Source organism: Aristolochia californica, unplaced genomic scaffold (assembly GCF_029961685.1).
Source record: "Aristolochia californica isolate CCGP_79_NKW_82.1479 unplaced genomic scaffold, dmAriCali1.0.hap1 SCAF_16, whole genome shotgun sequence".
Classification (NCBI taxonomy): Eukaryota; Viridiplantae; Streptophyta; class Magnoliopsida; order Piperales; family Aristolochiaceae; genus Aristolochia; species Aristolochia californica.
In genome coordinates, this window is record NW_027181837.1 from 6,010,240 (window position 1) to 6,135,211 (window position 124,972).

At 38.0% G+C, this 124,972-nt stretch overlaps 8 protein-coding genes and 2 pseudogenes across 14 annotated transcripts; 6 read left to right on the plus strand and 4 right to left on the minus strand.

Annotated features, from left to right (window-relative positions):
- The first annotated feature begins 15,529 nt into the window (after nucleotides 1-15,529).
- Nucleotides 15,530-17,206, plus strand: LOC137952557 (xanthotoxin 5-hydroxylase CYP82C4-like). Its single transcript, XM_068799640.1, has 2 exons — nucleotides 15,530-16,462; nucleotides 16,583-17,206. The coding sequence occupies exons 1-2, from the start codon at nucleotides 15,530-15,532 to the stop codon at nucleotides 17,204-17,206; spliced, it is 1,557 nt and encodes a 518-aa protein (XP_068655741.1).
- Nucleotides 17,207-23,231: 6,025 nt separating this feature from the next.
- LOC137952558 (xanthotoxin 5-hydroxylase CYP82C4-like) lies at nucleotides 23,232-31,239 on the plus strand (annotated as a pseudogene).
- Nucleotides 31,240-42,334: 11,095 nt separating this feature from the next.
- Nucleotides 42,335-44,702, plus strand: LOC137952808 (L-ascorbate oxidase homolog). The gene is made up of 8 exons (XM_068799881.1): nucleotides 42,335-42,478; nucleotides 42,614-42,723; nucleotides 42,884-43,154; nucleotides 43,248-43,347; nucleotides 43,433-43,778; nucleotides 43,867-44,232; nucleotides 44,341-44,419; nucleotides 44,499-44,702. The coding sequence occupies exons 1-8, from the start codon at nucleotides 42,335-42,337 to the stop codon at nucleotides 44,700-44,702; spliced, it is 1,620 nt and encodes a 539-aa protein (XP_068655982.1).
- A 2,106-nt stretch (nucleotides 44,703-46,808) lies between these two features.
- On the plus strand, nucleotides 46,809-50,669 carry LOC137952935 (L-ascorbate oxidase homolog; annotated as a pseudogene).
- A 1,088-nt stretch (nucleotides 50,670-51,757) lies between these two features.
- On the plus strand, nucleotides 51,758-59,217 carry LOC137952874 (serine/threonine protein phosphatase 2A 55 kDa regulatory subunit B beta isoform-like). 4 transcript variants are annotated; one of them, XM_068799972.1, is made up of 14 exons: nucleotides 51,758-52,113; nucleotides 52,885-52,988; nucleotides 53,114-53,209; nucleotides 53,291-53,410; nucleotides 53,537-53,683; nucleotides 53,872-53,963; nucleotides 55,932-56,050; nucleotides 56,904-57,027; nucleotides 57,448-57,571; nucleotides 57,708-57,776; nucleotides 57,858-57,949; nucleotides 58,034-58,111; nucleotides 58,208-58,275; nucleotides 58,389-59,217. In XM_068799972.1, the coding sequence occupies exons 1-14, from the start codon at nucleotides 52,011-52,013 to the stop codon at nucleotides 58,550-58,552; spliced, it is 1,500 nt and encodes a 499-aa protein (XP_068656073.1). In that variant the 5' UTR covers nucleotides 51,758-52,010; the 3' UTR covers nucleotides 58,553-59,217. The 4 variants fall into 4 exon arrangements, with proteins under 4 accessions (XP_068656073.1, XP_068656074.1, XP_068656071.1 ...); XM_068799973.1 differs by having other exon boundaries at nucleotides 51,759-52,113; nucleotides 53,537-53,680; XM_068799970.1 differs by lacking the exon at nucleotides 51,758-52,113 and adding an exon at nucleotides 52,215-52,328.
- Nucleotides 59,218-62,902: 3,685 nt separating this feature from the next.
- Nucleotides 62,903-64,334, minus strand: LOC137953716 (dof zinc finger protein DOF2.4-like). The gene has a single exon (XM_068801196.1). It carries the CDS (start codon nucleotides 64,113-64,115, stop codon nucleotides 63,159-63,161), a length of 957 nt encoding a protein of 318 aa, XP_068657297.1. The 5' UTR covers nucleotides 64,116-64,334; the 3' UTR covers nucleotides 62,903-63,158.
- Nucleotides 64,335-68,512: 4,178 nt separating this feature from the next.
- Nucleotides 68,513-77,580, minus strand: LOC137953278 (probable N-acetyl-gamma-glutamyl-phosphate reductase, chloroplastic). Of its 2 annotated transcripts, none has more exons than XM_068800601.1 (13): nucleotides 77,397-77,580; nucleotides 75,106-75,276; nucleotides 74,837-74,944; nucleotides 74,552-74,638; nucleotides 74,318-74,368; nucleotides 74,127-74,198; nucleotides 73,803-73,922; nucleotides 73,572-73,632; nucleotides 73,391-73,471; nucleotides 73,221-73,300; nucleotides 73,009-73,098; nucleotides 72,347-72,475; nucleotides 68,513-68,823 (listed from the first exon to the last, which is right to left on the minus strand). In XM_068800601.1, the coding sequence occupies exons 1-13, from the start codon at nucleotides 77,481-77,483 to the stop codon at nucleotides 68,797-68,799; spliced, it is 1,164 nt and encodes a 387-aa protein (XP_068656702.1). In that variant the 5' UTR covers nucleotides 77,484-77,580; the 3' UTR covers nucleotides 68,513-68,796. The 2 variants fall into 2 exon arrangements, with proteins under 2 accessions (XP_068656702.1, XP_068656701.1); XM_068800600.1 differs by lacking the exon at nucleotides 68,513-68,823 and adding an exon at nucleotides 71,882-72,249 and having other exon boundaries at nucleotides 77,397-77,578.
- On the minus strand, nucleotides 69,956-71,790 carry LOC137953460 (uncharacterized). The gene is made up of 3 exons (XM_068800875.1): nucleotides 71,074-71,790; nucleotides 70,633-70,953; nucleotides 69,956-70,462 (listed from the first exon to the last, which is right to left on the minus strand). Exons 2-3 carry the CDS (start codon nucleotides 70,846-70,848, stop codon nucleotides 70,112-70,114), a joined length of 567 nt encoding a protein of 188 aa, XP_068656976.1. The 5' UTR covers nucleotides 70,849-70,953; nucleotides 71,074-71,790; the 3' UTR covers nucleotides 69,956-70,111.
- A 347-nt stretch (nucleotides 77,581-77,927) lies between the features above and the next one.
- LOC137952764 (kinesin-like protein KIN-12D) lies at nucleotides 77,928-91,712 on the minus strand. Of its 3 annotated transcripts, none has more exons than XM_068799825.1 (38): nucleotides 91,588-91,712; nucleotides 90,493-91,225; nucleotides 90,177-90,332; nucleotides 90,012-90,095; nucleotides 89,759-89,878; nucleotides 89,556-89,669; nucleotides 89,358-89,450; nucleotides 89,116-89,276; nucleotides 88,825-88,899; nucleotides 88,622-88,709; nucleotides 88,445-88,503; nucleotides 88,081-88,144; nucleotides 87,879-87,944; nucleotides 87,612-87,803; nucleotides 87,374-87,478; nucleotides 87,042-87,277; nucleotides 86,888-86,957; nucleotides 86,749-86,814; nucleotides 86,578-86,637; nucleotides 86,399-86,478; nucleotides 86,226-86,301; nucleotides 84,620-86,089; nucleotides 84,169-84,510; nucleotides 81,279-84,065; nucleotides 81,083-81,190; nucleotides 80,883-80,998; nucleotides 80,711-80,798; nucleotides 80,544-80,618; nucleotides 80,222-80,467; nucleotides 80,036-80,134; nucleotides 79,517-79,564; nucleotides 79,382-79,437; nucleotides 79,182-79,293; nucleotides 78,982-79,092; nucleotides 78,695-78,865; nucleotides 78,537-78,602; nucleotides 78,324-78,443; nucleotides 77,928-78,238 (listed from the first exon to the last, which is right to left on the minus strand). In XM_068799825.1, exons 2-38 carry the CDS (start codon nucleotides 91,222-91,224, stop codon nucleotides 78,101-78,103), a joined length of 8,850 nt encoding a protein of 2,949 aa, XP_068655926.1. In that variant the 5' UTR covers nucleotide 91,225; nucleotides 91,588-91,712; the 3' UTR covers nucleotides 77,928-78,100. The 3 variants fall into 3 exon arrangements, with proteins under 3 accessions (XP_068655926.1, XP_068655925.1, XP_068655924.1); XM_068799824.1 differs by having other exon boundaries at nucleotides 79,517-79,582; XM_068799823.1 differs by having other exon boundaries at nucleotides 79,517-79,582; nucleotides 80,711-80,998.
- A 22,330-nt stretch (nucleotides 91,713-114,042) lies between these two features.
- LOC137953835 (methyl jasmonate esterase 1-like) lies at nucleotides 114,043-115,425 on the plus strand. The gene is made up of 3 exons (XM_068801349.1): nucleotides 114,043-114,491; nucleotides 114,597-114,734; nucleotides 114,950-115,425. Exons 1-3 carry the CDS (start codon nucleotides 114,123-114,125, stop codon nucleotides 115,229-115,231), a joined length of 789 nt encoding a protein of 262 aa, XP_068657450.1. The 5' UTR covers nucleotides 114,043-114,122; the 3' UTR covers nucleotides 115,232-115,425.
- The last annotated feature ends 9,547 nt before the right edge of the window (nucleotides 115,426-124,972 follow it).

Here is a 124,972-nt window from a genome sequence, read left to right on the forward strand (position 1 = left end):
CCCAAGGAGAAGGTGATTATTGAAAGTAGACATGTAAAATTTATTGAGGATAGATTTGATTGTGATGAAGATTTAGGTACGAAGTCTCACTTGGAAGAATATGTTGAAATGTCTTCTTTTGAATCTCCTTCTAATATAGAGAATTCCACCCAAACGGATATTCGAAGAGGGACTAGAGACAGAAAACCTAGTCAACTCCTATCATCTTCAAATTTTTATACCTATGCTGGAGAAACTTATGCAAGAACCAGGTTGAATGAAGACGTTACTGATTCTGACACTTACGATCAAACACTCCTTGATGTCGATTCTGACAAGTGGAAGTCAGCAATGGAAGAAGAGATGGACACTATGTATAAAAATGAAGTTTGGAAACTTATAGATCCTCCTAAATTTGGTTAAGCCCATTAAGTGCAAGTGGATTTTTACAAGGAAGAGAAATGTTGAAGGTAAAGTTGAAAGATTCAAAGCTCATCTTGTTGCCAAGGGTTTTACTTAACAATACGGGATTGATTATGATGAAACATTCTCTCCTGTTGCACGGATACAGTCTATTCGAGCTCTCCTGGCATTGGTTGCATATTATGACTATGAGTTGTTCCAAATGGATGTTAAAACCGCTTTTCTAAATGGAAATTTGGATGAGGAGATTTATATGGAACAACCACGTGGATTTGTTAGACCCGGAATTGAAACAAAGGTGTGTAAGTTGGAAGAGTCTATTTACGGTTTGAAATAAGCCTCAAGACAATGGAATATCAAATTCAATGAAGCAATTAAAATGTATGGTTTTACTCAGAATCCAGAAGATCACTGTGTTTATATTAAAACAGTCGGAGATCGCATTGCCTTTCTTATTTTATACGTAGATGATATTTTATTAGCCGGGAATGATATTCAGTTACTCCAAGGTATAAAGACATGGTTGTTTCAGACATTTGATATGAAAGACCTTGGGGAAGCTTCTTATATTCTTGGCATTAAAATTCTACGGGATAGAGCTTTGCGAAAATTGAGTTTGTCTCAAAAGAAGTATATCAACACTCTTCTGGATTGGTTTCACATGTCCAACTGTATACAAGGTAAAGCACCTTATGATAGCACTAAAAAGATGAGTTAGGTGGATTGTCCTTCTCGACTCAAAGATAAGTTGGACGAATCTAAGTATCCATACGTTTCTGCTGTGAGGAGTTTTATGTACACTCTTATATGTACAAGACCTGATCTTGCTTATGTTGTTGGTGTTCTTAGCACGTTTCACGCTAATCCAGGTTTCACTCACTGGGAAGGGATTAAATGGGTAATGCGCTATTTAAAACAAACAAAGTCATATGCTTTGACTTATCAGGTGGACAAGTTGGAATTGATTGGTTATTCCAATTGAGATTATCAAGGATGTATTGATACCCGCAAGTCTACTTCTGGTTTTATCTTTATGTTTGGAGGAGGTGCCATTTCTTGGAAAAGCAAGAAGCAAGATTGTGTCGCACAATCAACCATGGAGGCAAAATATGTGGCTATGAACTTAGCTACAAGGGAGGTTGTCTATCTTCGCAAATTCGTGCAAAGTCTTCTAGTGGTAGACTGTGTGGAGCGACCTATTCCTCTCTTTTGTGATAACGCATCTGCTATTGCTATCATGAAAAATCCGAAGTGTCACTCCAAGGCTAAACATATCGAAGGAAAATACCAATATATACGAGACATGCTGAGGAAGGAGGAAGTTGTTATTTATAAGATATCTTCTCTGATCAATCGTCATGCGTTGAAAAAAGCTCAAGAGGAGCTCATCACCTTTGTTGGCAAACACAGAAACGTGATCGAAGAAGATATCCAGAACCTCCCTTACCTCCAAGCCATCATAAAAGAAATAATGCGCCTATACCCTCCAGTTCCACTTGCAGTGCCGCATGAAGCCATCGAAGACTGTTCTATTGGTGGATTCAGAATTCCTGTCGGAACCCGTGTTCTAATGAATCTGTAGAAAATACAGAGAGACCCACGTCTCTGGACTAAACCCAACAAGTTCCTGCCAGAGAGATTCTCGCGTCAATTTCAGATATTGATCTAAGAGGACAACATTTTGAACTCATTCCTTTCCTAAATTGGGAGGAAAAACCTCCCCCCCCCCCCCCCCCCCCCCCCTTTAGTCGATTTAGCACGGGTGAGATCACAAAACCAATTTTGAACGCGTGAGAAAGTCACACGTGTGACATCATAAACAAGGGAAAAAAACTTTTTGACCCAAGAAATTGAAAATATATTTTAGCAGAAATACGTTTCTAGAGATTATTAGTGGTTTTTTTCAATAAATGTTGAAAAGAAATTTTTAGAAATATAGGGACCATTAGTGCCTCATTTTTTTGAAAATATTTTTCTAATTATAAATTCTTGTTAAAAAATCATATAACTTTCTAAGTAAGATTTTCTTGCCAAGATTGGCTAGAAAATGTATAGAAAAATTTTGAATAAGTATTTGATAGTTGATGATATAATACTTTTAGCATGAGGCAATTTTCATAACGATTTTGTGTTTGACATTTTATTTGATTAAAAGTTTATCGATAAGTATAGTAACATATTAGATTAATTATTAATTTTTATGCATTTACTTAGAAGAGGATAAGAGGTCCATTTAACTTTCCTAAGAAAAATTTAAAATATTTCTTGTAATTTTATAGTAGGTCTCTAATAGTAATAGGATTTTATTTAAAGGATTTATAGTTTTTATTTGGGTGATTGTAAATTGATAGTGATATTTCATTTAATTTTGATGTGTTTGATTATTGTATGGAGTTTATTCATAATGTTATGCAGTGTATGGAGTGTTTAGACTATTTTATGGAGTGTGTAGAGTGTATAAACAATTTCATGGAGTGTTTATGGAATGTGTAGACAATTTTATGGAGTGTTTATGCAGGTATTATGTATATAGATTATGCCCAAATTTAAGTAGAGGTCATGCCGAATTTTATATAGGTATTAAATACATAGATTATGCTCAATTTTAAGTAGAAGTCATGCCCAATCTTATACATGTATTATATATATAGGTTATGCCCGATTTTATGTAGAGGTCATGCCCAATTTTATGTAAAATATATGCATAATTTTATATACAATTTATTATATATATTTTTTAAAAAAAATTAATTGTATGTTGAAGCTCGAGCTCAGCTCGAACTCGGATAAAATTTTTGGGCTCGAGGTCGATAAAAATTTTAAGCTCGAGACGAGGTTCGGCTTGAAGCTCGGCTCGAACATAGATAGGTTCGGGCTCGGCTCGGCTCAATGCCACCCCTAGTGCCCAGGGATGTCTTTCACACTCAAGGTTGTCCAGTTGACTCTCGCTCGTCTCCTTCATTCATTTGATGTGGAGACACCATTTGGTGAATTGGTGGATATGACCGAGACCCCAGGACTCTCTATACCTAAAGCCACTCCTCTTGAAATTCTTCTAAGCCCACATCTCCCTAGCAATCTTTATCTCTAGTTATTGAGTATTATGAAACTGTATAAGGTTCATTAGAAGCTCCACTCAATCATCTATGTTTCAAGACCGGCAGGAAGTTTCGAAAGCTATATATGTTTTATCACGCAATATTGTTCTTAATAAATGATTTATAGGACTTATTTTGTTAAGTTTGAGTTAATTAAATAGTCAATATATCTATAACGTATTTATAGGACTTATTTGTTAAGTTTGAGTTAATTAAATAGTCAATCTTAGATACAAGAATCAAAGACCAAAGAAAGGGAGAAAAATCTCATATTACAAGTCATTCAATATCTCTCTGAAACCCAAAAGGAAAGACACCTAGATATATGTCAATTCTTTCTTTTTTTAGGATTCCAAAATGTATATAGAGACCGTATATGTTTCAAGCCAATCCTTCTCTTGTTCATAGATTGTTTTATTTTTCTTTCAACCCTCTCTAGCATGAAGTGCCCTCTCTGACGGAAGTTTTTCAAATAATGCTTGAGGGAAAGAAGTGAGTCTATGATTAACAATTGCATCTATCATATCCAATAAGGACGAAAGCATACGATGTTCCCACCAATTAGAGGAACCAGAGAGGTAGATATCATTACTATCGTTCCTAGCATCACTATATAATGTTGGAAAGCAAGTATCATTGTTTCAGCTGTAACATTCAATTTACTGGAGCTGATTAATTTTCAAGCAAATAAAAGCTGAAATTGAGATAATGGTGGTTTTACAGTGATGTGACTACCAAAAAAAAGAAATTGAAACAAATACAGAATTACAATTGAAAAGAAACTCTAAGAAGGTTAATGCCCCGTGCAGGAACCAAGGAAGATAAAATTACATTGTTAGAAAATACATCCAGGAATATTTTGGTCATTTTATCCTCCAGGGGTATTTTGGTTATTTATTACTTCAATGGTTAATTTTATTTATGTAATCTTGTTCTGCATGTTAAATTATATCAGTGGTTCAATTTTCTTGTACATAGGATGTGTAGTTAGGGAGATATAAGGAGATTAAGATTTATTAGCCATTTTGGTCATAGGTATTTTATTTCCTTTGTCAATGATTTTAATAGGTGTACTTGGATTGACCTTCTTAAGGAGAAATCTGAAGCTTTTGATGTATTCAAACTTTTCTTTAATGAAATACAAATCAGTTTGCCACTTCATTTCATATCTTACGTACTGAAAATGGATTGGGGTTCATGAGTCATAAATTCCAAGTCTTTTGTCAAGAACAGGAAACTATTCATCCAACATCGTATATACCCCTCAGCAAAATGGCATAGTTGAACGTAAGAATCGCAATTTACTGGAGGTAGCTAGGACAATGATGATACATAAGTATGTGTCCAAGCCATATTAGGGTGATGTTATTCTTACAGCCTGTTTCTTGGTTAATAGAATGTCTTCGTCTGTGTTAGAAGAAAAAATTCATGTAAAGATTCTTTGGCCGTATGGGGCATTATTTGCCATTTCTCCTCACATGTTTGGATGTGTTTGGTTTGGTCATGTATTTGGGTCTTCCAAGGATAATTGTCCCTTCGAGCAGTTAAGTGTGTATTTTTGGGGTGCTCTCATACACAAAAGGGGTACAAATATTTTTGCCCATCCACTAGAAAAATATTTGTATCTGTTGATGTTACTCTCTTTGAGGATACACTATTTTTTTCATTTGTGTCTTTTCCTTCTGATCTTATTGTCTCATCTGAACTAGCACCAGTTGTCCTAGTACTAGTGGATAGAGCCCGTTGGACCATCACAAGTTGTCACTATTGAGAAACTATTGCAGATATATAAAGGTTGGAAGAAGTATCACCACTGATTCTTTCATCAGACCATGACTCTAATTCGTTTCAAGATCCTGGAGGTAATGATCCACATCTTTCTAATGCATTCAGAAAGGGTGTCATGAAAGGTAAAAGTACATGGCATTCGTTATCTCAGTATGTGACTTTTTATTCCTTATCTGACTCCTATAAAAATTTTGTTTTATCCATTTCTACCTGCACTATCCCTTCTTGTTTGCATCTTGGTGACAACTAGACTCTAATATGGTGGGTTGTTATTAATAAATCTTATTTTGAGTGTTTATTATTTAAATATTATAGAACAATAAGTAAGCATCATATTAAAGCAAGACAAAGTAAAACAAGAGATTGGACATGACGAATTTCGGAGATTCGAATCAATTCTCCATTTTGAGTCATAACACCTTGTAAAAATACTTCAATTCTGAATTTGAAAATTTATTTTTAAGTTTTGTAAAAATATTCCAAGAAAACTGTTTATTACATTTTTATTTAAACTTAATGTAAACTGATTAACTTTATGTGTGACACTTTTGTTATCTCTCCCTTAAAAGAAAGTTACTTCGTTTTCTTAAACTTCCAATGCAAGGCTTTAGTTGAAGCTCACCAAGATGCAAATATCCCCCTTCCTGTTTCTGAATATAGTTGTCAGCAACATAAACAAACTGCGGAGGCCTTCATGATAATCAACTCGCCTCCTCAATAGTATTGGCCTTTGAGCTAGAGCCTCCTCAATAAAGACTCCGGGAATGGGATACCAATGTCTACCTATTGAAAGCAACTTCAAAAGCACAATTAGAATGTAAAATAGATTCCAGTGCACATTAAATATCTGCACACATAAAATTGAGTCAAATAGATGAACATGGGACCATAATTAAGAGATCACTAGTAACCTTGTGTGGAGTTTGCAATATTGTACAGTAACTCTTCACTTTTAACCATGGCGATTACAGTAAGGGGAGAACAAGTTGAAGACTCAATATAGTCTCAAGCTCATCTCATCTACACTGCATTAGTAGCTAGAAGGGAAGTGACAACATGTCCGATGAAGAGAACCACCCTGGTCTTGTCTTCTCTAATTAAAAACACAAACGGGTGATCGACTACAAAGTCTATGGGTTCATCGATAAGCAAAGACATCAATGCTATTACAACAGCAGATGCAACTGCAGCTTTAGTTCCTTCCTCATTTACCTCAATAACGGATTTATAGTGAATGCTAGAAACATAAAAGTTTCTACCTGGAAAGTAAATAATAATAGGCTTAAATTGAAAAATAGTAAAACAGAAAATTATTTACTTTTAGGTTTGTCTATTTTCTGATTTAGAATTTCATTATTTATTTTCTCTTTTAATCTTTATTGGTTTAAGTAATTTTACTTATTTTTACTTTTTATTTAAGTAATTATTTACTTTTATGTTCTACTATTTTCTTATTTAAATAATTTAATTGGCTCCAACCCACACGACCAAGGAAGACCCACATTTCTAAAAGTATTATATTATGGGCCACACGACCAAGGAAGACCCACAAGATGGGCCCAAGAACATAAGAAGTAGGACCCACCATGATTACCTTGAGCTGGCATCCTTATCACATAAGTTGGAAGATCAAGAAGGACTCACAAAGACATCTTTATCCTATGGTCACGTCCTAGAAGAGTTCTAGTTTAAGTTATATTTGTCTTTTATCTATATTGAGTTATTTGATTATGCTAGGACTTAATCTTTAAGTATTAGAGTTTGGGTGTAATTGGGACAAATATAGTTTTATTGTAATTGGACTCTACTACCTTCGTCTATTATAAATAGAGGTTCATGTACTTTGATTATAATAAGTTAATGAGGTCAATGAAGTATTTCTCTTTTCCATAAATTCAACAAGGTATCAAATCAGGTTATGTGAGTTGACTCGGTCAACCCACAGAGATAATGAGATCCTTTTCTCTCAACCCTAAACCCTAAGTCTAGGTTCGTAGTTATTTTTTTAGTCCCTATACCTGTATTTTTATTTTATTTTTAAACCTCAATACTAAGATTTTAATATTTCAAATTATATATTGACAAAAAGATATTTGAGTCTACTTTCAAAGGAAAAACTATTTTTTCCAATCAGAGTTATATAAAAGAGAAATCAATATTTGAATGAGAAAAGGTCAGATTTCAAAAGAGGTTCAAGCAGAAGCAAAAAGCTTCAACTTTCGAGGTATTTTATGCTATCAAGAAGGAGCCTTTATATGGAGATATATATATCAAACGAAATATATGTAAGTCTATTATCTTACATATTCAACCAATTTTTAATCGGATTTATCTACAAAGAGGAATCGATATTTAAACCAGAGAAGGTCAGATTGAAAAAATGGTTCGAGCAGCAACAGAAAGCTTCAAATTTTGAGAAACAGTCAATGGTTATAGTGGAAAAAAGAGAGAAACAGTACTTAGTTTGGCCAGATGACAGAGACCAAAATCTATCAGATTATTTTTCTTCTGATAATTATATTTTATGAAGAGAAGTTATACTTGGATGAAAGGTATTTAATTCTAGTTTCATAAGGAGATAATTTTATGTCAATCTAATTTAAATTTAAAGATATATTCATATTGGAAGAATCAAAGGTAATGCTGGCATTCTGTTGTATTTAAAAATCCGAATTTATGCCATTTTATTTGCGTCACTATTTGAGTTGCTATATCAGGAAAATATCTCACTTCTCACTGGTTTAAGGGCTTATTACGATCTCTATGTTATTTGGGTTTATTACTTCATCTATGATATTTGGTTCAAGCTGGGATCATTACCATTACCTCCCAGCATGAGGGGGAGAAGTAAAAGAAGTACAAGAAAGAGGTATTTTACTCCATATGTCATGGATAAGTTTATGTGACCAAACTATTCAAGAAAGGGGGAGCACAAAGAATGAAGGTTATGCATCAAAGAAAAAATATTTAGATCGGATTATGATTATTTCATGGGTCCTTCTACAAGGTTTATTAATTTGGTTCGTGTTATATGTGTTGGAAGATGGTTGTGTTACATTACAGCTCCTGCTATTATGTCTCTTTGGATGAGACATTATTATTGAAGAAGAGGTGGCCTCAGTACCTTTTCTCATACCATAATTTATTTGACTCTCAAAAATATCACGGTTGGGACACCATGAGAGTTGGTGTCCAAATTGGGAAACTACTATAAATAAATCGACTACCCCCCCACCCCTCGTAAGGCTTTTATTACTCCTACCACTTGAAAGTCGTTGTCCTGTGAAGTGACCCGATGGTGGACAGTTCAGAGCAATGTTGATAGACACACTACCTACAGAAGACGGAGTGTGCCCTACATCCAACATTAGGACTGGAGTATGGAGCAATGTCTTACAGGCTAGGAGTGATTTTTACTCTCACTTATATTATGCTAGCAGGGCCTCATGGAAGGACGCAACAGCGTGAAGGGGAGTTGTCGAAGATGAAGGCATATGGGAATATGTGTCATTTTATACAAAAGGAATCTTTACATCATTTACAACAAGCTGGGAGTTCATGATGTTCTCTCACACCCAGTTGGAAGGGGAGTGTTGGAAGATGGGCTCCAGCCCACACGACCAAGGAAGACCCACATATCTAAGAGTATTATAATATGGCCACATGACCAATGAAAACCCATAAGATGGGCCCAAGCACATAAGAAGTAGGACCCACTATGATTACCACGAGCTGGCATCCTTATCACATAAGTTGGCAGATCAAGAAGGACTCACGACGACATTTTTATCTTATGGTCACACTCCTAGAAGAGTTCTAGGAGCCACTTTTGCTCTCCAGGTTCTGCACTTGGCACTAGCCCGTCTCCTTCATGGCTTTCATGTTTGATGAACCTATAGATATGACTGAGACTACGGGATTCACAAATCCCAAAGCAACTCCTCTCCAGGTTCTTTTGAGTCCAGGTCTTCTGGCTCACCTTTATCACTAGTGAAAGTCAGGAGATCACCAATTGTTGGATGTTCCCAAGGCTATATCTCATGTCATATCTCGTGCTCTATTTTTAAGAATAAACCTTTGTCACCGTCTTCTCTCTAGAGAATGTTATTATCTATGTTGGATGTTCCATTGCACTTCAAAAATTTTTAAAAACATTCTAAAACTTTTCAAAATTAACCAAACTATTTTCACTACTACAGATGCACTAAACAAAGCAAAAACACACACATCAAGTCCAAATTCACCAAACACCCCTGGTAAAGTCCTATATGACTTGTAGTCACTACGAACTGTACCTCATCAATGATGGCGGTCAGGTTTCGTTGGCTAATGGATGCCCATGTAGGCGTCTCAGCCTTGTTTGAACTGGATCATATACCCCAAACTCTAAACCCTAATCAAGAGTCTTAAAAAACCCTAATAAACCCAAAACCCTAAACACTATCACCTCCTAAACCGTAAACACTAAACACTAATTCCCAAACTTAAAACCCTAAACCATAGACCCCCTAAACTTTAAAGCCCTAAACCCTAAACCTTAAACCCTATTTCTAGAACTTAAACAAAAAACTCTAGACCATAAAACCCTAAAAGCCCCAAACCTTAAACCCTATCACCCAATAAACTTAAACTGAAAAAAAAATTGAAAAAAAAAACAAAACCCTAACAATATCATAAATCCTTTACCCTAAACACTTAACCCTAAAATACCGAGAACCAAACCCTTATAACACTAAACCCTAACCCTAATCAAGAATTTAGACCCTACACCGTAACCCTAAATCCCACAATTATGCATAAATAACCCCAAATTAAGCACTAAAACTAAAATTAAATCAAATACAACACTAATTTAATAAAAAAAATTAGGGTTTAACCTTATGAAATTTGGGAAAATCGAAGTCAAAGGGTGAAATCGAAGCCGAATGGAGAAATCGATGCCAAATCAATGTATAAATTAAGAAATTGATGCCCAAATGTCAAAATCGAAACAGGGAAAATCAAACGAAATTAGAAGGTATCTTGGGGGAAAAGAGAATAGTGAGAGGGAGAAGGGAGTGGGAGGCCGAAAGGGAGAAGAGAGAGAGAAAAGAGAGGAGGCCAAGAGGGATAAGAGAGAGGGAGAAGCTAGCGGGAGATTTAGAGGGAGAGCGAGTCCAAGATAGAGAGAAGGACGCCGAGAGGACATTTGCACCAAGAGGGATAAGGAGACGGAGGCCACAGAGAGACGGTGGAGAAGAGAGAGAGAGCAGAGAGATCGGGGGCCGCAGGGAGAAGAGAGAGGGGGTGTGGGAGAGAGGGCGAAAAAAATCAAAATGAAGAGACCGAGAAAGGGGGTGCGGGAGAGAGAGAGGGGAAAAATCGCCTAGGGTTCGAACCCCGCATTTGCTTCATCTGGATGAATAGCAAAAATGGGCGAAAACCAGATTCCATAACTTAAACCGTGGAGATGATTTCTCTTAAAAATCTCCTAGTTCTCCTATTCTTCTTTTTCCTTCTCTTCCTTCTACCACCAATGACAAACTTTGAGAACTCTCCTTCTCTCTTTGTTTCTCCTTCCACTCAGTGACTTCCTTAAAATCACTTCTTCCCTTAAACTAAATCTTACAATCCAATTTGTCACAATAGCGATTTGTTATTTTTCTTTCTCATAACCCAAAATGTCATGTTGATGGATCCTTTCCTCTACACTTTATCATCCGTATGGACCAAAAAAGTCTACATTTCCTTGGGAGAGGAGTAACAAAAATGGGTGATGCTTTTACACCAAGGAGACTGCTTTTACCACTCCTCGTCCCTAGCTAGGTTTGGGAAGATATATCTCTCGATTTTCTTGATGGTCTTCCAAAAGCCCAAGGATTCGACACAATTCCAATGGTTGTTGACAAACTGACTAAATACTCCCATTTCCTTCTCCTCAAGTATCCATACACCGCCAAAGCAAGCAAGTAGCTGACTTGTTCGTCCACAAAATCATCCGCTTACATGGATTCCCACCATCCATGGTGTTCGATAGAGACTGGATCTTCGTTAGCAATTTTTGGCTCTTTATGCAATTACTTCAGGCAGCAACACCACTTATCACGGAGGCACCAACATGACACCATTCTGAGCTCTTTATAGAAGGGTACGGTCGTCCCTTTTTACAGTACTCTACTGGCACGTCTCTGGTGGACAAGGTCAATCAACAGCTCCAAGAGCGAGATGCCATTCAGTTCGAACTCGAGGACAACCTTGACAAAGCTCAACCCGAATGAAGGTCTATGGTGATGGCAAATGCAAAGAAATGCACGTTCAAGAAGGTGACTTGGTTGACTTCAAATTACAGCCCAATCAACTCTGATCTTTGGCTCACAAACCAAATGAAAAACTCAGCCCCGTTTCTATGGACCCTTTAAAATTTTGACAAGGATCGGAGAGGTGGCATATCGGTGGCTCGACCTACACCCATATTCCCGTATCCTATATGATACTTTTGTCCAACCAGCCAGCACCCTCCACACTTGGCAGCTGTAGGATGACACCTATGAAGTGTTAGTCACATGGTAAGACTTTCCTGAATTTGAAGCTATATGGGAATCTCTATGGCACTATCTTGTTCCAGTTTCCCTCGTTCCACCTTGAGGACAAGGTGCCTCTGAACGGGGAGGAGGCTGAGGAATCTTATGGCACATGTCTAGTTTGCGCCACTGATGCTACGTCACTGGACTTCCTTTTTTCTTTTCAATCGAGCACCGGTAACATTAGCTAATCTAGTACAGCCCTTAGCAAGAATAGTCAGACCATCAGATAAATTATTTGATCATGTTGAATATACGGCTCGAATAATATAAGGTTAATAGTCAGACCATCAGGTAAATTATTTGATCATGTTGATCATATTGAATATAAGGTTAGGGGATATTAATGTAAAGGGTATTTGTGTTTTTTTTACACAAAAACCTGAAGGCTCATGCCAACCACCGTAAAATTGTGCAATTTTACTTTTTCTTCCGTCATCAATTGGTGTCAGAGGTTTTCTGGACGAAGCTTTCGTTTTCTGGAGGTGAAAGAAATTTTTTCTTGTCGGCGATGACACAGAGAGGGTTTTCTTTTTGGATTTCGGCGATGACGCAGGGAAATCCAGTCTCGGATTTCGCGACGACGAAGGGGACGAAAGCCGCGTGAGGACGACGGAAACTCAACCGTCGGTGGGAGAGGAACCGTCGCGCGGGACAACGGAAACTCAAACCGTGCGCTGGACGACCGTGAACCACTCCCTCCCATCACCGCTGCCGGAGACGACAGGAGGCGACAACGGGAAGCACAGGGCCGTTGTGAGTTCGCTGCGGGAGGACAACGATGGTCGTCGTCGCGCGGGACGATCGTGAAGAAGAAGAAAAAAAATTTGTGGTTGGACGACGACGGAAGCTCATACGTCGTGCCGGACGACGGAACCGGGAGGTGAACCTAAGCCGCCGCTGTCGAGGATGACGCGCCGCCGGAGACGACGGGAGGCACAGGGCCGCCGTGAGCTCGTCGGAGGAGGACGACGGAACCGAAACGTCGTGCAGGACAACGACGAAAAAAATAATTGTTTTTGGTAACTCGTGTCTCAATTAACACGAGCGACTGACGTATACCGAGACTTCTTTTGCACGTATCGTGTAAAACCAAGTTAGTCAATGATGACCGGCTTTGGCGTGTGGAATGTGTTATACAAAAAATAATCGAAAAAATAATCGGGCATGACTTTAGGGCCGATGATGTGTTGTATCCTGAACGGCAGTTATATGTCGTTGTAGACGAATAAACTCTATTTTAAACGGAAATTGTATGGTTTTAAGATGACTCGGGGCTCAGATCTGCCGGTATATCAACGTGAAGACTAATACAAGGCGTTAATATTATTGAATTCTCTACTAAATTCTCCTACTATAAAAACTTGGTTACGACTTTGATGTAGGACAAAAAAACTCTCCAAATGGAGGAAATCACAAATGCTCTATTAGGTTTTCACCACAAGTACTTCATATTGTGAGGTACTTGTGGTGAAGGATAACCAGGAACGTGGAAGAAACAAGACTCAAAGTGAATTAAGTAACAACAAATCTCGGTCTAAATCAAGGAAGAGAAAAGATATCATGTGTTTTAAGTGCGGGATATAGGAGCACATAAAACGAGATTTTTTAGAGAAAAAGAAAAGAAACATATAAAAGTCTGTGAATGTAGTGGAAGACAAAGACTCAGAGAGTGGTGATAAAGATATGTTTCCTCCAAATCCACTATTTCCAACTAATGAATGAAACTTTGAAGAAGAGCTCCCCTTTAACTACACCAGCCCAAGATTTTCCTCCGCAGAGAAAATTAATGAGTTCCCTCTAGATATTCAAGATATAATGCGGAAGTGATAATAGCTTTTAGACTTTTCCCTTAAACATTTTTTCAGTATCATAACCAGTTTAAGATTTTGCAGACGATGTATAGGCATCAATGTTCCAGAGATCATATAAACGAACAAACAGTTTCTCTCACTAAGCTTATCTCTACTCTCTAGAAACTGTTATTGTATCATTTGTTTCTCTTATATGTTGAGTTGAGGAATGAGAATTTTTTGGTCTTTCACTTTTCTAACTACAAGTCGAGACCGAAATTTAACATAAAAAGTTGAAATGAAGCTCCACCAGTAGGCTACAGAAGGAACAACTTCCAGATAATAAGCACTCTCAGCAGCTTCCAGAGATGCAATTATGGTAGCAATCTCATTCATTGTCATTCTGTTTTTTCCTCAAGCATTCATGATCGCAGAAGCTTGTTTAAAACTAGCTCTGATTCAAGGTTTCCTTAAGAAACAACTATGAGGAAACGTGCTAGCCATGGATGTTAGCATATTTTTGTTTGAGAAGTGCTGTGATGATAGGATATATTTTTTTTTTGATAACTCATCCCTAAAAAGAACAAAAAAAATTAAGCCCTCTCATGTGCTAACTACAGTTCCAGTTGGGAATGCCGGTCAAAGTATTTCCAATTTCAACCGATCATATCTGCCTATAAAACAATATAAAGAAAGAACAACAAATAATTTCTGACTGAAACAGCGAAATCCAAAGAATCGTGCACAGACTTCGCCCAATTGCAGCGGTAGTTGCTCTAAAAAAAATAGTCTTTCGAGACTTCATTGAAGAATATGGCAGAGGCATAAGAATTAACAGCAGTTCACCATTCGCATGTGTATATTTAACAGCCTCATCGAATTTTGAAATTCGTGAGAACAGTACTTCCATCGCCATAATTGACTACTTTAGTCATTTTCAAACTGCCCATATTCCAGTATGTGATCCCCTGTAGCTTAAGGATCACATCAAGAAGTCTCTGCCCATATATCAATATGTGATCCCCTACAGCTTAAGGATCACATCGAGAAGCCTGTAAATGTTGAAATTTAAGTCGCCAAAATTGAATACACTTTCGTTAAGACAGAAACCCACGTGGTACAAAATGATTTTATTTTTCAGCGGATCAAGCAAAATAAAATAGGGTTTTTTACCTAATTACCCATTTTAAAAAACTTATTTTCATAAATAACGTCTCTTTCAATTTATTTTAAAAAATACTTAACTTTGACCGGTCCACTGTATATGTGTACAATCAAAAGTGACACGTAAGTTTTGACCGGATTATGTGTCGTCACGTTATCAGTACTGTGTGAGTAGATAGACACATCGACTGCCACATCACTATTTTGACACGTTATCTGCCAGGTAAAATGTCATGTCATTAAATGACAAAATAAATAAATAATTTTTTTATTTTAAAAATCAAATTTATGAATACTTTTTTATTAATAAAAATAATTGATTTTAAAAATAGGTAATAAAAAATGTATTCATCAATTTGATTTTAAAAAAATATATTCTAATTTTTTTTCATTATTTAATGACATGGCATCTTACATGGCAAATAACGTGTCAAAATAGTAATGTAGGAGTTGATGTGTCTATCTACTGACGATGTGGCAATACATAATCAGTCGATTGGGGGTATTTTTCAAAATATATTCAAAGTGATGTGGAAATAAGTTTTTTAAAATAAGTAATTAGGTAAAAAGCCCAGTCGTTTGCCGCAGGCAATGAAATGACTGATTCATTGACGAGTGAGCAGGCCAGTGGTCGTCAAGAAATACCAAACATAGAGATGGCTTCCTCAGCTTTTAAATACGATAGCACTTGGCTGCATCTTCCATTCGTACATAGAGCAAGGAAATGGAGATGGAATTGCTTTTATTAAAGCAAGTTATCGTTCTTGGCCTCTGCTTACTCTTCTTCAGTACTCTGTGGAGATATTCAACCAAGGGTATCAAGAATGGGCCACCGGAAGTTCCAGGACGGTGGCCGCTAATAGGTCACCTTCACACGCTTGGCGGTAACCAGCAGCCACTGGTTCGCACGCTAGGAGCCCTAGCGGACAAATATGGCCCCTTGATCACTGTCTGGATTGGCGTCCATCCGACTGTAGTCGTGAACAGTTCGGAAATGGCCAAGGAGTGCTACACTGCCAGTGACAAACACCTCGCTACTCGCCCACTGACTGCCGCCGGCAAGTTTCTGGGTTACGATTACGCAGTTTTGGCCTTTACACAGTATGGCCCCTACTGGCGTGAGGTCCGCAAAATAGCGACTCTCCACCTACTGTCGGCTCGGCAACTCGATTTACTCAACCATGTTCGTGTTGGAGAGGTCGATCTCTCCATAAAAGATTTGTACAAACGATGGAATGAAAACAAGCAAGTTCCCGTCAAAGTTGACTTGGAAGGGTGGTTTGGAGACTTGGTCTTCAACAACGTGGTCATGGCGGTGGCCAGTAAAAGATACTCAGGCACAAATGCATCAGGAGATGAGATCTTGGCTAGCAGGTTCCGTAAATTGATGAATGATTTCTCTGCTCAGGGTGGTGATCCTATTCCATCTGATGCGATTCCTATTCTTGAGTGGTTTGACGTAGGTGGTAAAATAGGTGCCATGAAGAAGACGTTTAAGGAGTTGGACTCCATATGTTCTATCTGGTTGAAAGAACATCAACGCCGGAGGCTTTCCGGTATGCATGGAACTGACCGAGATTTTTTCGATGTGATGTTGACGAATAAATTTCAAAATCATGAGTATGATGCAGACACGATTACAAAGGCTACGTGTTTGGTAAGACTGGCTTACTCCCTCAGTTACCCTTTTTTTCTTTTTTTAATTTTTTTTTTAATTTATCATGGTTGCAGTCAATTCGTCTGCTGAAAATTAATGTTATTTTAGTTCATCCTGCAGTCACTGGTTTTAGCTGGGACTGATACCTCTTCCATAACCCTGACTTGGGCTCTTAGTCTGTTATTGAACAATCGTCATGCGTTGAAAAAAGTTCAAGAGGAGCTCGTCACGTTCGTTGGCAAAGACAGAAACGTGATCGAAGAAGATATCCCGAACCTCCCTTACCTCCAAGCCATCATAAAAGAAACAATGCGCCTATACCCTCCAGCTCCACTTGCAGTGCCGCATGAAGCCATCGAAGACTGTTCTATTGGTGGATTCAGAGTTCCTGCCGGAACCCGTGTTCTAATGAATCTGTGGAAAATACAGAGAGACCCACGTCTGTGGACTGAACCCAACAAGTTCCTGCCAGAGAGATTTCTCACGTCAAATTCAGATATTGATCTAAGAGGACAACATTTTGAACTCATTCCTTTCGGGTCAGGTCGACGAGTGTGCCCAGGGATGTCTTTCGCACTCAAGGTTGTCCACTTGACTCTCGCTCGTCTCCTTCATTCATTTGATGTGGGGACACCGTTTGGTGAATTGGTGGACATGACCGAGACCCCAGGACTCTCAATACCTAAAGCCACTCCTCTTGAAGTTCTTCTAAGCCCACGTCTCCCAAGCAATCTTTATCTCTAGTTATTGAGTATTATGAAACTGTATAAGGTTCATTAGAAGCTCTACTCAATCATCTATGTTTCAAGAGCGGCTGGAAGTTTCGAAAGCTATATATGTTTTATCATGCAATATAGGACTTATTTTGTTAAGTTTGAGTTAATTAGAGAGATATAAGGAGATTAAGGTTTATTAGTCATTTTGGTCATAGGTATTTTATTTCCTTTATCAACGATTTTAATAGGTGTACTTGGATTGACTTTCTTAAGGAGAAATCTGAGGCTTTTGATGTATTCAAACTTTTCTCTAATGAAATAAAATCAGTTTGCTGCCTCATTTCATATCTTGTGTACTGGTAATGGGTTGGGGTTCATGAGTCATAAATTCCAAGTCTTTTGTCAAGAACATGGAATTATTCAACAGACATCGTATATACCCCTCAGCAAAATGGCATAGTTGAACGTAAGAATTGCCATTTACTGGAGGTAGCTAGGACAATGATGATACATAAGCATGTGCCCAAGACTTATTAGGGTGATGTTATTCTTACAACCTATTTCTTGGTCAATAGAATGTCTTCGTTTATGTTAGAAGAAAAAAATTCATATACAAATTCTTTGGCCGTATGAGCCATTATTTGCTATTTCTCCCCACATGTTTGGATGTGTTTGGTTTACTCATGTATTTGGGGCTTCCAAGGATAATTGTCCCTCCAACCAGTTAAGTGCATATTTTGGGGGTATTCTCATACACAGAAGGGGTACAAATATTTTTGCCCATCCACTAGAAAAAATTATTTGTATGCTGATGTTACTCTCTTTGAGGATACACTATTTTTTTCATTTGTGTGTCTTTACCTTCTCATCTTGTTGTCTCACTTGAACTAGCACCTGTTGTCTTAGTACTAGTTGATGAGCCCGTTGTCAGTATTGAGAAACTATTATAGGTATATAAACGTCGGAAGAAGTATCGCCACCGATTCTTTCATCAAACCATGACTCTACTTCGTCTCAAGATCATGAAGGTAATGATCTACATTTTCTAATGGATTCAGGAAGGGTGTCAGGAAAGGTAAAGGTACGTGGTATTCGTTATCTCAGTATGTGTCCTTATCTAACTCCTATAAAAATTTTACTTTTTCCATTTCTACCTGCACTATCCCTTCTAGTTTGCATCTTGGTGACATCTATACTCTAATATGGTGGGTTGTTATTAATAAATCTTATTTTGAGTGGTTATTATTTAAATATTATAGAATAATAAGTAAGCATCATATTAAAACAAGACAGAGTAAAACAAGGGATCGGACATGATGAATTTCAGAGATTCGAATTAGTTCTCCATTTTGAGTCTTAACACCTTGTAAAAATACTTCAAAGCTGAATTTGAAAATTTATTTTTAAGTTTAGTAAAAATATTCCAAGAAAAATATTTATTATATTTTTATTTAAACTTAATGTAAACTAATTAACTTTATGTGTGACACTTTTGTTATCTCTCCCTCAAAAGAAAGTTGCTTCGTTTTCTTAAACTCAAACGCAAGGCTTTACTTGAAGCTCAACAAGATGCAAATATCCCCCTTCCTATTTCTGAATATAGTTGTCACCAACATAAACAAACTACGGAGACCTTCATGATAATCAACTCGCCTCTTCAATAGTATTGGCCTTTGAGTTAGAGCCTCCTCAATAAAGACTCCGGGAATGGGATACCAATGTCTACCTATTGAAAGCAGCTTGAAAAGCACAATTAGGATCTACACTGCATTAGTAGCTAGAAGGGGAGTGACAACATGTCCGATGACGAGAACCACCCTGATCTTGTCTTCTCTAATTAAAAACATAAACGGGTGATTGGCTACAAAGTCTATGGGTTCATTGATAAGCAAAGAAATTTAGTTATATACATATTCATAATTTTGTATCACCTTCAAATTTGATTTTTTTAAATATATAGTTTATTTTATTTTCAAAATATATTCAAATAATTAAAATTTTATTTAGTTCTAAATTTTTATTTTTAATTAGATAAATAATTATCTAAACTATCAAAACTTCCAAGTTAAGCTATAAGCATAAAATTATTGTTTTATATAATTAGTTACAACCATTAGAACTCCAAAGTTAAACATAAAAGAAAAAAAAGAAATAGTAAAATAATTTAAGTGCATAATTATAAAATAGATTGTTTAACTCAAGAAAACTGATATAAAGTAAATAGTTTGATTAAATTAATTAAAATAGTTTAAATTAATTAAAATAAACATAAATAATAAGTTAAATAAATTAAATAAAAAATAGAGAAATAAAAATAATTTAATTAATTAACTCAGAAACTATTAGAAGAGAAAAGAAATTAATTTAATTAATTAGATTAAAAAATATTGAAAATTAAAAATTTGAATTTCTCGACTAAAAAATAGTAAAACAAAAGTTTATTAATTGAATTACTCAAATTAGTAGATAGTGAAAGTCATGTTGAAAATCAAAAGTAATTAAATATGACCATATAGTTCTCACTATTTTTATTATAAATAAATTATGTTTAATTATCATTATATAATTACAGAAATACAATCGACAGCATTGTGTTAATAGTTATTGTTCTATGTATTAAAGAGTAATATGAAATAGATATAGATTTACGTATCATTTTATTTGTAAAAGTGTATAGAAGTTTTGCATGCTGCGATAAAGTAAAATTGATAATGAAAAAAATGCAATTTCTACTTTATAATTTTTGTCCTCTTGTATTTAATTTTTAATTTTTATTTAAGTAATTATTTACTTTTATGCTCTACTATTTTCTGATTTAAATAATTTAATTATTCTATTATTAATTTCATATTTAAGTAATTAAATTACTTGATTTTTATTGTACTATTTTTATTTGTGTAAATTCATTTGTTTACTTTTTCCCATTATTGATTAAGTAATTTAATTTATTAATATTTTTAATTCTATTTTTATTAAGCAAGTGAATTGTTTAATTTTATCTTTAAATTTTCTGAATTATATTAGCTCTTATGTTTTTACTATTAAATTAACATCACACATTGATAAAAATAAAATAAATAGTGCCTTAATATTTTATTAATTTATAATTTTAGTATGATTGCACGCATCGTACCTCAAAATTGAGTCCGTCGTCCCTTTCAAATTATCTTTGATGGGAAGATGATTCAAAAAACAAAAAATTGGAGCATCTTGTCGATCGCCTCTCCTCCTACCAGTAAGAGAAGTTTCTCTCCCATCGAAAAGAGGAGGGTGTGGGCAGGAGACCCCCCTATAGAAGGTGAAAACTGTTGAAAGATATAAATAAACTTCGGTGCCATTATTGTAAATATTTTATGTGTTTGTGTCTTCTTCACTTTTTCTAGGGTGAATGGTTTACTTATAATTTATGTACTCTTGAAATCTATAAATAAAGGTTATGGGGAGGGTTTGGACACAATTCCACAATCCTAATTCTCCCTTCAATTCTCTCCTCTACGTGCTCACCAATCTCTTCTCTCCCAACGGTCCTTTCTTTTGTTCTTTCTCTCTTCTTCTTCTTCTTTCTTCTTGTTAGAAGATAGGCTCAAACCCACACATCCAAAGAGAAGGTCCATACATCCAAGAGAGGTGGCATCGTAATAAATAAGAAGGTTTCTCATAAAAATGGCACAATGATGTAATTAGTCAAGGATGAACGTGTTTATTTATGTCTTTTATTATATAGAGCTTTTAGCCCAAGGGTGTTATAGACATTGTAATGTTCTGTCAAAAACTATAAATAGAGGACCTTGGCTTGGGGTAGAGCATTCAAGCTCTCTCCCCTTCTCTTAATTCATCTAAACTCTCTCTTAGCCTAAAGGCTCTCTCCTCCTTTCTTCTCTTCTCTTCTTGTTTTCTTCTCCTCTCCCTCTCTTACTTTGCTTAAGGCTCTAATCATGGGATCCTAAATTCAACATTTCTCTCTTCCATTATCTTAGGTTGGAGACTTTATATTATGGAATCCTGAAAACAACATGATGTCAGTGTTGTGATTTCAGGATTCCAATTATTTGTTTTTTCTACTGGGATTATAATTCACGAGGGAACTGATGGGCATGGAGGAGATGCATGACAAAGATAAGTTCTTTCCCTTTGTTCTTGGATTCGAAGCAGTAGATTGCCCATGCTTCCCATTGGTATTATAACTTATTTTTGTTTCTACAGTTGATCTACAATTTTTTTGTCAATGCTAATCTGTTGCTTGAATGGATATTATTGTTTGATGTTGAGCATGTTAATCTGCTGCCCATTGGGAGAAAACTGAAGGAAGAAGGGTTATGGAATTGATTCTTCCTTACCCTCCCTCTGAAGCTCTATTTATATATTTATGAAAGTATAATATTACAATAATACCCCTGAACTTAGGGTTTAGGTTTTAGGGTTTTAACCCTGGAACTCTAACATAATTACATCAATGTTATCTCTATGAGATGACCCTTTATTTACCATCCTGCTATCAATGTATGAAGGGCTATGGGCCTTTTCTTTGATATGTGGGCCTTGAGCCCGTCTTCTATATCTCTTGGATCCATGGGTCTTCTTTGGTCTTATGGGCTTGGGCCCATCTTCTTATACACTTTGATATGTGGGCCTTCCTTGATCGTGTGGTCTTGGGCCCTGTCTTCCAACACTCCCCCTCAAGTTGGGCATGAGAGAACAGTATAAACTCCCAGCTTGCTGCAAAAGATGTATACAATCTTTTTTTTTTTTTTTTGTATAATGTGCCTTCATCTTCCAACACACCCCTCACGCTGGTGCTCTCGTTCATGAAGCCCAACTGGTATAATATCAGTGAGAGTAAATCACTCCTAGTTGCTAAGACATTGCTCTGAAGTATCCACCTCCACAAGACAACGACTCTCAAGTGGTAGAGTAATAAATGATAATGGGGGGAAAGTAACATAAATATAATAATAAGTTCCTCCGTCATGGACTTCCAACCACAAAAATGTGATATTTTTTACAGGGATGAAGTTCCTTCGTCATGGACTTCCAACCACAAAAATTTTGATATTTTTTACGGGATGAAGTTCCTCTGTCATGGACTCCCAAACACAAATAAATTTGATATTTTTGACGGGGATGAAGTTCGTCCGTCATGGATTCCCAACCAGAAATAAATTTGATATTTTTGACGGGGATGAAGTTCCTCCATCATGGACTCCCAACAAAAAAAAACTTTGATATTTTTTACGGGGTTGACAATAAATAATGGTATGATGCTACCATTTCTTCAATGATAATGTTTCATCAATAGAGACACAATAGCAGCAGCTGATAATGGGCTTGGTTTGGGCCCATTTAACACAACCCAAAATAATCCTAATAAAATGACCCATGAAATAATCCAAAACACATATCTAGACCAAATAATATGTTGACCAAGGAATAATCTATTAATTCTTCAATAATAATCTAGCTAGAGATAAAAAAATTAACAGAGTCCAAAATCTTGAGCATGCATATCGAGGCAAAAAATAAGTGGCCCGAATCAGGTTGACTCGGTCTGGCTAGTGCAGAAACAGTACCTCGGGTCGGCAGGGAACTCGGTCTGCATGGTTTGCTGGCTCGCTAGTTGACTCGGGCGAGTCCGGATTGCGCCAGAACAGAGCGCTTTGCGAAAGTAGGCGCTAAAATAATAATTCTTTAACTTAGGTCAAGCTTTGATCGGGAAACAGAGGTTTCTTCCCCGTGCGAAGAGAAGGAAACCAGAGAGATCGGGAAGAAACTTTCCAAACCGAAGCCCAAAGGAGTTTCCGAAAAACAACAGTAAATCTTCCCCGACCCTTTTTGGCCTTTCCGACGTCGACGACCGCCGGCAGTTCTCTCTTCCCTCCCCCGGCGGTCTCTGCCTCATCGCCCGTAAGTTTTAAAAAACCAGCCAACGTCGTCGAGTTCTCTGCCGTCGGAAAAACTCTGGAGACAAGGAGAACGACGCTTTCACTTTTGATGATGAAGGTAGCGGTGGTGGGTCGTCTTCCTCGTGCGGCTCGGGCAGACAACGACGGCAAAAAATGCAGCAGCAATGGCAGCAGAACGTCTTCTCCGGCGACGCTGGGTCGTCTTCCTCGTGCGGCTCAGGCAGAGAAGAATTTTTCGTAAGTTGTCGTCGTCTTCGGCCTCCAAAAAAATCAGCAGCAGCAGCAGCAGCCCAAGTCGTACCAGGCCGTCACCCTAGGTGGCTCCATGCTGGTGCTGTCGGGGCCCACGCTGGCAGGGACTGTGGTCGGAGTCACGCTGGTGACGCCGCTGCTGGTGATATTCAGCGCGATGCTGGTACCGGCTGCCATCGCGGTTTGCCTCATCGGCGCGAGGTTTCTTTCGTTGGGGGGATGCGCTCTCGGTGTTGTCGTGGATTGTCGTGGATATACAAGTACGTGACCGGGAAGCATCCGATAGGGGCGGACTAGTTGGACCAGGTGCGGATGACTTTGGAAAGCAAGGCAAAGGAGATAAGGGAGCGAGCTGAGAAAAAAAATCATGGACCAGCTAGAGTGGGAAAAAAAACAACTAACAAAATCAAACCGAATTCCAGCAACTATGAAAAAAAAAAATGAACCCTGAAAAAGAAACCATAGTCAAAGTCCTGAAAATTAAAGATCTGATAGCATGTTGATTTTCAGGACTCCATGAATTTTGTTCATAGAGAAAAAGGGAAAGAAACTTATTGGGAGAAAACTAGAGGAAGAGGGGTTATGGAATTGATTTTTCCTTACCCTCCCCCTGAAGTTTTATTTATAGATTTATGAAACTACAATATTATAATAATACCCCTAAACTTAGGATTTAGGGTTTTAACCTTGGAACTTTAACATAATTACATCAATACCATCTCTATGAGATGACCCTTTATTTACTATCCTGCCATCAATGTATGTGGGCCTATGGGCCTTCTCTTTGATCTATGGGCCTTGAGCCCGTCTTCTATATCTCTTGGATTTATGGGTCTTCCTTGGTCTTATGGGCTTGGGCCCATATTCTTATACACTTTGATATGTGGGTCTTCCTTGGTTGTGTGGGCATGGGCCCTGTCTTCCAACATTATTAATTCAAAATTGATTCTAGTGCCAAGAACTAGCCTTCATATCAACTCCTCTTTACCGGTTCTATCGACCAAATTGGCAGATGTTTTCCAAGAGACTCTAATATCTATTTACCCCTTCTGAAACTCTTTGCCCTTGAGTGTGATGGAGGATTCTCATTAGTTCATTCACTGAGGGCTTTTATATTTTATATTTTTTTATTTTCATTTAAAATTCTTTTGATCTAACTTCATAGATGATTTTATTGTCATTCAATAAGCGTTAATGGCTTAAACAGATTATATAGAAGTTTAGAGAGAAGAAGAAAATAATTTTCACTGTTGTTTTTCATTGAAGAGGTATGAAGGTATTTATAGTTTTACAGAAAGTGTCGTAGCGTGGCAGTATGAAGTTTACAATTCCTTTTTAATTTCAGCTACGAAGTACAATTTGAGTTTAATTTACCCTTTATATCTATCATGCCCCTGCAGATGGAGCTCCGAGAAGAGTCTCCAACCTTGGTCTTCAAGGGGAAGAAGTGTGTTTGCAGAAACGGTTTGGTGAGAGCATCAACCAACTAACTGATCAGCAGAGGAGACATGAGTAACCCAAAGAATGCCACTTTGAACTTGTTCACAAATGAAGTGATAATCCAAAGCAACATGTTTCATGGGAGAGTGAAATACTAAATTGGAGCACAGATTTATAGCACCAACATTATCACAATAAAGCACCAATTGTTGTGGAAGAAAAACATCAAGATCAGTGAGAAATATAACATCTCTAAGGCAGTGGTTGCAACAGAGCAATATTTCGCCTCAATAGAGGAGCGAGTCACAATTCGTTGCTTCTTAGAACTCCAAGAGATAGGATTGCGACCTAGGTAAACAAGATAGGCATATGTGGAAGCAAAATCATCCTCTTTTTTTCCCTAGTCAGCATTAGAGAATGCATGGAGAGACAAAGAAGATTGCCAATGTAGGACAATACCATGATCTAGAGTCCCACAAAGATAGTGCAACAATTGCCTGATAGTTTCCCCAATGGTCAGTAGTAAGACAACGTATAAACCGAGACAACTTATTTACCGCAGAGGCAATGTCAGGACGAGTAAAACCAGATATACTTTGTAAAGTGATCGACAAAAATAGCATAATATTTGAAATCATCAATAGAAGAAATAGGAGAGGTTCATACATACGAGAAAATAGTATCAAGAGGGGAAGAAGAGACAAGAGAGGAGAGGGAGAATGATAATTTGTGACTCTTATTGCATTGACAAGAATTACAATTGAAATTAAAATTCAAATGATGCGATATATCTAACTGAAAGGTAGAAACAATGTGTCATAAAATTGGAGATGAGGGATGACTTCAGCAATGATGTCACGCAGATGAAGTAGTCTTGACATTGGAAAAAGGCTATTAATGATGAAGACGGAGCTGAGGACGACGGCCACTCGTACACACCATTTTTAATTCGAGCCTGCAAAAGTGTTGCCTCCTTGCGAAGATCCTTCACAAGAACATTAGTAAGTGAAAATTCAAAGGAGGTATGATTAAATTGTCAAGACTGAGATAGAAATAAGATTCTTTTGCATGGTAGAAACACAAAGAATATTATTTAAGAAAAATATACGAGAGGGAATAGAGAGAGATTTGGAATTGGTATGAGTAATAGGGAGACCCGTGCTATCACCAATTACAATATCGTCAGTGCTGTCATGAGTAATATGAACAGAAAGATTGCTCAAGTCAATGGTAACATAGTGCGATGCTCTACTATCCATAAGCTAAGGAGAACCAGTAAGAGAGTTAGCGTTTGCAAGATGTGCTAGTGGTTGTCATGATGCCGAAAGGTAAGGTTGCCAATGAGGAGGTTGGCTAGGAGCCTGGGGTATAGGCAAGAGTGATTGCATATGACGAAAGACAGGACAATGTGGAACAGTGTGTCCTTTTTCGTAAAACCACTGGCAACAGTTGAGGTAGGGTCAAGGCTAAGATCGACCATCCAAAGTGGGTTGTAGGAGGACACCCCCAGGTTGTCATTTATTACGATTACCTGACTTACCAGAATTGTAGCAAGAGTTGGCGGGATTTGTAGACGCTGGAAGTGGAGAGGAGTGAGCTTGATGGACACATAGCGATAGATCCTTATTGATGAGTTTTTTATGTAGTTCATCAAAAGAAGTTGGCGTGTCACGACCATTGATAATACCAACAAGTGGTTTGGTTTGTAATCATCGTCGAGTCCATCCAATTTTTTCTCTATGAGATCATCTTCATCCATAAGTTTTCCTATGCCCACAAGTTCATCGACATGTGTTTGAATAAACTGCATATACTCAAAAATTGTTTGATATCCCTTAGTGACATGCTTGAGTTGTTCCTTGATCTGTTTGATGTGACCGCTCGAAGGCCAGACATAAGTATAGGCCAGAGTATTCAAGGAGGAATGAAAGACGACATGATAGAGCCAATAAGAACACTAAAAATTAGGTTATCCTGACAAAGTCATGTATGGTATTTGGGATTGGGAGCCGCAAGACTATTGGTTTTCTTTGTGGCTAAGGGTGTATGATGAGCGTCATCAACGAACTTGTAGAGATCATAACCAGTAAGAATGATTTCCATCTAAAGCTTCCAACAAAGATAATTGGTGGATTTGAGTTTGACAGAATTGTGAATGTTGATCACCATAAGAGGTGTGGTTGGGTCATGAACATTAGGAATGGTGGTTTGAGTCTCTTTAGGTGTGGGATGGATGGCCTTCAGTGACAGTGGAGAAAACGCACGGTGGCTGCAGGCGACGACAGTCGGCAATGATCTGGAACTGAGAGACAGTGAGCAGGCAATCGTGAGCTGTGAGACTTCTTTTTTTTAGGAAGAAAGAATAATTTTCATTGTTGTATTTCATTGATGAGGTATGAAGGTATTTATAGTTTTAGATAAGCGCCTAGTGGGTTGAAGTTTACAATTCCTATTTTAACTCCTGGATAGGCACAATTTGAGTTTAACTTATCCTTTATCGCAATCAAATTAAACACATCAAACAGCAGTTCCTTCGCACCATTAAAAAAGTTTCCAAGAACCTTCCTATGTCATCTTTAATTTAATTGAAAGCCCCGTCTCATGGATTTCGAAGGATTTGGGTGAATGATATGGTGGTGTATCCCTAATATGTATTTGGGACGATGAGGGGTCAATGCTCAAATTCATTGAACTCGAGCAAAGACGAGTAGAACTTGGAAAGCTTCATTATGTTTCTCTTCCTCCCTTTTCTTTGTTTTGTTTGTGACAAATGACAATAGATGCCTCTGTTTTTCTTCTCTGAGAATAGTAATTCTTCTCCAAATAAGGAGCTGATTGAAATCCATGAGTTTGAGCCTGAGGCATAAGATTCAAAATGTTTGGTTTTCTGGCCCACAATGCAGGATAGAGATGAAAGACGAAGAGTGTTGGAAGATAGGGCCCAAACCCACACGACCAAGGAAGGCTCACATATCCAAGTGTATTAGAAGATGGGCCCAAGCCCATAAGACCAAGGAAGACCTATGCATCTAAGAGATATAGAAGACGGGCTCAAGGTCCACAGATCAAGGAGAAGGCCCATAAGTCCACTTACATTGATGACAGGATGGTAAAAAAAGGTCATTTCATAGAGATGACATTAATGTAATTAAGTTAAAGTTCCAGGGTTAAAACCCTAAACTCTAAGCCCTAAGTTCAGCGGTATTATTTTATTATAGTAATTTTATAAATCTATAAATAGAGCTTCAGGGGGAGGGTTAGAAATCATCAAGTTCATAACCCTTTTTCCTCTTGTTTTCTCCCAATGAGTTTCTCTTCCTTTTTCTCCATGAGCTAAATTCATGGAGTCCTAAAAATCAACAAGCTATCAAAGCTTTGATTTTCTGGACTCTGACAATAGTTTTTCATATCTCATTCTCTGTCGGTTTTTTTTTTTCATAGTTTCTACATAATAATTTTTTTTTTTTTTTCTGCTGTTATTCTCTCCGTGAGACCAAGCTCATAGCTAGTTCCTAAGTGGAGACTGCTCATTGGCTTCTGCCAAAGAGGTTTTTTGGGCTAAAGTTTTGTTTTATAGTCGGCAATATTATTGCCGACAAGCTCTTTGTTATTCCGCTGGGCAACATCCCAGACACTAGTAACTTCTTTCTACCACCAATGACAACCTTTGAGAACTCTCCTTCTCTCTTTGTTTCTCCTTCCACTCCAGTGACTTCATTAACATCATTTCCTCCCTTAAACTAAATCTTACAATCCAATTTGGCACAATAGCGATTTGTTATTTTTCTTTCTCATAACCCAAAATGTCATGTTGATGGATTCTTTCCTCTACACTTTATCATCCGTATGGACCAAAAATGTCTACGTTTCCTTGGGAGAGCAGTAGAAAAAATGGGTGATGAAGTTGATGGGGTTTGACTTTGAGATACAATACAAATCAGATTCGGATAAAAGGGGTAGCTGATGCATTATCTACCAAGGAAAAATCCATGAACATCTTAAGCCCTCCCATTTGTGTGTTTCTTTGGTATAAAAAAATTAAACAAGATATCCAAAAGGATTTCAGCAGAAGTTACTGATGGACAGCAGCAGTCACCCTCATTACAACATCGTCAAAGGATGTTTGATGTTCAAAAACTGCTTAGTGTTGTCTTTCTACGTTAACTTGCAATCCTTACCTCCTCAAGGATTTCCACTCCACCCCTTACACCAAGGGGACTGCTTTTACCACTCCTCGTCCCTAGCTAGGTTTGGGAAGATATCACTCTCGATTTTCTCGATGGTCTTCCCAAAGCCCAAGGGTTCGACACAATTCCAATGGTCGTTGAAAGACTGACTAAATAATCCCATTTCCTTCTCCTCAGCTATCCATACACCGCCAAAGCAAGCAAGTAGCTGACTTGTTCGTCCACAAAATCATCCGCTCACATGGATTCCCACCATCCATGGTTTTCGATAGAGACTGGATCTTCGTTAGCACTTTTTGGCCCTTTATGGAAACAGGCACTCCCCATCAGCTTAGCCTATCATCCACAGACAAACGGGCAAACAGAAGTAGTCAGGCAGCAACACCACTTATTACGGAGGCACCAACATGACACCATTCTGAGCTCTTTACAGAAGGGACCGGTCGTCCCTTTTTACAGTACTCTATTGGCACTCTCTGGTGGACAAGGTCAAGCAACAGCTCCAAGAGCGAGATGCCATTCTGTTCGAACTCGAGGACAACCTAGACAAAGCTCAACCCGCCGTTCAAGAAGGTGACTTCGTTGACTTCAAATTACAGCCCAATCAACTCCGGTCTTTGCTATGGACCCTTTAAAATTTTGACAAGGATTGGAGAGGTGGCATATCGGCTGTAGGATGACACCTATGAAGTGTTAGTCACATGGCAAAACTTTCCTGAATTTGAAGCTATATGGGAATCCCTATGGCACTATCATGTTCCAGTTTCCCTCGTTCCACCTTGAGGACAAGTTGCCGCTGAACGGGGAGGCGGAGGAATCCTATGGTACATGTGTAGTTTGCGCCACTGATGCTACATCACTGAACTTCCTTTTTTCTTTTCAATCGAGCACTGGTCACATTAGAACACCAGATGAAGCTTAGCTTTTCCAGTCTAGTACAGCCCTTGGCAAGAACAGTCAGACCATCATCAGATAAATTAGTTGATTCTAAACTGCTTCCTCCAAATCCACTGTTTCCAACTAATGAAGGAAACTTTGAAGAAGAGCACCAATTAACTACACCAGCCCAAGATTTTCCTCCGCAGAGAAAATTAATGAGTTCCCTCTAGATATTCAAGATATAATGCGAAAGTGATAATAGCTTTTAGACTTTTCCCTTAAACATTTTTCCAGTATCATAACCAGTTTAAGATTTTGCAGACGATGTATAGGCATCAATGTTCCTGAGATCGTATAAACGAACAAACAGTTTCTCTCACTAAGCTTATCTCTACTATCTAGAAACTGTTATTGTATCAGTTGTTTCTCTTATATGTTGAGTTGAGGAATGAGTGGTTTGACATAGGTGGTAAAATAGGTGCCATGAAGAAGACGTTTAAGGAGTTGGACTCCATATGTTCTATCTGGTTGAAAGAACATCAACGCCGGAGGCTCTCCGGTATGCATGGAACTGATCAAGATTTTTTCGATGTGAGTTGACGAATAAATTTCAAAATCATGAGTATGATGCAGACACGATTACAAAGGCTACGTGTTTGGTAAGATTGGCTTTCTCCCTTGTTAGGGCTTTTCTGATTACCCCCCTTTTTTTTTTAATTTATCATGGTTGCAGTCAATTCGTCTGCTGAAAATTAATGTTATTTTGGTTCATCCTGCAGTCACTGGTTTTAGGTGGGACTGATACCTCTTCCATAACCCTGACTTGGGCTCTTAGTCTGTTATTGAACAATCGTCATGCGTTGAAAAAAGCTCAAGAGGAGCTCGTCACCTTCGTTGGCAAAGACAGAAACGTGATCGAAGAAGATATCCAGGGCCTCCCTTACCTCCAAGCCATCATAAAAGAAACAATGCGCCTATACCCACCAGCTCCACTTTCAGTGCCGCATGAAGCCATCGAAGATTGTTCTATTGGTGGATTCAGAGTTCCTGCCGGAACCCGTGTTCTAATGAATCTGTGGAAAATACAGAGAGACCCACGTCTCTGGACTGAACCCAACAATTTCCTGCCAGAGAGATTTCTCACGTCAAATTCAGATATTGATCTAAGAGGACAACATTTTGAACTCATTCCTTTCGGGTCAGGTCGACGAGTGTGCCCAGGGATGTCTTTCGCACTCAAGGTTGTCCACTTGACTCTCGCTCGTCTCCTTCATTCATTTGATGTGGCGACACCGTTTGGTGAATTGGTGGACATGACCGAGACCCCAGGACTCTCAATACCTAAAGCCACTCCTCTTGAAGTTCTTCTAAGCCCACGTCTCCCAAGCAATCTTTATCTCTAGTTATTGAGTATCATGAAACTGTATAAGGTTCATTAGAAACTCTACTCAATCATCTATGTTTCAAGAGCGGCTGGAAGTTTCGAAAGCTATATATGTTTTATCATGCAATATAGGACTTATTTTGTTAAGTTTGAGTTAATTAGAGAGATATAAGGAGATTAAAGTTTATTAGTCATTTTGGTCATAGGTATTTTATTTCCTTTATCAACGATTTTAATAGGTGTACTTGAATTGACCTTCTTAAGAAGAAATCTGAGGCTTTTGATGTATTCACACTTTTCTTTAATGAAATATAATCAGTTTGCTGCTTTATTTCATATCTTGCGTACTGGTAATGGGTCGGGGTTTTTGAGTCATAAATTCCAAGTCTTTTGTCAAGAACATGGAATTATTCAACAGACATCGTATATACCCCTCAACAAAATGACATAGTTGAACGTAAGAATTGCCATTTACTGGAGGTAGCTAGGACAATGATGATACATAAGCATGTGCCCAAGCCTTATTAGGGTGATGTTATTCTTACAACCTATTTCTTGGTTAATAGAATGTCTTCGTCTATGTTAGAAGAAAAAATTCATATACAAATTCTTTGGCCGTATGGGCCATTATTTTCTATTTCTCCCCACATGTTTGGATGTGTTTGGTTTACTCATGTATTTGGGTCTTCCAAGGATAATTGTCCCTCCGAGCAGTTAAGTGCGTATTTTTGGGGTTCTCTCATACACAGAAGGGGTACAAATATTTTTGCCCATCCACTAGAAAAATATTTGTATCTACTGATGTTACTCTCTTTGAGGATACACTATTTTTTTCATTTGTGTGTCTTTACCTTCTCATCTTGTTGTCTCACTTGAACTAGCACCAGTACTAGTTGATGAGCCCGTTGAACCGTCACAAGTTGTCACTATTGGGAAACTATTATAGGTATATAAACATCGGAAGAAGTATCACCACCGATTCTTTCATCAGACCATGACTCTACTTCGTCTCAAGATCCTGGAGGTAAGATCTACATCTTTCTAATGGATTCAGGAAGGGTGTCAGGAAAGGTAAAGGTATGTAGTATTCGTTATCTCAGTATGTATCTTTTTGCTCCTTATCTGACTCCTATAAAAGATTTGTTGTGTCCATTTCTACATGCAATATCCCTTCTTGTTTGCATCTTGGTGACAACTATACTCTAAAATGGCGGGTTGTTATTAATAAATCTTATTTTGGGTGGTTATTATTTAAATATTATAGAATAATAAGTAAGCATCATATTAAAGCAAGATAGAGTAAAACAAGGGACTGGACGTGACGAATTTCAGAGATTCGAATCAGTTTTCCATTTTGAGTCATAAAACCTTGTAAAAATACTTTAATTCTGAATTTGAAAATTTATTTTAAGTTTAGTAAAAATATTCCAAGAAAACTATTTATTATATTTTTATTTAAACTTAATGTAAACTAATTAACTTTATGTGTGAAATTTTTGTTATCATAGAAGAGTTTCAGTCAAAAGGTGTTTTAGTTATGTTAGTATTCTATTTATATTTAGTTATTTAATTATGTTAGGACTTATTTTTAAGTGTTAGACTTGGGTGTATTTGGGACAAGAGTAGTTTAATTGTAATTGGACTCTACTACTAGCCTCTATTATAAATAGGGGCTCATGTACTCAAATTACAATAAGTTAGTGAAATTTTTTTTTCCAAAAATTCAACAATTTTCAGTATTATGTTCCATCTCAAAACTTTCTTATTGGGTTTTTTTTAAGTTTCCTTAATCATCATGTTCATAGAGGAATTATTTATTACCTCCCTCTTGAGTAAAACTTGTTCACTTTTTATCCATCTATTGATCTAAAAGCGCCTCCTTCTTATTTGGAAGTATGAAGAGTTGTATTATGCGCCTCCTTCCTTTTGAAGTATGAGAGTTGCTTTCTTTTTATTCATACCCTTAATTCTTCAGAATACTTCTTCAAATTTGTTTTTGTTAAAATCATTTCAGAGCAACGCCAATAGACCCACTACCTAAAAAGCATAGGAGAATGCCCAACATCCAGCTTTAGTCAAGTCTCTTTATTCTTTACCCAAGAGGTATTTTTTGGTGGAGCTACTCTTAGAAAGTGTGCAGTCTCTTTGTTGTGCCCTAAAGTTGGGTTATTTTTCTACCATTGAACTGGAGCGGAGTGTGTTTCAGACTATGACCGTTTTGACTGGTGTATGGAGCATTGCTTTAAGGCTAGGAGTGATTTTTCTTTTTTCACCATTATGTTGTGCAAGTTGAGTCACTTGGTAAATAACAAAGAGATCCCTAGCTTGAGGGGGAGAAATAGAAGAAGAAGTACAAGAAAGAGGTAACCAACAATGAAGCATTCCACGTGTAGTTGTAATCAAATTTTGTATGGCTAGAATATCTAAGGGGGAGACAAGATAAGAAAAATATGAAGATTACAAACAAGATTTGAATAAGAAGAAGATGAATCAAATCAAAGAAATCAAGATTTATTTTTCTAGAACACAAGTTTCTTGACCAAGATTATTTTCTAAGTAAAGTTACAAACACTAGCTTCAGGGAAAGTGTTAAAAGACACTCATGTATGTAGGGGTGGCATGGCTAGTAAATAAGGAGAACTTTCGTAGAGATGACATAGAATTGTAATTATGCAAACTGGTGTATGTCCTCTTATGTGTTTTTTTCCTTTTGAAGTATGTAGCCCTAAGGGCATTATAGTCATTGTAAACACTTTCACACAACTATAAATATAACTTCAAGGCTTGGGATAGAGCATTCAAGCCTCTTCCTCTTGCCTCAAATTCGTCGATACACCTCTCTCTCTTTTCCTCTTCCTTCTCTCCTCACTCCCAAGAGCTAGAATTCCATTCTTCTCTCCTTCCCTTGAGATCTATTGTGCTTATGTCTTGTCCCTAGAAATCAATACCTTTTTTGACAAAGTCCTCTTATGTGTTTTTTTCCTTTTGAAGTATGTACCCCTAAGGGCATTATAGTCATTGTAAATACTTTCACACAATTATAATATAACTTCAAGGCTTGGGATAGAGCATTCAAGCCTCTTCCTCTTGCCTCAAATTCGTCGATACACCTCTCTCCGTTTTCCTCTTCCTTCTCTCCTCACTCCCAAGAGCTAGAATTCCATTCTTCTCTCCTTCCCTTGAGATCTATTGTGCTTATGTCTTGTCCCTAGAAATCAATACCTTTTTTGACAAAGTTTGAAAATTTTTAATTAGAACGTTTTGTTTGCCTATTATAAACTCCAAATATTGGTGTCCTTAATCTCTCTTATTCATAAATTATCTCTTGAATATTTTCTTTGCAAATTGGTCAAGTTGTGTAAAAAATTAATTGCCTTATATGAGATGTCTATGTTTGGAAAGTTTACATTATTATGTTCCATCTCAAAGCTTTATTATTAATGATTTTTTAAAGTTTCCTCAATTATCATGTTCATAAAGGATTTTTTTACCTCCCTCCTGAGTCAAACTTGGTCACTTTTTATCCATCTATTGGTCTAAAAGTGCCCCCTACTTACTTGGAAGTATGAAGATTTGCGTTGTGCAACTCCTTTCTTTTGAGGTATGAGAGCTATTATCATTTTATTCACACCTTAATTCCTCAAAGTATTTTCTTCAATTTGTGTTTGATAAAATAACTTTAGACCAATGCCTATAGACCCACTACCTAAAAGTATAGGAGTGTGTCCAACATCCATCTTAAGTCAAACCTTTTATTTTTCACCCAAGAGATTTTTTGTGTTTGAGCTACCCTTAAAAAGTGAATAGTTTCTTTGTTGCGCCCTAAATTTGGGCTATTTTTTGCTATTGAAATTGACCAAAGTGTGTTTTGACTGGTGTATGGAGCTTTTTAGTACGGTTAGGGGTGATTTTTATTCTCTCACTATTATGTTGTGCAAGTTGGGTCGCTTGGTAAAGAACAAAGAGATCTTCAGCTTGAAGGAGAGAAGTACAAAAAATAGGTAACCAACAATGAAGAATTTCACGTTGTGGTAATCAAGTTTTATGTGACTAGAATATCAAAGTAAAGGGGAGAACAAGATCAGAACAAGATGAAGATTAAAAGCAAGATGTGAACAAGAGCTAGATGATTCAAAGCAAGGCAATCAAAATTTCTTTTTTAAGCACATGAGTTTCTTGACCAAGATTATTTTAAAGTGAAGCTACAAACACCTGCTTTTGGGGGAGTGTTAAAATACACTCACGTGTGTAAGAGTGGCATGTCTAGTAAATAAGGAGAACTTTCATAAAGATGACATAGAGTTATAATTATGCAAGTTAGTGTATGTCCTCTTATGTCTTTTCCTTTTGAAACATATAACCCTTAGGGCATTGTAGTCATTGTAAACACCTTTTCACAACTATAAATACAACCTTAATGCATGGGGTAGAGCATTCAAACCTCTTCCTCTTGGCTCAAATTTGTCCATACACCTCTCTCTTTTCCTCTTCTTTCTCTTCCTTGGTTTCTTCTCTCCTCTCTCCCAAGAGCTAGAGTTTCTCTCTTCTCTCCATCCCTTGAGATATCTTGGGTTTATGTGTTGCCCCTAGAAATCAACACAGTCCACATGGAATGATTAATCGTTCTTTATAGCACCTTTTGGCAAGGTTCTGATTGATCGATCAATGTTCAAATATTGATCAATTATGTTTTATATTTCTTGCCAATGCATATTTTGGTTGATTGATCATCTATGATCAATCAATCCTTTCTAGAATTGACTTCAAAGCATGAAGTATTTAATTCTTAAGATGGTTTAGCTAGTTATAAAATATTTTAATGCATAAGCTAAACATGATTCTGAAATATGCATGTCCTAAAGCTCCATTAAACTAGATGTGTTTAACAATCAGAGGTTGGTGGCTATCTACTTACATGTTGGAGTTCTTGAGATGATCTATATGACTTGAGTGTAGTCTTTAATTTTTTTCTCTTGTTATTTTCGTAAGTTCTTTAACAATAGTCTTCAAAGTTGTTTTGCTTCGGGTCTTGACTTGGTAACTTGATGGATCAACCTTTTTGTCTTGAGCTTGCCATAGACCGCATAATATTCGTGGTAGACGGAATGTGTCTAACACAAATAACATTGTTAGTAGAACACTCTCAAACTACCCATTTTGTTATCATCAAAATAATGGAGCTCAATATGATTCTACCATAGGTCTAACAAAAAGGAGATCTCTTTGTTGTTCCATGTATCAAACTATTGTTTGACTTATCTAATTATTGTCATTATATCAAAACTTTGCCACTCCTTAGTGTTGTAAGTAGGATTTGTGAAGCAGAGGATTTAAATCCCAAGGAAAAAGATGTAGAGCAAAGAAATTTAACAGGCTTATGTTCTTGGTTATGTAGTGACAAGAACATATTTTCATTTAAAATATTATATTTTGAAAGTTATACTATCAGACTATATAAATATTAATCATATTAATTCAACTTCGAGCAACAAAATAACATCCAAATATGCATAGAAGCACCAGTAGATGTGGTGATATTTATTAACTAAATTTCAATTACTTTATCTAGTTGAACCATTTGAACTACAGGGAAATCGAGTGTGAAGGCAAGCCTAACTACGTAATTATAGAATGCCAAAATTTTGAGCTAGTTCTTTCCTTGTTTCTCCCCTTGAGATTTCTTTAAGTCGCTCAACTTGGAACAAGTGTCTCACATCTGCTTTGCGGTCTCAAGGTGGACAATATTATTTGTCACATATTCTTCCATGCTATTAATTAGGCAACTAATGACAAGTGTATCATTCTTGAGCCATTTGATATAGGAACTATCATATTTATTTATGGGTGGAGCTGGTTTAGTTAAATGTCCTAAGAAATCTTTAGTGATAAGGAATCTCTTAACATACTGAGCCCAACTTAAGTAATTTTATAACCCTCTCAAGGGTATAAAGGTAATATTAAGTAAGTAACTTTTACCACTCATATTCACATATCAACCAACCAATAATAGAAGAGAGGAAACCAAACAAGCCAAACCGAGTCAATCAACAATTCACACTAAGCAAAACCAAATCATGCACAAAATCAAGAAGATTTTGACTCCATGTGCTAATCCAAATCATACAATATTGATTGCAAATCTTTCTCAATTAAGAAAAAATTATAAAGGCAAGTGAAATTTCAAGGGTTCTTGGACAACTTAGAGGATCTTCTTAAAGAAGGAAACTTTCCTTCTATGTCACTGGCACCAACTATCAATACAAGATCACAATCTTTGACTTCCTTCTTTCCTTAATGATTTAGGAAAGAAATTCCAAAGAATAATCTTGTATAGGAAGCCTTTAAATGGATAAATCACAACACTTTATTTTCTCCAATTTTCCTCTTCTCAAACTCTATAAGAAGGAAACTTTCCTTCTATACAAAGTGTGCCAACTTTGTGATTAAATCACAACTTGATCTTACTTTTCCTCGATTTTTTTAGGTAGGATAATCTAGAGGATAACACAACGTGTAGAAGGTCAAAAAACGTGCAAATGACCAGCACCTTTACAAAAAAAGTTTTCCTTCTCTTGGTAATAAAAAAACAACCTTCATTGAGCTCTTTTTTTAGAAAGAGAGAGAGGGTTTCAGAGAAAAGTCTAAGGACAGAATTTGAGAGAGAAAAGGGGAGACTTAATGATTTACCCCATGCCTTGAGTCTTTATTTATAGTTGAGGAAGAAAGTTTACACTAACTACAATGCACTTGAGGCTACAAGCTCTCAAATAGAAAAAGACATAAGTGAACATACATTATCTTTTTTAATTACATCTTTGTGTCATCCTTATGAGAAGACCATTAAATTATATCTTTTATCACATCCTTGATATGGGGAAGGTATTTACCTTAATGCCACATTGAGATGTCCTCCAACAATATGAAATGAATCAAATCAACATCGTCCACTTTTCTGGGATCCAAATGAATGGACAACCTTAATTCCTTAGGCAACTGACCTTAGCCATCCATTTATTAGTTTCATAAGGAGATCTAAGAATTCCGAACTCTTTTTCAATTTTTCAACCATCTTACTTGCATTTAAAAAAAAGGCAAATTATATAACATTAAAGTAACGAATTCATTAAAAATCAGAAGGAAAAAGCCAAATAAAATTTTTAAAAATACTTTACTACCCACAAAGAGGAGATTTTTGTATAAAATTATGTCCATAAGCATAGAACGTAATACAACTGCTAGATGTCACACAAATAAACTAATAAATTATTAAAATAAGTGGCTCATATTTGCCATTAAACACATAAAAGTGGTATGAAATATTTGAGAACAACTTTTGTTTTCTTCGTATTTAATTACATTTTTGCATATTGCAATGCAAGTAGCAAGGATTCCAATGAACATAACATAAATGAGTTGTTATGGAACCCAAACCAAGTGCAAAATCTAACCTCCCACAAGGACCCACCCATACCCTAACAATTTTTTTTAAAAAAAATAATAAAACATTGGAATTTTTATACCGTTAACACATACAAGGTACAAAAAGATTTGTGCATTACATTCATAGTTTCACATATGGGACAAGATAAATTAAGTATGGCCTGTAACCTTATACACATGAACACCATTTTAATGCGATTGGCGAATTTAATGAAAAATATTGTTGTCCTTGTTAAATGTTATATTTTTAATGAGTTGGATCATAGGGTAAACATTATTCGGTTAGTTTACTCTAATAGGAAGCTATACTTTATAACAAATATTAATTAATTACATTAAGTAAACTGACCCCATGCACTTTCACTACTTTTTATGTTTTCCCACTAACAGACGAAACCAAATGGAAAGAAGAGTGTGTTCCCTCAACAGGAGATGGTCGGTGACTTTTAATATAAAAAAATGAATTAATGGAAGCGGTTTGTGGATCCAATGCCTTGAAGCTTTTCACATGGCGACCATCAATGTAAGAATTTGCTCTCAGCATCCCATCTCCTGTGATGAAAACAAGATAGCCTCTGCCTTGTACTTAATATAATTAAACACCAAACGATCATCATAATTCTACTACCTAGTGGAATTACAATTCATGTAACTTTCTTTCTTATGTGTTTAGGGATAAATATTTTTTAGGACATAAAACTACATTAATTTTAATATGATTTTTTTTAATTTATGTTTATATTTCACAAAATAAAACTTCATTGTTAGTTTGTCAATCATAATTTCCGAAAAGAGAATCATTATGAGATTTTCGAGTTGATAATATATTTAATCATATTTTTATGATAAATATAAAGGTATTTTTTTGTCATTTGGCAAGGCATATAAACATTCAAGAAAAAAGAAAGCCAAATAAAATAAAATAATATTTAAAGGGTAATTTTTTCTTTTAAGATTTAAAAACCAAAAATCTGCTAGAAAAATGGGCAATAGATGTAATTAGAAGCAAAGGCAGGATAAGAATTGAGAGAGAAATCCTAATAAGGATGAAGCTTTGAGGCAATGCAACATAGCACAAGTCAACCCAGGTGCAAAATAAATCAAGAGTTTTTCTGGGATTTCAATTCTAAATACACCAGCGTAAATGAAATGTATTTCACTTACGCTTACACTGGGTAAAATATGTTAAAAGCCTTTAGTACCCAACGTAAGTGCAGGGGGAAAGTAAATTACAAATGTATTTCACTTTCTCCCGTTTTATTCATAAAGCTCTGAATTCACTTTCCCTCCCTCAATTACATTGGGTTCCGACTGTCGGGAGGGCTCTGTCGAACTAGGGTTTCAAAGAAAAAAAATTTCTCTCTCACTCGTGATCGACCTTTGGCGATTTCAATCGCCCTCTGTGCGACCTGTCTCCGGCGCTCGACTCCCTTCCTCTCGTCGTCCCCAGCATCAACGACCTTCGGCTACTTCTCTCCCCTCTCTACAACCTCTCCGGCTCCTCTCTCACTCGCGACCTTCGGCGATTTCAATCTCCCCCTTTGCGACTACTCCCCGGCGCTTGACTCTCTTCCTCTCGCCATCCCCATCACTGACGACTGTCGGCAACTTCTCTCCCCTCTCTGCAACCTCTTCGGCTCGATTCGGAAGAAAGTAGGGTAAAAATTCTTCTTGTAAATTGATGGTTAATTGGCCATTGTTGGTCTTTGTTTAGAGCAGTTTGCTATTAAAAATCATTATTAGTATATAATAAAAACATATTTTACATAGTTAAGCATGTATGGGGGTATGTCTCTGATTTGCAATAATCTAGTCCTCCTCCATGGTTGGTTTGACTGAACAGGGAATAAGGAATTTTGTAGTGGTAACTTTTGTTTACTATAAGCACTGCAACTTCTGTTCTGGCGGAGAACATTGTGAAGATAACAATGAAAATGAAAATGAAGACAATGTTAGTAGTGATGACGTTGAGGATGATGTGGACACTCAAAGAAGTACTCAGAGGGAGTCTGCAATACAATCTGCAAGAGCATCATATTATTAAGATGTTTTAGCAATTCAGATTTGGCAAAATTATTGATTATTATGTTTTAATGTCACTAAATATTTTTTTTGTTGTATTTTTGTATGTACAGTTGTAATTTTTTTATATTAAAAATATAATTGAGTTATATTTACATTATTTTTATTTTTATTATTACGATGTTTGTGTAGTACGCTATGTAGTACGATGTTTGTATAATTATTTCATATTTAAATATTATAAAATTAAAATTTGATTACAATTTTAATAATATAAAAATAAACATTTGTTTAATTGTTATATTTAATATATTTTATTTAGTAACTAATATTAATTTAATTTTTTGAAACTCAGATATATCAAAATATTTTATTTAATAAATAATCTATTTGTACTTTACACCATACTTTCCATTGTGCAGAACAAACAATTACTTTACACTATACTTTATTTTGTGCACACTAACTTCATTTTTCATTTCGCAAACTAACACAAACAAGTACTTTACTTTTTCTCTCAGTTTCCCTAGGGAAAGTACTTCACTTTTACAAACCCCTCCCCCGTTGCCTAACACCTCAAAGGTACAGCAGACAAAACTTTATGTTTCCCTTCCGGCCTCTCCTCTACCCACGTAACCTGATTGAAGAAGTCTCCGTCTTCTCAGACCAACCATGAACATGGAAATCTAGACCGAAATCTGTAAACTCTCCCACAGATTCTCCACTCACGCCTCGTTCAGTCATGTGAAAATTTTCAACTCACTGATCCTGAGTTCAGTTCCTACTAGAAGAAAAAAAAAATACAATAGGAGCTGCATGCGAGCATTTATTGGATCCGTCCTCAGCTGCGCTCAACGCGCGTTACGACTTCACTCCACACATATGTTTCTACAGATTAATCATAAACGCAGAAGAAAGAAAATGTTTCTCCGTTGAATCTCGTCTCGGCCTCTCCACTGCGAGATCTGAGCAGGGTGAGAAGGGTGTTAGTCAAATTCCGATTGTAAAATCTGAATTCGTCACACGGAAGCGCGTCTGCTCTTGGAGCTTAGCTGGCTCGTGGAGTGGGATCTGAGCAACTCGGAATTCCTCTTTTTCACTCCTTTTTAAACGGAACTTCATTCATTTGCGAGGCTCAACTCCACTGAGGCAAAAGCTCTCGTCTCTGCTTCTGTTCTCCGTCTTCTCGTTCCTCTTCTTGCTTTTCACTGATATCAGGTATATATGCTTCTTCCTTTATGTTTGGTTACGTGAATAGAGTTCAATTTCATGAGAACTCTTTTACAGTAATGATAGATAGATGAATAAAACATGTGATTATTGATTTAGAATGAATCGCCCTTGTAATTCTTCCCAGTATTATGGAAATTTCTATTAAGAAAATAAACTGTTCTGCAATCTGAACCGGTTCCCGGTTGCTCAAACTTCAAAGTTTAAAGCATTCCAGTAACTGTAAAATGTATTAATTCACTTACTTACGCTTCTGTAGTATTTTAATCTAACTCTCTCTATTTCTGGGTCATCCACCTTATGAAGTTCGTCTTCTTCATTTCGGCAATGCGTTTCCAATAAATGTTTGTTAATTCTGCTTTTTGCTATTTGCAGGTTTTGAAGATTGTAAATTGGTGAAAGAGTTTTGTTTTATTTATAAAATGACAAGCAGCAGGCGCTTGTTCCTTATTTTTGGAGCTTTGGCCTGCTTGAATATATTCTTGGTAAAAGCAGAGGACCCTTACAGATTCTTCACCTGGACTGTCACCTACGGAACTGCATCACCTCTTGGTATCCCTCAAAAGGTTGGTGTCCTAACTTATTTTCTCTTCAAATTTGGCTTTATGATGTAATTTCTGCAAGGTAGTAAGTTGATGTTGATGAATGTGAATGAAGGTTACTCAAAACCTAATTTTTCTGTTCTACGAATATTATCGAAGGTAATTCTCATCAATGGCCAGTTCCCTGGTCCTCGAATAGATTCACAAACCAATGACAACATCGTTGTGAATGTCTTCAACAAGCTTGACCAGCCTTTCCTATTGACTTGGTGAGTTCTTTACCTTTCTCTCTGTTCTGCTCCAATCACTCAAAGGTCACTGGATAAACTTAAGAAGTTTTTCATCAATGATATGAAACAGAAAAGACTGTATCTTGTAGAGAATAACAGGAAGTGCATAACTCACAATGCTTCGTGATTGGGCAATCAGGAATGGTATTAAGCAGAGGAAGAACTCCTGGCAAGATGGAGTACTGGGGACAAATTGCCCAATCCCTCCGAACAGAAACTATACATACAAGTTCCAGACAAAAGATCAAATTGGGTCATTTACATACTTCCCTTCAACACTGATGCACAGAGCTGCTGGTGGCTTTGGAGGCTTTAATATCAACCAGAGATCAGTGATAGCAACCCCTTACCAAATCCCAAATGGAGATTTTACTCTACTAGTTGGTGATTGGTACAAAACCGACCACAAGGTTTGTAAATCTTGAATACAATTGAGTTTCTGTATTCAAACTTTCTTGTACTTGTAGACTGAAAGCAGTAGTGACTCTGAATGCTTCTTTCAGAGATTACAACAAGTTCTGGACTCAGGGAAGAAACTTCCGTTCCCTGATGGTCTTCTGATAAACGGTCATGCCCAGAATTCAGTATTCACTGGCGACCAAGGTGAATTTTTCAACTTTAAACAGCCAGCCTCCTCAACTTGAATTTTGTTTCAGTCTTTGAACTAGTTTTTTCAATATTTCTGCAGGGAAGACCTACAAGTTCAGGGTCTCTAATGTGGGTCTGTCAACCTCATTCAACTTCAGAATTCAAGGCCACAGCATGATACTAATTGAAGTAGAAGGATCCCACACCCTTCAAACTCCCTACAGCACTCTCGATGTACATCCTGGCCAAAGTGTGACCGTCTTGGTGAAATTGAACCAAGCACCCAAAGACTACTTCATAGTAGCATCAACCCGCTTTACCAATACGGTTTTCACAGCAACAGCAGTATTACATTACAGTAATTCTCACACTGCAGCTTCCAGGCCTCTAACTCCACCTCCTGCTGGACAAATGTACTGGTCCATGCTCCAGGCCAGGACCATCAGGTATAAAGTTCATGAGAAGATCTTCAAAACTACCTACAATGGACATTTACATCAGTTCCTGATGAATTCTCTTTCCCATTCCTTGAAGATGGAACTTGACGGCAAATGCAGCCAGACCCAACCCTCAGGGCTCGTTCCACTATGGCCAGATCAAAATCATTCGAACATTGGTATTGGCTAACTCGGCCGGAATGATTAATAGGAAGCAGCGGTATGCAGTTAACAGAGTGTCCCATGTCAACCCCGACACACCTCTGAAACTTGCGGATTATTTTAACATCCCTGGGGTCTTCAACCTCAACACCATCAAGGGTTCTCCTTCCATTGGCTCTCCATTCCTCGGAACCTCTGTTATTCCGGCTACCCTCCATGACTTCATTGAAATCGTCTTCCAGAACAACGAGGGTGTCCTGCAAAGTTGGCATCTCGATGGCAATGACTTCTGGGTTGTTGGGTAAGCACACTCTTCTCATCAGTCTTCTTCTGTTAGAGACTGTTAGAGACTATGTAAATAGAACGAGAGAAACCGTGGCTTTACCAATAATCCCATGGTTGAATACAGGTTCGGAAACGGAGAGTGGACACCAGACATGAGGAAACGCTACAATCTCGTTGATGCAGTCACCAGACACACTACCCAGGTAATTCACTTCTTCCCAAGCATTTCATCAGTTAAAATTGCGGCACTCGAACGTAGCTCACACTGCAATTTTGGGGCAGGTGTACCCAAAGTCGTGGACAGCTATCCTGGTGTCTCTGGACAACAAAGGAATGTGGAACCTGAGATCTGCAGTATGGGGAAGGCAGTATCTTGGGCAGCAACTCTATCTCAGAGTTTGGAACGACGAAAAAAGCATCTTCACGGAGTACGACCCACCTCCGAACGTTCTCCTCTGTGGGAAAGCCAAGGGGCGTCACTTGTAGCTCTAGCAGATCCACCAAACGTTCCCATGTCACGAGAGTGTGACAGCACAATAACGGAAAGCGAAAATGGAGAGAAAATCATGTAGTAGTCTATTTTTTTGAGACAATAAGATTCCAAGTTCCAGCCCATTTTTTTCAAAAAAGAATTAAAAAAATTGCTTCTTCTTGTGTCTCACAAATTCTTCCCTTGGGCGGGTATGCCCGTTATCTTTCCCTCAGAATGCCAAATCAGATGTTAAATACAAGAATTTCATTTGCCGCGGAGTCGGTGGCAAGTTGTGAATCTCCTGAAAAAGGAAGCAGCGAAAGGAAGGAAACTAGTAGTGAGGACAAAGGTATTAATGTAATTGCTGAATAGTTAGCTTTATTTTTCTTGGAGACAGGGAGGACCCATAACCATTTGCAGAGCGGCATGGAGGCTGCCCAGCTGGATTCATCTAGTGATCTTTCCCCTGGCAAGCCTCCTTCCGATCTCAACACCAACCAATTGTCAAATAATCTGTTAATCCAATGAGAAATATCAATCTCTCCATTCAAGTCAATGTGAACGAATCTACCTTTTTCTATTCAGATAAATAAACTCTTTTTACAATTTTAGCATATAAACAAGTTTTTAGTAGAAAGTTACGTAACTTATAATGCTTTAGGGTCTCGTCGTGCTGCCTCCTCTCGTCGTCTCCCTTTCCTTCTGCAGATGATAAAAAGGGAAGATTGAATTTGGCGAAAAAACTTGATTATGCGATTGATCAATTAATAAATTCAAAAATTAAAGACGCAAATCAGGGAATGCTTCGATTGTTTGAAACAATATCAAGCAGTTATAAATCAACTCGAACACTTGGATACAAATTTATTTGTTTGACTACGCAAACCACTACACAACGGAGAAAGAGAAGAGAAAGAGGTCTGCAAATTTTCAGAGTCTAAACACTGGTAAAACTATGAAACGATGGCAAGAAGAAGGAGAAATTGAGAATCAACGAAAGCCCTCCCTTTGTTCCGAAGCAAAGCATGCAGCTCGTGTGTGGAGAAGATGAACAACAGAGAACAAAGAGCCTCAATTGGGAGCCTGAGATAGAAAATACCTGGAGAAGAAGCTCAAGGGTGAGAATGTCTCGATCCTTGTCTTTGATGAGGATGTTGAGGAGTCTCCTCTCTCGAAGCTTGATGAGAATCAACACCCCAGACACGGCCACCCCAAATGCCAAGACCAACATCATTCCATAAGCTCAGCCTCTGTTGCCGCTGCTGCTCTTCCACCCAACTACACCAGGCATGCAATCCTTCTCTTCAAATTTTCTTCTTAGAAACGTTTCGTTTTACACTAAAATCTATTTTGTTATTAACAAAATATTATGTTTATTACTATTAATATTATATTAAACAAGAAGGGTATGGTAATTGTAGTTCTGGTCAAGTTCGCTTTGGCGCTCTCTGTATCTCACTCACACACTCTCTCTTCCCCATTAGCGGGCGGTGGAAACGCGTTGAATGCGCCGCGAAGAGGGCTTACGCGTGAATTCGCTTTCTCAAAGCGTGGTCTGGGGAACTGATTTCGACAGTGAGCTCTGCTGGAGCTGATGCCTGGTTCTCGACCCTCCTTGCCAGGTTCATTTTCTTTCTGCTTTTGATACCCTTCTTCTTCTTCTTCTTCTTCTTCTTTTTCTTTCTACTTTCTTGTTTGGAACTGTGTTTGTTTGAAGTTATTTGTAGCGATCGGATTTTTCAGGAGTGCCTGCTTGCTCGAGTTACTGCAAGTTCTGTTTTAGACTTCCGCCATTCTGAGGAAATCTCTGTTGTATTGCGTTGTTTGTTTGTTTGTTTTTAGTTTTTGATCGGTGTACGGGATTTTACTACTTCGAGTTATTTGAACTATCGGAGGTTATTTCCGGCATTTCGTTAGTTTGTTTTTAGTCAGAGATCTGCTGTTTTCGGTGCTGCTACATGTTTGTTCTTTTTCCTCAAGTTCGAACACTTGATGCAAGTGAAACTAGATTAACTTTCAAGTTTTCGAGTACTCTTTCCACATCGGGATTGTTATCTGATTCCTCTACATGTACGTTTTTTTTTTCTACTTCAGAACTTCGCTGTTGTTCGAAATCTAGAGTCTACTACTGAAGCTATTCCTCCATATGCAAAATGGGATGCGTCGGCTTTCAGAATTTGATTCTTGGAGCTTTGGTTTGTTTGAGTGTTTTCTTGGTGGAAGCAGAGGATCCTTATAGATACTACACCAGGACCGTCACCCATGGAACATCTTCCCCGCTTGGTGTCCCTCAAAAGGTCTGCTTCCATTACTAGTATACACCCTTTGTTTTGATAAACAGATCTCTGTTGCTGCTTGATTTCTCCATTTAAATGCTATGATCCATTCATAATGACCTATCTGTGATCCTGCTTCATTGAATGTGAAGGTTATTCTCGTCAATGGACAGTTCTCTGGTCCTCAACTTGATGTTGTGATCAATGACAATATTATTCTCAATCTAATCAACAAGCTGAAGGAACCTTTGCTATTGACATGGTGGGTTCATTTTCATGTACGCATTTTAGGCCTACCATTATTCTCTTACAATTCTTCATCTCTTGTCACATAATGGCCCTCTTGCCCTCTTCTTCTTTTGTTTTTGGTACTTGAATGTATATTATGTTTCTATCATGTTGAATATAAACTGAGCATTGCGTTTCTCTTCATGTTGGAACTGAAATGCGATGCAAGTTTCTTGTTATCAAATACCGGTTTTTCATTTGATAGTGTACTCATCATGCTTTACAATGCAAAATCAGCAATGGTATTAAACAGAGGAAGAACTCATGGCATGATGGAGTTCTGGGGACCAATTGTCCAATCCCTCCAAACACAAACTACACATACAAGTTTCAGTCAAAAGATCAAATTGGATTATTTACATACTTCCTCTCAACTATCATGCAGGGGGGCTTTGGAGCCTTAAATGTGTATAAAAGATCAGTGATACCCATCCCTTAACCAATTACTTCCGCAGATTTTACTCTGCTAGTTGGTGACTGGTTCAAGGCAGACCACAAGGTCTGTGGTTTTGTTGGATTTTGGTTCTCTCTCATATTTTTTTGTTTTGATTTACAAGCTCATTTTGACAGTAATCCCACTGAATTTTGCAGACTTTGCAAAAGTCTTTGGATTCAGGAAGTTATCTTCCTTTCTCTGATGCCATTCTTATAAATGGACAAAAATCTTCATATTTTACTGGTGACCAAGGTAGTTCGCACATTTGAGTTCTTTTAGCTGCTGTATCTTTTCTTTCCTTTTGCCTTTTGTGTGTGTGTAGCTGTGGCTTTTCTACTCTTGCAACTAAATTGTGCTGCATCTCAGAGACTTAAACGGGAGAGTTTTATTTTGCCATTTTCAGGGAAGACCTATATGTTTAGTATCTCAAATGTGGGCTTGTCAACCTCAATCAACTTCAGGATTCAAGGCTATAAACTGAAACTAGTAGAAGTAGAAGGATCTCACACGATTCAGAATTTCTATGATTCTCTCGATGTGCATGTGGGGCAATCCGTGGCTGTTCTGGTCACATGAGATCAGGCACCAAAAGATTACTACATAGTTGCATCTACACGCTTCACCAGAAATGTACTCACAGCAACTGGAACACTACACTACACAAGTTTCAGGGCCACTGCCTAATGGCCCCACCTACCAAGTACACTGGTCTATGCAACAGGCCAGGACTATCAGGTATCTTCTACATAATCCATATTAATACTGATCTCTGAAAATTTGTCATCTTTCTATTCTGACGTAGACTACGTCTAACTTTTTTGATTCATAATTTGCCTTCATATATGTTACAGATGGAACTTGACTGCAAATGCAGCCAGACCCAACCCTCAAGGTTCATTTCATTACAGGAGGATCACACCAACAAAGACAATTGTCTTAGCCAACTCTGCCCCATTGGTTAATGGCAAGCAATCCTTACTGTTAACAGGGTTTCCTACATTGCCTCTGATACACCTTTGAAGCTAGCAGATTATTTCAATATCCCTGGGGTGTTTAGTTTTGACACCATCCAGGCTGTGCCCTCTAGCGGTCCTGCGTACGTCGCCACCTCAGTTGTGCCTGCTTCTCTCCATGATTTCTATGAAATTATCTTCCAGAACAACAAGAACATCATCCAGAGTTGGCACCTTGATGGTTATGACTTCTGGGTTGTTGGGTAAGTTATAATCTCTTCCTTACTATTATGAAATGTTTATGAAACTCTCTTAACTCTAAGAGCCATTTAGAAGCTTAATAACCCCTGACATTTCCTTAGTCTGTTTCTACCCTGGCATGAAACAAATTCAAGCCCTGATTCTGTCTCATGTTAAGAAGCCGCTCATAGAAATAGGAATCCATGAAGGGTATCTAAAGTCTACCAATGTTAACTACTCTCTAAACTCGAATTTGGCATGGAATCAGATGAATTGAGTATAAACAAGTCTGACCTTTTCTTTCCTTGTGTTTGTTCCAAAAATAAGATGGGTAAGGGACAGTGGGCCCCTAACAGCAAGAAGTACAATCTTGTTGATGCTGTTACCAGGCACACTACACAGGTACCTGAACAAAACTATTCTGCCAACATTGACTGGATGTGGGAATTTGTAACTTTCCGTTAGTCGTTTGCCTGCTTGGTTTTATGTTATAGACTTAAATTTTTCAAGAAAATTTAGTTAAAAGTGCGCAATCCTTACAGGTGTATCCAAATTCCTGGACCGCTATATTAGTATCACTAGACCACCAAGGCATGTGGAACATAAGGTCCGCAATGTGGGCTAGACAGTACCTGGGCCAGCTACTTTATCTCAGCGTCTGGACTAAGGAAACTAGCTTCTCAAACGAGTACAATCCACCTTCAAATGCACTCTGTGGCATCAGTTGTTGTAAGCTCGAACTATTTATGCAATTTAATAGGTCAGAAGAGAGTAGAAATTGGAAAAGGACATACACACACAGAGACGGAGCCCCACTACTAAAGCCTTTTGGATTGCTTCCCGTCATACTAATTTATTACTTAATGCCAAGTGTTTGTTTATCAAGTTCTTTGATTCTTAACCTGAATCTCTTATACAAGTTTCTGATGAGTAAAACACCATTTTTAATTTGCCATATGGGTCAACTGATTAAGAAGTCTGGAGTTGTTAAGGGTTAAAAATTAGAAGAAGATGAAATTTTCCTAGCTTCCTAATACGAGATAAACCCATCTCTTTGTGCCTGAGGTGGACTTTCTTTGTCTTCTTACTAGGAACCTTCTTGTATGCTTTACATTTTTTGGTTGAAACTCAATTTTATACTACAGTAGTGCTTCTAAATGATGTCACTTGTTAGAAAGCACATCAGAAACACATTTTTTTTTTATTATTATTCTTGAAGAAATGCTACTCATTTTATAATGAACTGAGTTACCAGTTTATTGATTATGCATGAATCTAGTATTGCTCTTCTGGTCGAAACAAGCAAGAATATCTATCAATCTCATGCTGTTAATGACATGATCTGCAGGTCTGTTCACTAACAATCCAAGCGGTGATGATCAAAATTGGTCCCAGTAGTCCAGATAAGGAACCAGTTTGTGGACAGAAAATTGCTCTCTAAAGTTGTGATCGGCGCCAAACCCATCATCAGTGTGCATAATGGACATCCTTACTTGCCAACAAAGGATCCTAAATTATGCAAATGTCGTCGTTGTCAATATATTGAAGATTAAGGAGCAAGACCCTTCATCATGACTCCATCGACTGCAACAATCAGTACCAACTTGCCACCCTCGGGGGAAAAGATGTTTTACCTCTTCCGGACAAGGCTTACCAATGTGGCTTTTCTTTTTTCTATGGAGTTGCAACCATAGATGCTGAGGAATCTGCAAGATCTAAGATGTGATAGAAATTGGAATTGTACTATCCAAATCTGTTGAGGTTCTTGAGCTTAGAGATCGGCATAGTTAGCCGAGTTAAGGGGTCTGTTTGGAACCCATGGAAAAGGAAAAAGAAAAGATAAAAAAAATGAGTGTTATTTCCAAAAATAATTAGTGAAAAGGAGAATTTGATCATTATCTTATTTTTATTAATTATTTTTGGGAATATAATAATTAAAATTTTATTTTCTTTTATTTTCTTTTCTATGGGTTCCCAACAGACCGTAAAGGAAACCTCACCTGAACTTAATATAGGAATAGGGATTTTAGTTTGGCAATTTGGTTTAATATGCTCACCTGTGATTGTTACAGCATCCGTCTGTACTTCCACCACACCTAGGAAAAATCATCCATGAACAAGAAAATAATTTCAAATAACTCCATTGTGCTACACATGAAGCAATCCCAAATCAAAATTTCAACAACACCATGGTATGTATCGACGTATTGTGTAACTGAAACTACTAAAATTATGTCTTTTCAATGTATATCGACCAATATATACATTGGCTAGTTTCTAGTTCTTTAATCTTATATCGAAATACACGATATGATGGATGTCAATTTAGACCAAATAATTTATTTTAATACATGAAAAAAACAAGAAAAAATAAAAAAAATTAAAATTAGAGATATAAATGAAAATTTTCATTTATAATTTGATATTTTTGGTATGTTCATAGGGTTGAAATTCAGATGCACTATCATATGGATCTCCGAGGGTGTAGTTGACAAGAAGCATGAAGTGAATTATACAACAAAAAAAGCACCACTCCAGAAGTGCAAGACCCCTGAAGTTAGTGTGACTTGTGAGGCCCATCAAATCATCTCATCCTTTTTTCTTTAATCCACATGTCACCATACAAATCTACAAAAATTTCACAAATATTAAAAAAACTATATAATTTCATGAGATGCTATGCTTATCGCGATATTTTAATGTATCGATTACGCTGGCTTGTTTACCTGCTACATTTGCTAGACAGTTGATACTATTCCCATGTCTATTGTTTGATTTTATCGTGATATGGTAAAATGATGAGAAATTAGGAGACACACAACAAAACCTGTTCCTTTCGGTCTTTGCTTTTTTCCTCTTCTTCCTCATTCCCCTTTCTTCTTCTTCCTCTTCTTCTTCTTCTTCTTCTTCTTCTTCTTCTTTCTTCCACTGCCAAAAAGTCTCCAGATTCTCCTCTTTTTAACGGGAACGAAAACGAAAGTGGGTTTGGTATTTCAGACTTGGAAAATGTTTTGATTGGCAACTGCATTTCGTCGGCGAATGCAGTGATTCGGAGGCAGAGCTCTGTTGCGGTCTGCCGTCGGATCGACCATGCTGGGCTAATAGAACAGCTGAAACTTCCTTCGAAAGATGATCTCTTTGGCCAACGGCGATGCGGGGCCACCACCTCCGCTTGAGTGGAAATTCTCTCAGGTTTTTGGAGAACGTGCTGCAGGGGAGGAAGTTCAGGAAGGTAAGTACGGAATCTAGAGGTTTATGTGATCCTTTAATGGTTTTACCATTACTAAGTTTGTTTCTGTGGAAGTTTGAGGGGTGAAGTGGGTCTCTTGTAGTATATGGATTGGGGGACTCACTCCTGTTGTTCTTGCTGTTTATGGGCATTTCTGTTCGAGGCAGAAGCAATTGAAGGATTTTCTGATGTGGGCATCTTTCTTTACGTCTTAGATGGTATTCTACGAGAAATATTAGTAAATTTTCTTTGTAGATTTGTTGCTTGCTGTGAGTTTTTGGTTCTTATGACCTTGTTACTGTAATCATGAGAGACATTTTTTTTAAGTTGATCTTAATTTCTGACGATTTACTTTTTCTTTCCGTTTTCGTTCAAAACAGAACCTGACACAATGCGATCCCTTTTCGTTGTTTTAACTTGGATTCATGACTGCTCATGTCACAAGTTCTGATCCTTCATTGAAACTCAATTGGTAGTTGGCGTTAACATTTTTAATCACGTTTTAAAAAAATTTCTTCAAAGAAATTTTTAATCTCCTAGTAATGTCGTTTGGAGTTGGAAGAGATTAATTTTAGACCACTGTAAGTCTAAAGAGCACTTAACTTTTATTCCTTTTGTGCTAAGGTTTTCTCTTTATCTCATATTGACTTGAACAATCTTTTATGGACTTTGCTGCTATTATGTTGATAATGTTTCTATATCTTATGATGTTAGTATGTTTGCATCCCATTTAGTCAATCTTTGTCTCTTATTAGCTTTCTTTCTGTTCTTCAGTTGATATTATCTCAGCGATTGAATTCGACAAAAGTGGGGAACATCTTGCCACTGGAGATCGTGGAGGTCGGGTTGTTTTATTTGAAAGGACAGATGGCAAAGAGGTTAGCTTCTATTATTTGTTGATGTCTACCCACCAAGCATCATTACACTCACTTACATTTCCTTTTCTGTTAAGAACATTAGTTATCAGGGTTCCTTATGTTCCTGCTAAATGTCGTACATGCAGCTTACCATTCGCAAGGATTTGGAGAAAATGGATTACCCTGCCCCAAGGCATCCAGAATTCCGGTACAAGACAGAGTTCCAGAGTCATGAGCCTGAGGTGTTTAAAATGGCAACTTATCTTACTTTTTCAGCTTTTCGTAATTGACCAGGCTATTGAAGTTCTTCTTCCTTGTTCCAGTTTGACTATCTCAAGAGCTTGGAGATAGAGGAGAAGATAAATAAAGTCCGCTGGTGTCAAACTGCGAATGGTGCACTTTTTCTTCTGTCTACCAATGACAAAACTGTCAAATACTGGAAGGTACATTAACGTGATATGTGGCGAGTTTCATCTTTTATGACGTGTATGTACTGTTGAACAGGAAGCGAAAAAGGAACCAAGTTGTATGAAGGTTTGACATCATATTTTTGTCCATCTTGTAAACAGGTTCAAGAGAAGAAAGTAAAGAAGATCTGTGACATGAATTTAGGGCCATCTGCTTCCAGTAAAAATGGAGGCCTTTCAGGTCATCTTGGAGCTGTGGACTTCACATTTCCCCCGGGAGGAATCCCTTCTCTGCGTTTACCAGTGGTAGTTGTACTTAACTTATTTGCTTTGCTTAATAGATAAGCTACCTTTGATAGTATCTGTCACAGATGCAGCTAATCTGGATAGATCTGAAATGTCAGTGTGAAAAGCTCTCTGTCATTTTACATGTGTTGCATGTTGTTGACATAATTTTGTGTGTATATATTGGCACACGTCATGGTTTGTGCAAGCAGGTGGTTAGCCAGGAGACAAATCTTGTCCCAAGATGTCGGAGAATTTATGCTCATGCACATGACTATCATATCAATTCTATTTCAAACAATAGGTATGACAAAATATTTTGCTTTCTTCCTTTTTTTGAGAAACCCTAGTATGTGTTTGGTCATCAATTCTTAGTTGTGGATCTAAATATTTCCCCTTTGATTGATTCTCTTATTAGTGCTTTCAGATGACTTCCTTATCCATCCCCTTCTGATGGAACTTAAAAGGATGGAATTTTCAAAAGGATAAAATTGTCCTGGAACTTAGGAATAGGTTGAACTAAAAAAATTGCCCCCTACGTTAGAAACAAATGACCAGTTTATGTAAGAGTAGTTCGGATATTTCTCCAGACGTGAGGTAAGGATTTTTTCATTCATTAGTATTTGTTTGCTGGTGTCAATTGTTTTATCCCTTTTTACTAGTCCAACTAAGACCAAAATGATTCTTGTTTTTGTTTTCACCTGTTAATTGGGGATGTATTTGGTTGCAATAGTAATGCCTATGACACTCTTGAAAAGAGTAGTATGCCTAGTTCTATTTTGGGGCTTTAAAAGCACTAAGCCTTCAGGATTACTGGATAGACATCTTAACTTCTTGTGTGGAAATTTACTGTAGCAAACTGTGTCAATATTACTTCTTTCCAGCAAATTGTGGCTCTGGTGAGAGAGTTTGTGATACTCTTTACTGATCTAGGAGTGCAAATCCAAACTGCAGGAAGCTGCAGTACACTATCCATGATCTCTATAAATTTGTGAAGACAACAGCCAGAGAGGGGGCATAACTGGAGGCCCTGCTGATGACAGTAAAAGGCTTATCCTCGATAAAAAGAAAATCTGTGAAGTGGTGAGAGTAGGTACTCAGGCCCTGTAGGAGGGCCCTCACTTCTGCTTCTGTGGGGTTGGAAGAGATGAGGGAACCGAGAAGGCCAGAAGGATCTCAATCTCAGATAATACAACACCTTTTCCCTAACAGGACTCGGGATCCCTCCTGAGCTAACCTGAAAACTAAGTTTTACCCAACCCCTTGAAGGTGGCTCCACTCACTGACTCAGTGGGGGAGATAATGCAGTAGGTAGATATCAAGGCAAAAGATCTCCAGTTCTCCCAGATAATGGAGCCAGGAATCTTCCTGGGCAAAAAGTGGATATTATACAAATGTTCTTCAATGACCCTATCAGTGGTGCCAGACACCCCATCAAATGTCCTATTGTTCAGAAAAAGATTAAAAAAAAAATCCTTCCGCCACAAAATTGACAAGATGGAGATTGACCAGAAGTTTTTGTACAGAGTTACTGGAACCTTAAACTACAAGCTTTAAAAGATTTCTGAATCCTATCCTAAACAGGGAAGGATTGCTCTGAAAAAAGGACATTCATGAGAACCTGTTACTTGCAGACAGATTCAATAATTGTATATTGGCTAATTGGCTGTTTTCCTTTCTTTTCTATTTCTGCAAGTATGTTTCAACTTTACAGTACACATCCACCCTTCTTTTGATGTGGGCAGTATAGGCTATTCAGTTTTATCCTGTCTGTCAGACTTTATAGTCATCTTGAAGTGTTTGCATGTTCGTATTGTATAACCTTTGAATGTGACATGTCTTCAATAGAGTGAGAAGAGATGGGAGGGGCACCATCTTAGTTCTTTAATGCAAGAGTTTTCTGGGTATGGAATTGTAAAAAAATTGTTTGCATGCTGTTGAAGTCGTGTCTTTGTCATGCTCCGTCATTTTCATCATGCGAAACCCACACGTATCTAATTGAAGGGACAAAAACTATATTCTATTTCACTGAATGAAGCTTCCTAGGGGTCCAATAAACAGGCTTTATTTGGCAACCACCTTGAGGCTAGAAAACCAGGGTTGACTGTTGGTTTAATTATTTGACGTTTTCCATTTCCCATTGCTCTTCTTGTTCTAATATCAAGCATTTATGTAACTTAAGGTTGCAATTTTTTCTTCTATTTACTGAGATATGTTTCTCATTTGCCCTTCCAAAAAAAAAATTGTTTCTCATTTCTTTCTTTCTCCTCAGTGATGGTGAGACATTTATATCAGCAGATGATTTGCGCATAAATCTGTGGAATATGGAAATAAGTAATCAAAGTTTTAACATTGTTGATGTGAAGCCAGTTAACATGGAAGACCTTACTGGTATATTTACTTTCTTTGAACTTAAGTTTTCATCATGTGGTAGACATTTATATCTTTTTTCAAAGTGAGTGGGTAGACATTTATATCAGTGGATGATTTGCACCTAAATCTGTGGAATCTGAAAATAACCAAATCAGAGTCCTAACATTGTTGATGTGAAGCCAGTTAGCATGGAAGACCTTGCTGGTATCATAGTTTTGAACTTATGTTTTTGTCATGACTTATGGCTCTCCTTGATATACTTGCCATTAATGTCTTCTGTTAGTGGAGCTTTGTTTCTGGAAGGTATTGTTTCTCTGGGTAAGATCAACGATGTGTTATTCCACTAATGTCTGCTTTCAACGTGCATTTTACCTAAATTCTATGGGTTATACACCCAAAAGAAAGCTCCCTTGTTGTAGTGGATGGGCACTTGGCAAATGTAATAAACTCTGTGGAAGGGAACTCGGCCAATGTAATAAACTCAGTGGAAGGGGTCTTGGCCATTGTAATAAACTTGATGCGCCAGAACACTGCCCCCCTTGGAGGTTATCTTGTGCATTCGATGAACTTAATGACCTTTGCGGGCATGTAGAGATCTGTTGGCACAGGATCTTGAGATCTGCAAATAATGTATCAGATTCTAGAGCCAAGAAGGTTGTCTCTCAAACATCTCTAGCTATAGGTGACACTTTGCCTCTTGTATTGTGAGCCTTGTTTCTCTCTTGCCTCTAATATATATTAGCAATAAAGGTCACATTTTCACCCTAAAAACAACTGTTTCGCTCAGTCCCTCTTTTAGATTCCGAATTGTCCTTGTCTATGACTTGTGTGCTGGGTTAAGATTCAACTCTGCTTTATGGGTCTATTTCAGAGGTAATAACTTCTGCGGAGTTCCATCCAACACATTGCAATATGTTAGCATATAGTAGCTCAAAGGGTACAATTCGACTTATTGACATGCGGCAATCAGCTCTATGTGATAACCATGCCAAACTGTAAGTACCATTGCTTTGTGTTATTTGTAAGGGGATTAGTTGTTTGAAATTATATTACTGGAAATGTTTTGAAATTCTATTGCCAACTTATAGATTTCTGAACATCTTTTTAAGAATAGAGTACTGCTGGATTAGTGTGTTTTCTAGAACTATTGTTCACAACAGGGAGATATAAAAAAAGTAAAAAGAGACAAATGGAAATGAAAGGGTGAGTAGAAAAAGAGAGAAGATAGAAGTTTTCTCTTTCCTTCTATTTCGTTCTCTTTCCTTTCTGTCAAAAAGCATATGGGATTCTCAAGCATTGCGGAAGAAAAACAGCACTGCAGCTGCTATTTTTTACATGGTTGTACTCACAGTAAAACTGGAGTTCGTCCTGAATTTCAACTTTTTGAAAGGGGCTTTTACTATTCCAAATTTCAGATTTGAGGAGCAGGAGGCTCCTGGTTCGAGGTCATTTTTCACAGAGATTATTGCTTCAATATCTGACATAAAGTTTGGAAAGGATGGAAGATATATACTTAGTCGTGATTACATGACATTGAAGGTTAAGCTGATGAAATCTTGCTTTACTTTTCCTTTTCAATGCTCTTTTATCTTCTGTTTTTTTCCCCTAATACTCTTTTGCTGTTATCAGTGTCACCTGGGTCCTAATTTATCCTTTATATTTAATTTCCATGCAGCTATGGGATCTAAATATGGAAAATACCCCAGTTACCACCTTTCAAGTTCATGAATTTTTGCGACCAAAGGTTATTCTTTACCTTTATGTAGTAACCTACTTGAAAATTTTTCATGGGGAAGTTTTATTTTAATAAAATATTTTATGGCAGCTATGTGATTTATATGAAAATGATTCAATCTTTGACAAATTCGAGTGCTGTCTAAGTGGTGACAGTCTTCATGTTGCAACCGGTTCTTACAGGTATTTTATTTCGAAACTTTTAATGAGCCTATGCCACCTCTTGCTTCTGACTTTACTCATAAAAGTGAATATTTTTCATTTCAGCAATCTTTTTCGTGTTTTTGGTTGTTCACCTGGTAGCAATGAGGCAACAACATTGGAAGCTAGCAAGAATCCTACAAGGTATATGAATCCTTGGGTTCAGTTTTGTCTGGTTAAAAGTGATCTTTTTATACTCCTTACTACTTTGCTCATGTTGTTTTGTATCTATATTGCAAGACGGCAAGCCCAAATGCCTTCAAGGCCATTAAGATCACTCACCAGTCTAGCACGATCTCGAAGAAGAGGTTAATTTTTAAATCATGCTCTGCTTCTCTACAATAATTATCCAACAGTGTGGTCCTGCCTTAATAAACCTCAATTTATTTAGTATTTGATGGCTTCTGCTGATTTCTCTCAGGATCTGAAAATCAAAATGCCGATGCAAATGGTGGAGCTTTTGATATATCAACAAAATTGCTCCACTTGGCCTGGCACCCAACCTCCAATGCTCTAGCTTGTGCAGCAGCAAATAGTCTTTACATGTACTATGCAGAGGATGGAGCTCGAAGTGAGACTACCTAAAATCTGCAGTGAGTAGAAGCAAAAAAAAAAAGGGGGATTTAAACTGGCTGATGGGTCCCAAGAGTCAGGAGAGGTGGCTGTGGGGTAACCGAGTCTGGAGAGAGGCAGCCCGCTCTGTTTCTGCACACCTGTGTTTGTTGTGTTGCAAAGGCAAGCACCTCACTTATTTTATTCTTTTGTAGCAATTTGTAATTTTTTTCATGTTCCCCTCCCTTTTCTCTTTCTTTCCTTTTTCTTTTCTTTTTCTTTACCCCCTTTTACCTCTCGGGTTAGTGGGGTTGGAATCTAGATGGTGCAGATAGCAGAAACTGTAATTTTAAGACAGAAGTGTGCCACATCCCCTGTTCTTCCTCCTTAGGGAAATGGTTGATACGGTACAGTAATAGGATAGTGGAGCAGCTTTTTGGTTCGTAAGCTCTTGTCATCTACCTCTCCTGCAAGACTTGTAATTTGATAATTTATGTCAGTTTCATCCTTGCTGTTGAACGTGGGATGTCAATGAATTATTTTTGGCCCAATTTGTCTGTAAATGGAGTGAGTGAATGGAATGTATCTGTATATCTCTCACTCTCTCTCACCCACTGTAGCTACGAGCTGAGCAGTATTCAGAATTACGTTGAGACGGGGTTTTTTTTATAAAAAAATAAATAATTGGCAGTTTTTCTTAGTTTATGATTCTACTGGTTTTCCTTAAACTAAGGATGTGGGATTTCACCTTCCCTCGTCTTGCTTAGTTTAATAGTTGTAATGCTTGCACTAGATGTGGGATTTCGCCGTCCTCATCTTGCTTCCTTCTTTGTGCTTGCTTGGCTGTTGGACTAACCAGCCTTCTTTCGTGAATTAGATGATTTGTTTTTATTGTTCCATAATGCAAACTGGCTCTGCAATGCCTTTATAATTGATTGTCTTCTCCAAGAACAAAAAAATCCATCAACTCGACTCTGAGATGGCAGTAGCTCTTGCTAGTCAGCTCCTTGTACATGTGGACAATCTGCGCCTCATAGCTCTTCACTTCTTTAGTGTTAGAAGACAAGGTTTTGCATTGTTAAGAGTCAATGATATCGTTTTAATTGCAACGCTCTCTTCATTGAAACCCTTATTTTTTGTTATTGTTGTTGTTGTTGTTGTCGTTGTTGTTTTTACTATTTAATCAATTAGATGAACTATCCCATCATTTGAATGTCATCTTTAACCCTTTTCTCCGCTTTTGGGTAACTTGAGTTGACTCGATCATTTAATAACAAACCTCGAGTCCACTCAAGATCATCTCCTACATTGCATAAATTTATAGAATATTAGGGTTTTTATTGAAAAAAAAAACCCTTCTTTGATCTCCACTTCCACTGACAAAAGAAGTGTGGGAGGAAGAAAATCTTTTACTTACTATTAACTGTACTATTTGTGCTTTCTTTGTTATTCCAAACTGAAATTGTACACAATTTATCTATAGACCACCATGTTACATGAATTTAACTCAAAAGCTACAATGAAAATTCTTACTTTGAAACCACTTTACTTTCCTAGAATAGAAATTAATGTTCTAATAGGACTTGACTCTCTGATCATCCACGATTTGTCGTAGATCCATAATTGGCAATTGGTTAATTAAACTAGGGTTTTAATATTTCTTAACCTTCTCTTACTTGAATTTAGGGGTGGGACTTAGCTATGTTCAGGCTAACAAATCGTGTATTATTTGATATGTCTCGAATTTTAAAGGTGCAACATGAAATATGTACCCTGGTTTGTACACATAATGTGTTTTTCCTAGGAAATAATAATATATCACTTTATATATTCCAATTTATTGGAAAAGATATGAGATGTCTCGCATCTTGCCCATAAAAAGGTTTGTAAATCGGGTAAAACTATGTCGTCTCTCCTATTATCCGTTCATCTTGTCAAGATTTGGACACCCCCCACATCAAGATACCCTAAACTACAAGAAAATGGGAGTGAAAGTTTATTTCACGTGTTTGGTAGTACATATTTTGTAAGAGAACAGAAAATATGAGAAAAACTGACTCTCTTACAAAATATGAAAGTGGAGAGAAAAGAAATGGAAGAGAAGAGAAAGAGAAAGAGAGAAAAAAAGGTTTTTTTTTTCTTGTTTGGAGGCCTATAAAAAATGAATGAGAAAGTGGAAGAAAAATATATTTTCTCTTGTTTGGATATACATGAAAATTGAAAAAAAAATGGTTATGTTTTAAATTTTTGATAATTAAATTTTTTTCTCAAATTTCTATTTCTTTTTTCCTCCCCAAATTTCATTATTTTGTAAGAGAAAATTTATTAACTAAGTATTTTCTTTTCTCTCAATGATTTTCTTCTGTCAAACAACAGAAAATACCTTTCTTTCCCCCTTTTTTTTTGTGGGTTTCAAACAGAGAATCACTTAGAGAAAAAAAAAGAGAAAAAATCACTTTCTCTTAGTTAACAAAAAAAATTTCTCACAAAATGATGGAATTTGGGAAGAAAATTAAAAAAAATAGAAAAAAGAGAAAAAAAAAACTTATTTTGTTTTGTTTTGTTTTCTCTTTTTCTCCTTCTTTTCTCTTATCTCCACTTTCTATGTTCCAAACACAACCAAAGTTAGTTTAACAAATGACTTCAAATTTGTTTTTACACCTTGTGACAGTGCTCGAGTCTCGACTTTGGTATTCTAAAATTAATGCAATTTCAAGATTAAAAACATTCTAATTGTTGTAGGCATACAATGAGCAAATCTAAACCCAATTCAAAACCAACATAGACAAGTCCATAATATATTTATACTAGTGAGCAATATTGATGCCTTCTTCTCAAAATCTAGATTATTTCCATTAGAGTAATTAGAGTTAGATTTTAGGAATATGGAAGTGGCATTTGGGGTTCAAACTCAGATCACATTTCTGATGTACAAATGAACATTCTTAACAACTACAAGGTGGTGTTTTTTAGAGACATATAAAACGTTGGTGGTTGGGAAAGAAAAGAAGTTTCTTTGACCAGATTTTCAATTCACTATTGAAACCAATTGCGCTTAAAACCTCGAGGCAATAGTGAAGGCGTAACATAAATATAAGAGGGATTGGCCCGGTCGATATTAAATTCTCAACATTCACCAAAACGATATCCCTCTCCATTCATCTTGACATTTCGTATAACTTCACTTGAATTTTCAAAAGCAAATCCTTTTTTGGCTTCCTAGTAAATCTCCTAATCTCTCCTGTTCTCATCAGGTTATTTCCTACTCCAGTTACGGTTTCAAAGAGAGGATTCCAGTTCAAAAGCTTGCAAATAAGATACTCTTCTAATTCAAGTAGATCAATTTGGGAGAAGTCGCCTCTGATGCGACTGGGATCATCAGTAGAGGAAGAATGGAGAATCAGTACGTGCGTGGAAATTAACCAAATCTACAAGTTGCTCCAACTGGGGGAGCAGATCCAGAAGACAAATGTGTTCAATCAGTGCAGAAATATGAGAAATTGAGAATAACCTACAGATCATTCTAATGATCCACAGTGTAAAAAAACCAGAATTATGAACAACTCTTCTCTTTAATAGCTAGTCCACTGCAACATTTTTTTCTTCTTCAATTTCTCCCACTAAGTTCTCCGTAATCTTCTGGGTGTTTTCCTTATTTTCCTTCAACGAAACTCCATGAGACGCTCTCTGGAAAACTAAATCACGACTCAACATGCATTACTGCAGCCATTGCAAGAATTATTCGAAACAGCTCCTCTTATCTGCAAGAAGACGCAGCGTGGAAACGTACAGACCCATACAGAATTCCATGTTTGTTGGTTTTCTCTGGAAGTGCAGCTGCAGGTTTGGTCATTGGGAACCGAGCTGTTTCGACATGTTTATTTCTCGATGGCGAACTGGCGGGTAATAGAAAATGGTTCAGAACCGATCAAAGGGAATATGTCTGCAAGTTTCAAGGGAAGCATGCATGCAACGAATCGCCATCCTCTCGCTATAAAGGCTGCACTCTCGGACGCTTCTTCCATACTGCAAGAATCGAATCAAATTTCTGTTTTTGGCAAACCTCCCCAATGTTTGCTTTTCACCCTTCACTCCCGTCTTTCTTACAAACGTTTTCATGAAAGAATTGATCTGCAATTTTCATCCCTCTACCACCACCATTATCGCCCTTCTTTTCTCTATTAGATAGAAAGAAAGCATAGAACCTCCCTCCTCGGAGGACTCAGGCCGGATCTCTTTCTGTGTTTTATAGTAATGCTTCCGAAAGCTACCTAAAAAAAGCAAGAACAGCAAAAGAAGAAGAAGAAGAAGAAGAAGAAGAAGAAGAGGTGGAAGAAATGAAGAAGGCGACAAACAAAGAGGCCAAAAAACCAGAGAAATGGCTTTTCTTCAGTCTCTGAAATCGTGAAAATGATAAATTATTCGAAAAGGAAGAAGAGTTGGTAGCTCGTTTCGCATGATTGAATTTCTCGAGAATTTGTACCTAGATACATTCTCATCGTAAAACTAAACATACATCGAAGCACACTTAGAACACCACCAAAAAGAAACCGCACAATAACACTACAATCCTATTCATATATCATGACACAAGACAGCAAAAAACTAAGCAGGAGATGACAGTTTAACCAGAAGGATCTCAAGGAAATGCACCGTTCGCGGTAGATAGATCAGACCATGAAAATGGAGAGCTCCAATAGCCCAATTCCCCCGTGGTGATTGGAGCAGTTTCCATGATGGAAGAAGTAGAAGAAGAGACTGCATTGCTGAAAGTTGCTGGGGAATTATCAGTATAGTAATTAGTAGACGGTCTAAGCCTTTGGTAAAGCTCTTGGATTCCACTGTTTGGAGCTTCACCCACTACCAGGCTGTGTTGCAAGTTGTGCTGCTGCAACTGCTGCTGCTGCTGCTGCTGATTGCTCCTCCAGAATGAGCTGCACAGACCGATGGGAACCTGAGGCACCTGAGACATGGGATCCAGGCTCAAGGCTCGCGCATTTAATCCGAGCGTCGCAACTGCCGAGTCTGAAGCCAAGTGCGATCCCATCAACCCCACATCTTCCTTGATCGCGCCGGAATTAAGGATATGGTTAGGGGTAGGGTTTTGGGCAGCTCTGAACAAGGCCAACAACTGTGAATTATGCGGAGCGGGCCATAAGATGGGGCTGGAGGGGAGCTCGTGATCGAAAACACCTCCCAAACCCGTCTTCCCAACGTCGGAAGGTGCAGGCCTCGTCTTCCCAGCGCTGGATTTGGCAGTGGGAGTCGAGACCGTCGAACTCTTGTTCTTCCGGCACCCGCCTCCGATAGGAACGTTGCGCAGCGCCCCGCCTTTAGTCCAATACCGCCGACAGGTCTTGCAGAAATGGCGAGGCTGGGTGAGATTGTAGTTGTTGTAGTAGCAGAACTTCGTGTTGGAAGAATCACACCTCGGGCACCTCAGGTTCTGTTGCTCCGAAGAAGACGTGGACGAGGAAGAAGTGGACGAGGAAGACCCTTCAACAACTCCCCCCGTCATGGAGATTTTCCTCTCCTGTCCTCCTCCGCCGCCGCTTCCGACTCCAACCCCTCCACCTCCCAACAGCTCCTGAATCATCTTCCCTACTTCTCCGTATCTAGACAACGATCCAAAACAACAAAAGTGAAAAAAGAGTGAACAGACAAAGGGAGAAAACGGCAAGCTGAGAAGAAGAAGATTTCGCAAACGTGAGTGAGATACGAGGGTCGGATAGAACTGGGAACAAGAAGATTTTCGTCTCTTTGTTTTTTTGTTTAGGGTGATGATGTAAGTGTAGAATTTCGTTGGTGAAAAAGAACCAAGAGGAGGAAGAAAGAGGCAGAAGCTTTAATATAGATGGAAGAAAACCACTCATCTGCCCTCCCAAAGCGGTTTTTAAATGTCGAAAGTGGTACGAAGGGAAAAGTATTCATAAATAGAATCAGAACGAATATCGGTATCGGCCCTTTAAATCCGATACAGAAGACTATGAATGGGGGGCGTTTTGGTCATTATGGACGAGTATAATAATTTTTTTGTCTTCCAAGTGGGGGAAGAAATTTTTTTTTATTTTTATTTTTTGTTCAAAGACAATGATTACGAGTTCATTCAAGTGGAAGACTTCTTCACGTGTAAAGCCGATGCCGTCGTGTACCAAAATCCACTCCCCGAAACTTATGCCTTGAATTCATTCTATTTCTCTCGTCAGGATCGTGCGAATTCCGACAATCATGAATCGAGAGCGAGGAACTTCAAACAGTGTTTAAAAGTTTTAATCGGGATTAATCAAGCCCATTCAAATGCTTACTGCTTTGATTACCAGAATTTACCAAACACTCGAGGAGCCCATAATTTCTCCTACAATGATGATGTTCTCTCTGACTTTCACTTCGGGATGTGGGAAGAATTCCTCCTTCTGGTTGGATCTTTGAAACTCTAGACTCAATGGGTCGCTCTTTTTGTTTTTGTTTTTTACGGTTTTCGTTTCTTTTCTGCAAAAACGGAAGAGCAGCTTCGCCTCTCATGGAAGCTTATATTATCTTTCAATCGATTCTCCACAGGAATGATTCATCCATTACTAACAGTAAACAAATGAATACGTGTTAATATTAACACAAACGAATGCGAGAAGGCGAAGGCCGCGAAGAAGAAGAAGATGATGATGATGATGATTAATTCTTTCTTTTATTTACTTTCTTTCTGATACGTTTTTCGAGCTTGGAGGGAGAGACGGAGAAAGATAAGGGGAGTAGGGGAGAAGGGAGAGGAAAGGTCAGGCAGTGCCACGTAGAGAGGAGACCGAAGGTTCCCTTTTGGTGAACCGCGCGTGCCTTCCGGAACGCGAGGTGGGGGGTCCGGGCAAGAGCCGGCACGAGCAGCGGCTTTTGTGCAGCGTGTGGCCACCGGAAAACGACATAAGAGACTTGGAGTTGGACCGGACCGGCCGCGGTCGCCGTAAAAAAGAGGGCATCGGCTACCCCCATTCCTCCTCGAACGCCGGGCAACTGGTCAGTCACTGCCAGCCGCTTTTTCTCTTTTTCTCTCCCCTGCCAAAGATTCCCTTCCCTCCGCTTCTCTCTCTAACCACCGCTATCGCCACCGCCACGGCCACCGCCGCCACCATCGACGGCCCTCGTTACAAATCTACGTAAGAACGAGCGACGAATTCAGAATTTTCAAATCCGTTTCGTCTCTCTCCTTGACATGACATGACATGACATGCTTGCATGGATGTGATGGAGATGCCCCCATCTTCCCAGGTGGGTTAGCCTCCTGTCCCCGCCTTATCCGGCAACACAGCCTTTCTAGGGTTTCCCTCCAGTCCCATGTACGTTTCAAGAACCCATCATCATCATCCCTTCTTTTTCCTGCTCAGGCGGGTGAAGACTGAAGACTGACGAGAGAAGATAGAAAACCAGCTGATCGGTCTTTTTTAGGGTGTTATTTATTCATTTTCGTTCTTCCTTGGAATCTCAATCTCCAACAACATCCATTTCTCTCTCCTTCTTGACCTTATTATGTTCCGGTCACAGTGTAGGCGGATGGGGCCCAAAGTGCCAACACCTAAAACGAAGTGGTTGTCACTGTCATGCAGAACCAGAAACTTCTCGACCTTTCAAACACAAATTTGGTCAGTAGGTGTGGAAGGAAACTGACCCTTTTTAGGGTTTTGGCCCTTGGGGTCTTTTTATCTGTTTGTTTCTGCGGTCTTGATTCAACCAGATGAATTAGTCATCAGAAAAAAAAAAAAAAAGGACGGACGAGAATTGGGGGTTGTTGCAACTCCTTGTCGTCTCAACTGGGTCCTCTTTGTATTTGTATATAAACTTAGATATGGGTGGGAGGAGGAAGGAGAGTTTCTGGGTTGGTACCTCTGATGGGAACTCAAATGGAGGTAGGGATCGCCTGGCAAAAGCTGGAACGGACAAGATCCCCTGTTGGGACAACCACAGATCATGTCTCCGGCCATGTGGAGGAATTCCCATTGGACTTGTAAACAAGCGGCGGGTGATCGAAGGACGATGTGCTGACAGATGCCCATTCTTCGTCTCCTTTTTCCCACTTTTTTAATAGCCCCAAGACGAAGAACAAAGATATTGGGGTGGATGATCTCCACTCTCCACTCTCCGCTACTCTACAGGGATTCTCCTTTGCTGCTGCTAACTGTCTGGTTTTAAACTTTAACGACGGCACAAGTATTAAAAAATTTGTGTAAATCTTGAGTTTGTGGGATCTCTTTAACAGTCGCCCAGTTTCCATGTGAAGATCCCATTCCTATGCGATCAACATAGAGGTACCTGAACTGCAATTCATGGGAAATCTGCTAAGTCATCATGCCCAACATACGGCTTTCTCGTTATCCACGAGCTCGTCTCATCGACCAATGATATTTAGCACCATAACGAAACAAATAAACTTTTCATGGATTTAAAAAAACAAAACAAAAGGAACATCACATCTCTCTGTAGCACAGATTCGTCGTCTCCGAATTAAGAGAAACAAACAAACAAACAAAAGATTTCAACCAGTTTAATTACTCTCGCCAACAATTTTCAAAAGGGTGAAAATATAGTTAAAAAAAAAACAGGTTTGAATAGACGAAATCGTTAATGTTGAGGCGAAGACTGAAAGAAAAAAAAAGGTCAAAAGAGCGGCTAGGGCCTCTGTTGTCAGGCTGGAGCATCTGCCGACACCTATTTATCAGCACAAAGATCGACGTATACTCCCACCTCTCTACATATTTTCCAGCCTCCATGGATGATCACTACACCCTCTTATATTTATAATACTTCGATTTGATCGCTTTGTTTATGCCCATCTAGGGTGGACACGGATTAACAACTCAAATCCGATCCCCGACTCCAAAATCAGAACAAAAAAACCAAAACCATAATCGTCAAACCCCACTTTCATCTCATCACTATCCTGGGTCTCCAACTCGTCCCCGAAACCCCCTTAAACCCGACCCATCCTCATAAAATTAAACAATCCTTGGTGATGTGCCTAGTGCTAAACTGCTGAGTGATGACTCTCCCCCACCAAGGAGCCATTGTCAAAACGTAGAAGGAAAAAAAGTATGACAAAGGAGAGGAGGCATAAGGGAAGTAGGAATAGCCCCTAACCCATCCTATTCACAATGTGACATGAGCAAATCTGAGGTGAGATTTATGAGAAGAATCAGGTGAGTCCTTTGTAGGTGTAATTCTACGTCATCAACACTAAAAAAATGAAAAAAAAAAATAAAAAAATCCCCCAGTGGGTCGTTGGTGAGTCCAAGGAATAATAAAAGGGGTCCTACCATTTCCATTAAACGACAAGGAGAGAAGAGTTTATAGAAAATAAAAAAAATGTCACAGTCATATCTCCTCCCCACGCCCCCACGCTTTCTGCTGCTTTCTATGATTAGGGCTAAATTCCAAGCGTGTGAGATGCTCCCTCCCATCATCCCCACAAGAGGGTAGAGATGAGTGCTAATCATATTATGTTCTAGACTAAAGCATCATTCGTTTGATCCATTAAAAAGCCTCTCTAATTGTGTCTTGGCTCCCAAAAAATCACCTTTAGAGCTCTTATGTATGTGCCTTTTGTTTTTATTAGGACTAAGAAAAAAAAAAAAAAAAAAAGAGTAAAATGATCTTGGTTTTTGTCATATTTGATCCTTTTGGATCAAACAAAGACAATATATATAGCTCTTTAAAATGTGATTGAGAGGAGGGATTATGTGGCCGAATTTGATCTCATACTGTGCATGGTTTATTGCGGTTCATGAATTCATGGAGGAGGAGGCACTGTGATCATTATTGGAGCGGCTTGAGCTTAACAACTGGCCTGTCTCTTTCTTCTCTTTTGGGATAAGAAACTGATAATGGTGCTTCATGTCCATGGTTTTGACCAGCAAAAGAAACAATAACAATATTCTCCACTCACTCCACTCACCCAAAGGCGTTTCCACGTTACGTAATATGTAAGTTTGATATGTCTCCCTTTTGATAGATGACATGCATTATCTCACATTTTCAAATAATATAAAGCCGTTACTGCTGGCTTTTACAATTCAAAATAATACCATGTTACAACTGCCATATACTAATGTTTCATTTACAACATTCTTATTCATTCATAGAATTACAACAACATTTCCACAAGGACTTCTTTCTCTTGATTTTACGGAAGAATTCCTCCTCTCAACAACTCATGCCAACAAGAAAAACACGAGGAGGGGCCACTTCTATCCACTCTTGACATCAGAAGACAATGGTCTCCATCTCCCCAATGCAAATTAAGCAAGGCAATGCTTATTGCTTCCCTGAGGCAAAATTAACTTGATAAATGAGGAAACTACTACTTCAAAATGATTATGATTGCATATCCACTGAAAAGTGAATTTCAGATCCCCCGTTTCTCTTTTTTTCAGTGACCTTCTCATAATTTTCTTATGGCCTTCAGGCATGAAGGTAGAAAGCTGAGAATCAAAACAAGGGTGGCGTGCAAATGCATTTGAAGTTCAAAGCATGATCGCAATGGACTTTACAAAGTTCAATCTGGATTTACAAGAGTACAACAAGAATTTTCACAAATATGCTCCATGAGAAACAGAGACAGTTGCATATAGTTGATAAATGCAGATAGTTGACACAAACATCTCTTGTCATGTGAATACAATTAACTACAAAATAAAACTCTCATTTGCGTAGTTTCTCCTTTTGTTTTGTTGGAAAGTCAATCAGCTCATACAATAACAGTTGAGTCTAACAGAAGAAACGCAAAAAAACACTATTTCCTTTTCTGTTATTCTGGTATTCCTCAAATTTCCAATCACTTGTGTCGATATGGTAAGACAGACGATGCCATTGTCTCCGATAAATTTGTATAATGGCTGTAAACTAAAGATATTCCAATAGAAAACATGTTCTGATACCATCCGAGTAAACATAACCAAAGCATGCTTCTGGCAAGGATTTATTCTAAAAGAAAACAGCAGAATAGTGCATGAAAGAACTCTAATTTGAATGTTTATCAGACCTAGAAGAAAGGAGGTGGAAATTATGGCTGGAAAATTAACTTGCTTTATCATTCCAAGAGGAAGTTTAAAAACATCAACCATCTACTTCGACTTGATTCATAATGAGCTACTCTTGTAATATTCACAGAGAGTTTCGAATTGGGGCAGTAAAGGATACAAGAAATAAACAGAGGTTTGACAAAGCAGATCATTTTGATCAAATGAATTGGAATATGACAAAATAGAAGTAGGACTTTAGATAGAGGTTTTCGGAAGGCACTCATTTCAATTCCATGAAACACAATTTACTATTGTCTGGCAAGCAGACATTTAGCAGACTCGGAAAAGAGTTCCAAATCTCTATACTAACCCTTTCAACCATATCTAAGCATTAGCAGATCTCTTCCTTGACTTCAGATAGGTAACCTGAACAAACTCTTCAGGACATATATAATAAAGGAATGAACTCTTTTCTGTGCTTATTTATGTTCCAGTTACATGAGGGAATGATCTGAGTTCATAAAGATGTAAAATAAAAAGTACTACCTTCTCTAGTCATCTTTCAAGACAATATCAACACTACTTCTTGGACTCATAATCCTTTATAAATGTTCCCAAGTCCAACTTTGAACTCTTTTGAGCTCTCTATTCCACAAAAAAGGTAAACCATATTCCCCAATAGTTCACCATTACCAAAATGAGGAACAAAAATGCGAGGCCAATATGGATGATATGGACCTGGCAGTTTGAGCAGTGCAAAGAAAACAGCCATCAAGAGCAAATACCAAGGGAAACCTCCAACCAGGTACACAGACCACTTCCAATAAATACAGGAGTTCACTCGGTTAACATGTAATGGCACTGGATTTTCCAACCCCCGTGTCCATGTTAATTTCATCATACATGAAGCAGGCAAATGGGGTACACACCTGATGCCAGAATATTATATCCATGATCCCCATGTGATGAAGGGACGAGAATTGGAAAAGAACCATGTAAATCAATAGGAGAAAAGCTCAAAGAGTTCAAATCAAGGATTAGGATGGATGTATAACCTCTGTCATCATATCAACTTTGAGGTAAAGCTTCAACACATAAATGTTAAGTAGGAACTGAAAGATTTTCTTCTTCACCTTGAGATCTGGAACCACATTTAAATCTGTGTTGTTTAAGATCCCAGCAACTAGGCATAAGAATCAGTTTTCGTTCATGAGCACGGCAAGAGAGCTCACTCAGTGAGGAAAGTGCTAGCAGTGGTACACATAAGTACTCGATAGCTAAAGAAATAAGTTCCAAGATAATCTCTACAAAATGCCCAAATGCTCCCATGGAAAGATCTTAACAGGCTAGAGCAAACAATGCCAGAGGCTTCTTATGGTTTCCATTGATCGCCACAAGTTGACCAGAATGAATTTGTGGGGATGGTGAGAGCCCCTGTAAGCAAAAGAAACACCACATTTTTTCCTAAAGAATTCAAAAATGAACCAAAAGAGCACTAGAAAAGAAAAGGAATGCAAGAACGAGGAACAGAGAAAATATAGGAAAAGCCCTTACTTTAAAACTTCTAAGAAATAGTAGACATTGTGTTTGCAGCACTGGTAATCCCTCCAGAGAAAATGCACCTTCTACCCAACAAGATATTTTAACCGGTCCTCCATGACTGCAGCTGGCCGAAGGATAAGAATTTATTGTGGAACTGCCATGAGACCCGGCCCAATTATTAGTTTAGTGGGCCATAGTGGGTCACACTAGGCCTTTCCAACAGGCCCATTTAGAGTTTTTTATTACTTCAATTAAAGAAGACCACTTTGAGTTACTGGTATACATTACTCCCATTCAAACAACATATAAGGTCATCAATTCAGCTGCCTCGTTGAGCACAGAGACACCGTGAAATTCTGGCATGACATATGGATAGGTAGGACTGCTCTCAGACCCCAATTCCCTGATCTTTTCGGTAATGGAAGCCCCTTCTCCTGGAACCTGGAACCTGGTAATGGTGCGAAGGACAAGTGGGAGTAGGTGGCTGAGTTATCATTTCCAAAGCCTTCCTCCCCATAATAATGGACTACATGGGAGCCGCTCGTTTATGATCTGCAAATTTTCAAAGAGAAGTTGCATGTTCACCTCATTGCTGAGGGATATTCGCTGGTAGTAATTAACCAGTAGAGCAAGAAGTTTCCTCCTTGGTGTCTTTGAAGTCTTTCTCATGAGGCTCTTGACTCTGCTGATTTTGTTTTTTCTTAGGTTCATATCATAAGATCAGCAGATTACATTGCCAACTCCCTTGTTAGAGAGGAAGTTTCCCTCCAATCCCTCATTTTTAAGGAGCCCCCTTTCCTATTCTGCATAGACGCTTGCCTTCAGAATAAAATGATATATCTTGTCATATCCTTCAAGTTTTCCTAAAGACAAAATTCAACCAGCAGCATGCTCTGGATAAAATACAACTACACCAGCATCCCTGATACACTGATACAAAAAGACTCACAGGGCCTAGGTTTTATTTGTCTTTTGTGGTGTAACAGACCTTATAATTTATTTCAGTAATCTACTTATGTAACGGCTGGAAACAGAAATGATCTTCAGCTCAAAATCACTCTGGGACCAAAATGAAGAACATTAGGGAAACAAAGGTTGGTAAAGCAACCCTGTGCTTTCTGGAAAACCCATCATCAAATTAATGTTCTGAAGCGCTTGACCAGAAGCTCCTTTCACAAGATTATCGATCTGCACCATTATGAGTTTGTGCTTGTCACACACAGAAGATGGTAAATTAGATGAATAAAGTTGATGAAAATATAAGAGTACCATTTTGTTCACTTACGACAGATATAATGATTGCTCTTCCAGGAATTCTATCAGGATAAACATTCATGAAACAGTAATTGGATCCTCGGACATTTCGAGTGTGGGGTACAACTCCTTTCTCCAACAAAATAACAAATTCTTCATCCTGATTCACAGAAATTTTTTGTCAAATAAAAACAAAAGAAACAGAGGGCAATGAAATATAAGACTGGAGCGCCACAGTGAAGGATGCACATAAGCAAATAAAGACGGGACTCAGTCACATGAGTCAAGCGGTGGGAGTAGCCATTTTTCGAGTGTTGGAGAAGACTCTACTGGGCATACCATTTCTCACACTAAAACAAGATGTGTTCACTCTCAAATGTCAAAAACAGAATAGAGAAATTAAAAAGCAAGTGACAAGTTTGATCTTTATGACCCTTTTGACTTCTCCTAACTTGATTTTCTTTAATCTTCTTTAGAAACAAATGTAGGATCCTTTGTTACAAACAGGATCATATTAGAAAGTATGAAATGAAACCGGTTTAAGACCATTGCCAACATGAGTAAAAAGGATATTCGTAAGAAACAACAGAGCAAGTCCTAGTTAAAGATGTAGGAGGGCTTTACTACATCATGAACGTTTACAGTTTCATGCTTAAGGAGCACAGAAAAGCTCCTGACCAGGATATTTATTACCTCGTAACAAGTTCTTAATTGTTGGTAAAGATCCTCAACTGTCACCCCAGGAGTCATTTCTACATAAATTGTTGATTGCATGCCACGACTCTGCAAAGCAGAAAATACATAACCTGAGTTAGTCCACATAAGACTCCAAGATTGTTATTGTGAAGTGGCAAAAAAATTACATCTCAAATGACTGTGAAGGAAGAAAGGATTATATTCCTTACCATTGGCATCAGATGAGGAGTGAAACTGACCATTACTTTAGCATGTGATGCATCAGTGAGACCTTGCTCAATTTCGGGTACTGAACAATTGAATGAACATTGTCAGTATCTTCAAGAATGTTTGATGAAATAAAAGTTGAAGAAGTTAAGAACTAGATGCAACACAATACCATGACGATGTCTTGTAACTCCATAAGAATGTATTCCTTCGGCTACTTCAGTGTAAAGATTTGCTTCTTTGGCTCCACGTCCTGAAATTTTTCATAAGGTTAAAAACTGCCCAAAATGATCGGACCATCATGCATATTCCAGAATTTGATGACAATGAGCATGAAACAGCTCCAATCTAACCTGCTCCACTGACACCAGATTTAGAATCAATGATAATATTTCTCAGTTCTATGAGTCGAGCCTGCATGCAAAGTTTGTAGGTGGTAAGTACCAAACAGCTGCTATGAAATATACTGTCCTCCAGATTGAAATAGTTTTAACAGTTCACGTCATCCAATCATAATGAGAAGGTTTCAAAAGCTATACTCATATAATAGCTTAAATAACTAAAGAAAAGTAGTACATCCAAACCTTAATCAAGGGAATGAGAGGCAATTGAATGGATGTAGGATAGCAACCTGGATTTGCAACGAGCCTAGCACTGCGGATTTCTTCTCGTGAGATCTCCGTCAAACCATATACAGCTTCTTTCTAAATCCACAGCCATCACCATTATCAAGCAGCATAAAACCCGAATGACTTTGGCAACAAAAGATTCTGGGTAATTACAACTCTGGAATATAGCCACAAATTTTACATCCCAAGCCCCAATCCCAAAAAAAATTGAAATAAAAATAAAAAGAGGCAGGAAACAATTGATATTTCCTCAAGGTATTCACAATAGCAATAGCTGACCTGCAAATCCGGTGCCCTATGAGGCTGACCATACCATTCTTCATATTCTACAATATCACGAAGGCGAAAGTCCTACATAAAAAACAGATGTTCTCACTTTGTATACATACAGGAAATATTCTCAAAAGCTTTTGAACTTAAAATAATCAAAACAACATCATTTAGTACTAAAAGGTGAACCCAAAGCATACTGCAGAGAGATCGACTATCTTCAGTCTTGTTGGAAGGCCTTTGATGATTTCCTGGAGAAGGAGGACAAACCAACCAGATTCAGTTCATTGAACTAGTTTGTGACTTGTTCAGGGAGTAGTGTTTCAGTAATTTCAATACAATAATGAATAAAGGGGTAAATAGAATAAAACATGAGGAGAACAGTTTCTCTTGCACATATAGAACTGTCAACAATAGATCAACAGAAATTTTGCCTGTGTTGTTCCATGGGGCAAGCAACAAAATACAGCATCTACATTTGAAAAGTCTGCATCTTTAATAGCAACCATTTTGGGCAAGTCCTGCAAACCAACAGTATTTAAGCCACCACATTTCTGTAAAGTAGTTCACAGTATATGAATTCCACAGAAGATTAACAGAGTAACTTCGCTCTTGCTGATAATCAAGCTCTAACACTTCAGATTTCCAGAACAAAGAAAATAGTAGATGATACACAAGGAAGAGCAGACATAAAAACCAATCAACATAAAAGGCCAAACCTGTGTGATCAAGTGAGGGAACACTGATCCAATTGATTGGCCAGCTTTCCTGTCAGCTGTCATCAGCGTAATCTCAAAGTTTGGGTGATTGGCCAACAATCGCACAATCTGAAAAATACACATCATCAGATGACACAAGTATTACAAAAAACAAAAAAATCTAAATCAGCTTCCCACCGATCAACACAGCATGTTTTCATACTCTGACAAGTTCAATGACATGTTGATGTTAACTTTATAATAAACAGGTAAAATCGAGAAAAAAATACCTCAGAGCCAGTGTAACCACTTGCTCCAAGCACACCGATTCGAATAGTTTTCTCTGATTTCTCTGTCTTTGCCTTTGGAAACTGTAAATTTTGTGGAGATGCAGCAATGCAGAACCTAAATCGTGCCATGCTTTCATTTCCTCTGTTAGGCTTCCCAATTCTTGCACCATTCTAACATTTGGAAAAAGTATTCACACAGTTTAACAGAGTAATGTAGCACGGAATGTTGAAAACATTCAAACAAGAAATTGGGAATCAAATGCTGAAAGCCGAAGCGTCTCATTTTGCAAATGGAGAGATACCTTCAACTAAATACTCTGGATTTCAGATAACAGAGAATTGGGGCATGGGTTACATGTAAGAACGGGATATGATTTTGATCATAACAGAGCAGGTTAGTCTGTGATGTCAGAGCTAGAAGCAAGGAGGAGTCAAATGAATCCAGCCATCGACCTGAATTCGCTGTATGAAAAGCTTATTCTTAGTTCTAATCTTCTCAGAAATCTTCAAATAGGGCGTAAGGGGCACAATAGAGAAACGGAGGCTGCCCTTGCAGATCATTTACAGCAAGTGGGTTGGAATACAACATACTAGCAGTAGATCTAGAGGAAGAGGGCTTTTTATGAGGCGGCCATTTCAACTCCATGAAACACAATAAGTTGCTATCATCTAGCAAAACAAACATATAGCAGACACAGAAGAGAAATTTTCATACTCATCCGTTCAAAAATATCTACGCAATACCAGATCTATTCCTTGGCTCCAGATAGCTAACCCTAATAAGTTCTTCAAAACACAGATAACAAAGGAATAAACTCTTTTCTAGGCCTATTTCTGCTCTAGTTACATGAGTGAATGGTCTAAATTCATATAGATGGAAAACAAAAAATACAACTTTCCCTAATCATCTTCCAAGACAATATCAACGCTACATTCCAGACTCGTTATCTACATACATTCCCAAGTCAAACTTAGAACTCTCTCAAGGTCTTCAATACAACAAAAAGGTAAATCAGTGTCCTTCCCAATCCACCATTAGCAAAGTGAGGAAATAAAATGCAGACTCATATACAGATAGTATTAGCCTGGCAGATTGAGCAGTTTGACAGTGCCATCAAGACCAAATGCCAGGGGAAACCTCCTAACTGGTACACAGACCACGTCAAATAAATAAAGGAGTTCACTGAGTTAACATGTGGTGGCATCAGATTTATCGTCCCCAATGTCCACATCATTTTCAGCATACGTCTAGCAGGCATATGGAGTATACACTTGATCTCAACTCAAAAAGTCCCTTGATGCCAGAATAATTTATTCATGATTCACCATATGAGTTGCAAAAGATGAAGTGAAGACCAATGGAAAAACACTATGCAAATCAGTAGGAAAAAAGCTCAACAAGTTCAATGAGCTCAAATCATGGACCAGAATGGATGTATACCTTATACCATCACATTATCTCTGAGATAGAGCTTCAACACACTAAAGTTAAGTAGGAGCTAAAGGATTTTCTTCTTCACCTTGAGACCTGGGGCCACATCTAAAGCTGTGTCATTTAAAAACCTAGCTACAACAAGCTCGCTGGGTGGGGGGATAGGTTAAGAATCACTTTCCATTCATGTTACACCCTATGCCATTACATTTACTTTGAGGTAAAGATTCAAAATACTAATGTTAAATATGAGCTACAAGAGTCTTCTTCACCTTGAGATCTAGGGCCACATCTAAAGCTACGCCATTTAAAAACCCAGCAATAGCAAGCCCGCAGAGTAGATCAGTAATTCCGATCATAAGCACAGTAAAACAATTGTAAAGTTTAAGTATTTGACAGCGGAAGAAATAAGCTCAAAGATAATTACTAGAAAATACCCAGATGCTATATCCCAGGGAAAGCTCTTAGCAGGCCGGGGCAAACTCTGCCAAAGGATTCTTAAGATTACTTTGTTTTGTACCTTTCACAAAGTAATCAAGCCCAACTAACTTTTAGAAAGATCTTAGCAATTGATAGGACATGAAAAAATCAGTGAAAAAAAGAGCAGAACAAAGTCATTTGTTAAGAAACTCAAGGTAGTTATTGACACAATCCGCAAGACCATCAATTGAGATAACAATAATAGATTCCATGGCAAGCTCAAAAGTGGATGCAGCATACCTCCTCCCCAGCTCAAAAAAACACAAATAAAATGAGACCAAATAAAACGATTTTCCTTAAGAACTCAAAAAAAAACTCCAAGAGCATTAGACAAAAATGCAGGAGCTTGGAACAGAGCAAATATAGGAAAACCCCTTACGTTGAAACATCGAAGAAAATGGAAAGTTTCTTTTTGAGCTATGGCCTTCGAAGGGAGAAGCGGCAGAGCAGGAGAAATCGAAGACATTTTTCCGCAACAGTAGTAAGCACCCTCGAGAGAAAATGCTCCACTACCCAAGGACACCTTCGAATAAGTCCACGATAAGCAACTGTTCGAACTTTAGGGGGATGGAGCTCCGCTATGTGCACTTGTAACGTCACATGTAAACTTATTACTGTGACAAACTACACAAAATAAAATAAAACCCCTCTCAGTTCTCTCCTCCCTTCCAAAAAACACTCGTAACCATTTATAAAGAATCAAGCCTAGTAATAGCCAAAGAGAAAAAACGCTTTGTAACAGTATCTCATAGTGTCTCTTTTAAGCTCTTAATCAATTAAGCATAACAATATTCTCTCTCTTCTCTTCCTTTTTGTCAATGGAATCTTAATAAGGAACAAATGCCAATGGAATCTTAATAAGGAACAAATGCCAATGGAATCTTAATCAGGAACAAAGCATTTATGCTGGCATCTAATCTCGAAACGATACTTCTCGAGCCAAAAAAACTAACTTTAGAGATTCGAGAAGAGATGGACAATTTTCTATTTTCATTCCTTGATACAGGAGGAACATTACAATTACAAATACAAAGAATCATGGACAAGCGTCCGTATCTATATACACGCTAACAATTCCCAACCTCAACGACTTAGAGGGGAAAGAGGAGCCTCCGACAATCTTCTCGGCGTCGGACAATTGTCATTTGTTCTTGTACTACTTGATGGTGAAGACTGTTGCCTAAGCTCGGACAATCGCCTCTTCTCGCTGGAGATTTTACTCTGCAGAAAAATAAAAGCTTTCTCAGTGTAAACGACAATGTTTTTTTCATTTTTCTGCTCTGAAATTTTCTGCTACACTGTTCACCTTGAACCTCAAATCCTGCAATTCCCTTTCAGATGAGTTAACCCGATCGCTTAGCTGGAGGAGCGCTTCCTCTGCTACTGAGGGGGTTATTTCTGACACTGGCCGAGTTATTCCCGCAGCCTGAGGCACCATTCGTTCGTGCATTTAGTCATACGATCAAATATGGGTAGAAGATGCAGATGATAGTTTGTAAGGAAAATGTTCTGCTTCTACCTTCAAAACGTTGGTACACAAGCCTACTAATTTCTGCGCCAGCTGAACTCTGTCTTCTTCCTTATTCTGAAAAAAAAAAATACGAGACTATATCAGTCACTCATTTAAGCTTTAAGCAATTATTTTAAGCCAAGTAGAACTTTTCATCAGTTACTGACTTCTAATTGGTTTCTCAGTCTTTGCTCCTCGTCGATGTCAATATAAGGATCCTTCCCACTGGAAGATCGATAGCGAGCCAGTTCTTCTTTCACACGAGAAAGAGTTGACTCACTTCTGCGTAACTTGCCGCTAAGATCATCATTCTGGGTTCTCAACAAGTTATTCTGTTCCTGCTATCACACAAATTGGTTGTGAACAATCAATTTCAAAATGTTATGTTCAAGTAGCTTTTTCTTATCTGGAAGGTGAGCTCAACGGGGAAAGGAGAGATGTTTTCAGATGATGCCTTAATTTTGGCGTGATGATGAATTCTCTGCTGCAGATTTTGCTGGCCTGACAGCTTCTTAACTTCGTCTTCAAGCTCCTTGACTCTCTTCTTATGGCTTCTGTTTTCCACCTACAAAAGTTTATAACCTCTTAAGAGTAGCTAAGCTAGAAACAATTTATCCCTTCCAGAACAAATTAGAAACAAATTAAGCCTTCTACCTTTAATGTCTCATTTTCTGTTGTAAGGAATTGATCTTGCTGTCGAAGCTTTTCTAATGCAACTTGCGAGGCAACCATTTCTGCATGCTTGCAATTGATCACTTCGAGCCAGCTTTAAAAATAGAAGCATCCTTAGTTAAGGGAACGTAATAGATTAGATGCAAAGTAAGCCTATATAGACTTGACTGAGAATAGTGTACCGTTGACGTTCTTCAATAAACTCATTGAGTTGCTGTCTCAGCTTCACAACCTCATCCTGCATGTTGTAAACTATTTAAAAGCCAAAAATAATTTCATAAGATCTAATTAATATGAAAAGATGAGAGGTTGCTTACAGATTCTTCACTTTGGAGGCGTACCTTCCCTTCTATCTTCTCCACATGCTGATGGTTTAACAGAGACTGACATTATTAAATATCGAATTATCAAGTTTAACTAATGAAAAGTGAAGGCAGGAGAAAAAGAGAAGAAGGTGTTGAAGGGAAAATATAGAAGAGTCTTACATGACTCTTACAATAAGAAATCTTACAGAGCCAAAATTATTATGAAATAAGGTCTCACAAAAGAGTTTCCGTTTAAAGGTGTTTTAGTTATGTTAGTCTTCTATTTATGTTGAGTTATTTAATTATACTAGGATTTATCTTTAAGTGTTAGAGTTTAGGTGTAATTAGGATAAGGGTAGTTTAATTGTAATTGGACTCTACTATTTTCCTCTATTATAAAGAGGGGTTCATGTACTCTGATTACAATAAATTAATAAAGTATTTATCTTTTCCATAAATTCAACAAAAGAAAACTATGTACTATGGAGAATTAACGGCAACAGCAAGTTGAAGAAATATTTGTCAGCTTACTGCACAATTAGTCATTTCCAGCCTAACCCCCAGTAAATCCCGAATGACATCATGTGTCATGCTCTCTGCAGCTGCTAATCTTGTGTTCAGCATAAATATCTGTGAACACGCAATCAGACTGGTTTCAACATCTTTACTTAGATAGTTTTAGAGTTTACTCAATTTCAGTAAGATATTTGGCTTTACCTCCTTTTGCTGACTTGCAACTAATGCCTCAAGCTCTGCAATCCTTTGTCTTGCAGCTGTCAAATCCTCATCCTTCTCAGAATTCATTTGATGTGCCAAACCCAATCCAATGCATTTGAACGGAGAACCGGAACCTTTGGATTTTGCTGCATTTTTCTCAGGCTTGTTTGTAGTTGAATTTGCAACATGAGAGGAACCAGCAGGTTCTGATTTGACTTGTTGTACCATTGCTTCCAATGCTTTAAACTGTTATGAGGCCCCCATGAGTAAGAAATGTGGAAAAACAAATTAAAGTAAATAAAATTCTGCAATATTCCTACACCTTCTGTTTATATTCATGTGCTTGTGCCTCTGCATACACGTTCAGCTCAGAGATGTGTGCCTTGCATTGAGCAATCTGCAGCCAGTACCAAATTTAAGTCCCATAAACTTGCTTTAATTAGCAAAATGTCAATCTTGATGTACCATGATGGTTGCAGATAATCATACCTCTGCATCCTTCTCCATGACATCCTTCTCAAGACATTTTACCTTCTTTTCAGCTTCTTCAAAGTCTCCAATCACCTCGTCAGTTTGTCTGAGCAATAGCAGAAAATGGTTAGTGCATATATTTAGTGAGAAGAAAAGTTTTAAACAATGGTTTGCATGGTTTAACTCTAACCTTGTAAAGTCATTTGAATCAACATTGAGCATCTGATGCTTGACTGCCTGAAGTTCTATTTCTAGCTCCTCTCTTAGCAACCTCTGTCTCTCGGCTTCCCCTTTAACAATTTCCACCTAATGCAAAGAAATTCAAGACCATGTAAAATGCTGATGCATTAATAGTCAAGAGGGTTCAGGCATTTAATGCATAAAATTTACCTTATTTTCCAATATATTTATGGTGCATTCCAGCTCTTCCACAGACTTCTCAAGTAGCTTTACCTCTTCTTCCTTGTCAACAGCATATGTCTTGCTCACTTCTGCCATCTGCAGTTGCATCAAGAAAAACAAAATAAAATATCAGAATAAAAATATGAAATTGAAATTCAAAATTGAACTGAAATTAACTGTACACCTGTCTAGTTTCAGCTGCAATTGCTTCATTTTCTTCAGCAAGGCTCTGTGCAATTTCCAGTTGGTCTTTTAATGTAAGGACATCAGCCTCAAGGCTGTCCCTTTCATGGGTAACTTTGCTCAAATCACTCTTAAGGCCCTCACTGAGCTCACTCATTTGACCAAGTGAAGCAGCCATCTGTAGAATCTGCACTTCTAACCTCTCAGCTATTTTATTTTTGTCTTCCAACTCTTCTTCAATTGAGCTTTTAGCTACGAGGAGATCTTCCATTTGAGATTTCGTTTCAGTGTTTTCAAGTAAAATCAGTTGCAATGACTCCTGTACTCTAACAAGTTCCAACTCAAGGTCAGCAATAGCATTCGTTTTCTCCTGAAGCACAGATTCCAGTTTTTGGCCATTTGACAGAGCCTCATCAAGCTCATTTGATTTTATGTCGAGTTCATCTTCTATGTATTCTAATGTAGCCACCATTTCTTTGAACTCATCCTTTTGGTCCTTTGCATTAGAAGCTGACTCCTGCAGAAGACTCATATCAAATGACAAGCCCTTTATGATGTCTTCTTTTCTCTCCAGCTCAACCTGGAGGGACAAATTCTCAGATATAAGTTCTTTGACAGAGTTCTCCAGACATTCATACTCAACAATAAACCTTCGTGCCCATTTGTTAAACTCGCATATCTCTTCAAACATTTTATCCAAAAGTGTACTACTTTTGTCATCCTCTAGCACCATATTAAGTATTCTGCTCTGGGTCAAAGCCACAGCCTCAAATGAACTGGAACAACACTTAGCATTATCATTTAGGGTACTGAACAGTTTATCATTCCTGTGCTGGATGAACTGAAGCTCATTTAGCAAATACTCATTCTCCTTAGAAACAACAGCATGAGAATGTTCAGTTTGCTCCAATCTCGAGCTTTTTATTTCCAGATCAGACCGAAGAGTAACTACACTAGCCTCTAAGCAACCAAGTTTCTTCTCTAAGTGGCTTGAAGATAATTCAAACTCTGACTCCTTCCCACATATATCGTTGATGACTCTGGAATTTTCTGCCTTAAGTTCCTCCACCTTGAGCTTAAGCTTGTCATTTTCCTTCTCAACAGAACTCAGTTTTTCTTCAAGGATTGCCATGTCTTGGTTTTTTGTTTCCAGACCAGTAAGGATGATAGAATTGGAAGATTGCATATCACTTAGTTCTTCATTTTTAATCTTCAGTTCAGCTTCAAGTTTCAAGATACAAGAAGAACAAGACTCTAAAGATGACTCCTTTCGTTGCAAATCATCAATATGTTTTTTATTTTCATTCTGAAGGATTTCGACCTGGATTGATAATCTCTTATTAGTTTCCATGATGTGTTCAAGCCGATCCAATTCAGAACTTCGGCTATTTAAATATGGTTGTAGATCATCAACATATTCCTTCAAGGAGTGAATTTCTAGTTCATATGTTCTCTTGTCTTCATCCATCTTAGCAATTCTTGCCTGGCATTTCTCAACTTCTTTGTTTAAGAGAGCAGATTCATGGTCTGCTTCAATTGACTCCTCTATTCTTAATTCTTCAGCTACCTTATCAAGAACTATGTCTCTAACTAAATTGTGGAAGATTCCTCTCAATTTATCATGGTTGCTTTCCAGATTGACTAAATGAACAGTTTTTTTTCTTAGTTCTAATAGCCTCTGCCTGTATTCTGATTCAAAAATAAGCAACTCAAAATCTTTAGCAGCCATATCTATCAGGACAAGCTCAGTGTGGCGTTTTATCAGATCCTCAAAATCTTCAAACTCGTCTTTTGAATCATATGAATTCACACTACATACATCAAGTAGCACAGCGAGCTCTTTGCCTATTTTCTTCTTGAACATGTTCTCTCTTTCTCTCATCAACCTCTCCTGCTCAAACCGAGCACCTAAAACATTTTTGTTGTTCCAGTCCATCTCTTTCATTAGAGCAGCAAGTTCATACCCCATAGAATTTGACAAACCTAACATAGATTCTTCTTGCCTCTGTAAATCCAAAATCTTTTTCTCAAATAAGCTGATTTTAGCAATAATTTTTCCTGTTTCCTCTTCTTTTTTTGTGACTCGGTGAAAGTTTCTCTTGATGTCAGCCAGGAGCTTGCCCTTGAGCACACTACACATTTCAAGCTCCCTTTTTGCCCTGCAATTATGCTGTCTCAGATCAGCTATAACAAATCTGGATTCAGCAAGCCCATGATGAAGTAAGCCATTCTCTACATTCAACCCAGTCACTGTCTCCAATAGAACTCCCATGTGACAAAGGTGAAGGATAGAGATGGCACAGTCTTTCCCAATAATCTCAGACCAGATATCCTCCAATGATGCCCTCATCAAATTAATAGAGCACATCAGCTGAGACTTAAGGCCCTGAATTTCAAGAACAACTGATTTAGATTCTTCCATGAACAAGGTCGCCATTTGCTCTAGATGATCCTCCAAAGCCCGAACAAGATCCTCAGATTCAGTCAAATTTGTTTCGAACTGCTTTTCTAGGCATTCATATTGCTGTATCTTTTGATTGTTAGAAGACTGCAAATTTTGGACCTCATTCATCAAGTAATCTCTTTCAATTGTTAACAATGCTTCTTTTTCCTTGAGTCTCTCTATCTTATCTTTGGTTGCTTCATTTTCTGTCATCAGAGCATTTACCATAGTATCTGCTTCTTCCATTGCAGCTTGAGCTAACTCAAGTTTTGCAAGGAGGGTCAGATTCTCAGCATTTTTCTTTGCCTCAGCAGTCTGTGCCAAACTCAGGTCAGACTCAAGCACCTGCGAAAGATACCACAGAGACTGTTACAAATTATCTGACTATCCAATAGACACGTTAAATAAATCCCATATTAAATAAAAGAGGCAGCAACCTAACTTTTACCTTCTTTTCTTCTGTTGCCATTTCCTCAATTATTTGAAGCTTCTGGGCTAATTCCAGAGCCCGGAATTGGTATTCTTTGTCTAGTACATCCATATCGGATTGTAATTTAATGACTTGCTCTGGGAGACACTCCAGGCTTTTGCAACTTTGCTTCACAGATTTTCTAATCTCCTCTTTCTCATCCAGTAACTTAGCCATTTGGGCTTGCACTCCTCTTAGACTTTCAATGGCCGACTCTATTTCCTTCCTCAGAAGAATAATTGCAGCATCTCGATCAGATGCATCTTCTAACATCATTGGAGACACTTCCTTCTTCAAACATTGAGTTATTCCAGCACCGTTCTGCAAGCAGTTTAGTCAAATACACCAACATCATCCAGTTATAGTTCATGCCCAAAAATAAATGATAAGGACTTTAAAGGACTCACGGAGGAGAGAAACATCAGCTTACCGGACCTTGAACACCATCATCAACATATTCTCGAAGGTTCTCATTTTCTGGTTTCACCTGTTTGTCAGGCCCTTCAACCTCTTCCATATACTCAGTCATACATGAACTCAGCATGCAGACACTCATTTTAAAATCCTCTACTCTCTCTTTAGTTCTCAAAATATCATCTGAGATCTTAGTTTCTATTGCATGGACATATTTCCGCTCCTCAGCTAATTTGGCATTTAGTACAGCAGCCTCACCTTCAGCCTCTCCTAGTTTCTGTTTTAGAGCTTCAACTCGCTCAACATTTTCCTTCTTCAAACCCTCCAAGCAAGTTGAATTTAGTTCAGACAGTCTGTTTACAATCATGAATGCAACAGTTGCACGAACCTCTGCATTCCTAGTTTGATCTTCCACCACTTTAATCTGTTTTTCCAACTCAATTATGATTGACTTCTTTTCACTTACTTCTGATTTCAACAGGATAATTTGCTCTTCTCTCTCGGAGTTCTCTTGCTGCTGTCCTTCAGTTATAGCCAGTGTGGCACCTCTTAGAGACCTCAACTTCCAATCTAGATCATCTCTCATCTTGTATGCATCCTCCAAACTTGATTGTAGTTCCTCAATAAACAACTCCTTTTCAGAGATAACTCTCACCAATCTTCCTAGCTGTTCTCCAACCCAAGTCCTTCTCTGAGGGAATGAATCAACAATAAAAGCAACCTGATCTGATGCCTCTTCAAGTGCCAAGTGTCCTTCACCAAGTGCTTCAGAAACCTCACATGCTAATCTTTCCCACTCTTCAGTTAATAATTTATACTCGACATTTCTCTCCTCAACTAGTTCTCTCAGCTGTTTGTTTTCCTGTTTTGTCTCCAACTCTTTCATGTTGCTTTGATCCACCTGCTGCTGAAGGGTGGCCAGCTCCTCTTGCAGGCTAACAATCACCTCAGCAGTTTCAGCCTCAACCTGACACCGAACTTCATCCATTTCTACCTCTTGTGAATTATGAGATGCTTGGTCCACTTGGTATCTTGAGTTCAGTCTCCTGGCTTTTTCAAGGGAAGCTTGCATTTGCTTCAATTTTGCTTGCAATGGTGAATCCTTGCTATCTGAAGATTTCAGCTCTGCATCTTGTCTCCTCAAAAGCTCCAGATATTGGCTGTTGGTGTCTCTCACTTCCTCCAACTCATTGCTTGATAAAATTTGTTGAGATTCAAGAGCTTCAATCACACATTTTGCATCAATCAACTCATTTTTTTTCACCTCTAGGTCCTTGTGCAATTGAACAGACCTTTCTTCTACCTCATGACGAAAAGATCTCTCTTCATCAAGAATGACCTTCAGTATATCCAATTCCAACTGCAAATTCGTTATTTCTTCAGCATGTTTCATATTAACTTCATTTTTCCACTCTTCATCCTGATGGATGACTGCTCCAAGCAAATGAACCTGGGCTTGTCTAGATGGCAGTGCTAAATGTGACTCCTAGAATGTTTTCATCCAAACATGTCATGAGAATTTGGAGATTTAAAGAGCAACTAACAAGAATGATATTAACCTCCATAAACCTCGACAGAGTCATTCCTGAGCCAAGCAAGTTTGAAAGTATTTGGGTGTGTACCTTTTGGTCATGAGCATCTTGACCAGCATACATAGATTTAAGATTGTTCAGTTGAGAATTCAAATTATTCAGTTCCCTGTGAAAAGAAGCAAAAAAAGGCTCATATTCATGAGTGAGAAGCACCACAGATAAGATTATGAACCTCAGATTTGTGAAAAGCAAATGCATTTTACCTAGTGAGTTTTGCATTAAGTTCTAGAGATGAGTCTAGGTTGCACTGACACTCATCCAGCTCCTCGTGAGTTTTTTCCAACTAAAACATCCAAAATAATGATCGTCATACAAAGAAAAGTTGGTCAAAACTTGTATAGTAATTAATTTTTATGCATATCCAAATTATTATGGAATAAACCTCAAGGAACAAAGGATCCTTCTCTTTATTAGTTGCATCTGGCTGCAAATTTAAAATCTCCTGCACTCAATAAGATGAATTTTATCATGGATAAAGGACACAAAAAACAATCTTGTGGTATAACAATGGCAATCAAAAGATAATTAAATAGCAGTGTCACTAAAACAGTACCTGAGGCTCCATACACATCACCAGATGCTTATCCTCAACAGATTTTCCATCAAGGAGTGCAACGAACTGCAAAAAGAGTTTCCGATTAGTACTGCTTCACAATTTACATAGCTTGTAACTCTCTGTGGTTGGTAGAGACCTGATCCCTGAGTTGAGATAACTCTGATAAAAGGATTTCTCTCTCCCCCTCTTCATAGTAGTCCTGAGACCTGTTACACATTCATTGTTTAAGTACACTGACTCTGCACAATTTTGCATCCAGTAAAATCAGGAGATAATATTGTATTGTTTACCTTCTAAGTTGTTCTAGAAGCCTTATATTTTCCAATGCAAACACAGTTACTTCAGGGTTTTTCTCAATCCGTGATTGAAGTAGCTTAATTTCTTCTGATAGGGCATTATTCTGCTCTGTTAAATACGAATCTGGTGGCAACAAACCATCCACAAGAGACTCCATTCTCCGAATCTTATCCTCACGGAACTTCAGCATCATTTTGGTGCATCGAGTGTCCTCTTCTCTCTGCCGAACCTTCAAACATGTGGAAATTTCAAACAAAATTTAATTTAAAACTATCAGAATTGACCAAAAGTTTTTTAAGTGATGGTTCAAGATACTAAAAAGTACCAAATGATTGAGTTGCTCAATTTCAGCTTGCTGTTGGTTAACATTAGTGTCTGCCATTTGCTCTCTTCTTAATGCACCAGCTAGTATGCTTTCCAAAGATTTCAACTGATAAACAGAAAAATACCAAGTAAAAAGTTGCAGAAGTATGAAAATTATTCCTCATTTCTACTCTATTTTTCACAAGGAAACCCAACTGGATCCAGCGCTAAGTCCTAAAACAGTGCAATAGTTTGAAAACCTGTTTGGTTGAAACTCTTATAGTGCCTGAAGATTCAGATCCAAGTAGACCATGACTAAGATTGTGATCCATTTCAAATGTCTTCTCCTCAGGAACTGCAGCACTTCCTTCATTCTCAGTGTCTTCCAGGATTGCAGAACGGAAGGACAAAGACCTTGACACGTTTTGGCGCTTGAGAAGGGAGAGTTCCTCCTGTTTCAAAATCCCAACATTTGAATAGAGCATTTTTAGGTATACTTAATCATATGAAAAATCGGATATGGTTACCTTCAAAAGGCATATCTGGTGCTGCAATGCAGTTACATCTCCTGATGCATCTTCATTTATAACAGCCTTGAATATCAAAAAAATAATTATACAGACATAAATAGATTGTACTACTAGCTAAGTGCAGTCCAAATTGATTCCATAAGGACAAAAGAAAAATCTACAGGGAAAGAAATCACTAAAAAGCTATCTTGAAGCATACGTTATTTTGAATAAGTTTTGCACGCTGAGCAAATCTGAGGGTGCTTAGTGTTTCTGCTGCAGAACTGCAGATCCATTAGCAGGGTTAGATATGATTTAAAGGTTAGCAAGAAAGGAAGCTCACATGTGAATATAGAAGGAAGGAATTAAATAAACAAAATAGATATAATTAAGAAGAAAAAATAGTAATCGAAGGAAAAGAGGATTTTCTATTTTGGGGGAAGGTATCATCTCTAGTACCCAACCAAAAATCCACGTTCTTTGGAAACCATATTGAGGAGGTTCTAATCAGATACAAATTGGCTGATATACAGATACACATTGCAATTCAGAAAACAGTGAATTAGAACAAAAGCAACACATACCAGATAGAAGGACTGACATTCGCTATGATCATTGTTTTGGAATTTCCACCAAGAGAGTCCTGGTATAAATTTTAAAGTTTTAGGATTTTTTTTTCTTGGAGAGTGTGTGTGTGTAAGTAGGGAGGTGGTTAAGTTAGAAAAGGGGTGAGAAAAAAGAAGTCAGGATTTGACAACAACCTGAAGAAGAAATGTTAGCCTTGAATCTCTGTAGGGAACATGTTTTTGCTTTCCTTGTGCCAAATCAACCAGGACCATTATTACATGGCTGTGAGTCCAAAAAACAAAAAAAAAAAACAGCAAAGAGTCAAAGACAGCTTAAACACAAACACCTCAAACAGGTTTTATAAAAGGTAGCTCCCTTTATGGATTGTAAGATTTACCCTAATGTTGATAAAGACTTATTGATGTTAGCTGCTTCCTTTAAGCGCTCTCCTTCAGCTCCTGATGTTTTCTGCCTGTTTTGAATATATTGTCTGTTAAAATGCTGGTGATAGAAGCTTGAAGCAGGCTAAAAAATATTTTGAAAGAGGAACTTTAAATGAAGAAAGTCAGTTATAATAAAATGGTATGCAAAGTTGCTTTCCAGTTGAAAAGTGACCAACTGTATCCCCAGTTAAAAAATACAAAATTTAAAAAAAAATCACACACTACTCCTAGCATCAAGATCATACCTTTCTGAACCAGCAAGATCTACCAGGTTTAATCTTGCATATCGCAAGTTTGTTGTAGAATCCTTTTCCCACCTGCTCTCAACCACACATGTGAAGACACTATGTGAGCGGCTGCTCTCTCGATTCATGTTTGTTGCTGCTACTTTTCTATTTGCAGCACCCTGCAGGAAATGGATGATGCATGAGAGAGAATAACCTCATGGATGATTCTAGGGCTGCAGTGGATGTCTAAAAGAAAAGACCTGTTTCAGAAGTCTCAGAATATCTCTGACAGATTCTACTTCAAGTTCAGTAAGGTTTTCAACATAGACACCCTTTCTAATATCCTCTCTCAGCTGCAAATCAGAAAAAAAAAAAAATGATTGTATCATACCTATACGTTAACAGTAAGCAAACAGAAAATTAAAAGAAAGATATGAAAACGAGATTAGAAATTTTACAAGAAGATTTGTGGATAAAGGTTCAAGAAGATCTGTAATTTGTTCATTGTATATCTCTAAGAAAGAACACTTGCAACTGTATTTCAGTCTTTCATCCCTTCTGCTTTCCTCTTCCTGCATTTTGAGAAAAGTGATACTTATGATATATTACATGTCGTGCATAAATGGAGCATCAGGATTGAACCAAGTTAACTAAAGGATACCGCTTTGATTCTTGCAAACAAGAACTCGAAGATGCGTGGGGTCATTCCACGGTCAGGATTTTGCCTAACCTCCAACTCTTCGATTTCCCCAAGCATAGTGTAAGTTTTCCCACTTCCTGTCTACAGAAGTTACAAGGTTCATTTGCAAATTAGGAGGATATGGTGTTAGACAATTTTGAGTAAAGCATAAGCTCTCGGCTCAAATTTAAGAAAATTCTAAGCCACTTCGTGTGCAAGGAAGAGGACAAGTTACCTGGCCGTATGCAAACATGCAGCTGTTGTATCCAGACAAACAGTTCTCAACCATTGGGAGACCAGCCACTCTAAATAGAGTCTCCTGAGCAGAAAATTCTCAAATATCAGGTCAGACTCAAACAGCTAGCCACAATCTTTTTCTTTCCACAGTTTTTGCCCGCACCTGATTTATTGTTTCACATGCCACATGGTCAAATCTAAAACGGGTCTCTGGTTGCCCAATCCAGGTAACTGTCTGAGCGCTGTCCTGCTTCATGCATCTACTGTAACCATGTGAGCTCTGCTCCGTGCTATTGAGAGGGCGAACACGAATTAAGACCTAGAAAAAAAATCAACAGAAAGAAGCATTATCCACAAATTGAATTCCAAGCGCTTCCCTTTTCTTCTGGAAACAGAGATCATCTAATGAAAGATGCAAGCATACATGGAGGATTGAAATGATCTCCAGTATTCTTTTGATGAGGCCAAAAGTTGCTTGCCTGTACATTGTTGTCCATCCAGAAGGATGGATCTTCTCTGAGCTCGAAGTGAGGAACTTCTACCGTGTTAACAGCTGTAGATGAAACGCATGGGCCAGAAATACCTCTGGACATCAAGGCAAAATTCCCAGCACGGTTCCCACCATTTACCGGAGGACGAGAGCCGTTTGACTGTCCAAACGCTGCACTTTGAGGCTTGGTCACGCTTTTAGTAGGAGTGCTCTGCGTTGAACTGCTCTCCGAATAGACAGATGATGCCTTCCCTGGTGTGCGAACCACACGAGGGGTACCCTTAAAACTCCAGTTTCCAGTGGCAGCACCTCGACCCGAAAGCGGAAAATGGCTTGTGCCATGAGCGACTTCATCACGGATTTCATCGCCACTTGAGCTGGTTTCATTCTTCTGTCCCCAACCAAACCTACTCTTGACAGGCATTGACGCATGGGAACTAACACCTGGTTTATCCGGTGTGCGAAATGGCGCACGAGGATCAGAAATCATGCGTTTATTTCTTGCAGGGGTCCTATCAGCCTTGCTACGAAGACCTGGTTCGTGCTCTGCTTCAGACTTTGGGATCTGTGATGACTCAAGAATGGCGTTGAGAGGAGTCCTGGCAGGGTCTAACACTATTGGAACCAACGAAGAATCCCTTTGGCTTGACGGCAAATTTTCATTTCCTTCGGGAGGATTTTTTCCGGAATTATGTCGCAGGAGTTTCAAATCCCTCAACATTCTGAGCAAACCAATAAATCAAAGAAATAAGAACCCGAGTAAAAACAAAACAAGCAGAGAAAAACTACGACTGAAGAAAATATGGAAGGACTTGAGCAATATCTTCAAAAAAGAAAATGCCAAAACACAAGCGCAAATGCGTGAATCAGATCTAAAACGAAAAACAAAGAGGAAATAAGCCGAATTCACGTCACATACTACGTACGATATTCACACAACTCAACTCTCACGAAACACGAATTTTCTCCGACATTTTTAAATGTCACTAGAGAAACGCAGAAATCACAAACAAGATCTCGCAAGAAAGCAATCAAGAATGACTATGCAAACTTCGATCTAAACGTATAAAGCAACAATACTCACGAGAAAGAGGAATTGAAAAACAAGATCCGGAGACCAGATAAGCCTGAAATCTTTTCCGATCAAATGTTCCCTCGCTTATCTCCCACGACCACACACCAAACCATAGAAACTCTCTAAAAATCGCGTTTCACGAATCATACGAAACGACAAAAACAGATCCTCGCCTCGTCGCCTCTGTCCCTCGCGGCGTTCTTCAGCTCAGCCCTTCAGCTGCTATGAGTGCTGAAGACCAGAGGAGGAGGGAGGTCGTCTTCCGGATTTGAACTGCAGCCGCGGAAGAGTATTCAACGGCCGAGATTCGACACCATTTCAAAATGGCAAAAGAGGCGCATTCGGGATTTGATTCTCAGGGGACGGAAAAGTTAGAACAATTATGGGCTGTTTAAAGTACGAAGACCAAGGTCCACGTTCTATCAACGGCTCTTCGCGTTTTGAATTGAATCGTTTAGTTGAAAGCGGTGCGTTATTTCTGCTTTTGGCGTTCAACTTCAAAATTGAACTTTTTGAGGCTTCTTCTTTAGGTTCATACACCTGCACTTAATGGGCCTCCTTGTTTGGGAGATAAATAATGAAGTAGCAACTGTGAATAGGGGAATGTTATATGATGATATCATGATAATTTTTTCCTTTTAATCTTAGGCAGAAATTTAGACAGAAAACCTAAATAGTACAATTGCAAGAAATTTGATCAAATAGAAAATTTTCCAATCTAATGAAAAATTAGTCAATGAGAAAAAAAAAAATTTATTTTATTTTATTATGACAACAAAAGTCATCCCTAATCACTCATGGGATTTTCTAGGTTCTATTTGGAAAAACAAGGATACCTCATGTATGTAACTAAGACCCATTTGAATAAACAACTTTGAATCCTATCTCATACTAAGATGTGGCTCCAAAAAGACAGATGTTATGAAAAAATCTTCTTTAATGCTTATATGGTTTTATGAAATGGATAGAGACAACATGATATAGGACATTAATGCAAGTGATATAGCATGAAATATTAATCTAAACCCAAAAGTTAAGGTAGGCAATTTTACCTAATTATACATTATATGATTCCACTAATTTGTTATAAAAGCGTATAGGACATATATTAATACTCTTTTAAGTGTGGAATTGAGTTAGATGACCTATTTTACCATCACATAGCTTATTAAATGTGATGGACATAGGTTAAGGTCATTTTGTGCAGGAATTTTGTATTATTTGAATATAGTTTTTTACTTCGATCTGTTTTGGGTCATAAAACTAGAATTGTTAGTGCACTTGGGAAATTAAAGTGGATATGAATTTTACTCACTTAACAAAATCGATGATATTTTATTCATTTTATATTTAATAAAATTGAAAAGAAGTTTTCGTTCGCCCCTGTCTCTACCAATGTTGTTGTTCTTTTGCATCTCTTCACTGGACGATGCACTCTCTCCAATTTCATCTGCTCCAGCCTACTAGTGTCACTGCTCTTCTGCATCTTTTTGCCGGACGATACACACTCTCCAATTCCGTCTACCTCAGCCGCTACCAATGTCGTTGTTCTTCACTTCTCTATACCACACGATGCACTCTTCCTCTGCCTTAGCCGCTAACATTGCCTCTACTCTTCCACATATCTTCACCGGACAATGCGCTCTCTCCGACTCCATTCGCCAGCCACTAACTCTTCCACATCTCTTCACCAGATGATGTGTTCCATCCGATTTCGTCTACCTCAGCTACTACCAGTGTCGCTACTCTTCCAGTCTTTTTGCTTCCAAGAACCCTCAAAACAAATCTCCTTATATTACTCGCATTAGTTGCTACGAAACAAGATTGACCTCTCTAACAATGGCCTATCTTGAGGGGGTATGATAAGGGATAAACATAATCCCTTCAATTATCGAATAAGATTCCATTGGATTGATCCCATATTGTATTTATATTCTCATGTCTTTGCTATTCTAAATTGTATAAATACAACCCTTAATCAATTGTAAAGGTGTGGTTCAATTCATCCTCTAACGTGGTTCAGTTAAATATCTAACAACAACTACTCTTAAATAACTTTGTTACCTTTGATTTTTTTTGGAGAGAAGACAATGCTTTGGTTCTTTGGTTGTTGTTCCTTCTCTTAAAAGGTTGTTGATTAGTGTAGTAATTCTTTTATATAAAATGGGTGACCAGACTAGTACAAACCTTAGAACAGGTACCAAGGTGGAGAAAGTAGCTCTTGAATATGTGCTAACTGGCTTCAATACACATGGGTAGGCGGCAATTAGATCTTAGGGCCTCATGCTTGGGAGAGTAAGGGTCGAGTAATTATCTCCAAATTTTTCTCTTTCATTTGTAGGAGCATTATCTCCAAATTCTTACAAATGATAACGAGTCCCTTGATATGGAGCCAAAAACCCTAGAAGATTTGCATATCCAACATCTATCAAATAATATTTGCCTACAATAAAATATATATTATCATAAATTAATTAAAAATAATAATACATGTAGTCTAGAGAAAGAATTTGTTAGAAGATGGGACCAAGCCCACCATGCCAACACATCCAAGAGAGTTAGCATGAGGTGTTATCTCACGAGGTGGAAGATTTTGTAATCTTTCTTGATTTATCTTCCCATGATTGATGTAATGAGGGACCTAATTGATTGAGAAGTTTCTCTTAATATGTAATAAAAAAAAGTATAAATAAGGGTCTTGGTTAAAGGGATTTCAATCAAGCTCTCATCTTCTCACAATTCGTGGAAGAATCGCTCTCCTAGCCCAAAGTTTGTCTTCTCTCCTCTCTACCCAAGCTATCTCTCTTTACTCTTTCTTCTCTTTTATTTTCCTTGTCTTCTCTCTCTCTCATCTTGCTTGAGGTTCCAAGCATGGGTCCTAAATTCAATATAATATTAGAGCATCAAATTTAGGATCCCTACATTCAGAGGATGCTCTAAGAAATTTATGATCAAAGCTACTCATAGAAGGCTCGAAGCAAGATTGAAGCTTGTTGAGATTAAGTTTTTTCATTCTTGTTATTATGACTTCATGCTCTCAGTTTTTTTACCTTTGGAAGATGGTTAGGAGATGATTTTCTTACTCTCTTCTTTATATGAAAGTATTGAGATGTATGTATCTCGGATTCAAAGAAGTTTGCCAAAGTTGTTTTGTCGTTTTGCAAGTTCTTGGCTGAAAATCAACTTATGTTAAGATTTTTGGCATGAAAGGTTATTATTTCGTGGGTACAAGATTTTATGACGAAGAACAATTTTCTTGAGCCTATTATATATGGTTTTTTATCCATTGGATTTTAAAAATCTTATTACTTAGCTACTATGCTAAGCTTCTCCATTAACCTATTTGTTTGAAGAGTTGGAACTCTACTCGGTTTTGTGCCTTTTTTTAAGGATTTTTTTAGGTCTTGGCCTTAATATAAGCATTACAGAGATATGTTCATCTCTCATTCCAAGGTACATCAGTTTTGATTATTTAAAAAAAAAGGAAAAGAAGAAAGAAGAAGGCTGATTTTTTGTGCATAAAGTTTTGTGCAAAGTTTTTTTTTTTAAAAAGAGATTGAACCTTGTTTGATTCAAAGCCACGAGTTGGCTTCTTGTTCTTGCCTCAATCTTCATGCGAAATCAAGTATAAAAGATTGTGTTTTATATAAAAGGAACCAAACACAAAATAATTAAGGAAATGGTCCTTTGGAAGCCAAGTTGATGCCAAGCTATTACAGCAAGTTATTGTTTTTTGATATCTTACATTCAATCAATATCTTCTTGATTAGACTTGATTTTTAAAAATTTTAATCAATCATATCTTGCTTAATTCACGAGGGATTGAATCTAGACTGGGTTTATTCCAAGCAGGCATCAAAAATATTTTTGGAATGATCTTACTCGACATGCCATATTCCCTCACTTGATTTCATAATTGTTTATTGATTTTTGCTATTGTCTAAAAGGAAGATTAGAGAATTGATTATGGCATTTTTTGGCTAGCAAGTTTTCTTGCCTAAGTGGGTTCCATCTTTGCCTAAAAGGCTAGTTAAGTTGGGTTCTCCCCCCATATACCCGAGCTAGTCTTGGCTTCACTTGGTTCTACAAGCCTCTTACTTAGGCTACTTCACATTTGAGTAAAGTATTACCCTTGAATTGTCTCTTATGGCTGAGGAATACATGAGTAGTAAGAATGATATTCTCAAGATTACCACCATACCCTTGCGAGGGATATCCAATTACTTGAGCTGGTCCAAATTGTTTTGACGGTTTCTTATTACAAAGGACCTACTGCGGCACCTAACCAAACTTGGGCCACCCATTGATGAAGAAGATGTTGTTTATGCTAAATGGTTAAAAAATGACACTTTGATGATAAGTTGGCTCATCAACAACATGGAAGAATTTGTCAGCAACAATGATGTTCATTTAGACACCGCTAAGCAAATTTGGGAAACATGTGCTTTGTTGTACTCTAGCTCTGACAACTTAAAAAAAGGCCTTATGATATTCTCTAAAGTACGTTTAACACTAAACAAGAAGAAAATACCCATGAGTACTTGGCTCGATTCAGAGGCCTTCTTCAAGAATGGAAGCTAGCTTAACCTAACTCCACTGATGTCTCTGTCCAAGACAAGCCGAAGGAAGCCTTAGTCACTGCTATTTGTCTAGCAAATATTAAGCTGTATCTCGAGGTTACAAAAACTCAACTCCTTAGCACCTCTACTTTTCCCACTTTTGATGATGTATGTGCCACATTACTTTGCATTCCAGGCTCTTCCTCCCCTTCTCATACTAAAGTCTCATAAGTTATGTACTCTGGTAATAGGGACACATTGACTGACGGCGGCCAAGGTTGTGGAAGAAATTATAGAGGAGGTTGAGGAAGATGTGGAAGGAACGGTTCCTCCTTAAAAGAAGACAATGAATGCACCTAGGGTGGGAGATATGGCCACACTATCTATCATTGTTGGAAAATTCATGGCACCCCAGAATGGGCCAAGGCTAATCAAGCCTTAGCAAGTGGTACAAAGGAGTACAAGTCTGCTCAACTAACATAAAAGAAGACCTTTACTGATGATGAGTATGACTTATTCCAGAAAATAAAAACTCTTATGGTTTCTCCTCCTAGTTCCTCCTCTACTGCTGCTACCACTGCTTCAGGTATGCTCTATGCCACTTCCTCTTCTTCATCCTAGATAATTGACTCAAGGGACTCTGAGTATCTCACAGGTAACAAAAGTGCACTTCACTTTGTCTCTCCTTGTCTGTTGGATAAATTTGTTACCATAGCTGATGGATCCCAAGATAAAGTTCTCGAAAAATGATCCACCTCTGTTATGCCATCACTTCCACTCACAGTTATCCTTTTTGTTCCTACTTTTTCCTTAAAACTTTTATTTTTTAGTCAACTTACTCATCATTTTAATTGCTCCATCACCTTCTCACCTACTTCCTATGTGTTTTAGGATCTTACAATGAAACAAGTGATTGGTGGAGGTTGTGAACAAGGGGGGCTTTACTATTTGAATGTGCCTCAAATAAATGTCGTCTCAATCAAGCACACCGAGGAGAATCTATGGCACAATCAGTTGGGACATCCATCCGCCCAATTACTTCATCTTCTTTTTCCTACTTTTAAAAATATATCAAATTTAAATTGTGAAGTGTGTCAATTGATCAAACACCAGAGGACCACATACTATCCTCGACCTGAACTTAAAGGTGTTTCTCCTTTTCATTGATTCACACAGATGTATGGGGACCCTTGAATGTCTCAAACATTTCCCGATTTAAGTACTTTATTACCTTCATTGGTGATTTTACTCATACCACATGGATATTTCTTTTTAAAGAGCGACATGAAATATCATCAATATTTAAATCCTTTCATGCTATGGTGGTCACTCAATTCGACCAGAAAATAAAAGTACTTCGATCTGATAAAGCCAAAGAATATATCTCTAGTGACCTTGACTCTTTTTGTCAAAAAAATGGCATTATCCATCAGACATCTTTTGCCTACACCCCTCAACAGAGTGGAAAAACTGTCATTTTCTCGAGGTAGCTCACGACTTATGATATACCATGAAAGTATCATATTTTTACTGGCCACATGCCATCTCAATAGATTTTTAAGAGATGTATGAAATAAACCAGAATTTGCAACATGAAACAAACAAATATAACAATAAAAAGAATATTTACTTCCCAAAGTTCAAGCCTAGACAAGATAATGCCGCAAAATTATAGAACTTAAGTTTGAGGGACAAGGTTGGAATATGACCCAGTCACTGCTGTCTTTAGTTTTAAGACATTCGTAGTTTTCAAGTTCAAAGAGAATAACATGAATTTATGGGTTTTGTTATGTAATTAGCAGTAGCTAGCTTCAGGTAAGAAAAAAAACCAAGAAATCATTCTTAGTAAAGAGAAAGAAAGAAAAAAGTTGAAGACATTTGTATTAGTTCTTCCTAAATTGATCCAAGTTACAACATATCTCCCAATTATTAAACTTTAAACCAGCCTATGACTTGCTAAAGTAAGTTAAGTCGAGAATGAGAATTCAATTTTCGTGTTGTATTCTCATTCACTTCATCAGCTTAAATAGCCGTTTTACAAACTATACATGTAGATTTTAAAAGTGATTAACGGGATTACAAAATCACATAATTATAGAGATTACAGAATATGTACTGAGAAGGCAAGAGTATATTTCTTCGTAAGGGAAGAAATCTCAACACTCCCCCTCAAGTTGGTGCATAGATATCACTCATGCCCAACTTGTCGAGACAATTGTTAAAAGTTTGGTAAGACACTGCATTGGTCAGCACATCGACAAACTGATCTTGAGATCGAACATGAGGGACTCGAATGATTCTTGCTTTTAGATTTTCCTTGATAAAATGTCTGTCAACTTCAACGTGTTTAGTTCTATCATATTGGACTGTGTTGTGGGCAATATCACATGCTGCCTTTCTATCACAGAATAATTTTATAGGACTTGTCTGCTCAATGTGTAGTTCTTGTATGAAATTTTTAATCCATAATAATTCACATATTGCCTTGGCCATTCCCCTGTATTCGACTTCAGCTGACAATCTAGCCACCGCCTCTTGTTTCTTAATTCTCCTAGTGACCAAATTTCAGTTAGAATATGTTGGTGATCTGTGTTAAGACTTGACTTTCCGCACCTTAATCGACTAGTCTGTTGGGTGCGGATGGTTTGGTACTTGACATTTGACACTCCACCCCGTGTTCGAATCCCAGAGGGGACTTTGGTTTGTTTGGATTTGGTTTGGTCTTTGGATTTGATTTGGTCTTTGCATGTGGCGGGGTGGGTGTAAGTGTGGGTCCTTGGTCCCACTTAATTGACTAGTCTGTTGGGTGCGGATGGCTTGCTACTTGGCATTTGACACTCCACCCCGTGTTCGAATCCCCGAGGGGACTCTGGTTTGTTTGAATTTGGTTTGATATTTGGATTTGATTTGGTCTTTGCATTTGGCGGGGTGAGTGTAAGTGTGGATCCTTGGTCCCACTTAATCAACTAGTTTGTTGGGTGCAGAAAGTCTAATACTTAACACAGATCACCAACATATTCCAACACTCCCCCGCAAACCAAACCCCCGGGTTGAACCTGGGACAAATTCCAAATACAAAGACAAATGCAAAGTCACCCCGCGCGCACGGGGATTTTGAAGGCGAGGCGAGTGGAAACCTACTCAAATACCATGTAAGCACCTAACCAATACAACCCAAAAGACCGGTCAGTTAGGTATGGAAAGTCTAATACTTAACACATTTGGCATGTCATCCCGCGTTCTAATCCCAGTGAGTTCGTTTGCATTTAGTTTGGTTTGTTTGCATTTGGTTTGGCGTGGGGAATTTGCATTTGGCGGGGTGGGTGTAAGTGTGGGTCCTTGGTCCCACTTAATCGGTTAACATGTTGGGTGCGGATGGTTTGGTACTTGGCATTTGACACTCCATCCTGTGTTCAAATCCCCGAGGGGACTTTGGTTTGTTTGGATTTGGTTTGGTCTTTGGATTTGATTTGGTCTTTGCATTTGGCAGGGTGGGTGTAAGTGTGGGTCCTTGGTCCCACTTAATCGACTAGTCTGTTGGGTGCGGATGGCTTGCTACTTGGCATTTGACACTCCACCCCGTGTTCGAATCCCCTAGGGGACTTTGGTTTGTTTGAATTTGGTTTGGTCTTTGGATTTGATTTGGTCTTTGCATTTGGCGAGGTGGGTGTCAATGTGGGTCCTTGGTCCCACTTAATCGATTAGTCTTTTAGGTGCGGAAAGCCTAATACTTAATACAGATCACCAACATATTCCAACACTCCCCCGCAAACCAAACCCCCGGGTTAAACCCAGGACAAATTCCAAATACAAAGACAAATGCAAAGTCCCCGCGCGCGCGGGGGGATTCGAAGGAGGGCAAGTGGAAACCTTCTCTGATACCATGTAAGTACCTAACCAATACAACCCAAAAGACCGATCTTTTAGGTGCGGAAAGCCTAATACTTAACACAGATCACCAACATATTCTAACAATTTCTACCTACAAATGTAAAATATCCATATGTAGATTGTCGATCCTCTATTGACCCAGCTCAATCGGCATCGGTGTAACCTTCAATTTTCAAGTCGCCTCCTTTTTTAAATAAAATTATTTTCCATGGAGATGATTTCAAGTAGCGCAAGATGCGGTTGACGACATTCATATTTTCTTCACTTGGAGAGTACATAAGATACATTATGTATCTTACACATATCATACCGACTAGTCTTTGATAACTTTCCTTGTTAGGAAGGACTTGATCTGAATGTGTTCCTAGTTTTAGATTTTCTTCCATGGGAGTACTAACTGGACTATATGTTGTCATACCAGTTTCCTTCAACAAGTCCAAAGCATATTTTCGTTGAGATAGAAAAACTCTTTCCTTCAATCTTGACACTTCAATACCAAGAAAATATTTTAAGTAGCCAAGATCTTTCATTTCAAACTCTCTGGCAAGATGATTTTACAGAGCTTTCTTTTCTTTTGGATCATTCCTAGTTACTATCATATCATCAACATGCACAATAAGAGTTGTGATTGCTTTCTTGTTAGATTTAAGGAAGAGAGTATGATCTAAGTTGATTTGTTTGTATCCGATAGATTTCATAAAATTGGTAAACCTTCCTAACCACGCCCTCAGGAACTGCTTCAAACCATATAGGGACTTCCTCGATTTACATATTTGTTTGCATCCTTTGGATTGCATAATACATCCAAGACGTAATTCCATATAAACTTCTTATTGGAGATCTCAGTGCAAAAATGCATTTTTAACATCAAACTGATATAAGGGCCAGTCAAGATTCACAACGAGAGATAGTAGAATTTGAACAATATTGATTTTGGCCACTGGTGCGAATGTCTCCATGTAATCAATCATGTAGGTTTGAGTATATCTTTTAGCGACAAGCCTTGCTTTGAACCTTCCATGGTGTCATCGACTTTATATTTAATGGTAAATACCCACCTGCATCCGACTGGTGTCTTTCCAACAGGTAGGTCAACCACTTCTCATGTTGAATTCTTTTGAAGGGATCTCATTACTTCATTCATAGCTTCTTTCCACTAAGGATCTTTCAAGGCTTCCTGCACACTAGGGGTGGCTTCGAACCGAGCCGGCTCATGAGCGGCTCGAGTTCGGCTTGGTTCGATTCTTTATCTATCGAGCTCGAGCACAGAAATCGGCTCGTTTACCTTAACCGAGCCCCTCTTGTCGGCAGTTGTCGCCGTCGCTATCGCCGTCGCAGCTCTTCGTCGGCCGTCTCTACCGCCGTCGCAGCTGCTCGTCGGCCGCCTCTGTGGCTGTCCGTTTGATTTCTTCCTCTCCTCGTCGCCGCCTCTGTTTCTGTCGCCGTCGCCTCGGTTACAGCTGTCATCCCCGACGACAGGTCCTCCCTGGCGCCGTAACCCCCTTCCCTCCGCGTCGTCTCGGCGGAAACCCAAAACCTAAGTTCAGGGGAGAAATTAGGGGAGAAATAATCTTCCCCCTCCCCCGCGCGAAGATGATCTCGCACGTGCGATTTCGCGCGTGCAAGATCATAAAGTAAAAAAAAAAAAACTTTTTCCACTCAAAAAAATTATTTTTTTTATAGAAATAAGTTTCTATAAACTATTAGTGTCTCATGTTTTTTTTTAAAAAAAATTCTAATTGAAATTTTTTATTAAAAATCATATAATTTTCTAAGTAAGATTTTCGTACCAAGATGGGGTAGAAAACTGTATAAAATTTTTTTGAATAAGTATTTAATAGTTGATGTTGTAATACTTTTAGCATGAATCAATTTTCATTGCAATTTTGTGTTTGATATTTTATTTAATTAAAAATTTATCGATAAGTATAATAATATATTAGATTGATTATTAATTTTTATTTATTTCCCTAGGAGAGGCCATGAAAGGTCCATTTAACTTTCCAAAGAAAATTTTAAAATATTTCTTGTAATTTTCTAATTAGTCACTAATAGTAATAAAATTTTATTTAAAGTTTTTTTGGGAATATGTATCATAGGAAAAATATTTTTAGTTTTCCCTAGAATAGAAATTTTCATCTAGGGGCACTAAGGAGGCCATAATAAATTTTGGCCAGATTCAAAAATTACAAATCAAGCTAGACAAGAATTGGAGTAAAAAAAATTAATATTAGTGCATTTTAATCCATTATTGAAATTCAATCCTGAACCTCCCCTATCATTATATTTTTTAAAAATGTTTGCATAATTTTATATATAATTTATTCAAAGCCACCCCCACGTGCGAGATCATAAACAAGGAAAAAAAAACTCTTTGACCCTTCCTCATGGCTCTTAAAGAAATTGAAAAGATATTTTAGTAGAAATACGTTTCTAGAGACTATTAGTGGTTTTTTCAATAAATGTTAAAAAAAACATTTTTAGTAGAAATATAGGGACCATTAGGGCCTCATGTTTTTTCAAAATATTTTTATAATTATAAATTATTTTTAAAAAATCATATTATTTTCTAAGTGAGATTTTCTTGCCAAGATGGGTTAGAAAACCATATAGAAAAATTTTGAATAAGTATTTAGCAGTTGATGATATAATACTTTGAGCACGAGGCAATTTTCATAGCAATTTTTTGTTTGACATTTTATGTGATAAAATTTTTATCAATAAGTGTAATAATATATTATATTAATTATTAATTTTTATTTATTTCCTTAGAAAAGGCAATAAGAGGTCCATTTAACTTTCCTAAGAAAAATTTAAAATATTTCTTGTAATTTTCTAGTAAGTCTCAAATAGTAATAGGATTTTATTTAAAGGATTTATAGTTTTTATTTGGGTGATTGTAAATTGATAGTGATATTTCATTTAATTTTGTTATGTTTGATTATTGTATGGAGTTTATTTATAATGTTATGCAGTATATGGAGTGTTTAGACTATTTTATGGAGTGTATAAACAATTTCATGGAGTGTTTATGGAATGTATAAACAATTTTATGGAGTGTTTATGCAGGTATTATGTATATTTATTATGCCCAATTTTAAGTAGAGGTCAAGCCGAATTTTATACAAGTATTATATATATAGATTATGCTCAATTTTATGTAGAGGTTATGCCCAATCTTATACATGTATTATATATATAGGTTATGCCCAATTTTATGTAGAGGTCATGCCCAATTTTATGTAAAATGTATGCATAATTTTATATACGTTTTATTCGATATATATTTTTTGAAAAGTTTTAAATATATGTTGAGGCTCAAGCTCGGCTCGAAGCTCTGCTCGAACTCGTTGGGCTTGAGCTCGATAACAATTTTAGGCTCGAGATGAGGCTTGGCTCGAAACTCGGCTCAAACATAAGCAGGTTCGGGCTAGACTCGGATCGATGCCACCCCTACTGCACATTATTAGGAATAGATATAGCAGATAATTGATTCACAAATAATTTATTTGCCTTTGACAATCTATGATAAGACACAAAATTATGCATGAGATACTAAGATTTAGAAGTGAGAAGAGGTTCATAATTAACTCTAGGTTTTCCTATTGTGGTTCGATGAGATAACACTCTTACTTGAGTTTCGGAACTTACCTGAGGCTCAAACATGGACTCGGACTCAGAAAGCAATTGATCCATTGGTACATTATGAAGGGGAGAAAATGTCGGCTGAAACACTGGTTGCATCACTTCCATCTGATCTTGATTGTCGACATCCCATGAATCATGCTCATTTGTATTATTTTGATGTCCACTTATGTAATTTGAATACTTACCACTTGTAGTATTCAAGGTGTTCAAATGATGATTAAGGGTCTGCAATTCAATCTTGTTCTCCACCTGAATTGAAGAATCGAGAGTAGAATAATACATGTTAACTTCGTAAAATACCACATCAAGAGTGACATACAATTTGCGAGAAGGACGATGATAACAATGATAACTTTTCTAATGTTGAGCATAACCAACAAAGACACTTGAGAGCTTGAGGTTCCAATTTATTTTTCAATAGCTTATGAGATGAACAAAGGCTACACACCCAAAAACTCTAGGTAGCAAATTCGGCATAGTAGGTGAACTTATGGTTTCTTAAAGAACACTTAAGGAGTCTGAAATTGTAACGCACTCGAGGGTATTCGATTGATAAGATAAACTGCAGTTGTGATGGCTTCACCCTAGTAAATAGCTGACATATGAGCTTTAAACAAGGAAGCACGAACAACCTAAAAAAGATGACGGTTCTTTCGCTCTACAAACCCATTTTGTTGAGGGGGGTACAAACAAGTAGTTTGATGAGTAATACCATGATCATCTAGATATTCTTTCATACGGGTGTGATCATCAATAAAGAAAACAAACCACCATTTATCACTATGAGAGACTATTTTTTGGACCCCATACATCAGAGTGGATAATCATAAAAGGTGTTGGACTCTTCTTCATGCTTATTTGAAATGGAACACGATGATTTTTAGCCAATTCACAAACCTCACACTTACTGAAACAAATAATCTAGTAAAAAAATTTGGAAAAAAATTCTTTAAATAACCAAAAGATGAATGACCCAACCTTTTATGCCATAACCAAATCTCATAATCTTCAGATTTATTCACGGAGAATGCTTGAGCTAATTGATGAGAACTCTCTGGCTTCAGATAAAGGTAATAGAACTTCCCCCTTCTAGTACCATAACCAATTGTCTTTTAGAGTTTGAATGTCCATAAAAACAAGACGGTTAGGCCAAAAAATCACAATACAATGCAAAGTGTGAGTTATTTGAGCCACTAATAATAAATTATGAATGAAGGTTGGAACAACTAATACAAAATCATGACTCAGATTTTCAATGGGGGTGATGGAACCTTCTCCAATAACGTGATAGGGAGTACCATTTGTTGTAGATACGTGATGTGACATTTAATTACGTCTACTTTTATACCTTGCAAGCGTACGAACCGTTCATGTAATCTAGTGGTAAGCGGGGTCATATCCACAGGGAGGACTAAATTTTGTGTATTCTTCAGTCAACTAGCCTAACCAAATATGATGCATGAATCTGAACTAAACACTGATTATATCCTAAATTATCAAGCAATGATCTAATTAACTACTTGCACAACAGGAAACATCAACTCTGGATTTTATCATGATTCGTGCCTCTCTCGAGTACCACGTAACCATGAGTCCGGATTCTCAATCCTTACGTCTAGCCCCTTTCGAGCACCTAGAGTTAATGACAGAGATCGGATTACAATAGAATTCAGAGAATCAATTTCTTATTGTGATGATGCTAAAATTACAAGGGCAAACGTGTAATTTAGGTTTCCTATTCAATTCACTTAAAACTTTAATCCAAACATTCCCACAACAAATCATTCTTTTAATTTAAATCATGGATAAGAGATTGGATTTAAGATTCCAGAATCCAACCTAAATTATAATCCTGCCCTATCTAGCTAATTACTCAAAAATTCGGAAAACAAATATTCAATAAACATCAAATCTCAAATCAAATTTAATAAGCATTCAAAACCTAAGTTCAAACTATAGGAAACTAATTAAATTATAAAATGACGGACTTCTCCCCTTCTTCTTCCTTTCGCTCGGGCGGCAATTTCGTTCTCACAGTTGCTGCAGTTTTCAGAAATTGAGGGCTTCGGATTGCAAGACGAGAGGTCGGAGGTGGAGATGACACCGACGAAGAAGAATAGAAATCCATCGAGGGAGGTGGTGCGGCGAAAGATGGAATGGAGCCGAAATCCTTTGACCGGCTCTCTCGAGTCCTGGTCAGAAGTGCAAAATTGACACAGGAGGGTGGTCGAAATCTGGAATCGGCACAGGAGGAGCCCTCTCGAGTCACCTCTCGGCCTGGCGAGCAGAAAACGCCAGTGTCGAACTCGCCGCGATGAAGACTCTCTCGAGGTCTCCTCGGGTATGTTCTCGATTGCCAAACGACGGTGGACGAAGGTGGCACGTTGTGGACAACGGCTGGAGGGAGCCCTCTCGGGTCTTCCCTTCGACTGGTTGGCGGTAGCTTGAGAGACTCTCTCGAGCTCCCCCTTCTTCTCCCCCTCCTTCCGCTCTCAAATCGATTTTCCCTTAAAATTCACCTCCCCCTTTCACTAATGGCATTTTTGTAAATATCTCCTTCTCCACATAAAATTCTCCTGAAATTCCATACCATAAAAATCATTAAAAGCAATGAAATATAATTTAGGAGAGAAAAATATGCAATATAAGCAGTGATTAATACTAAATTCAATAAATGCACGTTTCATTTGAAAACCGATAAATAACCACCTATTGCACAATTATAAGGGTTATTCTATTTTAATTAACCTCGTTCTCATATCAGAATTTGGCATATATCAATATGATATGTTGTTCAGATGGTTTCATAAAATTAACATGATGATTGTCAAAGTCATATGATCAGTAGTAGTAGAATCAATTATTCATTCAATATTTCTACTAGGAGCGAAAATATTAAGAACCTTACCAGATGTATCAATTAAAACTGATGATTCTGGTACAACAACGAAAGCATGATTATTTGGTTTAGAGTTCCATTTGTGAGGCGCTTTGGTAGGATCCCACCATTTTAGATACCCAATAAGTTCATATCATCTTGACTTTGCATGCCCAATCTCACCACAATGAGTACAAATATGCTCTAGTTTTTATTCCTTCGACATGATGCAAGAAGATTGGTGATGATCAGAATAAAATCACCCAAAAATACTGGTCCGATCTGCTTCCTGCCTCTGGGTTGACCCGGTTTAGGTCGCTGATTCTAGTCCGATTCGAGAACTAGTCCGGTCCGCTTTTTGTTTGTTGGGTTGACCCAGTTTGGGTCTCTGATTCCGGTCTGGTCCACTTTTCATTATCTAGATCGACCCGATTTGGGCCTTTGATCGTGGTCCTATACGAGCCCGGGTCGTTCGGTGAATAATAACCTAAGTTAAGCGGAATTCTTTTCCGTAGCTTCATCTTCGTCGAGACTATGCGGAGACAACGCTTCTCCTTCTTCATCAGTCGGGCTGGTGGTGCGGTTTGCTGGGAGGCTGAGCAGTGGCTCGGCGTCGATGACGTTCAAAAATTCTATCGGTCTTCTCTGAAGACGGTTCTGTTCACAGCGATGACAGAGGAGACTCTCCTTCTTCGTCGGGCTGGTGATGTGCTGGAAGGCCGAGCTGTGGTTCGACAACGGTTAGAAGGACCTCATGATTGGAGTACAAGACAAATTCATGTGAAAGAAGAGATAGTGATGGCAATAAAGTAAAACTTGTACAATTGCATAGAATTCCTTTTTATAGGCCAAGTACTTTTGTTTGGCGTCTTTAAGTTTTTCACTAAAATACACGATCGGATGTTGCTCTAGACTTAGTACTCCACCTTTTCCGATACCTAATGCATCGCATTTGACTTTTAAAACCTTAGAAAAATCAGGTAATCTTATAACAAGTGCTTTTGTCATACACTTATTAATTTCTTGGAAAGCGCGAGAAGCAAGCTTTAACCAAAAGAACTCTTCTTTCTTCATGCAATATGTGATGGGCGCCATGATGGAACTGAATCACCTGATAAATCGATGATAAAAAATGGTTAAACCATGAATGCTACAGACCTCATGAATGATAAAAGGTTCTGGCCACTAAACGATTGATTTTAATTTCTAGGGATTTGCAATGATACCAGTAGGAGTGACCACAAAACCCAAGAACAATACCGTATCTATCAGGAAGGAGCATTTATGAAGATTAGCATAAAGTTTCCCCTTTCGTAGTGTGTGGCAAACCTAATGGAGATAATCAAGATGTTGGTATTTAGTTTGACCATAGATGAGAATATTATAAAAATAGACTACTAAAAACTTGCCAAGGAATGGTCGAAGCACATGTGTCATCATCCTCATAAAAGTATTGGGTGCATTTGATAATCCAAATGGCATGACCATGCACTCATATAATCCATCTTTTGTTTTGAAGGCTATTTTCCATTTGTTTCCTGGGCGGATCTGAATTTGATGGTAACCGCTTTTGAGGACAATCTTGGAAAAGATAGTGGCAACTTCCATCAACATGTCTATCATATCATCTATCCTGGGAATCGGGAAGCGGTACTTCACATTGATTTTTTTTATGGTCCTATTGTCCACACACATTCTCTAGATCACTTTTTTGTGTGAGTAAGGCTGACACAACACAAGGGCTTAGGCTTTCCCTGATAAATCCCTTTTGTAGAAACTCTTTCACCTGCCGCTATAGTTCACCATGTTTAGAGGGATTCTTTCGATAATGTGGTAGGTTCGACAATGTGGTCCTAGAACTAAATCGATAGCATGTTGGATATCATGCATAGGAGGTAGTGCATTAGGAAGGTTCTAGGGAAAAACATCTTGCAAGTCCTGTAAAATGGACTCTACCTCTGATGGAGGATCTTGAAAGAAATGCACAAGTGACTTGCGGGCTTGCACAACAAAAACTATAGATTCATGCAGGATTTCTTGCTCCAAATCCTTGGGACAAATGAAGTGTAGAGTTTTCCTTGGAGAGTTCAACTGTCTCTTACCCTGAATGACTGGCTTAGGTGGTTGTGGCTTGAGGTGGATAGTCTTTCCTTTAAACACAAAGGAGCAAATGTTTGAGCGCCCATAAATGGTGACATCCAAATCATAAAGTCACGGTCGGTCCAGAATAATATGTCCCCATCCATGGTGATCACATCACACCAAATATTTTCCTTGTACTCAAGGAATTGAATGGGGACTAGACATCGTCCTTAGACTGAAATGGAAGTGTCATCGACCCATGAAACTCGATAAGGTCTGGGGTGTGGAATGGTCTCAGGCCTCAGTGGGAAACAATGCGAGACAATACAACATTGATGTAATTGTTGCTATCAATGATGACTTTACAACCCTTGTCACCATACTTAATGTAAGTATGGAATATAGTAATCTGACGCCAGCCATCAGGCTTTTTGGGCTAAGTCAACACACACCGGGCAGCATTCATTTTGGGGATGGAAGTGGCAGTAGACCTGATGCAACTTAGATTGGCCTAATTGTGCTCATATGTTTTTTCTAATAGATCAAAATCGGCAGGGTCAAGCTCGTTCTCTACATTCTTCTGATCGTCCTATGGTGACTTCTAATCTTCAATGAGAAGGGCTCGAGTACTACAATTGGATGCATTGTGACCAAATCTTTGGCATTTGTGACATCGAATTCTAGAATTGAATTTGGACATGTCTTTCCCGAAGTGCGATTTACTCTCAGAGGGGGTGCCCCTAATATGGACTTTCTTGAGACTTGTGAATTGACGGTGGAGGACCTAAAAGGTGTTGAACGGGTGTCAATCCCACATGTGGGCAGGAACTTGGAGTCTAACTTGTAATTATGTGCGAGTGCATGGGCATCGTCCATCAAAACATTGAATTAGCATTTCACGCCTAAGGTCATCGAATATTTTTTATATTATATGTTGTTTATCGATAGGTACAATGTGGAAAGAAGATAGAGGAAAAGATTGACCAATTCATTGGTTGGGTAGAGAAACATCCTAACAAGAAAAGCCAGGTTTACTTTCTCTCTATCTTGTGAGATTTTGAATACCACATATTCATGTGCTGAATTAGTTCTCCATAATTGGAATGTATCCTATAAAATTGCATCGTGGCTCTACAGATATGTCTATCTTTTTTTGAGGTGAAGAATAAGCAGGCATCATGGTTCACTAACAAAAGTGAATGCATGTACTGAGATTTTTCTGTTGAGGGCATCCCCACAGTTAAAACCTGTCATGAGGTGGATGAGAGTTGTTCCATGTTATTGTATCAAGACAGTGAAAACTATACCATAACATAATCGGTTGAATTAGTACAGAAAGTGCACTGGAGGAGAGGAGCATGCGTCATACTTAGGGGTGGCATCGAGCCGAGCTGAGCCCGAACCTGCCTATGTTCGAGTCAAGTTTGATTTAAATATTTCGAGCCGAACTTCAAGCCGAACCTCGTCTCGTGCCTAAAATTTTTACTGAGCTCGAGCCCAAAAATTTTAACCGAGTTCAAGCCGAGCTCGAGCTTCAACATACATTTAAATTTTTAAAATATATATATATATATAATTATGCATATATTTTACATAAAATTAGGCATGATCTCTACATAAAATTGGGCATAACGTGTATATATATAATACATATATAAGATTGGGCATGACCTCTACTTAAAATTGAGCATAATCTATGTATATAATACTTATATAAAATTTGGTATGACCTCTACTTAAAATTGGGCATAACCTATATACACAATACCTGTATAAACACTCTATAAACACTCCATAAAATTGTCTATACATTCCATAAACACTCCATGAAATTGTTTATACACTTCATACACTCCATAAAATAGTCTAAACACTCCATACATTGCATAACATTATGAATAAACTCCATACAATAATCAAACACAACAAAATTAAATGAAATATCACTATCAATTTACAATCACCCAAATAAAACTATAAATCCTTTAAAAAAACCTTATTACTATTAGAGACTCACTAGAAAATTACAAGAAATATTTTAATTTTTTTTTAGGAATTAAATGGACCTCTTATTGCCTTTTCTAAGGAAATAAATAAAAATTAATAATTAATCTAATATATTATTATACTTATCGATAAATTTTTAATCAAATAAAATGTCGAACACAAAATTGCCATGAAAATTGCCTCATGCTAAAAGTATTATATCATCAACTGTCAAATACTTAATCAAAATTTTTCTATACAGTTTTCTAGCCCATCTTGGCAAGAAAATCTTACTTAGAAAATTATATGATTTTTTAACAAGAATTTATAATTAGAAAAATATTTTCAAAAAATATGAGGCACTAATGGTCCCTATATTTCTACTAAAAATGTCTTTTCAACGTTTATTGAAAAAACCACTAATAATCTATAGAAACGTATTTCTACTAAAATATCTTTTCAATTTCTTCAAGAGTCATGAGGAAGGGACAAAGAGTTTTTTTTTCCTTGTTTATGATCTCGCACGTAGGGGAGGTTTCGAATAAATTATATATAAAATTATGCATACATTTTTTTTAAAAAAAGAATGATAGGGGAAGTTCAGGATTGAATTTCAATAATGGATTAAAATGAACCAATATTAATCTTTTTTACTCACAATTGTTGTCTAGCTTATTTTGTAATTTTTGAATCTGGCCATAAATTTACTATGGCCTCCTTAGTGACCCTAGATGAAAATTTATATTCTAGGAAAAACTAGAAATATTTTTCCTATGATATATGTTCCCCAAAAAAACTTTAGATAAAATCCTATTACTTTTAGTGACTTATTAGAAAATTACAAAAAATATTTTAAAATTTTCTTAGGAAATTTAAATGGACCTTTTATTGTATCTTCTACGGAAATAAATAAAAATTAATAATCAATCTAATATATTATTATACTTATCAATAAATTTTTAATCAAATAAAATGTCAAACACAAAAATGCAATGAAAATTGCTTTATGCTAAAAGTATTACAACATAAATATTTATTTAAAATTTTTTTATACAGTTTTCTACCCCATCTTGGTAGGAAAATCTTACTTAGAAATTATATTATTTTTAACAGGATTTTTTAATTAGAAAATATTTTAAAAAAACATGAGACACTTATAGTTCATAGAAACTTATTTCTATAAAATTTATTTTTAATTTTTTCAAAAGCTACGAGGAAAGAGAGTTTAAGGAATTTTTTTTTTTACTTTATGATATCACATGTGCGAAATTATTTCGCACGGGGGAGGGGGGAGATTATTTCTCCTCTAATTTCTCCTCTAGTTCTGGTTTTCCACCGAGACGACGAGCAGGGAAGGGGGTTACGGCGCCGGGGATGACGTCTGAGATGGAGGCGACGGCGAAGGAAACAGAGGTGACGGCGAGGAGAGGAAGAAGTCGAACGGACGGCCACAGAGGCGGCCGGCGAACAGCTGTCAACGGTGACAAGAGCCGACGAGAGGAAAAATTTCCCCCCCCTCGCTCTCGCTCACGCTCCTAACCCGATACCGATCCCGACTCACCTCGAGTCGGCTCGCAAGCCGACGAACCGAACCTGGCTTCGGTCGAACTTGGCTCGTTAAGGTAAACGATAAAGAATTGAACCAAGCCAGTACCGAGCCAAACTCGAGCCACTAGCGAGCCGGCTCGGTTCGAAGCCACCCCTAGTCATACTGCCCTGGAGGGAGAAGTGATGTTTCAGATCATAGAGTTGTTCATGAAAAGAAGGATTATATTCCTCCTGATGCAGTTCTTCAGACTCATCTTTTGGCATGGATATGTTCAAGAGGATGCTTCAAACGGGGCATCCAACAATGCTCAATTGACATTCTGAGGTGCTGTAGTGAGCTCAAGCTGGGTGAGTTTGGTGTCATATGGCTGTCATGATCCTTGTACAAAACTATGAAGGTAGATGAGATCCATACCTACTATTCAACCTAGTCTCATGACTTAGTTAAGTCACTTCCAATTAAGTAGCTGGTGTTGAGATGATGTCAAGACCCTTAAAATCTGATGATGGATAGAGAGGCCGAGGCATGTGGTGTAGCAGATGGTGATATTATACTAAAAAGTTATTCAAAGAACAAAAAATGAATATGTTATATATTGTATTGATACCTTTAAAAAATCTAAGACTTCCCCTAAATGATAGGATAGACTCCCAGATTTGACAAATAAAAATTACCAAGTTTTAAGTGATGTAAGCTCCAACATTTAATTTAGTCATCTGATTTGATTTCCACACATGGATTTAATTCAAACTTCTCTTAATCAGACAAATGTGCTAGAAATTCTTTGGTTGAATAACTTCAATTTGTAGCTAGACTCCATTCAATGCTTCAAGAGAAGATTTGATATTGTATTACTTGTGGTTACTAACAAAGTAGCAACATATAAAATTGCTTGTTACGATGAACCCCGAAGGGGCTTCAAACTGACTTGAGATTTACAGTGATGGAAGAGAAAAAAATTCACTAACAAATTTCTCTCCAAAGTTCTTCCAAGAGTTTGCCCTTCCTCAAGATCAAGGGATACTTCTGTTTATAAGCGAGTTAGTGGAGATGTTTAACTACACCACCTTTTTCTCCCCCTTGTCTTCTTCTTCCCCATGGTTAGGTATACTTGTAAAGGGAAAAACGACATTTGACAAAAACTCATTCTTTTCCCCACGAGGGTGTGACGCCATTTTCTTTTGATTTGATCTTAGTTGTTGTCCATGCAATTGGCTTTATTGTGATTGTTGATTGGGCCTTGATCTCGATAATTAATCCCATTTTTTTATGAAACTCTAATTTGACCATTGATTGACTATTTGACTAAACCTCTACTCTTTGATTGTCAGGAACTTCAACCGGTAATCAAGTTCCTTCAATCGGGTCCTAATTTCTATCTACTTATTCCACCTTCAAGACTTTGTTCGTTGAGCAGAGGAACAAGGCTTGATGTTCAGTTTTTTTTTTACACAATGATCCAACGTATGTCCAGGATTTGTGGGTTTTTGGCTCACGATCTATTGTCTTGAAAAGATTTAATGTGGCCAGTTTTTTTTTTGGGACCTCGTCGCTGTGATTGGGAGAAGCTTTTGATCCATCGTCATAAGTAAGATCAAGCAGCTCTGCTCTGCATATAACTAAGGATTCATCTACTTTGTACTAGAATCAAATTAAAATCCCGTCCCTGACCCAATCCCTTATCTATAAATTTTCTGAAATTCCTAAGCCAGATAAAAAGGTATCGAAGTTTCTGATAATCATGATGTGATCTGTGGAGAAGAGACAGATGCTGTCTTTCTCCTTCCTGCCTGGAGTCTTCTGCTTGACGTGCCGGCTACAAAATAGTCACATCCGGACAAACTTCAGCAGTTTCTTGCAGACGAGTTTGCGATACCTCTGAATCGTCAAACGACTCAAACCCATTAAAGATCCAAGAGAGAAGAAGAAGAAGAAGAAGAAGCTGTAGAAGATGGAGGGAAAGAAGAGCTGTCATTTCATTCTCGTCCACGGCTCCTGCCACGGCGCCTGGTGCTGGTACAAACTGATCCCTTTGCTGAAATCCGCCGGCCACCGAGTAACAGCTCTTGATCTCGAAGCCTCCGGTATCCATCCAAAGAGAGCCACAGACATCCGGACCTTGGCCCAGTACGCGAATCCTCTTCTCGAAGCGTTAGCTTCTGTAAATGGTGACGAGAGACTGATCCTCGTCGGTCATAGCTATGGAGGTTTTAGCGTCGCTCTGGGGATGGAAAAGTTCACGGAGAAAGTGGCGGTGGCCGTCTTTGTCGCCGCTTTCATGCCGGACTACTTCTCCCCTGTCTCTTGCTTAACCACAAAGGTAATCCAACTACACTTTCAAGAATCGTCCTGTTAGTTTCACTATATTTTAATTTTTTTAATTCGGTTTCTCTTCTGGGTCTATCCACACCTTCTTTGATGACAGCATAGGGAGAGTTTTCCGACGGAGGCGTTATCGGATATTCAATTTACCTACGATAGTGGAGAAGAAAACCGTCCGACCTCTTTACTTTTCGGACACAAAATTTTATCAGCCTCGCTTTACCAAAACTGCTCTCCAGAGGTAACTGTGTGCGCCAGTCTTCTTCGATCTTTCCTCACTCAAGTGTAATAACAATCTCCAGAGGTTTCTACTGTTTTAATTCTTCCCGTTATTGTTAACAGAGATCGGAAAGTGTCGTCTCTAAGAATTAATCCATACAATTACAAACCCAGATTACTTTTGGAAATGTATTTTCACGAAAAAAAATAAAAAAATATTTTGTTTGTTTTTGAAAGGATCTGACGCTGGCCACTATGCTGGTAAGGCCGACCCCTACGGCGCTTGAAGATGTATCAGAAGAAAATTTGTTAACAAAGGAGAGATATGGATCAGTTCATCGAGCTTATGTCATTTGCACCGACGACAAGATTCTGAAAGAAGATTTCCAGCGATGGATGGTTGGAAATTATCCTCCGAAGGAGATCAAAGTAATTGAGGGTTCGGATCACATGCCAATGTTTTGTAAACCGGAGGAACTATGCCACTGTCTCCTGGAGATTGCCAACACTTGCTCTTAAACTTGAAGTCTGCTCAATTTTTTATCCTTTAAATTGAGCATTGAAGACTTTAGCTTTCTTTTTCTCTTCTTCTACTATATTTTCCTCCATGTTTATTGATCATTTTGGCTGATTTGTTTACAAGCATCCAAGGATTAAGTGGAATTAGCCTCTTCATGTCTAATTCCATCACACTTTGGGAATTATCCAGCCGCCTAAGCCATCTTGTTGCTTGCTTCTTCTTTTTTATTCTTCTTCCTTTTTCTATTTCGTGGGAAAGGTAGTTTCAACAGAAGAGATTGGATGCTCAAGCCTTCTATAAGCATCACCTGCAAACGACGACACCCCAAGTTATGTCGCTTTGTTGGGTCATGCTCTTCAGTCTGAAACCTTCATAATAGAGACAAAGATAAATATAATGATAAAAATAAAGACAACTAATGATTGAATTAGAGATAAACTCAAATTGTAGAATCCTAATCACCCACGGTCTCTATGTAATTCTATAAATAGTTTACACCTGATTAATAATAATCACAGTAATATTATTCTTCATTCCTATATTCTACACAGTATCAGAGCTTTCGATTGATTAATCAGAACCAAGCTACCGTCCCTGAAAATCCTTATCAGAAGCAGCCTCCGTAGCTGTAGTCCACTGCCGCCACCCATACCTAGCACTTTTCTCTTTGCTTCTCCTTGCAATCTTGTCATAGGCAGGTCCCAAAAATTGCCGAACCCCTCATCTCACCCGACGCCGTTGTCGACACGATTCTGTCTCGTCGTCGCCAACACCACCATTCCGTCTCGTTGTCGCCATCACCATCGATGCTCTCCTTGTTGTTGCCATCATTCGCCCCTCTCGGCAGCACCGAGTCGACCTAAGTTCAAGGGGGGAAATTATTTCCCCCCTTGGTTGCGACATCCCAAGCACGTACGTGCGCAACGTGTGAGTTGGTAGATGGATTTTCACACGTTTGAGTTTTGCACGTGTGGCAATTTTTATTTTAAAAAAAGAAACTCAATAAAGAACCTCTTCATCCTATCAGGGCAATGCGATTCCGTCTACCCCAGTCATTGTCTTTCCACCGAACGATGCAATTATGTCCACCCCAGCCGTTGCTCTTCCTTTGGACGATACAATTCCGTCTACCCCAACTGCCTCTAGTGCCGCTGCTCTTCCACCGGATGATGCAATTTTGTCCGCACCAGCCGCCTCTAGTGTCGCTGCTCTTCCACCGGACGATGCAATTCCGTTCGCATCAGCCGTTTCCAGTGTCATTGCTCTCCCACTGGATGATGAAATTCCATCTGCACCAGTCGCTTCCAGTGTCGCTATTTTTCCACCAGACAATGTAATTTCGTCTACCCCAGCCGCCTCCAGTGCCACTGCTCTTCCTCTAGACGATGTGATTCCGCCTGCCCTAGCCGGCCTCCAATGTTGTTGCTCTCTCCAAACCACTTCCAAGAACATGCTTCCTCTTTTTTAAGATCAAGATTGGACTCTCCTCTCGGAGCTCCATCTTGCGGGGGTATGATAGAGATAAAGATAAACATAGTGATATATATAAAGATAATGATAGACATAAAGATAAACATATTGATATATATAAAGATAATGATAAAGATAAAGATAAGTAGTGATTGAATTAGAGATAAACTCAAATTGTAGAGTCCTAATCACCTACAGTCTTTGTGTAATTCTATAAATAGTTTACACTGATTAATAATAATCATGACTATATTATTCTTCATTCCTATATTCTACATATCATGCATGGAAGCTGAGAGTCTGTAATAGAGCCCAATCTTTCTTCTTCCCCTTCTCCACTGAAATAGTAGGTGTATGTATGTAAGGAAATACATATCACTTTTTTATACTTCTTTACTGATAAAACTATTCTCCTTTTAAAAATTATTTAAAATAGATAACTATTTTTTAAAATATTGATTAAAATTTTAAAATGTTTATATTGATTTCAAGTTTATTAAAAATTTTGACATTTAAATTTTCAAAAGTATGCACATTTGCCACAATGCAATGCTGACCTATATTATGCTTGTCTCATCCTTCTATGTAGGTCGACACACGATTACCTCTTCTATAGATCTTATGCACAATAAAACATTATTTAGTCATAATGGGAGGTTGTGAAAGCAGAATTTCCAATTTGTGTATGAAATTCATAAAAAATGAAAAGCGGAAGCCATAATACATACCTCTAGCCATGACAAACAAATTCTAGAAATTTCCAGAAAAGCTTGTCTAGTCTATCCAAAGTACGGAGAACACATGCTTCTTTGCTAGACCATATGATACGAACCACGTCAACCTATGACGAAACCCGATACCAAATATGGTAATTGTCCCCAAGACCTCTCAAGTTTGGATGGAAACCACGACCCGTTGCTTAGCAAATCAAGAACCTTCGTATAGTGAAGACGCCACAAATGAGGATGGACAATCCGTTTGATAAGTTGATATTGAGCGCCACAAGGAAATCCTTAATAAGTTCGAAAAGCTCTTTCAAGAACTCAAAAAGAATAACTCTCAATTTCAATAATGATCAAAGGTTTTTTTAATCCATGTACAAGTGCTCTATTTATAACGGAGGACGTAATTGAATCTAGGTAGAATAAATCCCTTCCTCTAATTACATTCAATTAAATAAAACTACTTACGGTAACTTGATGTAAATAGAATCCTAATATAATGCAAACGAGATCTTCCAAGATATGTTGCCAACTCGTACGTATCCTTATGGATCCCACAAGATCTTCTAACCACCTGCCCTTATAGGATAGATTGCCAACACGTGGCTATCTTTGTGGGTCCCACAAAATCTCATGGTCGGTCCCACATTGTAGTTGAGTAAATCTTGCCCATGTCTTCATGGTGGGTCCCACTAGCTTGTGCCTACATGGTGGGTTCCACAATCTAACAGAGTAAAACCAACCTATGTTGGTGGGTCCCACTAGCTTGTGACTCCATGGTGGGTCCCACAATATAATAGCGTAAAACCAACCTTGGTTCGCATAATTCCCCCTATCTTGAGAAGGATTTGTCCTCAAATCCGCATCAGGGTCGGCCTTTTTCAATTGTTGCAACCTCACTTGATCCTCATATACTTGTTTTGGTGTCATCGAAAATGGAGTGAGTGCCTGCTGGTTGTGCAGGAATATGTACTGGTCAGTGAAGCCGTCATGTTGAATACGTATGTCGAATTGCCACTGTCTGCCTAAGAGGAGATGTCCAACTTGCATTGGTACCACATCACACAATACCACATCCTCATATTTATCGATTTGTAATGGTAAAACAACCTATGTCGTAACTCTTACTTCCCCACTATCATTCAACCATTGCAGCATGTATAGACGAGTGCGCTTAAGAGTTGTGAACCCTAGCTTTTCAATCATGGAAGTACTAGCAACATTAGTACAACTATTGCCATTGATAATATCACTATATACCTCTTCTTTCATGTGGCAGTGAGTGTGAAAGATATTCTCCTGTTGTACTTCTGTTTCTTATTCTTTAGCTGGAAAGCTTAAGGCACCTTGTACGACTAGTCCAAACATCTCACAATTATCTACTCCGAACTCAACTCCGATGGGGGCATCCTCCAATGGTGGCATGTCATCTAGATCAGCTTTGCCTTCGTAACCAATTTCACCATTTTCTTGGATCATTATAACTTGCTGGTTTGGACATTGGCTAGCTATGTATCCTCTCCCTTGACATTTGATACATTTAATCTCACTAGAATGAATCGAAAGATGAACTAATTTACCTTGAGACGTTGTGGTAGTAGTGGCTGTTTTGGGCTCATATTTGGCTTTGATGGTGGACGGATTTTCTTATTTCTTTGGGTAGTTTGATCTCCACGGTGTTGTACTAGAATTCTGTGGAGCTAGTTTTGGCAGTATACCACCCCTCATGAGTTGCCTCTCAACTTTGATAGCCATATACACCAAATCTTCTAATCCCATATAATGATGTATCTTAATTGTGTTAGCAATCTCTCAGTTTAAACCATTCAAAAATCTGACCATTGTTGCCTCCCGATCCTCCTCCACATTGGCACTAATCATAACCATCTCCATCTCTTTATAATAATCATAAACGCTTTGGTTACCTTGATAAAGACCTTTATAATAATCCCGATAGTAATAACTTGGTACACATTTCATCACTTTCTTCATCTCATCCCAATTTTCAATAGGACGTTCTCTATTCCGCCTCCTGTTGATGCACAACTGGTCCCACCACACAATAACATAATCAGTACATTCAATTGTAGCGAGTTGTACCTTCTTGAATTCGGAGTAGTCTTGACAATCGAAAGCCAACTCCATCTTCTTTTCCCACTCGATGTATGCTTCAAGATCACTTCTTCCTTGAAACGTAGGAATTTTCATCTTAACACTTCCCAAGTTGTTATCTACACGGTTCCTAGCTTCTTGATTCTGGTCATATCGTCTACGGCTGCCCAATGACATCCTCTCAGACTTCTCATATAAATCATCAAATTCACCCATATCCTCAACTTCCCTTCGATACAACTTGTTCCTCTTTGGGTTGATCAGAACAAATGATGGTTGCACCCGTTGTGCTCCCTTTTCTGCCCTATCCAACCTCTCATGTATATCTTTTAATTCCTCCCTCATCATCCGTCTCATCTCCCCCGCTAATGCTTGTATTTACAGATTCGAAACACCGGATGATGAAATATCTTGATCATGCAGCATGATTGAAAATCTGCAAACAAGGTTAGAATAACATACTAAAGAGAATGGGTCCAAAACTCTTTTTTTTTTTAGCTTAGACCCGATTTGACTCTGAGTTGACCCGGTCCGAGTTGGCCTGGGTTGACTCGGCCCGGTTCGGCGCGAGACTCAGCTCACTGAGTTGAAGAGGTGCGACCCGGAGCTGATTAAATTTTTCCTAACTTAGGAAAAAAATTAATCGGGCAATAGTGTCGTCTTCAACCTCTTCCTTCTGCCGATCCCGAACAGTCCGGCGTCAATAAATTCGGAAAATCTGTCGACAGCTAAATCCTTCCCTCATGGCACCGAAAATGGCGGGCGGTGGTCGTCTTTTTTTTCTCACGGCACTGAACAGAGGTATTCTCCCTCACGGCACCGAACAGATGTATTCTCCCTCACGGCACCGAACAGAGCGGAAGACGGCCTTCGTCTTCCTCACGGCACAATCCAGTGGTTCTCCGAGGATAAAGGAGCGTCCGATTTGCTTCCTGAAAGCTCGGTGATAATCCGAAGGGCTCAGAGGCTGTCGTCTTCGTCGGCGTAATAAATTTTTTTTCTTCGGATTCTTCGGCAACGGCGCCGAACAGAGCTTCTCCTTCTCCGGCGACGGCGTCAAGAAGGCTTCTTCGGCGACGGCGCCGAGCTTCTTCTTTGCAAAACTCTTCTTCTCCATTTTTTTTTTTTTTAGGGCAGCGTCGTCGTTCTTTTTTTTTTTTTTTTCTCTTCCTTCTCGGCCAAGGCTAAATCTTCTTCTTCTTCTTCTTCTTTTTTTATTTTTATTTTATTTTCTCCTTCTCGGCAACGGCACGAACAGAGACGCAAAAAAAACTCCTCCTCTTTCGCAAGCCTCCACAGCAGCGTCTACTCCGTCTTTTGTTTTTCCTTCTTCGGCAACGACTAGCTTCTTCTGGGTTCGTTTTTTTTCTTTTTCTATATTTTTTTCTCCTCCAATCAGTCGTTCTGCATTTTTTTTTTTTGGAAATATTTTTTTTTCTCCTCCTTCTGGGCAACGTCTAAATCAAACGTTCGTCTTCCTTTTTTTTTGTACGAGAAAAAAATAAAACAAAAACGGACAAAAAAGATAGACAAACTTGATAAATCAAAACTATGATACCAACATATACAAACCATGTCAACCTGTGTTGATACCCGATACCAAATCTGGTAATCCCCAAGACCTTTCAAGTTTGGATGGAAACCGCGACCCGTTGCTTAGCAAAGCAATAACCTTGGTATAGTGAAGACACCATAAACAGGGATGGACAATCCGTTTGATAAGTCGATATTAAACGCTACAAGGAAATCCTTGATAAGTTTGAAAAATTCTTTCAAGAACTCAAGAAGAATAGCTTTCAATTTCAATTATGATCAAGGTTTTTTTAATCGTGGCTATCCTTGTGGGTCCCACAAAATCTCATGGTCGGTCCCACATTGTAGTTAAGTAAATCTTGCCCATGTCTTCACAGTGGGTCTCACAATATAACAGAGTAAAACCAACCTATGTTGGTGGGTCCCACTAACTTGTGACTCCATCGTGGGTCCCATCATATAACAATGTAAAACCAACCTTGGTTCGCATCACCATATCCCTTTTTCACGTACAACTTTCATACATCTAAGAGAAACTACCTAATAATGGGTCAACTTAAAAAAAAAAAATTTAACATTCTCCCACTTGACTTATTCAATATTTAATATGTACCATTCAATATTAATAAATCCTCAATTTTTCCATAAATATAATATTCTTATACCTAAACAAAAGAATTTAAATTACATGAATCATGATGATAAGTCTTTTAGAGTAAGTATTACCTTTCATGTATCACAATAAAATTTCTTTTGAACGAGAACCATATGTAACAAATTTCTTTATGATTGAACTTCCAAATAATCACAAATCACCAAAATTTAAGCATACATTGTCATTCTTTAAACTTCATGTATACAACTGAATAAGAGAAGACACATATGAAATTAATGGAGTTTTTCAATTGACAAAATACGATACAAACATAAAGGGTATCTCAATCACATCAAAACTACATAGTAGAACGAAGTTCCATATGATCAACATGTCCTTTATAAGCAATGGGTGGTAGACCTTTTGTCAAATGATCAACAATAATTAATCCAGTGCCAATGTGCACCACAACCATTTTGTTTGCTTTAACATGTTCTCAAATAGCTAAATGCTTAATATCAATATGTTTACTATAACCTCCGCTCTTATTGTTCTTAGCCAAAAACATTGTGGCGGAATTATCACAGTAAATTCTCAATGGCTTGGAAATTGTGTCATACTTGGTCGGCTGGAAATCATACATACTTAGAACAAATCATTGGTTACTCTCAAGACAAAATTTGGTATGCAAAATGCTTTAGCGTCTTGGTTGAAAAATGTTCTAAAGGACTTGGAAATCATACATACTTAGTCGGTCATGTTATATTGTGACAACCAAGTTGCTCTACACATCGCCTAGAATCCGATATTTCATGAGTGAACCTAGCACATTGAAATTGATTGTTACTTTATTTCATAAATTCGTCCCAATTTGAAGCATTATTTGATAAGTTGGTATTATTAACATACACTCCAACTTGAGGAGGAGTGTTGAAGATATGTTTCGAAGATAAGAAATTTGTGATTTGAATTTAAATGGGATAAACTCACTTATTTATTTATATATATATATATATATCAGAAAATAAGAATTTTATTACTTGGCTTGTACTCAAATTGTGGGAATTTAGACAGATAAAAGTTAAATATTTCTGTTGATGTCCGTATTGCAAAACTCCCTTCTTAATTTGTATTCTAGCTCTAGGGACATGGAAAGTGCTTCCTCTGTTTTTAAGATGATTAAGAAACCAGATTTAGTCTCAAGGAATTCATTCATAAAGGCAAGATGATTGAGAAACCGGATTTCGTCTCAAAGAATTCATTCATAAAAGCAACTTGCCATTTTGATTAGTCATGGCTGGACTGTGCACGGAGCAGCCCACCAAGGAACACACAACCCAGAAGAAAAAAATTAAATAAATAAAAATTGAACTGCTTGACGTATTTACGTCTCGATCACAAAATTTGAAGACAGAACGCATTGGGATGCAAGCATCGTTGAGGGCCTTCCAGCATCGGAGTAGAGAGGTTATTCGTGTCGAGATTTTTTTCCCGTACGAAGGAAGATATTATTTCTTTATCTTAAAAATCATGTAATCCATGTAATCGTGTAATCACTGTAATCTCACTCAACCATTCCATGTATAAATTATTATAATCTGTAAATCGGCTATTTAAGCATGACGATGTGAATACAATATATAACACAAAATTGAAGTCTTATTCTCAAGTTGGTATCAAATCAGGAGAATCTTTTTCCCATCACCGACGAACAGAGCAACAACTATGTCCCCTAGCCAAAGAACAAGATTGGTCTGCTTTGTAGTTGCCATGAACGAAGATGTTGGTTTAAAGCACCAGAATTTCCAAATGTCGATAAATGCACAACCGGCCCGAACGTCATCGACGACCGCACGACAAAATCGAAGACGCTCTGTCGTTACCCGTCGCCAAAGACTGTCCCGTATTAATCTCAATCGCCATAATTCAAAAACAGAACAAAATCTGCTCTGGCTCGCCGTGAGAGCACTGTTTAGAAGTGCTCTTGACGAAGAAGACGACGAACCACCGTCACCCTACTCTGGCAAACCTTTCGAACGTAGCCACCACTCGATTTTCCAGCAAACTGCTAGCCCGAACTAGAGCGTCGTCTCGCCGAAGAAGATGACGAGGTACGAGAGAAAATTTTCTACACCCGCCTCCTCGCGGCCACCACCACCAGAGTCTCTGCCGAAATCTGGCGGGACTCCTAAAAGCCACCTAAACCATAGCCGAACCACCCACCCAGCGAAGGAGGAGCACCACAGTGTCGTTTCACCGAAGAAGACGACAAGGTAAGGAAAATCTCTCCACGCTTGCTTCCTCGCGGCCACCACCACCACAGTCACAACCGAACTCCGACGGGACTCCCGAAAACCGTTGACGAACGACAGCCGAACCACCAATCCGGTGAAGGGGGAGCCGCACCATAGCATCGTCACACCAAAGAAGACGAAGGTGATCTTTTTTTTAAAACTTAGGTTACTGTTCATTTATCTTTCTGCCGAGCGAACCAAAATCCAAACTTGGTCAACCCAGTAGACCGGACCAAAATCCAAAACGGGTCAACCCAGCGGGAGATCAGACCATATTCGAACTGGGACCGAATCGAGACCAAAAAAAATTGCAATCTTATTCAGAAAGCGAACCGGACCGAAATTAGAGAACCAAACTGGGTCAACTCAGAGGTAGGAAGCGGACCATACAAATATTTTTGGGTGATTTTATTCTGATCATCACCGATCTTCTTGCATCATGTCCAAGGAATCAAAACAAGAGTGTATTTGTACTCATTGTAGTGAGACTGTGTTTACAAAGTCAAAATGCTATGAACTTATTGGATATCTACGATGGTGGGATCCTACTAAAGCGCCTCACAAATGGAAGGATGCATCGGTTTTAATTGCTACATTTGGTAAGGTTCTTAATACTTCTGCTCCTTGTAGAAATAATGAATGGATAATTGATTCTGGTGCTACTGATCATATGACCTTTGACAATCATTATGTTAAAATTATGAAACCATCTGAACATCATATCGTATTATAGCAAATGGTACTCCCTCTCACGTTATTGGAGAAGGTTCCATCACCTTCACAGAAAATCTGAGTCTTGATTTTGTATTAGTTGTTCGAGCCCTCAATCATAATTTATTATCAATGGCTCAAATAAATTGCATTCAGTATTGTATTGTGATTTTTTTGCATAACCGTTGTGTTTTCAAGAACATTACTTGAAAAATAATTGGTTATGGTACTACAAAGGGGAAACTCTATTACCTTGATTTGAATCCAGAGAGTTCTCATCAATTAGCTCAATCATTCTCCGTG

Coding starts and splice junctions, on each gene's coding strand:
- LOC137952557 (XM_068799640.1), top strand. CDS start 15,530: ATGGAGATGGAATTGCTTTTATTAAAGCAAGTTATCGTTCTTGGCCTC. Junction 16,463..16,582: donor TTACAAAGGCTACGTGTTTG/GTAAGACTGGCT, acceptor TTCATCCTGCAG/TCACTGGTTTTAGCTGGGAC.
- LOC137952808 (XM_068799881.1), top strand. CDS start 42,335: ATGACAAGCAGCAGGCGCTTGTTCCTTATTTTTGGAGCTTTGGCCTGC. Junction 42,724..42,883: donor CAGCCTTTCCTATTGACTTG/GTGAGTTCTTTA, acceptor TTGGGCAATCAG/GAATGGTATTAAGCAGAGGA. Junction 44,233..44,340: donor AATGACTTCTGGGTTGTTGG/GTAAGCACACTC, acceptor GGTTGAATACAG/GTTCGGAAACGGAGAGTGGA.
- LOC137952874 (XM_068799970.1), top strand. CDS start 52,217: ATGGATTGGGGGACTCACTCCTGTTGTTCTTGCTGTTTATGGGCATTT. Junction 53,210..53,290: donor TCCAGAGTCATGAGCCTGAG/GTGTTTAAAATG, acceptor TCCTTGTTCCAG/TTTGACTATCTCAAGAGCTT. Junction 58,112..58,207: donor GCTAGCAAGAATCCTACAAG/GTATATGAATCC, acceptor CTATATTGCAAG/ACGGCAAGCCCAAATGCCTT.
- LOC137953716 (XM_068801196.1), bottom strand. CDS start 64,115: ATGATTCAGGAGCTGTTGGGAGGTGGAGGGGTTGGAGTCGGAAGCGGC.
- LOC137953460 (XM_068800875.1), bottom strand. CDS start 70,848: ATGGGAGCATTTGGGCATTTTGTAGAGATTATCTTGGAACTTATTTCT. Junction 70,463..70,632: donor GTGAAGAAGAAAATCTTTCA/GTTCCTACTTAA, acceptor TCATGGATATAA/TATTCTGGCATCAGGTGTGT.
- LOC137953278 (XM_068800600.1), bottom strand. CDS start 77,483: ATGTCTTCGATTTCTCCTGCTCTGCCGCTTCTCCCTTCGAAGGCCATA. Junction 74,199..74,317: donor AGATAGTCGATCTCTCTGCA/GTATGCTTTGGG, acceptor TTTTTTATGTAG/GACTTTCGCCTTCGTGATAT. Junction 73,099..73,220: donor CTCCTCATCTGATGCCAATG/GTAAGGAATATA, acceptor TCTGCTTTGCAG/AGTCGTGGCATGCAATCAAC.
- LOC137952764 (XM_068799823.1), bottom strand. CDS start 91,224: ATGTTGAGGGATTTGAAACTCCTGCGACATAATTCCGGAAAAAATCCT. Junction 84,066..84,168: donor TGGCAACAGAAGAAAAGAAG/GTAAAAGTTAGG, acceptor TATCTTTCGCAG/GTGCTTGAGTCTGACCTGAG. Junction 80,999..81,082: donor TAAATATATTGGAAAATAAG/GTAAATTTTATG, acceptor TCTTTGCATTAG/GTGGAAATTGTTAAAGGGGA.
- LOC137953835 (XM_068801349.1), top strand. CDS start 114,123: ATGGAGGGAAAGAAGAGCTGTCATTTCATTCTCGTCCACGGCTCCTGC. Junction 114,492..114,596: donor TCTCTTGCTTAACCACAAAG/GTAATCCAACTA, acceptor CTTTGATGACAG/CATAGGGAGAGTTTTCCGAC. Junction 114,735..114,949: donor ACCAAAACTGCTCTCCAGAG/GTAACTGTGTGC, acceptor TGTTTTTGAAAG/GATCTGACGCTGGCCACTAT.